Here is a 144,179-nt window from a genome sequence, read left to right on the forward strand (position 1 = left end):
AAATGTAAATGTAAAATAATAACCCTCAGAATTAATTGTCAATATCAATCCACTATTAATCAGAAATCTATTGAAATGTAATCATTGCATGTTTAAGTTTTGCAGGGTTGAGTCTTAAACCTTTACTCACATGCTTACAGCCATGATATCTTTACAGGTGTTATGAAGCTGAAATTGAAGAGATAGATGAAGAGAATGGTACAGCTGCAATCACGTTCGCAGGATATGGTAATGCTGAAGTCACGCCTCTACTCAATTTGAAGCCGGTGGAAGAGGGAAGAAAAGCAAAGGAAGATAGTGGCAACAAGCCTATGTCCAAGTAAGTGATGAAAATTGTTTCTATCTTTAAGGTGTGGTACCAATTTTTAAAAAGTGCTATAATTAAAATGATGGGTATTCTCATTCAGAGATTACATATAGATAAGTGTTGAAGTCACATATTTTTAAAAGAAGAAAAAAATCCAAACCAATGTAGGTGCTTAGGCTATGTAGCAGACTGTGCTGAATTTTGAATAATTAAACAGGATAATTTGGATTGAATTTATGGCTGCATAGGCAAAGTGGAATCCCCATGAATCACCTCCAAATGAACAGGGAAAGTTTGTGAATTGTTTGCAAAACTGCAAAAGAACTACATTGCTTCCATGTCTTTATAATATACAAAGACATGGGAATGAAGTGGAAATGATAGGTGTATCATCTAAATCATAGGACTGAGTTCTTCTGCTGCAGCTCATTTCCACACAAACTCCATTATGGAGGCCTGCAGTGTGTTGTAAGTTACATTATTATGTAACATTGTTGCCATTCTTTTTACCACCTTCTCTCTTCTGCCATAATGCCAGGTAGATATTGACACCTGTTAAAGGGCAAGCAAACTTGTAAAAACTATAAAGTTATTGCCCACTGCAGTGCATTAATCTTCTCCAAAGAGCCATGAGGTTTCCCCTTAGAAAACTCCACTCATAGATCACCAGTTTCAGATGTAGGAATCCATTGACTTTGACAAGGATATGAAGGTAGATTGGGAAGAGAAAATCCTTATTGTCACCACCAACACTTTCACCACCTTCCTTTTGTAAAGATTTCTTTTTTATCAAATACCATAAATAGAAGTTGGGAAAAATTTAACCAAATGGTAAACTGCTATTATTATAATCACTTTTCTAAAATAAAATAAATCAGTATTTAAGGACCTACCTGTAACTTTTCTACATGTTTCTTTAAAACTAGTTAGTTTTCATTATTTCAGGAAACATAAGTAACAGTGAACAAATCTCATGCCATCCTGTAGAGGTATAAAGAAATTCCAGCCATTTATGGTTTTTTTCTGTTAATCAGTGGATGGTTTTATATTAAATTTTGTGAAATCAAACAGGCATCTTCTATTTCAGTAGTGTGAATGTGCAGCACCTAAATACATGGTTATGTTGACTGTTTAAATCAATCTGTAATCTGATTCTGCCTGAGGATAATGAAATTTATTCCAGATTCAGAAAGATTGGTCTATAACATATACTGTTAGCTGTTAGACTTGTTTTTGCTCTATGACTGAATTTTTAAATATTAATTTGATGAATAAAACAAATCCTATAATACTTAATCAGGATTAAGTATTTGCTATACAAAAGTGCTTTAGGCTTGTGAAAAAAATTACCTACCTTGGAACAAATTTTAAGTTTGTTCTGGAGTTATTCCATTTGCAAGAAGCAAAATAATTTCAGCTGACTTCTAAAAGAGCTTTGTTAGTAGTGTATGAAAGTAGGATTGCTGTGCTTTATTGAAACTTGCAATGCACAGATTGCTTTACAGAAAGAATGACAGCACTCTCTGCAGCTGGAGAATGAAATAGGCGTGGACAGCTGAAGCCCTTTGTACTGAGAGTTTGTCTTTACATTCACCTAGTTCAAGGTGAGACTCTCTTAATCAGTGTATCCTTGCTTTTGTCTACATGTTCTGAGAATAAAAGTGAATTTATAACAAATTAGGTTAGGTAACTAGGTTATGAGCTATCTAAGTAACCTTCAATGACATTTTACTTTTTAGAAAAGAAATGATTGCTCAGCAACGAGAATATAAAAAGAAAAAAGCTTTGAAAAAGGCCCAGCGTATCAAAGAACTTGAACAGGAACGAGAAGATCAGAAAGTCAAATGGCAGCAGTTCAACAATAGAGCATATTCAAAAAACAAAAAAGGCCAGGTGCGTATGTGATGCATCTTAGTGTATTGGAGGTATAGAATTATGACAATCAGGTTGCTGTGATGGTTACCAGGCTGGAAACCGGAGAGTGACTCCTAGTTCTATCTTAGGCACAAACCTCCAACTAGGTGACTTTGGGCAAGTCATTATCTCTCATCCTTATAGGAAAGAAGTGGCAAACCATTTCCTGAAAATCTTTCCAAGAGAAATATATATATCAGAAGAAAAATATGGGATTTTGTGATAGTATTTTTTTCACACTTTTAACAGTTTGGGGTAGTTTGCAATTTTACAAGATAAATTAATAGAAAAGTTAATGCAGAATTATAAAACTTTAGGGCAAAGAGGTAGGCAAAATATTTTGAATTCCAGTAGTTCCGAGACTAAAATAAATGTATTATTAGAGCTATTTGGTGTTTAGAATAGCTCTGTAGTTTGAACCCTGCTATTTTGAGTTCAGAATATTTCCAAAATAATCAAAGAACATTCCACAGAACATTTTTAATTTGAAATGTTTTACAAAACAAGGCTTTTATGCTGTGACAATCCATAATAATGTTTTGTGTATCTCAGATTGTTAAATTTTCTGTGGCCCATTGAAATAGAATTTAATCAATCTCTTTCTATAGAAATAAACCAAATAGATAAAATTTATATGATTCAGGAGTATTTAATCTGATAAACTGCATCATTGATATAGTAATTTATTATTTGTTGCATTTTGAAAGTAATTAAAATTGTATTTTTAATTTGTTCCATAGGTAAAGCGGAGCATCTTTGCTTCTCCTGAGAGCGTTACAGGAAAGGTTGGCGTTGGGACCTGTGGAATTGCAGATAAACCTATGACACAGTATCAAGATACATCAAAGTATAATGTCAGACATTTGATGCCCCAGTAATTAAGGGGGGGATTGTCATATTTGCAGGGCTTTACGTTTATCTTTTTATTGTTATATTTTTCTATCAGTAAACAATTGGTGCGTAATGAAAATGGTGTTGCCATCACTTGGCTTTTGCTGGTACAAGCCTTAATAATTACAAATATTCAGATGACCCCGTTATTGTTTTAAAATTTTGTATAGATATGCACAAGTTAAGAGTGTTGAAGAAATGCCCTTTGCAATATTTTGAAGTCTTCGGTCTGATACAGTGTCTTTACACAGGCACATACTGAGAATACTGCCAAGCAAACAAGGATATAATAAAATAATTATTCCATATTTTTGCTCTGTTTGATGTCTAACAGTCCTGTTACCTTCCTACAAGAGCATTATTGTTCTTTATTTGTTCAGAAATAATTCAGTTGAAATATTTATTGGGATTTTACTCTGATTAAATATAGACTGGAATGTGCTGATAGGAAGGGTTTTTCATCTGAAAAAGCAGAACCCTAGACATACAATCTTGGAAAAGATAAAAAGAATTTATGCTTAACAATGACTGTTTCCTCAAGATGAGGGTTTGGTCCCAAATCACACATCCTTTCATTAGTGCTGTGTGATCATCAAAAATGTATCGTAACTTCCTAAGTCAGTCCAAACCTGGTACAAGAACATGGTAATTTCCCCACCCTAACTACACATGAGACCTTCATATTGAGTATGGAGTAGCTTAGAAACCTGCCAAACATTTTGTTATAGTTAAAAAACTCATGAGATTTTTCTTTTCTCTCAGTGGAGTGAAAAAATATTAGAAATTGTATTGTGTTTTTAAATACCAAATTTTCTAAGTCTGAAAAAAGCAGGATATCTCTTCAGAAAAAAAACATGCCTAGCACTGGTAAATTGGAAAAGTGTATTTATAGAAGTTAAAGTTAATAAGGATTTAGTTATTAGCTATGTAAGTTTTTCTCAGTAATTTTCAAGGATGGACTAGCACTTTAAAACTGTGAGATATTAATTAAACATTTGGAAGTTAACTTCCACTGAAAATGTAATGGCTTATTATGATGCAGTTATTTAACATACTGCAAAGAGTCATTTAATGCTTACTCAATTTTACAGTTGATCCAGCTCTACTTAAGTATAGTTGGTGTCATCTCCCAATAATGCCACAATGCAACTCTTTTACTTTAGCTGAATGTTCTTGATTTTATTTGGAAAACCATGTATAAATGTTCTGGCATTCTTGTCTCTTCTGGGTGAAATTGCTTCCCTTTGCTGTGTGTAATGCTTAGGGTAGTAATGACATCTTTTAATCTTACAAATGTGTTTAAGAGAAAAAGTTAATGTATAGCCCTGTATACAGTGTAGATAAATATTTTTGTAAAATATGGTGTTAATGAACAAGAGTAAATTTAGTTATTACTCTTATTAAATAATTCAAAAGTAATTCCTGCTCATTAATCTGACTCCTATTGCTTATGTCTGTTACATTGTAGTTCCCTTTTGTAATTTGTTTTCTGAATTAAAATCAGGTAACATCAATACTTGTTGATACATTCATTAGTGAAAGTCTGCCAGTTTATCTGCATAAATCCATAAATAGTAGATTATAATCCATCTATAGATTCTTCCCCTCAACAAAAAGGCAAAATAATTTTTATTACTATGTTGATCTGAGTTTTGTATGTAACTTTTATTAAAATAAAGTGTTTAAAATCTGTGTGCTATGTCCCTAAAACCTTGTTGAAATGATTTTATATAACTTGATATAGCATTATTAAAGAGGAGGAGAAATGGGTTATCCAAGTAGAAACGTGCTGATTTTACCATTTATAAGGAAAATGCTGTTATAAAGGTGTGGTATGTCCTGGAAATAATATGACTATATTTTGAGCTTTTGGGTACTAGCTGAACAACATAATTGCAAACTTTGTGTTATAATATTTTATGGATAAATAAATATCTTCTGTATTTGGGAAAAATAATTTCTGAAATACATAAAAAGCTAGAATTGTTGGAAAATAACAAACTGAGTTCACTAAAGAAGCTTAGGATCCGAGTCTGTAACTAATTCCTGTATCCAAAATAGGCCTTGAACTATTGCTTGTTTACAGAATTTTGTTACATCTTGAAACAACTTCAAAAGCAACTTGTCACCATGAAATTTGCTCCTCTGAGAATGCTGGGGGAAAAACACAACTTGTAATTAATCTATTTTATAGGTGTTTAGCATGCAACCCAACATGGGCCAGCATAGATCTGCTGCACCCATGTGAAATGCCAGGTTGCAATTCTCAAAGCATCTGACTCTGGAGTTAAGCACTGTTGATTGTTTTGGGAACTTCTATTAATATAGGTGATACCACAAAGTAGGAAAGTAACAAACTTATTTGAAATAAAATGTCATAAAATTTATTTATACAACATGTTAATATAGATGGCCACAAACAAAAGAATTATGTTTACAATGATGAAAATGCAACAATGTTGTCAGCACCGTCCCTGCACTATTACAGATAGAGATGCAATCAGCATTTTGATATTGTTTTATAGACTAGCACTGGTCAATCTGCGTATTAAAGATTTCTTGGGTTTTGTAGCTTTCAAATCCTTAAAAAATACCAGTTGGCTATAGAATCAATAGATAACTGCCATAGTTCAGGCAAGTTCAAAGGAATTGAAACAATGATGGAAGAGACCTTAAAAGTGAGCTTGCACTGAAGTTCATAACGTGGTCAAAATATACAGTATTTGTTCAGGATATATTTATTTAAGATTGGAATTGCATTCTTAGACTAGTGCAATATCATAGTACTATATATAATCACAGCACCGTGTGATTTCCCCCATTAAAGATTGCAAAAAAATCCATAATTTATTAAAAATTGAACAATTTCCTGATTTGTTTTTCTTTTGATAAACATCTGAGTAACATTATAGTGGTGCAACCCTAATTTTTGCATTAGATACTGGCTAACATGATATAAGATAAAATGAGTGCATTCAATTTAAGATACTGCATTGTATTTACTTTCTGTTATAATAGCTGCAAACGTAAATACTAATAAGATTACATTGCAATTTCATTAGCTCATTTAGGTAGCAAAACAGTAAAAGCTTTTTTTGTGTGTGCTAGGAATCAAGAAAATATCTTGGGGTTTTCCAACTAAGATGTCATACTAGAATTATATCTTTTGCTATGAGTAGGTTTGAACATCACAAGCAGGGCTTATATACTTCAATTTAGTAAGAATAATCTTTACAAATCCAAGATCTACATGGTGTGATAGTTGAGAAAGGAATTTCTAGCAATTGTGATTTTAAAAAGCAAGTTAATGCAAGTAATATGATACTCTGTAAGTGCAGAATTGTGCACGAGCTAATTTCAAAAAAAGCACTGTCAGTACTGTCAGAGTAATTTTGTTTGTAAAAATAACTATCTTGTTATTTATTTGAATTACATATTTATTGTAATAGGTAAACAGTTTATACATGATGCTAGCTTGCATCCACTTGAAATGGACTCCAAATGGAGTTTAATAAGCAATTTAAAACAGCCAGCAAGCTACTATGGAGAAAAAAAATGCCTGCATATATTCCCCTCATTATGACCAATTGCAGCTTTGTATGCTCTCCCTTAATAAATTAGGTGAAATTGGTAGTGTTGGATACAGTAAATTGGTTTTCATTTTCCTGATTTGTTTGCTATATGTATTTAAGTACTATTAGGAAGTAGCCTAATGAAGCTCAATCATGGGGTTTTAATAACTTTATTATTCTGTGACTATATTTTAACCATAACTGTATTTGGTTTCTTAAGTTTCTTTCGCTGCTAGAAATAAAATACATATACAGTGGTTAGAACTAAGAATATTCAAGTTTTTTGTATTCATAGGGTCTTACCCTGTGGTCTTTATTTGCTGTATTTCAAAATTTATAGATATCCTAAATAAAAGTACAGATTGAGTTAGCTGATCAGTGCATGCCATAGACTAATAACAATAACCACTAGAAAATCCTGCCAGACTATTGTTAATAAATGCAACCTTTGGCATAGCACAGGATAGTAATTATTTTTGAAAGCTTCCGAGCTCATATCTTGAAAAATTGATCAGTGTATTTTTTAGTTACTTTGTCCAGTGCTAATGTGAACTGGCCCTGAGATACGAACTCCTTATTTTGCAGAAAAGAGTTAATGTTTGCAGTGTTAAATTCTACCAGAACATTTCAAAACAAAACCCTGTATTGTACATGTTATTGCAGGATGGGGAAGAATATTAAAGACGATAACAATATCTGAAGCACAAGGAAGCATTTTACATAATAAAGTGAGGTACTTCCAATTGATATAATCTAGAACTACTTCAGTATACTGTATTTGTGTCTTAGCTATTTTTGAAAAGATAGGCATAACGTTTAATGGATCTTTAGAATCCTTTTAAAAAACGTTTAGCACATATCAAGCATTCTTTTTATGTTTTCTGTTTTGATCAGCTAAATAATACAATTAAGATTCTTAGTAAAACAGTTGCAAAGAAAAAAATAATGCCGGGACTTCCAGTTGATATTGTGGCATTTTCAGACACAGGGAACGGGTCTGCATTGCCTGTGCTGAGTTCTTCATGTTTGTGGGCTCCGGAGAGAGCCAAAGCCGCTCTGTAGGGATGGTGAAGGGCACCGCTCTGTAGGGATGGTGAAGGGTACCCTTTGAGGTCAAGGAAGAGACACAGTTCTGTCTGACCCAGGTTTTTCTTTCCCCTTCAGCCATGGCAAGAATAAGAGGCAGCTAAGGATGGCTGCCACAAAGCGGGGAGAACCAACAAACTTCTAAGATTGGTGCTGAAGTGAAGTAGATGAACTGTGTTGGAACTGGGGGAGAGGATTTTTCTTTTGCCTTAAATCTAACTCCAAGAAACAATCTAGAATTATTTGCTCAGAACTATGTGTCAACGCGCCATATAAGCATTTTGGGGCATTTTGAAGAAATGCCTGACCGGAAATGAAGGACGCAAAAGAGTAAATAGATTTGGAAACAAAGAGGAATAGAAAATTGGACTCCTAAATTAGGAAGGCATGGTACTGGAAAGAAATTTTAACCGTTGGAATTATTTACTTCTGCTTTTATAACAACTTATTCTGCTTTTATAATTGTTTTACAACCAAATGATGATGGACTACTAAACTGAAATTTAAGAGGAGTGGGCCACCTGCTGATGAAAGGGAAAATTACAAGTTGAATATATTCATTGGATTACTTTTAGCTACCCTATGACTATTAGAGAGCCAAATATGAATATGAGGAAGCTATTTAAAGAGATACTTGAATGTTATACTAGAAGATTGAATCTGTAAAGGGGACATAAAGGGGATTTTGACAACTTCTGGGATTACTTAAATGGAACTGACTGTTAACCTATGGGACATAATGAACTGGGATTAAATAATCGTTCTTGGACTTTTGGATAAAAATTGAATTTTTGAACAACAAAGCAAGATACTTAAGGAAGAAATGAGTGGAATTTAGAAGGAAATGGACTTACATTTCCAAAATACAAAAGACATGGAGAAAGGATTTAAGGAGATAATGGGGAAAAAATGTAAAATGCCATATGAGGGATGATGAGCAAAGACCAAGGTACCTGGGAAAGAGGAGTCAACAGGAAATAAGGAAGAAGACAGATGAGACAACAATGAAAATTAGTTTGATTAATGAGTTAAAACATATTAAGAGAGTTGGAAGATATGTTTGAAAGGGAGATGGATTTGGGTAGAAAGTTTAGAAATTAGTGGAAGAGGGTAGAGATGGGAGGAATACTTAGATTGAACATCCAAGAAACAGACACAGATGAAAACAATTAAGAGGAATTTGGGTGGCAAGTTAAAAAAAAACCCCCATAGCAGTTAAAATATTGAAGTGGACAAGACATGATGGATTTTTATTGTTTTGACTTGCTTTTCCTTTTGCCTTTTAAAGCATAGCAATTAAAGCATTGAAGGGAGCAAGAGATGATGGATGATTTCTTTTGTTCTGAGTTTGTTTTTTCCTTTCTCTCAGATAGGTGACATGATTAGAAGTTAAATAGGATGAAATAAAAGGACATGGCTTAAAGCTAGAATAAGTGATAGAAATAAGAGAAGGGAGAATATTAGTGTAGACATTTTTATATCAAAATGAAATAAAAAACACTGGATAATTGAACAATGATAAATTATAACCCAATATAAATGTATAGTATTATTTGAAATACATAAGATGATTGAATGTAATAATTATAATTAACCTGTTAGTTTTACTTGTATCAGAATGTATGACAACCAGCTGCCACACTTCATGCATTGATTTGATATTTTAATAAAGAAAATTAAAGAAACAGGAAAAGGAAATAAAATGCTGGTAATGCTGACAAATCTTTTTTAGTATTCCTTTTTTGTAAGGAAATGTCAGTCAGTGTACACAGGAAATAATTCAAATTATTTTTTTGTAATTTGGATACCGGTGGATATTATATTTACGAACTGATATAGGACAGGTAGCTCTTCAATTTACAACCTCAGTTGGGAACAGAACTTTCATCACTAAGCGATGTAATCATTGCATTGAATTGCATCTAATTTTAAAACCTTTTTGCTATGATAATTAAGCAAATATGTCTTCCCTCTTGACTTTGCTTGCTGGAGCCCCCTGGAAAGATTGCAAAGGGCAATCACATGACCCAAGAATGCTACAGTTGTCCTATATATGTGCTGGTTGCCAAGTGTCCAAATTTTGCTCAAATGACTGTATGAACACTGCAATAGTAAGTGAGGACTAGATACAAGTCACTTTTTTCAATGCCGGCATGAATTTGTTTAGCCTTTAAATAAATAGTCATAAGATTAAAAGCTACCTGTGCAGAGTGAGATAAACAGAATGGATATGTCTCTATGAAAAGTAATTTAACTATTGCTTCCAGTTGTCTGTTTAATAAACTCCTAAAAAGTCTTGACCTGATTAACATATACCAAATGTTTCTGCTTTCTGAAACTTTTACTTATCTTTGCTTCTGTTATTTCACATAAATATAAAGCCCTATTTCCATTTTTTTGGTATATGCCCAACTGAATTGGTATATGGATATAAACGAATTCTCCAACTTTTCTGTACAAAGAGACTAAAGAGCATTTAAAAAAAAGCCAAGACAGGTTTCAGGCTTTTAAAAATAAGAACTTTTAAATAATTAGACTTGTTGGTAAAACAAGTTACAATGTCCTAGAATTTAGCATTCAAAACCTTTTAAAAAGTTAAATTTACCTTCTAGTTTGATCCAAGATACCACGAAGAAAAAAGTATTAAATAGTAAATCCTTCCTTTGACTTATTTTTGAAGTAACAGACAAATTTCTCATTTGGACTCTTATAATTTATCTAATAAACTGAAGTTTTTACTGCAAATTATACCATTCACATAAATTGACACAAATGATGTAAATTTGGATACAGAGGACACCGCCAAATACTGTAATCCATTGAAAACATCCAATATACATATTTAAATAAAATGTATATAAATTCTGTTTCGATCTTGAATTTTTTCACTTAGTAGAGCTAAGAAATACAAAACATCTCCTGATGCAGTGTAAGCCATATGGACAACAATTTTACTTGCCATAAGTGAAATTTAATAACTAGGAATCCTGGTTTAATTTTTGAATGTAACACATATAAATGCCCTCTTGCATCTTTATTTTTCATTAAAATACAGAATCATTCTTCTCATACACACAGTATTGCCAAGTAGAAGATAAGGGCACAGATTTGGAATGATGTATCAGTGAATGTGACTTTTTCAGATATTAGAATGGCTGTCTGAACTTATTATAAAAGCATAGCATGTAAGATAACAGCATTTTTTACTTAGTCTTTTGAGGTGGCTAACATCAAGATGCATAGATGATTTTGAACTGGTAGCATTTTTTTTCTCTCTCCAAAGCTAAATGCCACCTTCAGAAGATATTTTCCAAAGCAGAAAAATAGGGTTTGCTTCAGACTACCCTGCTTGGATGCTGATACAACCACTCCCATTGTATAAAAAATTACCCTGCATTTTAAATGCAAAAGTGTATACAACCTCATGTCTGAATCTAAGGCTTAATTTGATGCAGAGACAAATGGGAGTAAATCCCATGGAATATAGCTGGATTTATCTCTAAGTAAACTTGCATAGGATTGTATTCCAAACCAGAATCCAATTTTTGTGTGGAGGGAAAAAAAATACAAGCTTGTGAATTGAAGATAAGGAACAAGTTTAACAATCCAGAATCTAAAAGCATAATGAAGGATATGTTTTCACATTTATGAAAAATATATAGTATGTTCTCGCAATAGATTATGACAGGCTGGCTGCAGTACACTCAATAAATGATGAGACTCTTTTTTCCCCACTTTGTAAAATGGAAAGAATATTATCTCCAGAGATGACTATCCTGATTATAGTTTCTTATTTATCACATCAAATACACCAGAGAATGAACAAAATAGGACCGAACAACAGGTGGAAGGGACCTTGCAGGTTTTTTACTCCAAGCCCCTACTCAGGCAGGAATTCTATACCATTTGAGACAAAAGGTTGTCCTATGACATAAGGTGAATGATTAAATGGTTTTGCATTAGGACCAGAGGTGGGCTGCTAAGGTGTGCTTGCCCCCGTGGCTCTGAGTGCTAGCGGAGTCCAGTGCAATTATGCTACTGTACTTGGGCAGGTAGCAAAATCGTGCCGGACACGCATGTGCGCTGTGGCCCTTATCCAGCCATGCCTTTCTAGTTCCAATACACTAAGACCCAGTTGGCTGGTGAAGAGATCAGTAAAATTTGAAGTCAGGCCTTTCTGCTTAGAAAAAACACACTTTTTAAAGTACCGCTGAGTTTCTGCAGCTGAATTCACAGAAACAAGTTTATTTTGCTGGGATAAGATATCGTAGATTGGGAGTGACAACTCATTTGAGTTTTCAATTATCGTTCTTGTCATCCCAACAAATTTTACTAAGCCACTAGCCATATTAATAGGCTTCAGAATTATAAAAAGTTCTTACTGAAATATTTTACTCTCATTAACTAAAACTAACAATTCCTATTTCAGCCACTAGAGGGAGAGGTTACCATATAAACTGGTGTTTAGTTTTAGTTCCATAGGAGAGAGATGTGTAACTGCAACCAGATTTTAATGAACATAAGAATTAAAACCCCAGCTATGAACACACTATAAAACCTGGCAGCATGATGTCTCTAATACATGACACAGGTCCTAAAGTGGTACCTTATACAATATAATAATAGCTCTGGGGTAAATGCCTAACACATTGGAGTTAAATCACACAACATAACAGTACTGAGACAAGATCTACAGGAGAAGTCATTTAGGGTATCTAATCACATGGCCAGTGGAGGGGGCTTTTTCAGGCACAAACAACATGAGTATTCTAAAGTCTCATGAGTGACCAACATGGCAGAACAAACATATTTCAGATACAGAAATGTTTAATGGTATTAAAGTGCTACTATTAAGCATAAACATATGCTAACATTTAAACACAATTCCACTGTACTGCTAAATGAGGTTATTTTGTTTTATTTTTTTTGTCACCCAGTCCTATCTAAACAATAGAATTAAAGATCTACAAGACTGAAATTAACAACCAGTAATTATAATCAGCAATAAGTTATGAGTTTATAAAGCATTTTTTTTAACTTTTTAGTTTTTTCCCTTAATAATTGGGGGACAGGCAAATTACTACCCCTCCCAAACAAAATCCTCAAATAAGTGTCATAAATGAAGTCTCAAAATAAAGAATAAAGTTTAAACTTGGTAAAGGAACAGTAATAAGTGTCTCTGTGGTTAAAAAGCTTAAAGAAAAGCAAAGACCTCAAAGTGCAGGTTAGAAAGTTCAAAATAAAAACAATGATAAAAACATTGGATACAATCTTATTCTTTAACTGCAAAACAACAATGGTTTCTGCTCAGGAGAAATTGGAAACAACCTAGCAGATTGTTGAATGCTTCTTAGCTATGGACCAAAGATTATATTAGGAATCCAGGCGCCAAAGTCTGCAAAGGGAATCCAAAAGATAGATCCATAAAACCCAAGAAGGAGTCTCTGTTCCTCTTCTGCATGGCAGCAGGAAAACAAGTCCCTTTCAATTGGTGTTAATTATAAAAGAGATTTGCAGGATCATGCCTAGGAGATCTAAAAATATATAGTCACGTATAGGTTATCTCACCCAAACAACTTTTACAAATGTTTATCAAAATAATTTGCAAAAGGAAAAAAAAATAGTAACTGTGGCTCAGAATGGAGACTTGTCTCTTTTCTGCACATCAACACTTGTTTTACAGGCTGGTCTGTCTCACTCTATCAGGAGAATCATTTTAGCTCAGTTACTGAATCCAGAGCACAGTTGCACCTGTGGTGTTCTGCTACAACTCAATAATCTAGTGGTAAAATCGTGCAGCCCAAGTTTCTTGCCTTGAAACCAAGTCCAGCTGAAACATTGAGCTATAAGCATCTTGCTATTATTACATTTCTCAGATGATGATCAAAGATGGCTGGAGATACTCAGTTAATAAAAGATGCTGACTGGACTAACTTTTGCTGGTGAGGCTACAGGAAAACTATTTAACTGCTTAGTTATATTGAAGGGAAAAAATTAAAAATAAATAAATAAATTGATGGAATTTAAAGAAATTTAAAATGGAGTTTAAAAAAAAAACACTTTGAAGTATTGTGCAAATGCATTGGAAGTGGTTCATCCAATGAACTATATCACCTTGGCTACTTTATCCCATTATTTGGGAAAAACATACAGCTATCCCAGATATGCTAGATTATCATAGATATTGGACATACTTTATATTATTTATTATTAGCACCACAAGGGTCTTATAACAAGTTTAACAAGTTCAAACTTTAACAAGTTTGAACATAAGGAGGAGGGGGGAAAACCCAATGGTGACAAATTAAAAAGCAAGCACCTGAACAGCCAAATTTCCCATCCAATCCATCTTTCAATATAAATATCCATTGCTGATGGTCCAGCTCTATGCAACTGGAATGGTGTCCTGGATTTGAAATTAACTGAAGTTTAGCACTAAGTCAAACATTTTGGGTTATGGTCAGATAAAGACTAATTGGTTCCCCTGCTAGGTCCCTACTCTTCCATGGACTCATGGAGCTATTCTAAAGTTGTCTGTCCAAGCTTAGCTGTTGAAGGGTGGGTTGGGTAAGAAAAATACTGTATCTTAAGAGCTCTGCCATATGAAATTCAGTTGCCCCAAAGAACCCAGTTGCTCTGCTCCAGCACTAGACTCTAGGAAGTGAAGGAGAGCTTGACACTAGCGCTGGAGTAACCCTCGTCGCTCCCAATGCTCTGCAAGCTGCTGTGATCATCAATGTCACTTGTACTGGTTGTGCTGATATCATCCACGTCTCCATGGGAGAACTCTGTGCTTTCCACATCCACTTCAATTTCTTCTGGAGGGGAAAAATAAAGAAAGAAGAGCCTCAAGTTAGTATCAGAGCAAGTTTATTTAAGACCATCTCTGCCTGAAGAACCTAGATCTGGGGTGTCAACCCCGCTCATATTGCAGGCCTTATAGTGACATCGCAATGTTTTTTTGCCTTTGTGGAGCTGGGATGGACGTGGCCTGCATGGGCCATATCTGGCATGCAGGCTGCCAGTTTGACAGCCCTGATCTAGGTTCATTCCAGCCACGTCCCGAGGACTTATTATAAAGTTGTGTCTTAAAATCTTAGAAAAAATGAAGAACAGAAGAGAGAAAGGTGCATTGTGATAGTGATAAGAATTTTTTTTTTAATTACAAGAGATTGGACTGTGCTCAGTTTTACAAATTTTTATTAATAGCCAGCTATTATTTGGTTCCTAATTCAATATTTATATCTAGTCACTGTGCCTTGGATTAAAATGGTAGATACTAATTCAATATTCTATACATGAATAGATCTCTCCCCATCCACCCAAACAGATTTCTCAATCTACATTAAGGAGCATCACTGCACACCAAGATAGATTGGCTGTTCATATAATAAAACTTCTTTGATTATTTGAAGTTTTAAAGTTCCACATTACGGACTTGAAGAAGTAATGTAAAATAACAGAAGATTATAGAAAGAAATCATGGATCATTGGGATTGTTTGTGAAATAGGAAGGTAGTATTGCCTGAATTCTCTCGGTTAACTGAGTTTTCTATTCCAGTAAAGCTTTAACCTCTGTTGCAGAGCTGTCTAGCTCTCTCAAAAGTATTCTGGATATATGTAGTCTCAGAGGTATTTTAGGCCATGAGAGAAGAATGGCTAAAGACCCAAGTATAAATTTATCAGTTGCTCAAAGTAATTAGAAATATTTTCTGAGCAGTTTTTTTAAAAAAATATATTTTTAAGGTGGCCATGGCAGATGGCCTTGAAAGAAATCTACAAAAATGCAGTGGCATCTGGACCCAGGTACGTCCAAATGTATGCTGCGTAAAAAAAACACTTCCCCATATTCTTTTGGTTTATCGAGCATGGTGTCTCAACACACTCAGAAGATAACAAAAACTCTAAGGGGAAACATTTACTAATATGCATTTGATTCCTGAATCAAACTTTCATCTAAAAAGAAGCAGTAATATGTCTTTCTGTACTCATGTAATTGAATCAATGTTAAAATCTAATATTATAAGAGAGGGAGGGACATCATCTCACATATTTGTTGACTTCTCCTTTCCCTATTATATCAGTTTGAGTAAATGGTTTGAAACCAAGATATTTTGTTATCCTAATTTCATAAAGCAAGAATCCCAATATATAATTGTAAAAAAAAAGCTCTCCTCACCCCCAAAATTAATCCTCTCGGTGTATTTAGGGATCATGGGGAATGTCTTTGCCTATAGAATTATGAGTACTTGGTTTTATGTAGGCAAGTGCTCTGTACTAACATATTTTTTGCCAGGGCAGAATTCGGTATCCATACATAAAGACTTTTCCTACTGACATTTGCCTATTTGCATGAACATTTTGAGCCTATGCCATTGATTTGAATAGCTTTTGATGGGTGCAGTGTTTACCATAAGCACTCTTTCATTTGAATGTGGAAGTTGAGCTTAACTGTAATTATTATCAGTCCCATAATTCTAGTGAAAGCTGTTTCTGGATAATGTGCAAATAATCTTGTGATGCTTTAGCATTTATGCCTTTCTTGTCAAAAAAAATCATGATAGTATCACAAGAAAATAAGCTGTATCCAAATAGGTTTCTACTACATATTAATTTGAAAGCTCTGCTAGAATATCATTAGTGTTGTTTTTAACTATCAAGAAAATTGAATTTATATCTTGGCAAATTTGCAGAATTAAACAGTGGATGAGTACAAATGACAATTAATCAAGTAATAATGAAGGGTGAAACTACTTTGTAAGATAGTTTGTCCATTGCAGTCTACCATATATGTTTTTAATTATGTACAGATAGAGAGTCTTCATACTTATGAAATACTGTACATAAGATAAAATTATTTTAAGTACTGTAGGTATATTGTAGGCCTGGAAGTTGTTGATACTTGTACGAATTCAACTCAAATACGGAAAACATATCAAATATATTTTAGACAGAGAGAAAAATTAAACAACTTTAAGGTCTGTTAAATTTAATAGGGATATTAAAGACTCCTAAGCATCTATGAAAAATTTAGATGACATATGTCTCCAAACAAGAATCGCTTAAGTCGTGCCTCCTTCATGGCATGATTTTGCCATCTGAATCAAAGTAAGTTTAAGTTTATTGGATTTATATGCCGCCCCTCTCCGAGGACTCGGGGTGACTTACAACATATAAAAAAGACAATATATATCGAAATCCAAATAATTAAAATTCAGTTACAACTAAAAAAACTAAAGAACCAATTAAAATACATACATAACCAATCAACAAACACACTATACATTCATCAGCTAGAGGGTAGAATCTAATAATAATCTAAATAATCTAATCGCTTATTTTCTTGTGATAGTATCATGCCTTTTGTTTTGACAGGAAAGGCATAAATGCTAAGGCATCACAATATTATTTGCACATTATCCAGAAACTCATAGATTGAAACAAAGAAATTGTACAAAGCAAAGAGAACTGAACATTTTGTGTCTTTAACTAACATATGGAGGGATCAAATACTGACCTCGCTCTGAATCAGAGCGATCTGAGGACATGGTTGATCCAGTGCTGTCCATTCGTATTCGCTCAATCTCCTGAGGGCTTTGCAACTGCTCCAATCGTCGCTTTAGGAACCTTTGTTCTCTTTCCAGATTCTCAAGCTGATGCTGGCTTCTCCTGTCAGCTTCTTCAAGTTTCTGCCATGATTAAAAAAATGTTTTTCATTGTCTGGATTTCCCCAGCACTTTCCCCATTTTATGTAATAATATTTTCTTTGGATCTTATTCTGAAAGCTTTATCAGAAGGTAACTGGTGATAGTTATGACTACAGAGAAAATTGGAAATATGTTTTGGAAAAGTTGGAGGATCAGAGATGAAGAATATGAATGATATATCACAGAATAATGTGTTGCTGCATATGAGATATATGCCATTAAGTGGCATCCTTGCAAGTGTCCTTACTCTCTATAAAAACAACCAGTTTGTTTCTCAGTCTAATCTTAGAGTAATGAAGAGGAGACGATCAAGCAGAGTAGTTCTTTTCCATCACTGCCCACTCTCCATTCAGATAATTTAATAGGAAAGGGCATCACAAGTAAAGAAGTGTATGTACCTTTCACCACTCAATTCATCAGTTATTTCTTTGAAGCAGTTCCACATTTGACCAGTCATTTATGTAATCTACTGCAGACTCCTTTCATTACAGCTGGGAAATCTTACCAGGCCAATGCACAGGGTTTCTTGATGGCCAGCAAGTTGCATAACTCCAAGTCACCTCAGGCTAATACCATCCATTTAAGTAAGCAGGGTTTCCCTCCCTGCTAAGCTTGAGCTGTTCCAAAGTGTTTAAGCACATCCTGATCCCTGTGATCCTGGCAAAAACACTGTAGCCAAGGCACCCGCTGTGCTCTTTTTAAATTATTTTTTTTCTTTTTTGTTATTAGGTATTTATTTTCCAAATGCAGTTCCCATATACTGGAAATGGAATGCAAAGAGAATATGTACACTTGGATAATTAACACATCCTACTAATGACTCTTGCTCATTAATAGTTTCTTCCTAGTGTGTTTGGCCTGCTCATGGAGCTGTGCAGAGAATGATCTGAATAACTCTGGATGAGGCTCCATGTAGTTTAGATGATAGTACTTGACGTTTCACTAGTAGTAAGTATAACCTAAGGACAGTAACATTAGCAGATTGAAGAAAGATAAATTGCCATAGGGCTTCATCTAACAAAGTGTTTTCTTGAAGTTCAATATTGAAATAACTTTTGAATAGATAAAGGTATCTAGGTTTGAATGCCCAAATGTACAGTTGCCCAAATGTACAGTTGCTAGTCAATTAATATTTTCAGCAAATCTATCAATCATTAATACACGACAGAACTCCTGCATAGTATGTTTTATATGATTTCAGACACACACTTAGAATTTTGTTTTTATTATTGTTTCACAATAGTACTTTACAATATATCTGGGATTAACAGTTTCTGAATAATGTTATTGCTATAATATCTTGTATTTCAAAATATACTATATTTTATATTATATATACTATATTCTAATATACTATAGTATGTTAGTAGTATATATTCTATATAATATATTATATATACACTAATATACTAGATAATATATTGACAGTTTCTGAATAATGTTATTGCTATAATATCTTTTGTATTAAAAAATATATAGCAAAAATTAATCTATGATTATAAAGTAATGAATAAAATCAACAAAAAATGTAATACTTCAGATCCTGGTATGTATGTATGTATGTATGTATGTATGTATGTATGTATGTATGTAGATATGTATGTATGTATGTATTTATTTATTTATTTATTTATTTATTTTGTCTATTACAAAATGTAGGTATGTGAAGATATTGCCAGATGCCTGACTACAGTTTAGGAAAGAAACAGAGAAATAAAACTTCATTTAACTTAGTAATTATCTTGATAGCTGTGCCATAAAATTTGGGCATTCAAACCTAGATACTTTTATCTATTCAAAAGTTATTTCAATATTGAACTTCAAGAAAACACTTCGTTAGATGAAGTCCAATGGTAATTTATACTGTCAATGGTACAATATGTTAAGATTTCTTAATTGTACCTTGTGGAACTGTACTATTCTGGAATTTTAAATAATTTGTTGACATTTAAAATATAGTATTTAAGCAATTATAGGCTGAGTATGTTATGTCAATGATTTCTATAACACACTTCAGATTTCTATCATTTCTATATGAGACTTCCTTATAGAGCAAACAATTTCTGCAAATTTGTACCAAGAAAAATAATGCCACAAAAATACTAGGACATGCTTTTAAAGACACTACATCAATGTATAAAGAGGAAGATAATAATCTTATCTGCAATTATGGCTGGTGGGATAACTGAAACATTATTATACATGGAAACTGGTGGTCTTCTTACCTTAATGTGTGCTTTGGCTTTGTTAAGCAGCCCAAGAGTTGTGTGTCTGGTGCAGTCAGGTCCTAATGGTATCAGAACTTTTAAGCGCTCTAGACACAGGCGAAGGTGGGCTCGTCTGGGAAGAAAAGGTGCAGAGATACTGTATATTGAAAAGTGAAACTTGCCTTCTTCAAATAGCTTCCTAAATAATATCACATTGGCATCTGCTGTAAAAGGTGAAAACACTTTGAGGCTGGTGTTCTAAAAAGCACAGCTAATGAGTCAGTTAATACCTCTGACAAGTATTTGAATAAAATCGTAGATATTGAATTATTTCACCATTGATATTCCATGTCATTCATCTTAACTGGCAATTTATGATAGTTCTATGTTACTCCAGTGGACACTACAATGCTCAAAGAAAAATGAATTATGCCTATCATGCATTCCTTTCTTTTTTATTTTGCACTGCAGATTAAAATGGTTAATAATCTTGGTTCCACTTTGTTCTCATCCGCATTACTGTGCTTGAACTCATGATTACTTTAACAACAAAAAAGGAAGGCTGCAACAACTTGCCACTCCACATTTTTAATACAACCCACTTTTCCTAAATTGACACTCCCAGAATAATTTGGACTACATTTCCCACTTCCACCAGCCATCTTGGCCAATGGATCTGGGGGTTAAAAATATTCTTCAATTCTAACCATACAGAGAAAGAACTGTGATGCAAATTAAAACATTTCAACAAGATGAGTGCAAAACAATTGTTAAATTATTTGGCTTCTGTCTTATTTATTTAGGCTATTCCATACATAGAACTATGCAACTACCCAATTTACCACACTCAACGAAAACATTAATATGACTGCTAGCAACCCCCCCCCCCCACGCACACATTTCCAAAATCCCAGCTGCCCAACTGATTCATGCTCAGCTGCATCCTTGTGCCCCCATATTTAGAGCTGATAATTGGAATATGATGTGTCTTTGAATTGACAGCTCCAGTTTTTACATGTTAACTATAGTTAGAGGACAGAATGATCTGTAATTTAATTGGTTCATGTAATTTGGTGTGAGAGGCAAAAGTACAATCTTGTGTTTCAATACATAAACACAGAAGATAGGGAATTCTTTTGCACAGTGCAGAAAACCATCCATAAAATACATTGTTCTACATTGACTAAGAAAATAATATACTTAGAGATCCATACAAATAAAGCAACAGATTTGCTCCATATATTTGGATAATTTTAACCTGCCAACTTCCTACAATCACGGTACATCCTATTTATTGTAAATATGATTATTTGTGCTAGTTAAGCAAGAGATGGCCACTATATAAAACTGTTGGAGAATTTGTATTATTTCAAACTTTAATTTTTGGTTATAGTAGTAAAGAAACCTAAACATGCAAGAATATTTTAAAAGTGCTTATAGGCCAGCCCTATTTTCTCTACATCCTCTCACTAACTTGCAACATCCAGTTATTAATTTAGAGAACTAGTACAAAATGTTTCATATTAGAAATAACAAAGACTCTGGATATTGTATGTTAATATTATCATACAATTAGTAAAAGGCATACATTAACTGCAGACTAGCTTTTAAATGTGCATATAAAATTATGTGTGTCATATGTCCATCTCTCAGAATAAATTTCTACTAGTGGTTTCTTTGCTTTGATCATCAGCTGACACATTGAATCAGATCCTAATGATAATTGAGGAGAAATGAACACTTCCGCATATCCATATCAGAAAACTCAAAACACAATTTCGGACTAGAAGTCTAATGCATTCTTCATATAGAAAATAAAGTGAGTTTGAACTCTTAATATAGGAAAGGAAATATGCTTATAAATCAGTGTACTTTACCCTAACTTACCTCTCAGGGTTACTATCATTAAAAAAAATGAGGATAAAGCAATGGGTTGCTTTAAGCTGCTTTGAGTTCCTAAAGAAAGGCAGCATATACATTTAATAAAAATGTAAATAAACTGACATTTGGCAGAATGAGTGGCAATTTGGCAACTGAAAAATACTACAGTATTTGCTTTAAAGGAGAATAAGCAATAAAAAGGGAAAAGTGTTTAAAATATATACAGCTGTTCAGAAATCTAAGAATGAATTTCATAATATTGTTTGAATCATTTTTATTAAACAATATTGTGATATATTCTATTACTGGTAACCCAAATAATAGAAATTGCAAAAGAGATTTCTTAAATACAAACTGCAGATTTTTTTAAACTGGTATAAAAACATAAAGATGGAATACCTGAATAATTCTAACTATGGGTGTTATGTTTAGTTCAGGATGTTCCAGACATATCCTGCTCACAAATTTCTTATTTAGGGAGAGACATTATTCACATTAATAAAGTGAAGAAAGGTACAAAAGAAGTAGCTATTAGCTATCAGCAAAAAGGATGGATCACAAACCTTGGGGGAAAGTGACTATATAATTCAGGAGTTCTTTATATACAGATGTGTGCGTGTATACACACAGACACACCAGCAAAGTGCAGGCAAATGCACATTTTGAACTTTATAAAAGTGGATTTTAATATGTAAAGTCAGAAGTTTAATGATAAATAATTATCTATAGCACAAGAAACAAATAAGAAAATGAACCAAAGATGGGAAATGAGATGTTTCCAAAAGAAGAGACACTAAAAATTGTTGTTGCAGCCAGAGAATAAACAACTGGCAAAAATCTAGCAACATTGCACAAACCTTTATGATCTCCTTCCAATAAAAATTTTTTTGTTTTACCACTGAACAAGTCACCAGTGAAGAACACATACTGTTAACTTGCAAGTATGATATCAGAAAAACTGGAGCCTGAAATCATCTAAGTTGGGTAAAAGATGTTAAGAATAACCAATGGGGGTTTTTTCAGACAGTCTTTTTTTAAGGAACAGAAAAGGCGTATCACTTGCACAATAAAGACAGAAAAATATGTACTAAGACATAAATAAAGAGCATTCAATACCTATTTTTCATTCCTAGTGAGATTTGTGTTTTATCATAATATAGCAAAATAAAGAGATTGCTTTGAATTTCAGTAAAAACTAAGAATGATATGATCAGGGGAATACTGTTTGAATTCTTGTAGAGTTCAAATCTCTAAAATAATATTGTTCAAGAACAAATGTTACCAAACTAAGATCATCTAGTTTTCTGATTCAGAAATTTTTCTCTATTTTTCTCTACAGAAATGTTATGGTCATAATATATTTTCATTTCAACCAAATGTTTGGCAAAATACTTGAAAACATTCCCAAATGGGCTGAATGGCTCAAACATTGTAACTAAAATGTTCAAATAATCGGTCAAAATGGAGAAAACAAAAATGACACCCCAAGATTCAATCTTGAATCAACATTTATGTGTTATGTTAATAGCTTGGATGGCAAGATAGATGGGATGTATGTACAAATTTAAAGATGACACAAACAATAGAAGGTAGAAAAATTGTTCAAAATGATCTGAATAATTTATAGGCTGAAAATAAAAATTTAGTTGGAACAAATGAAAAGTCCTTAGGAAAAAATAACTAAATGTATGGGTACATCATACAAAAATGAGAGAATCAATCAGGCATTCTAATCTGGGTTTAAGAGCCTACTGGCAACAAATGTATTGACTTTGAAATCTATTTTATTTAACAAAATTGGCTTTGGCTTTGACTGTCTGTAGTCTGGCTGCTACATTCTGCACCAATTTATCTTCAGAGGCAGATTCATATGAAGTGTGTTAGAGATAATAAAGTTCATATCTCTTTCCAGAAACAGATCTTTATAACTATGATACAACCAAGTTAATAACCACTGATATCTCAGCTATGTTCACATACAAGTTAGAAAGAAGAACATGCCAAAATTAGAGGAAAATAAATTCACTCTGCTTCCAATTTATGTTAATTGATGCACTCTTGTCCTGCAGCAAAAGAAATTTTAGTTATTATGCTCCTTTTCATTTCTGTTTTTCATGTAAAAAAAACCCTCCTGCTACAATACAACCAAACATATATTTGGCTGTATTCATTTAATGTTCACATTCCTTTAATGCTCACATTACAAATAGGGAAGCCCAGTTCAGCCACAATAAAAGGTTAAGAAGCCTGCAAAACAATGTGACTTTAGCCTTCTATGCAAATCAAATTACTGCATCAAGACACACAAACAAGAGCGGGTCACACAGTCTCCTCATAAAATGTTCTTTTAAACCAGTTACACAATCGCTCTCCATCTGACATTTGTCACATCTCCCAAAAGCAAATAATGTAAAACCTTAGGTTAAAATAATGCCCTTCCTCAGTACTGCAATACTGAGATTCCATAATGAACTGGAGAACATATAAACTGAAATTCATTTTGAATTCAACAAGGTGATTTACTTTTAACTGGCAATTAATGAAAGTATTTAATACACTTTTAAACCAGCTGCGTGGTACTTCAGAGTAAGAGCAAAAGATTAATCCTTGCTACACAAATTTACTACACAAATTTCTGTTTCAACCCGGAGGAGAAAAAGACAGGGGAAAATAGCTCCTCCCTCCCTTCCCCAGTATGGACTGTTATCCTTGGGATTCATTCTAGTATCCGCTAATCCACATGTTCCAGGCTGATCTACGTAAAGTTTAAAACTATCCCTACCTTCAGTTTTCCTCCTTCCGTCTTCTGAAGAAATCTCCTCAGGACTCATTCACAAACTACAGCTGAAATTGAATCTTCCAAATCAATAACACAAAATGATGTCAGTCTCTGTTTATGTTCCTAAAAGCCTTCATGGGTCTTGTCCACAGACAAAGGAGAGGAATATGAGAGTTCCATTTACCCAAATGAAGGCTGAAAAATTAATCTGGCTCCTTCACTTACATGTGGCATTTAACAACTGCTATTGTTAATAAACTGAAGAGTCGAGGGGGAAGGGCATAAGAATTGTAATTATACCACTGACAAGCAAGGATGATTAAGAGTTTTAGGGTCAGAGGCTTGGCAAGTGGACTGTCAAAAAAACCCAAAACTACCAGCTTATCAGTATTTCCATTCTAAATATTTCTCTATTATAAAAGGGCCCTCAGTCATTTTTTTAAAAAACCAACCAAACTTTATGGCATATTAAAGACTTTCAAATTGATTATTACTTTTTTGTGGATGTTGGGATATTTCATTAGATGCTCAGGAATATCTCTGTATAATTTTAAATGTAACTTTTTTAAAAAGGAAAATTCTATTAAAACTTGATTATTTTTCTGAACCAAAGAGATTCCGGCCATTTAATCCATATTGCTGTGAAGAAAGCCGCTTCTCATGTAACACATTTAAATTGATCTGAAAACTAGTGACCTCAATAAATCAAATAGTTGCAAACTAACATACCGGATAAGGATCCTGACTCAACACAGAAATCTGCATTACGGCATCCTGACAGATGGATGGATATCCAGCTTCTGCTTCAATGTCCAACAAAGGAGAAGTTACTACTTTTCCTGATGACAGGTCCCACCATCCAACTGCTTTCCTTCAGGTAGATTTTCCTAACATATAACTGGAATCTGCTTTCCTAAAGTAATCATTCCATGATTTGCATTCCAGCACAATCAAATCTTCTGTATGAAGCCCCTTTCAGGTTTCCCTCAGTTTCTCCTTTTAATAATTAGGTTTTATATAATCATCCATGGTTATCTTCTTTGAATCTGTTCTACTTCCTCTCTCTCTTTTTTTGGAATCAGTTTGAAGAAATGTATACTGGTCCTCCCAGTGGTATTTGACCAATATAGAAAAAAAGCAACATGATTGGTTTGCATGATTTGGAAATTATACAGTGTTCCCTCGATTTTCGCGGGGGATGCGTTCCGAGACCGCCCGCGAAAGTTGAATTTCCGCGAAGTAGAGATGCGGAAGTAAATACACCATTTTTGGCTATGAACAGTATCACAAGCCTTCCCTTAACACTTTAAACCCCTAAATTGCAATTTCCCATTTCCTTAGCAACCATTTAGATTATTACTAACCATGTTTATTTATTAAAGTTTATTTTTAAAAATATTTATTAAAGGCGGATGAATGTTTGGTGATGACATATGACGTCACCGGGCAGGAAAAACCGTGGTATAGGGGAAAAATCCGCGAAGTATTTTTTAATTAATATTTTTGAAAAACTGTGGTATAGACTTTTCGCGAAGTTCGAACCCGCGAAAATCGAGGGAACACTGTACTTCAATTGATGCTGCTGTAATATTCATATTACATTGCTGGCTCACAGTTATTTTAAGCTTCCAGGTTATTTTCCACTCAGTGAAGAAATGTGCATTGGTCTCTATTGAATGTTTTCCTGTTTTTAGACCATTTTGAAGTTTATTTCTAGCTTTTAGTTTTAACTGACCACTCAAATTTATATTACTTGTAAATACAAATATTCCCTCCATGGGGATATTAATTAATCCCATAATTAATTTTAAAAAGACCACAGAAATATGGACCAAATTTTGTGGCGCCCTACAGAATATATCATTTCAATTTGAAATTACAGAGTCATAATTTACAAATAATTTACAAAAGACTCTGTATAACTAGATATTGATACCTATAGTCACAACAAGAATTCCTTTCTTTTAAACATTATCATGTTTCAGCAGTTTCTTCTAAATTGTTAATAAGAGACAAGTTGGAAGAACTGTTTCTTGCTCACCAATCTTTGTTTTATATTCCAACTCAATATCATGTGCCATTTCAAAAATGTTTGAAAAATATAATATAATATAAAAACAAAAAAAGGGAAAAAGCACAAGTACAGCTCTTACCTACGAACGCCTCTACTTTCAAACTTTTCTAGATAAGAACCGATTGTTCTAGATTTTTTTGCCTCTTCTCAAGAACCATTTTCCACTTACAAACCCGAGCCTACGAAACTGTTACCGGAAAAGGCAGGGAAAAGCCTCCATGGGGCCTCTCTAGGAATCTCCTGGGAGGAAACACGGCCTCCACCCTCCCTGTGGTTTCCTCAATCACTATTTACTTTTACATTGATTCCTATGGGGAAAAATGCTTCTTCTTACAAACATTTCTACTTAAGAACCTGGTCACGGAACAAATTAAGTTCGTAAGTAGAGGTACCATTGTATTATTTTCTAAAACCCATGAATTATATCTCCTAATTAATTAATTAACCTATAATTGTTTAAAATAAACTTTTGCCAAATTGAAGGAGCCCTGGTGGCGCAGTGGTTATAATGCAGTGTCATATACAAACTCTGCTCATAGCCTGGAATTCAATCCTGATGGGTTCAAGGTTGACTCAGCCTTCCATTTTACTGAGGTCGGTAAAATAAAGACCTAGATTATTGGGGGAAATATGCTGACATTGTAAACCACCTGGAGAATGCTGCAATGCGACGTTTCGGTGAAATCACATTCACCATAATCAGGCTGAAGTTTCAAGCTTCGTGCTGTTGTAAAATGGAATGTTTGCAACTGTCATTTCTTCTTAGTATATAGTGTGGGGGTGGAGATTTGGTTTGAATGTAGCAAATAGATTGGGTGATTATGTTTTAGTGATCTGATTGGTTGGTGGAATCATAATTATTAGAAGGATTGACATGGTGATTTTTATGAAGTGTTTTTTCGTTTAAGGCTGGTTTCCAAATCTCTGGTAGGCGGGACGTGTCATCTCTTTTATTTATGCAAAGGGGGCTCCTCTCAATCTCTATGGCTTCCAAAGCAATTCTTCTATATAAATTCTGTTTTGTGAAGTAATTTAGTTTTTTTTTTCAAAGTCAATTGTCAGTTCTATAGGCTCCCCTCTACAAAACCTTGCCAAATTTTTAGCCAAATACCTTCAACCATATACAGAAACTATTACCTCATATGTTCAAAATTCATTCCACTTTATACAAATAATTAAAAAACAAAACCTACAACCCGATGACCTACTTGTGAGTTTTGATGTTGTGTCCCTTTTCACACAAATACCTATTAAAGAAGCCTTGACAGCCATCCAGGACAAACACAAGCCCCCCCAAATATACCCTAGACCTTACCAACCACTGCCTGACTAATACATACTTCATCTATAACGAACAAAGATATAAACAGATAGAGGGAGCCCCCATGGGATCACCCCTCTCACCTGTCATCGCCAACCTCTACATGGAATATTTCGAAAATAATGCATTAGAGCAATCCAAATACAAACCTAAACTTTGGCTGAGATATGTCGATGATACCTTTGTAATTTGGCCACATGGTAAGGAAAAACTAGACAATTTCCTCACACATCTCAATAGCCTACACCCCAAAATACAGTTTACCATGGAAACAGAAATCAATGATCAACTTCCTTTTCTAGATGTACTAGTCTATAAAAAACCCAATGGCAGCCTAGGACACACTATCTACCAAAAGAAAACCCATACCAACCGTTATCTAAATGCACACTCACACCACCACCTCGCACAAATCACCTCAGTGGCCAAAACTCTCATCACCAGAACCAAACGCCTAGCTGACCATGAGCACTTAAAAACTGAATTGAACAAACTCAAAGATGTATTAATTTCTAATGGATTCGAAGGGAAAACAATCACAAACCTAATCAAAAAAGAGACACTCCCCAAAAAACAAGATCAAGAACAGGACAATGGTACCACCATCCCCTCTTACATCAAGGGCACCACAGACAAAATTAGTAAAATTCTGCACAAACATAACATCAAAACTTCATTTTGCACTAACCAAAAAATATGTAATATCCTAAGGAGCCCAAAAGATAAAATCCAATTGGAATACCAAGGAATCTATGAAATCCCTTGCAAAACATGTGCAGCCACATACATTGGACAAACCAATCGAAGAGTAAGTGCACGCATTGCAGAACATAAAAATGCAATTAAAAAAGAAGAAAAAACTTCCTCCCTTGTCCAGCACATTAAAAAAACAGGGCACGAAATTGACTTTGAAAAAACTAAATTACTTCACAAAACAGAGAATTTATATAGAAGAATTGCTTTGGAAGCCATAGAGATTGAGAGGAGCCCCCTTTGCATAAATAAAAGAGATGACACGTCCCGCCTACCAGAGATTTGGAAACCAGCCTTAAACGAAAAAACACTTCATAAAAATCACCATGTCAATCCTTCTAATAATTATGATTCCACCAACCAATCAGATCACTAAAACATAATCACCCAATCTATTTGCTACATTCAAACCAAATCTCCACACACACACACACACACACATATATATATATATTATGTATGTATGTATGTATGTATGTATGTATGTATGTATGTATGTATGTATGTATTTATGTATGTTAATGCTATTGGTATAAAATCAGAGATGCCCTATGGTAAAAGCATTTATATATATCTTTCCATCAAGAGGTAGAAATTAGTATTATTAGTAAAGGTATCAATGTACAGCAGCTAACAATGTTCTCTAAAAATATTTTAAAGGAGGAAACCCCAACATTAATGGTCTTTATATAGAACATTATATATGTATTATATATATGCTACATATATATTTATATATATAATATATATATTTTATATACTATAAAATGTCTAGCGAAGGACAACCTGATTAGTATACTAAATGGAATTCATGAATTCTGCTTTAGAGCTATAAATCATAGACGCCACATGTAAAAAGTCTTCACATCCTCTGACATCCTGTACAGACATAACTAGTGAGCATAGGCAATACAGAGTTAGATGGAAAAATGATCTGACATGATATAACAGAGTTTCTATATTTCCACAGACCATGGCCACTACCAGGTCTTGGGCCGTTGTGAATGAAGCCATGGAAGTGGCAGTTGATTGCGTGCGCATGTGCATATTCCCACTTGCACAAACAATGGGCATGCACATCTGCACGTTGTTTGCACAAATGGAACTGCACATACGCTTGCCTGCCATTTGCACAAATGGAGCTGCATATGTGCTTGCCCACCACTCGCATAGAACCATCCACTCTCCCCTCCCGCCACTGTTCACAAAGCTAGAATTGAAAGAAGTCTGATTTAACGGATTTCATCACCTATTAATTTATATGTTACTCTTAGTACTTCTTATTAATGTTAGAAAATAATAATATTCCAACAAAATACCCCAATTATTTTCTTGTTTTTAACTGTTTTTTTAAAAGATAAAATTTATATTGGCTTGTATGTTTTTATGTTTGTTTGTATACCTTCTAGAGTTGCTCTATAAGGGAGAGGGGCAGTTTATAAATAGGATTTCAGGTTGTTTTTTTTAAAAAAGAATTCCATGACTTCCGGTTCCTCCTTTGGCAAGATCAAAATCTGGGACTGGGATTTCCCTGGCTGACTCCAAACACTTTGGGCCTGAGGGTCTAAATTTGGACCTAAACCTCTGCGTAGAGGGGGCAAATGAAGGGGGACCACCAAGAGTGCATAAGGGAGCCACATCTCCCCTCCCCAAAGCTGGCAAGCCCCTGATGGTGTGAAGCTATGGCAGCAAACATGGCTGCCACAAAGTTGAAGGAGGACCAGAATCAACAAGAATAATAAGGAGGAAGTGTGATTTGTGATCTGGGGTTAAAAAAAAAGACTTTGTTTTTGAAAACAATCCCCCAAAAAATATAAAACAAGGGGGAGAAAAAAGGAAGCTAAGGATTACTGGTGAATCAAGCATGTTAAAACTATGGGGAGAAAAACCATTTGAAAAGTGGGGTTTTTTTAGATTTAAAGATGTGGCTCAGAAACAATACTCTACCTTAAAGAAAGAAAGAAAGAAAGAAAGAAAGAAAGAAAGAAAGAAAGAAAGAAAGAAAGAAAGAAAGAAAGAAAGAAAGATAGATATGTACAGTGATACCTTGTCTTACAAACTTTGTTCCCTGACGAGGTTCGTAAGTTGAAAAGTTCGTAAGACGAAGCAATTTTCCCCATAGGAATCAATGTAAAAGCAAATAATGCATGCAACCCCATCCCAAAAGTCACCCCTTTTGCCTTGCGCCGCTGGGAATCCCCGCCTCCGGACTTCCATTGCCAGCTGAAGCGCTGGGATTCCCCTGAGCCTCCCCTCGCTGGGAAACCCCACCTCCAGATCTCTGTTGCCAGACAAAGCGCTGGGATTATCCTGAGCCTCCCCTCGCTGGGAAACCCCACCTCCGGACTTCCGTTGCCAGCCGAAGCGCCCATTCTTGCATTGCTGGGATTTCCCTGAGTTTCCCCTTGCTGGGATTCCCTTTCATTTTTGCCGGCGCTGCTTTGAATCCCAGCAAGGGGAAGCTCAGGGAAATCCCAGCAATGCAAGAATGGGCGCTTCGGCTGGCAACGGAAGTCCAGAGGTGGGGTTTTCCAGCGAGGAGAGGCTCAGGGAAATCCCAGCAATGCAAGAACAGGTGCTTCGGATGGCAACAGAAGTCTGGAGATGGGGCATCCAAGCGGCGGCAGCTCAGGTTCGTAAGGTAAAAATAGTTTGGAAGAAGAGGCAAAAAAATCTTAAACACCGGGTTCGTATCACGAAAACTTAATATGAAGAGGGGTTCGTAAGACGAGGTATCACTGAATATATATATATACATATATATGTTTTTTCTGTTGGATTTTTTCTGTTTCTCCCTTAATTTTAAATATTTAGCAAAAATATGTGATATATTAAAAACATAAAAATATATATCACATATTTTTTCTAAATATTTAAAATTAAGGGAGAAACATAAAAAATCCAACAGAAACACACACACACACACACACACACATATATCAATCACATGTTTCTGCTGAATTTTTAAAATTAAGGGAGACTAGGATAGTGCTATTTCAGCCTTGTTCTGGCCTCATCAGCTAGCCATACCCTAACACACACACACACACACACACACACACACACACACACAGTGGTACCTCGACATACGAGTCTAATTCGTTCCAGACCCGAGCTCGTATGTCGATCAACTCGCATCTCGAACGAATGCTTTTAGACTTTGTTTTTCCGGGGCGAGATAACTGGAAGCATGGAATTCTTGCACTACCTAGTGGAAGCTCGGCTCATATCCCAAATTTGAGCTCAGGTGTCAAACAGAAATTTTGCTTGCGTCTTGGCTCGTAACTTGGAATACTCGCATGTCAACTAAACAATGTCGTTTGGCGGGACCCAGGGGAAGAGCCTTCTCTGTGGCGGCCCCGACCCTTTGGAATCAACTCTCCCCAGATATCAGAGTTGCCCCCACCCTCCTAGCCTTTCGTAAGCTCCTTAAAACCCACCTCTATCGTCAGGCATGGGGGAATTGACATGTTCCCTTCCCCCTAGGCTTACAAAATTTATGTATGGTATGCTAGTGCGTATGATTGGTTTTAACTCGTGGTGTTTTAAAATTAATTTAAATATTGGATTTGTTTACATTGTATGGCGATTGCTGTGAGCCGCCCCGAGTTTGCGGAGAGGGGCGGCATACAAATCTGATAAATAAATAAATAAAATGTGGAGAAGCTCGTATCTAGAGGTACTACTGTATATTTGAAGTGGAGCTGTTTTTGACTTAATATAAATTGACTAACATACATGTTGGATTTATAAATATAAAACAATGAATATAGAAGGGTAGAAATCCCAATAATGTAGTGCTGATCCTAGAAGAAAAACTGGGAGAGTTATATGACTTTTATAGAGATCCAAGAATAAGAAATCAGGGTCTTGAGACCTAAGGTCTTATCTATATCCTGGCTATAGGATAATCCTGACAATAAGAAATATATATTGGAACTGGGTTCCAATGACAGAGCCCAATTTCTGAACCCTCCTCATGAAGTGTGAAATGCATGAGAAAAGTGAAGTGCCAAAAATCTAACAAAACAAGTAGTCACATATTCAAAAGCATCATACTACTGTAACTGATATCCAGTTCATAGTACATGAAAGAAATCACAATATTAGCTTTCATATGGAAATAAGGAGTCAAACATACTTCATCCCCATTATCAAAATCACTACTCAGTGTAACTGCCTTGTATTTAAAAATAGTGATGGTAATATCTTTCCAAAACTTTCTTTAGAAAATTAAATACTTAATTGATACTATCACAGGTGGGATCTGTTCCACTGCTACTAATACTGTACTATTGACCTTTGCATATTGTGCTATGCACTTAATTTAAGTGAATAGAATTCTTTATTGGCCAAGTGTGATTGGACGCCCAAGGAATTTGTCTTTGGTGCATATGCTTTCAGGGTACATAAAATAAAATATACATTTGTCAAGACTTAATTAAAGTGCATAATCATTTAATTCTGAGATGATATCAACCCCACCATGCATATACTTCGTCTTTTTTTGCTGATTGTATCTACTGTACTTGTATTCCCTTTTCCAAAGTCTGAGCAATATAAAAAGTTGGGTGGATTCCTTTTAAATGGAATGTGCAAATTCGGGACCTATCATTTCTTAGGCTGATGAACAATGGTCTACTCAACCCCAAAAAAATCACGGATATCTTTACAACCTTCTGATCATCTGTGGAAGTATGAGAAAACAAATATAATAATCCTTTCAATGAAAATACCATCAGCTCATCACTTGGCAGAGCTTTTTAACATGGAAACCTGTACAAACAGAGGCAACTGTTTTTCAAGGAAGCAGAATCCCTCTATATGTGAGATGGGTGGTTCAAAATGTGAAATAACGAGAACCATCACTGGTTCCCTCAGATGTCTTCCTATTGTTCAGAAAAACCTCAGCTCCAGTCTCCACTGTGGCTACAAGTAATTCTCCAGTTTAACCAGTTTGCCGCCATGTTCAACTTCCCCATCAAGTATTCCACATGCCAAGAGGATTCTTGTGCAAGGATTGAAAGTTCATTTTGACCCCTGGGTAAGATATTCCACACTTGATAAGCCTGAATTACTCCAATAAATATATATTGGTTTTTTATTTGATTTATATGATAACCTTTTTCAGAAGCTCAAGAAATCTTACAAGGGCCCTCCTTCATTTTATCTGAACAATCAACCTGTTTAAAATGCTTTAGTAGATCATACACTGAATATATTGGATTAGATGACCTTCGAGTTCCCTTCCATCTTTATAATTCTATGATCTCCCTCTAAGCCTCTCTAAGCAGGTTTGTTGAGAGGAAAGGTGAAGTGATAAGGCATTCTTTATGGTGACCTGCTATGGGAAGGAAAAGTAAACTTACTTCCTCTCTTTTTCCTAAATATCTGAATGAGAAGCAACAGGGTTCTCATTTCCTCCAGTTATCTGTTTGTCATTGATCCTCTGATCACAATGATCACAATTTCCTTCAGATCAACAGGCCAGATCGCCCTTCCCTTTTTAAGAGGAAGCACTTCACATTCCTCATTAATGATTAAACTATGTTCTGATAAGAAATGATATATGTTCTGCATCATGGGTCAAATTCAACTCCAAATGTAAAATCACAGAATCTGGAATTCAGTAATGTCTATATTTTCATGTAGGATGCTTCTAGGAACCATGAAAATCTTGCATAAGAAGAAAGATTTAATCAGAAGATCCATTTGAAATGGAGGACATAAGGCAGCATAACAGGATTACTATATACCAAGGAAAACTAGCTATTTGGGTTTTATTAATTGTACAAAACAAATAATTTTGTGAGATTCACCTTGATAAAAGTGTGAAGAAAATCTACTGCTGGTGAAATCATGGATGCTGTTTTAAAAATTTTCCTAGTACAAAGAGGTCCTATGTGTGCTTGTGTTGAAAAGCATTGTTCTCTCTGCCAGTCTGTGTTATCTCCTTTAAAACTCCACACTGCAGTTTATCACAAATTCAGAGAAGCCTCCTCCTCACATTTGGCAAGCAGTTGCCCGTCTGCAGAAACCTGCAATTTCAGAGATACTCTCCACAGTTACAAGTGACATCACTCCCTTTGATTATATAATGCTCTGGGAGAAAGCCTATTTTTATGAACACTTACTGCATTGCTTCAGTCTCCTACTGTAGCTTGTGTACTTACAGCAAGATGCAGTTCCTTCTTTGAGGCATTACTGAAGACAGAAATTCTGCCCAAACCAATGGTTTATTAATATTGTGTAGATCTGATAAAAATCCAGAACAAAATATAAGGGGCCCGTGATTCCTCTGAAAGTATTTAGAACAAAATATTACTGGATACAAATTACAACCAATTTCTACATGTTTATTTATGATAGCAGCTTCATAAGCAGCTGTAATTTACAAGAACTTATAATCATAACATGAATTGTCTCCCTCTTTATGGCCCCCTAAATTCCTATTTCTGACTTCTGCTGATGCAAAGATGTCAGGTAGTTCTCATGCCTTTATAATGATTGTTACATTGCATTATGGTTCCCCAGATAAGTAGTTAAGGAAATATATTTATACCAATGATTTCATGAGACAAATGTCATATTATGAATGACGCATTTATAGTTATTGCTGTGTGAAACCATTTCCATAGTGTTTTATCTGATAGTTGTAGTTTTAAGAATTGTATTTCATAGAATACAGTAGTATCTTTCCCAGTAATGCTGTAATGTGTGTGTGTGTGTGTGTGTGTGTGTATTAATTGGACTGGTCTGAGTTTGGAATAGAAACTAAGCAGACTTGATATTTGAAATTTTCTAGGTACATATACATGAATCCAGATGCATCCATGTGCCAGACCACTTGCTATCTAAGGAATAATAAAGGTAATCTTGCATGGATGCAAATTATATGTGTAAATCCTTTTATCTATTGGAAGCATATCAAATTAGAGATTTAACAAAACTGATCCAAAGTGGTAACTGATGTATTTAACCCATTTTATTTTATCTGAACTTCATGTGCATTCTGCTGAAAATGGCAAAAAAACCCCTTTTTTGGTGCAGAAGTGTAATAATTTCAATTCCTAAGAGAGTATGAGCTATTTAGCATTCTACTTCCTGTTTTGCCATTATTATTATTATGGTTCATCACAGAGTCAGCCAGATGTTTAGAAAGGATTTGGCATTTTAATCCACCTATCAAATCCTTCCCAAGTACCTAAGGTAGACAGAAGTTTGATGGTGCTAAAGGTATTATCGCAGGATGTATATTATGGTTCATCACAAATTTTCATACTAGATTTGGCATTTTTATATACCTTTCAAGTCCTTTCCAAGGACTTCAGATAGGCAGATATGGGTACTTGATTACAAGTACTGTCACAGGATGTTAGGATGTTCCAAATTAAACAATTACAATTGACTGATGATGAATTTGTCAATGCCGATGGTGCTCCAATGGTTTTGGGATGGCACCCAAGGCACCTATTACTATTGGTAGTACCTTTGATTTCTTTTGCCACAATTATTCTATTTCTATTTGCAGGTCTTTGTATTTTGTAATTATTATTATTATTACACTTTTATATCAAATTTATATAAATTTGATTATTATTACTAGTGAATCAAAAGAGATGCAGAGAGCTTTAAATCAACTACCCTCTTGTTTTAAAATTCAGAGAAAATTCCGAGTAAGTTTAAAAGCTTTGTTTTTTCTATTACTACTTTACAAAACTGATTAATTTCAATATTCCTAAATGCAGCCTAATCTAATCACTGTACTGTATATTTAAAAACATGAAGTATGAATTAGGGATCAGTTGCACATATACCAGTCAATATAAAGTTTCGAGACAGTATATTAATCCCAATATTTATTGCAAAATTCTAAATATAAAAAAATATATAAAAATAAAAGCCATGTATTCAACCCGATTCTTATTTTTCCTTAATATTCTCTATAACAGCGTTTCCCAACCGGTGTGCCGAGACACAGGCAGGTGTGCCGCAAAGCTCCCTGCCCGATCTGCCCCCTCTCCTCCGCCGCCGCCCCCTGCCTTGGGGCGCGACTTCTCTCGCGGCGGCTGCGACTGCAGCTTCAGCTCCTCGGGATGAAAGCGCTCCCAGCCCTCTCTCGCAGCCCCCTGGCTGGGAGCGCTTTCGCTGCGAGAGAGGGCTTTCTCCATCTGTTTCGGGAATGCACGCTCCGCCCCTCTCTCGCTCTCGCCGCTCCCCTTTCCTCTCAGCCCTCCCTGGCTTCGCTTCTCAATCCCTCCCTCCTTCCGTCTTTCCTTCCCCTCAGCCGTTCTGTCTGGGGGTCTCCCGCTCTTCCCTTCCCCACCTCCCAGGCTTTGCCTTTGCCACCCCCACCCTTTTTTGGTTGACGAGGCCGCTTTCCCTGGCTGCGCTCGGAACCGACAGGGCGCTGCTCTTTCTCTCTCTCTCTCTCCCATGAGGCGGGGGAAGGGGAAAAAAAGCAAAAAAAAACTTCTTGCAGAGTGCCCGCGCTCGTCCATTCAGCAGCGAGGGAGGGAAGTCAGAGGGCGAGGGAGCGAGCGAGCGCTCTTGTCCTCGGTGCCCTCTGCAGCCTGCCTTCCTTCTTCTTTGCCGCCGCTGAGGGACGGAGAGAAAGATAGAAAGGAAAGAAGGAGGGAGAAATAGAAAGGAAAGAGGGAGGGAGGAAAGAGGGAGGGAGAGATAGAAAGAAAAGAGATAGAAAGGAAAGAGGGAGGGAGGAAAGAGGGAGGGAGAGATAGAAAGGAAAGAGGGAGGGAGACAGAGTGAGAGAGAAAGAGAGACATAGCAAGAGAGAGAGAGAAAAAGAAAGAAAGAGATAGCAAGAGAGAGAGAAAGAGATAGCAAGAGAGAGAGAGAGAGAGAGAGAAAGAGATAGCAAGAGAGAGAGAGAGAAAGAGACATAGCAAGAGAGACAGAAAGAGAGAGAATGAGAGAGAGATAGCAAGAGAGGCAGAGAGAGAGCAAGGGAGAGAGGAAGAGAGCAAAAAAGAGAGGAAGAAAGAAAGAAAGAAAGAAAGAGGGAGAGAGAGAAAGAAGGAAAGGAAGGAAGAGAGAGAAAGAGGGAGGGAGAAATAGAGTGAAATGGAGGAAGATAATTTTTTTGTCCAAACTTTTATTTAGCCCCCCCCCGCGCGCCCCCCCGCGTGCCCCCCCTCGCCCCCATTCAGTGTTCCCCAGGATTTTGAAAATATGAATAATGTGCCGCGGCTCAAAAAAGGTTGGGATACACTGCTCTATAATATCTAGACCAGCCACACAGAACTTGCAATGCCATTGACTTTCTAGCAGAAATACAGTATAATATTTACAATAGTACTATGTGGTTGTGGTTGAATATTGCAGAAAGATCTTACCCTTTAAAAAAAAGTTGGGGGAACATCCTTGAAGGTTGTGGGGGGGACAATCTTTTCTATTCAAATAAATCTTTAAACTAAAAGCAATGCATTTTTATTTACATGCAAAGAGAAAAAGAGAGAGAGAGAGAAATCTTTTAGCCATTGCATAACAAAATCAGCTCCCTTCCTGTCCCCATACAAAAATATTTTCAAGAAATAGTAAGGTTTACAAATGACTAGATAAATTTCACACACACACACAATGGATAGGGTAGGAAAGTACTTTTAAAAGAACTTACAGCTGCTGTGAGAATATTTTGAGACTATAAAAATAACATCATCTGGTTAAAATTTGCACATTTACAGAGATTGCAAAAACATATCTGGGGGCTCCCTTTCACAATATGCTTATCTTGTAAAGCCATTGTACTGTATATGAGTTGAATACAGTTTGCTTCTCTAACTCAGAAGACAACTTCCCCCTCCCCCACAACCATCCTTTTACTGGCTGCTGTTGCTTTAATGCTGTTTCCTATTGGGCAATCGTCTCTCTAGCAGAAAAAGGACAAAAATCCAAGATTTTGCTAAGTAATAGAAACCAGAAATGGAAAGCCAAATAACTGCTGGGGATGGAGAGAGACTGTATTTTCTTGCTGTAGAATGTCATGAGTGCTGCAAACTAAGCTCTGTTGGGGCATTTGCCAATTTTTTTGCATTCTTTCAGAAATGTAGTTCCTTTGAATCAGTCTTAACTCCTGGCAACTGTCTGGACAAGTCCCTGCAGCTTTCTTGGCAAGGTTTTCTAGAAGTAGTTTGCCACTGCCTGCTTCCTAGGACTGAGAAAAAGTGACTGTCCCAAGGTCATCCAGCTGGTTTTGTCCCTAAAGCAGAACTAGAACTAATGGTCTACCGGGTTCTAGCCTGGTTCCTTAACCACCACACCAAACTGGCTTGAATGATACCATGATATGAATACACAGCAAGGTCAATAATAGACCTGAGAGATAACTAGAGCTTACTGTTTAAAGCTATTTTGCAACTTTATGCCAAGGCAAGGAAGGAAAGACCACTGAAGAAATGGGAAGACAAATTAGGAAAATAAAGCCGAGGTGGCGCAGTGGGTAGAGTGCAGTAATGGAGGCCACTAAAGCTGACTGCTAGATCTGCAGTCAGCGGTTCAAATCTCATCATTGGCTCAAAGTTGACTCAGCCTTCCAGCCTTCCAAGGTGGGTAAAATGAGGACCCGGATTGTGGGAGCAATATGCTGGCTCTGTTAAAAAGTGTTATTGCTAACATGTTATAAGCTGCCCTGAGTCTAAGGAGAAGGGTGGCATAAAAAATTGAATAAAGAATAATAAAAGAAAAAAATAAATCTTTGTGCACGGTACAGGGAACAAAACCAGAATAATTAATGGGGTTTTAAAAAGTGTTGGAGAAAAGATATGTGCATGTTTCTCAATCTATTCCCTGCAACATATATTTCTATACATGCTACATTCTCAATGTGAGTCTGCTTAAATAAATTCTCAATGTGAGTCCTAAATAAAATAAAATAAAATAAAATAAAATAAAATAAAATAAAAAAAATAAAATAAAATAAAATAAATAAAATAAATAAAATAAATAAAATAAATATAAAATAATAAAATAAAATAAAATATTTCATATAAATATGTCCCATGTAGGATACACTGCTTTAGACAAAGTAGAAGCAAGAGATGTCTACTTTAGTGCATTGTAGTGATATACACATAGGCCTACTATACTATATACTGTAGCTCGACTAACTGAATCTCAGTTATATTTCTATGAAGCGACTTCTCTCTTTATAGGTTACTGCAATGTACTATAGATTATGCAGGCTGACTTAATGGATGACAATAACTGATGTAGCCTTGTCTTATAAAAAGGACCAGATTATCCTTTTTTTATATAAGAAAAGGCATTCCAGTGTTCCAGTGCAGTGGTGATAAAATCTGTAAATGGCAAAATAACTTATTTTTACAGAGATGTACAGTATATAGGAATATTTTCTTAATTCTTTGCCCATGTAATATATGGAGTTTTAAAGTTTGGAAAGACATTTTTGGATACTGCAGTGGCATTACTAATAACAAAGTGTTACAATATACATATACAATAAACATATACGATATACACTAAAAAGTCTTACTTAAAATTGTCTAGTTAGACCACAGGTGGACTCTTTCTTTTTAAATACAACACAGCCCATAAATGAAGATTTTAAAAATCCACTGAATTTGCCATAAATTTCCATCAACATGTTCTTTTATAGATGCCTATTTTTGGCTCAAACTTTATCTCTCTCCCCTCTGCCACTAACTTTTTTGCTTTTTGCTCAGAAGCATGGGGGTAAGGATCTAATTTATCAAAATTACACATTTTTAGTTTAGTTTCAAGTGATATGGTTATCTATGCAAAGTGATATCATGATTCTTTCAGCTAACAAACGTTAAGAACAGGTCAACGAGGGAACATATCTTCTATACAATCGCTAAAAGGGTCTTGTGACCCAGAATATCCTAAGGGACAAATTGTTCTTTAGATCTGCTTTAAGGGAACAAAGTTGTTTGCCTTGGGAAGGGCTGCATGTTTGCAATAATTTCCCGAGAACAGTGTTTTGGATTTTCTCATCATTTAGGCAGAATGCAGCCAGCAGTTTTCACAAAAACATTTTAAGAGTAGAATTATTCCGTTAAGTTTTGATTCTATGCAATGTGTATGTTTGGTTTTATAAATAGGGGTTTTTAGTTGTTTTATTATTGGATTGTCACATGTTGTTTTTATCATTGTTGTTAGCCGCCCCGGGTCTACGGAGAGGGGTGGCATACAAATCCAATAAATTATTATTATTATTATTATTAATTGTTTCCCAGCAATTTACTTTTATAAATATGGAATAGGCTTGAACCAGAGGTGAAATCCAGCAGGTTCCAGAGAAGCTGAAATTTTGAGCAGTTCAAAGAACGGGCAAATACCATCTCTGACTGGCCCCAGAATGCCATAGGAATGGGGATTTTGCAGTATCCTTCCCCCGCCCCACCCACCAAGCCACACCCACAGAACAAGTAGGAGAAAATTTTGAATTTCACCCTTGGCTTGAACATTATTAAAAATCACAATGTCAATGGCTAATAGAATAACCAGAAGGACTGAGTTTGCACAACATGCTAAACAAACCGAACATAATATGACTTGTTTGAAATCAAATCTTGGTTTACTGCTTTATGCAAACCTGGCATTTTGCAATGCTACTAACTATATATGGTTGCTCTTGAACACAATCCAGAAGTTACAATTTGTTATACCTTTGTTAGCAAACTACATTGGCTCCCAGTTTCTTTTCCAGATTGCATTTTAAGGTACTACTTATCACATTTAATCTATATGGCATAGATTACTTGTGGGACTGAGGACATTTGCCCATTTCACCATATCAAGTAGGCTAAATATGCGCAGTTTCCTTCCAATGCACTTACCCAGTGAGATTTAGGAAGTACACCTTTTCCAATGAAGCCCCTGCCATGTAGAACCCCTTCCCCTTGAGTTACAGGAGCATGCTACCATTTTTAAAGCTTCCAGTTGGTTACAGAGTAGTGTCAGCTGCAGTACAGGAGAAGGGTTGTGATATATTTTTGTTTTTATTGGTTTTATAGTGGTTTTGCTTTTCTAGTGTTATTTTGCTTCTTCAAATGAGTCCATAAGGGATACAATGTTTAATGTATGTATGTATGTATTTCAGACACAGGCTGTTTATGTTCTTCTTCCCCCCCCCTAAACCAATTAAGATATTATCTCTGGTTTCCACTTGTTTAAGCTTTAAAATAAGTTAGAAAAACATACCTGTTTACTAAGTGTGATGTGTGGTTGTGAATGAATTGGCTGACTGATTTTAATATATTGGGATTTTAGTTGTCATTTTTAATTCATTAGATTTGTTGTTGCATTGTTTATATTGTGTCTTGTGAGCCGCCCCGAGTCTCCGGAGAAGGGCGGCATACAAATCTAACAAATAATGATAATAATATGAAGTTGAAAGGTACTGATTGGCCAAAGGTTACATTATAAATTTCATTTGAAATATTTTCTTCCTGGTCTAACTCTCTGATGGAAATCAAAATGATTCTATGAATACACCCGATTCATATTAAGTTCCCCCACTTATAATTTAACTCTGATCAGGAGTATTTTGCTGAGTTGCAATTGAGGAAAAATTCCTAGCTTTGCCAGACTCGACTTTCGGGCTTACATCTTACAATATAAGCTTATTAAATTTAATACTGGACTTCATTTTAAAAAGTCTTTTTTGTGATGAACAAAGTTATACTTCACTTGGATTATCACAATGTTTCAATATAATTCCAGTTCGGTTATAATGCTTCAGCCAAAGTACTGATTGAGGCCAACTATAAAGACTATACAATATGTTTGGCTAACCACATCTAGATATTCTTCCAAAAATCTATACGATACATAAAACTCAGTATGATTTGGGACCAAACTCCTTCTCCCACAAGTTTGTCAAGCACTGAAGAAGTCATCTGCCTAAAAGTCTGTAGAGATTTTTAGTCATCCAGGTCATGGTTATCCCAAAGGTGCTTTTTTAGGAGGCAACTGAAATTTCTTATTTTCTCATTGGAGACATTTTGTTTTTTACCCAAGTGGTTTCTTCAACTCTGACAACGTAGTCCTTCTATTCCCCAGTATCCTGTCAAAGCTGAAGAAACTTCTTGGATGAGAAGCGAAACATCTTCAAAGAAAAAAACAAGAAAGCCCAGTTGCCACCTGACAAAGCAACTTTGGGAAAGTCATTGCCTGCCTAAATACCTTCTAAGGAGAAGGTACTTACTCACAACTGCTATATTTACAAAGCGCTTTTATTAAAAGGTTTTTCAGAAGCTCTAGTCACACTTTGGATCTCTTACATACAAGATACATTTTGTAGCATTACTTTAAAACATTTATATAACCAGCTCTCAATTAAGAATAAAAAGAACATGAAAATCATATAAAACTATTACAACTATGAACATTAAAAACAGAAGATAATGCCTTTTCCAAATGAAATTCAAATCCTAGTGTTTAGAGAACCGAATTTAGTTGTTTGGAAATTAGATTTTCATTGCCTTCTGGATTGTTTTTACACCTTTTATATTTTCTGGTTAAGTCCAATCAAAAACTAATCAGCTCCAACACCATTTAACTTTCTTATATCAGTTATGATTAGCCAGATTCTACCTAATTCAACAGAGAATACAGACACTGCCTAAAAATTTCTTCCTGAAGAAACACTTTTACTTAAAGAGGTAAGAAAAACGCCTCAAAGAAACAAAAATCCAGATTGAATAAGGTATCAGAATACATTCTGAATCAACAAAAAAGAAAGCTCTAATAACATAACAAGCTTTTGTAGATAATCTTTCTCAATGATATTTTGATTTCTTCCATTTCCTTCCTTAGACTGACTCAAAATAGCTTCTATTAAAACCTTTTCCTTTTGTGAACAAAAGTAGCAGGACTGTATCTTCAATAATTTACACTCTTGATTTACTACTACCTCAGCAAAACATCCTTATACGCTATGCTTAAGCTTTGCAGGAGTGGTAGAAATGTCCAAATACTTAAGTATGAAAGGAAAGATCCAAACATGAAAATACAAAAGTGGCATGAAATTTAGCATCCGTACAGTTTCAGTTTACAGCCTCCCCAAATATTTCTGGGCTTTAGCAAATACACATCGACCAATAGCATGACCTTATAAAACAAACAAAAATCCATACAAATATTTTATATTATCTAGTGTTGCATTCAATAAAAGAAATTTAATACACTCACAAATCCTATTTGGACAAAGTTTTGTCACTTTTATAGCCTTCTGCCGCACGAATCCCAGCGACCAGTTAGGTCCCACAGAATTGGCCTTCTCCGGGTCCCATCGACTAAACAATGTCGGCTGGCGGGACCCAGGGGAAGAGCCTTCTCTGTGGTGGCCCCGACCCTCTGGAACCAGCTCCCCCCGGAGATTAGGATTGCTCCCACCCTCCTTGCCTTTCGTAAACTCCTTAAAACCCACGTCTGCCCTCAGGTAGGGGGGAACTGAGACATCTCCCCTAGGCCTATATAAATTATGCATGGTATGCTGTGTGTATGTTTTTTTAATTATGGGTTTTTAGATATTTTTAAGTATTAGATTTGTACTGTACATTGTTCTTTATTATTGTTGTGAGCCGCCCCGAGTCTGCGGAGAGGGGCGGCATACAAATAATAATAATAATTTCGTAAAAGAAATCCGTTACATTGTGTAGGATCCCCAAGTTAGAATCTTAGGAAGAATTGCCCCTGGGTGAAAGGAGAAAGACAACCAGAGACAAGCTTTTCTCAATCTAAATAAATTGAGGCTTGGTAGGAACCATGCAAGGATATTTTTAAAAGATTTTTTATTCCTATATTGGGGTGAGTTCCAACTTACCTCATTGTTAGATCGCTTCCTCCCACACCACGTGACCATGTCTTGCGACTGCACGCATATGCAGTGGCAAAAATCCCCCCACCCAAATAGCTGAAAACAAGATGACGACACAGGCTCAGTGCTGGAAATTCGCCTTCTGCAGATGCGTAGAAGAAAAAGCAATATCCAGGGGGAAAATATATATTTTTTTAAAAAAGATGGCAGCCTCCAAAGACTGGCACCGACTTTACCAGTTCCGTGACATCATCATGACATCACCAGTGGATTGCTACCAGTTCGGGCGAACTGGAAGGAACCCACCTCTGTCCTGTAGCCTGTATTTATCAAAATCTATTGCAGTTAGAGGCTGTCTCTAGGACTTGTTTACTATCTGTAAAATCCAAGACCTCTCACTGATCGCAGTCAAGAAGCTTGGGGTAGGATGTAAATTTGCCCATGAGAAGGACCTAGCAAAGTCACTCAGGAATCTTCGATCTCTCATGGATAGAAAGTTCCAGAAAAATGCCAAGATATTTTTTTCCTTATTTTTTCTTCTTTTCTTTTTTTATAATTCACCTTTGGAAACTGGAATTGACTGGAAATCACTAAATGTTTAGATAAGAAAAAGTCAAAAACAGAAGGGAATTTCCTCCAAGGGATGAGAAGGATGTTGTTTCTCATTCTGCCTTTTCACAGGAAAAGTGCTAATCTTTTAGCCCCATCATTCTGCTGACAGAATATGGTTAATTTACAGATGTCCTAACAATAAGGCTTATATTCAGCATCATTTGACTGTGTCAAATACAAGTGCAGAATGTAGCCTCCCTTAAGTTGCAATAAGTTAACCTGGAAATTTCTGAATGGGAGAATATATTCATATTGCTTGAAGGCACCGAACTTCTGCAGTATGAAAGTAAAACTCCTGTGAATATTAAGGCTTTACTATTAATCTATAATTTCCTGTTACAAATAGCTGCTCACTGCATTCTTTACCTTGCCACGGGCAATGACAAAATTCAACTTGTGAGGAAAAAGAATAAAAAGTGTATTGCCAACATTTTGAGGATGACTTTTGAATGCAAGAACATGCACACCAATACATGCTTTAAGAGAATATACAAGTTTGAAGTAGATGCAAAGCAATTACAAGATTTATTTCAAACATCATTGAACGTGCAGATATTCTCCATGGTGAATACAATGGTTACAGATGCACTTTATTTTAGGGGATTACACCTCAATCTCCACCAATAACAGCACTGTTTTATAATGACATGTTAAATTTTTGACATAGTCCTCTAGATTCTTCATTTTCCAAATGTTCTCTGGAGGTTTGGAACAGATGAGGGTCAGAGAACAAGAACTGAGAAGAAAATCTAATCATGGGACATTATACTTTATCCAAAATAATTATTTTATCAATCTAGATGTATTAACACTATGACTAGATTTTCACAAACTGAGAGTTTAGGCAGAAAAGTAAAGTTGAATGAAACAGATATTTAGAATAGAATAACAGAGTTGGAAGGGACCTTGGAGGTCTTCTAATCCAATCCCCCCTTAGGCAGGAAATCCTACACCATTTCAGACAAATGGTTATTAAACATTATCTTTAAAACTTCGAGTGTTGGAGCATTTACAACTTCTGGAGGCAAGCTGTTCCATGGATTAATTGTTCTAACTGTCAGGAAATTTCTCCTTAGTTCTAAGTTGCTTCTCTCCTTGATTAGTTTCTACCCACTGCTTCTTGTTCTACCCTCAGGTGCTCTGGATAATACTGTAGTTTGACTCCATCTTCTTTGTGGCAATCCCTGAGATATTGGAACACTGCTATCATGTCCTCTAGTCTTTGTTTTCATTAAACTAGACATAACTAGTTCCTGCAACCATTCTTCATATACTTTAGCCTTCAGTTCCCTACTCAATTCAATTGAAGATAACCTAAAACCTGGTCTCTCAAAAACCCCACATAAATTCTTTAAATAGATGATAATATATTCTAAACATAAAGAGGGAAACACAGTGAATTTATTTATATTATTTATTTTATTTTTAATGCTGCCCAACTCCCTAGGGACTCTAGGTGGCTCACAACCCAAAATATAAAACATCCAAATAATATTAAAACATCTAAAAAAAGTTTTAAAACAATTTAAATGCAACAGTTAAACCCATGCATAACATTTATGGCCGGATCTTGATGGTTACCACCATCAGATCAACAGCCCCAGGTCTGCCAGAAAAAACAGGTCTTTACCGCTTTCTGGAAGGCCAGTAGGGTGGGGGTAGTCTGGATCTCAGGAGGTAACCAGTTCCAGAGAGTCAGAGCAGCCACAGAGAAGGCCCTCCCCCATAGACCCGCCAGCTGACACTGTTTAGCTGACAGGACCTGGAGAAGACCAACTCTGTGGGCCCTTACCGGTTGCTGGGAGCTATGTGGTAGAAGGCGGTTTTGAAGATAGTCTGGCCCTAAGCCCTGTACAGCTTTAAAGGTAAATGGCAAATACCTTGAATTGGATCTGGAGACCAATTGGGAGCCAGTGCAGTCCGCGGAGAATTGGTATACACCTTGATATACCTAGGTGTACCCACAAGAGCTTGCGCAGCTGCATTCTGGACCAACCAAACACTCTTCAGAGGTAGCCCCATGTAGGGGTAGCCCCATGTAGAGCGCGTTGCAATAATCCAACTATGAGGTGACAAGGGCATGAATGACTGTGAGAAGACCCTCCTGATCCAACTAGGGTCGCAATTGGTGCATTAGGTAAACCTGTGCAAAGGAATTCTTGAGACCTAACTTTTTAACCAGATTTTTTTTTAAAAAAAAACCCCACAATCTTAAATAAAAGCTGTACTAATTTAAGAAATAAATTAGCCTGTTATTTGTGTGCGTTTGTCTGTATCACATCACCATCAGATGGTTATTCAAATTATCTGATCATGAATGAATGGTAGCTAGTGAATTAACATTAGTACAACAGCAATTAAAAAGGCATTGAGAAAATTTTCTTGAAAGCAATAAACTTATGTGTCAAATACAGTTTATGCTTTTAAGCAGAAGAAGAGTTAGTAGAATGTGAAAGGATTGTGGCACAGAACAGAAGAATAAAAAAGCCATACCATTTGTTATTCAATCTTTGGTAAAATGCTAGTATTAATGAACAATGCTATAGTAAATAATCAATTTCAAAAAAATCTACTTCCATGATTTTGGAAACTTTACTTCCATGATTTTGGTCATTGGCTGAATAATACCTGATGAAAGTAATTCATGTATTATTTAATTAAAGATGTCTCAATTAACTGGATAGCATTTTTAAAAAACTGTTGGCAACTTGTTCTAACACAAATACCATTTTCCCCTCTAACATAAGAAAATTCATGTCAGTCTAAATAGTACCTTAAGCATATACTAGAGAGCCTCAACCATTTGAAAACATGTTTCCAAAACTAGTTTGTTTCTATTAATCATAGATGATTTATCACAGAACAGGATTCAAATACAATGCTAAATTAATAGGGCTCTGCAAAACATTAAAAAGAGATGTTCTGCAGGCATGTAGACAATTGGGAACAGTCTTCTAAGCAGTCACATAAATCTTGAAAAAAAATGCCACTCACTTCAATTATTCAAAGAGAAATGCTTTCAGGGTTATGGCTGTGCTAGAGAAATATAAGTGGTTATTTCTATAGTCTGTTCCAGCCATGTTAAACTATATTTTAGTATTATGTCAAATTACTAGCAATGCTTTATCCAACAATGATCATACCATCATATGTACATGTTATTTGAACACATAAAGAATATTTCTTTTCTTTAGTACTGCTCTTCATAGAGACATACATTTATGAAGATTTGGTTTATGAATATTTAGTTAGTGAAGATCAGTGTAATAATTTGGCTTGATATTCTTTAAATCTTCTCATAGCAACATGGACTTTCCCCCCTACTGAAGGTTGTAAGTAAAGCAAATTTAGCAACTTTTTACCATAAATTGTTTTGGAAATAATGCCCTTTGTAATTAGTGATATTCTTAGAATTGGTTGCAGCAGCATGAAAAATGGTTTCTATGTACAGCGATCCCTCGATTTTCGCGATCTCGATCTTTGCGAAACGCTATATCGCGGTTTTCCCCACCCGATGACATCACTCTCTTCCTTCCTTTCTCATCTTTCTTTCTCTCTCTCTTTCTCTATCTTGCTTCTTCCTCTCTCACACTCTCTTCCTCCCTCTCTCATCTCTTTCTTTCCTTCTCTCTCTTTCTCTATCTCTCCCCCTCTTGCTGGCGGGCGGCGGGCGGCGGGCGGGCGGGCGAGCGGGGGCATCAGCGAGGAGCCGGGGTTTCCCCTTTGCGTGGGCAGTGGGGAAACCCCGATCTTCGTCTGCTCGCTGCTCCTGCAGCAGCAGCGAGCAGACGAAGATCGGGGTTTCCCCGCCACCCACGCAAAGGGGAAAGCCCGATTCGCCTCCTTGCTGCTGCCGCCGAGCAGATCAGCTGCTGGGCGGCCGCAGCAGCAGCGAGCAGATGAAGATCAGGGTTTCCCCGCCGCCCACGCAAAGGGGAAAGCCCGATTCGGCTCCTCGCTGCTGCCGCCGAGCAGATCAGCTGCTGGGCGGCCGCAGCAGCAGCGAGCAGACGAAGATCGGGGTTTCCCCGCCGCCCACGCAAAGGGGAAAGCCCGATTCGGCTCCTCGCTGCTGCCGCCGAGCAGATCAGCTGCTGGGCGGCCGCAGCAGCAGCGAGCAGACGAAGATTGGGGTTTCCCCGCCGCCCACGCAAACTCCACCATCTGCGCATGCACGGCCATGGAAAAAGGGCGCGCATGCGCAGATGGTGTTTTTACTTCCGCAACCCTACATCGCGAAAAATCGATTATCGCGAGGGGTCTTGGAACGGAACCCTTGCGATAATCGAGGGATCACTGTATTTCTATTATACTGATTTTAAATGTTATTAGAGTTTTTAAAGTTTTTTAGCTATATTAATTGGATTTTTTAGATATTTATATTGTATATTGTTTTGTTATGTTGTGACCTGCCCCAAATCGTCAGAAGGGTGGCATACAAATCTAATAAATAAATAAATCCTTCAAGGATATTCCTTTCAGACCCATTGCTGGGAAACTGTAGACTTACATATCTTGCTCATGGGTTTTCAGAATCTAGTCAAAACAGAACATTGGTACTATTGCTTCATGACTGTTCAATAACCCAGCTTTACATCTCCACCCCATGCCCAGTCAACGAAGCGGTGGAAGTGATGTGCCGGTGCCTGGAGGCTGTTGGGGCCTGGATGGGTGTCAACAGACTCAAGCTCAACCCGGATAAGACGGAGTGGCTGTGGGTTCTGCCTCCCAAGGACAACCCCATCTGTCCGTCCATCACCCTGGGGGGGGAATCATTGACCCCCTCAGAGAGGGTCCGCAACTTGGGCGTCCTCCTCGATCCACAGCTCACATTAGAAAACCATCTCTCAGCTGTGGCGAGGGGGGCGTTTGCCCAGGTTCGCCTGGTGCACCAGTTGCGGCCCTATTTGGACCGGGACTCATTGCTCACAGTCACTCATGCCCTCATCACCTCGAGGTTCGACTACTGTAATGCTCTTTACATGGGGCTACCTTTGAAAAGTGTTCGGAAACTTCAGATCGTGCAGAATGCAGCTGCGAGAGCAGTCATGGGCTTACCTAGGTATGCCCATGTTTCAACATCACTCCGCAGTCTGCATTGGCTGCCGATCAATTTCCGGTCACAATTCAAAGTGTTGGTTATGACCTTTAAAGCCCTTCATGGCATCGGACCAGAATACCTCCGAGACCGCCTCCTGCCGCACGAATCCCAGCGACCGATTAGGTCCCACAGAGTGGGCCTTCTCCGGGTCCCGTCAACTAAACAGTGTCGGTTGGCGGGCCCCAGGGGAAGAGCCTTCTCTGTGGCAGCACCGGCTCTCTGGAACCAACTCCCGCCGGAGATTAGAACTGCCCCTACTCTTCCTGCCTTCCGTAAACTCCTTAAAACCCACCTGTGCCGTCAGGCATGGGGGAATTGAGACATCTCCCCCTGGGCATGTTTAATTTGTGCATGGTATGCTTGTGTGTGTGTCTGTTAGTATATGGGGTTTTCTTTTAAATTTTAAATGTTTTAAACTTACTCGGATTATTTATGATTTGTTTTTCTCTGTTGTGAGCCGCCCCGAGTCCTCGGAGAGGGGCAGCATACAAATCTAAATAATAAATAAATACATAAAATAAAATAAATAATCAAAATGTAAAGGTTTTCTGGTCAAGGCCTGAAGGACAGCCTTGATCACATAGGTTTTAAAATATTATTATTAATAGTAGCATCTTGTTTTCAAAGATGAAATTTTGTACAAGAAGAGTAGCTATTATTTTATTTTTAAATTACCTATATACAGTATTATAAGAATGTTATTTTTCATGACAAGCTATGAGCTGATTCTGTGGGTATCAAAATCATCTTGCGAGTCGTGAGGAACTAGAATCAAAAGGCAAGAAATAAATACCCAGTGCATTAAATGCACATAGTAACAGTATGCAGATGTCTTTAAATTCAATCTACAATAACTTTCTCCTTAGGTATCAAGGATAATACAAGTGAAACTGGAAAAATTAGAATATTGTGCAAAAGTTCATTTATTTAAGTAATGTAACTTAAAAGGTGAAACGTAATATATGAGAGAAACTCATTACATGCAGGGCAAGATAGTTCAGGCCATGATTTGTCATAATTGTTATGATTATGGGTACAGCTCATGAAAATCCCAAATCTCACATTAATTAGAATATTACATGTGATTAATAAAACAAAGATTGCACATAGAACAATATTGGAACTCTGAAAAGTATAAGAACGCATTATGTACTCAGTAGTTGTTTTGGGCCCCTTTTGCAGCGATTACTGCCTCAATGCGGCATATAAGCTATCAGCCTACGGCACTGCTGAGATGTTATAGAAGACCAGAATGCTTCAATAGCGGCCTTCAGCTCTTCTGCATTGTTCAGTCTAATGTCTCTCATCTTTCTCTCGGCAAAGCCCCACAGATTCTCTATGTGGTTCAGGCCAGGTGAGTTTGCTGGCCAATCAAGCACAGTAATCCCACGGTCATTGAACCAGGTTTTGGTGCTTTGGGCAGTGTGGACAGGTGCCAAGTCATGCTGGAAAATTGAAGTCAGCATCCCCATAAAGCTCATCTGTGAAAGGAAACATGCTCCAAAATCTCCTGGTAGATGGCTGTGTTGATCCTGGACTTAATGAAGCACAGTGGACCAACATCAGCAGATGATATGGCTCCCCAAATCAACAGACTGTGAAAACTTCACACTGGACTTCAAGCATCTTGCTGTGTGTGCCTCTCCACTCTTCCCCCATACTCTGGATCTTTGGTTTCCAAATGAGTTGCAAAAGTTTCCATAGTCTTGTGTTGATTCGGGGAGCCATGTTATCTTCTGGTGTTGGTCCACTTTGCTTCATTAAGTCCAGGATCCACACCAAAGGAAAACATTCCAGCTGTTCTTGCTCCACCACATATATATGCTAATTGACTCATCAGCCTACACCATAATATTATGTGACTGATTTTGAAGCTAATTAGGAACCCAGCATTATAATTTACACAACATACTATTAAACCTTAGTATGATATGTGAGCCAGTCAGCCTGAGTTTACTAGTGAACTAAACCATATTATGGGTGATTTAGTTTGGACTTTGTAAATCGTATTTATGGAAGAGATACATGATCTAACACTCCAAAGCTATAGACTGTCCTAAAAAATTGCATGGTTTCTCCAAATGTTGATATCAAATTCTAAACTTTGATATGAAAAAGGGAAATAATTATAAAATTGACTTGAATAATAGTATTATCTTCATTTAATTTGATTACACTTTTTGTCCTGGTGTACCAAAAACATTTTGTAGTGAGGACCTTGATGCTATAATAAAAAACACTATCAGAAAACACTACATATATATAAAATAACATTTATTTTAGTTATTTAACATTACGAAAGCAGGCCATTTTGCTTGTTAAATAGTTCAATAGTTACAGCAAGCCATAGCTTAAAGGTATTCAAATCAGTTACTGATTGACATGGAGGAAGTATAACCAAAACCAAAACTAATGCTCCTCAAAAAACAATGTTGGTGTTTTTCCCATCTTTAGTTAAAACACAGAATGATATCATGCTAATCTTTATAACTACAAACCTTGCACTCCACAAAATCTATTTCTGCTGCTTCCCTTTTTTCACTCATGCTATGTTTTATAATATAATACCTTCCCCATGATAGGAATTGTGCTGCACTCTACCTACAATTTAGCTTATGGTAATGTTGGTAGATGAATATGGTAGTCCAACATGTCAAAAAGGCACGAGGTTGAAGCAAAGCCATCTTAAATCATTTGCTATAGATCATTCTGCTAACTTACCTACATGTTTTCCTAATATCTATTATGAATACGTTATACATCTAAAATTTCAAAAAAGTCATTTCAATTTCCTGAGTTTCTTCACATATCAGTGTGCAGATATGGAAGTATTCACTCAAATCTTTCTTGTGATTTTTTTTACTTACTACTGATCATTAGCATCATTTTTGCTCTCTATCCAGGGTTTACTTTTTGTTATCAGTAATTTATGACCCATAATTTCCATTCTCCCTCTTTTCCACCTAGCCCTACAGAACTTTGCCTTTTGCATTTCAAACCTACCTCAAATTTCCCCAAAATTCTCTCTTTTCCTTGAAAATCACACTAGATTTAATTCCCTGTTTTCTCTGAATATTATATACACATTAGATTTAAAACAATAATAATCTTAAGGCTGAGTTAAAAGAACAGCTTTTAACTGTTCTTTTAACAGTTAAAAGGAAAAAAGGAAGTAAACATACACAGGAAATATACAAAGAACACCCTTTGTCAAACAGCAAATCAGTAACAAACAAAACAAAGCTAGAGCCACAAAACACTGCTGGGATTCTGGCCTTTTGACTAAATGCAGATATGTAACTTCTCCTGTTCCAGTCTGGCTTTATCTGCCATGCTAAATCAAGTCTTTTCTTTTAAATAAGTTCCAAATACAGTAATCTGTTCTTCTATGAAACACATTTCCTTTTCCACAGAACCAGTAATGAGTCTGAGACTATTGATTCAACCAACCTGTCTCCCCTCCGGTCTTGAAGATAACTATATAAATAGGATCCTGATACAATGACAGCATCCTGAAAGCAATGCTTTAAACCTGATATGTATGTGAACTAACTCTCTGCTCTCCCAATAGTATTTTCATTCTGTTGCAAAGGTGATGAGTCATAAGGTAGAATTAGTGAAGTAACAAAATGCAGGTGTTTTAATAGTGTGGCTCAAGGATGATTAGACTATGTCCTAAAGCATATTACCAGAAGACTGTTCCTCAAAACGAGGAACAGCAGGAAACTAGAGTCCATTGGTCAATGAAAGTTTTCTGTAATGGAGTAGATATTATGACAGGTCCAAAAGGAAGAAGAGAAGAGAATGCAAGAAAAAAACAAACATACAAGCTCTTTAGCTAATATGTACTAGTACAGTATTTGGAAATCTGATACCTTAGCAACCTTCTGTATGAATACTGACTCAATCAGATTTCAGTTTGCACAAAGAGAAACAGTATTTTCTCTGAATACAGATTAGCTGCAAAAATAGGTCACTTCTTTGCATTTTAAAGAGGATGGACACCAGTTCAATATTTTAAAATCTGTATTTTAAACAATCATGCAATGTGATGTGGCATTTCCAGCTACCAAATTTTATAAAACAATATTTTCTAATAACTGACTTGGAGATATTTGGGACAACAATTTTCATCTTCCCTAGCCAGTTGCCATTTGTGGATGTTGATAATCATAGCCCAACCTATCTAGTAAACACTAGATTGAGTATCTTGAAATTATGATAGGATGATTTAGATGTTTTAACAATTAAAATATTAATGAGGTTTGCAGTTAAATTTGTTCATTAATGACTCACCGATTCTTTTCTAGTTCGTTGTGCGTAGACCTGAAAGATAAATCAAGAAAAAGAAATTATTATGTATCTATAGCCTACCCCATAAGCCCATTTTCATTAACACCTTTCTTTATTCTAATGTTTTGCAGATATATTAGTGGGTAATTCCAATATTTCAAAGCAATTTGGGAAAGGCCAAATTGAATGACGGCTGTCATAAATCTTGAGCAGCTTTTCATTCCCAGTTATAAGATTCATATTCAAAAACATAGCCAACTATATAAGTACATATGTACATATATGTATATAAGTACATATATAAGTAATTTAATATCTACAACTGTAAATCTTACTGCAAAATTCTAAGCTGTACAATTTATCTTCAACTCAATATCAATTTGTTTATTGCTTTAGTTACCATTATTCTCTAGTAGCAAGCAATCCTGCCCAAATCATTCTATAAATAAAATGCTGTTTATAGTTATTAAAATAATTAACAAGAAAGAAGAGAAATAAATGAGAAAGCCCCTCATTATCCAAGCTCTTTTCTTACATTTAACTACTATACCTATTCCAAGTTGAAATCAATCATGAATTTTTTTAAAAAATTATCATTTTAAGTCAATTCACTAAACTTTGCAAGCAATCTGCAAGTTTCCAAATATGTTTGCATACTTTATCTTTTTATAATAACTTAATATACAACAACTGAAGTATGTAGAATTTGCCAAACATCAATTATAAATCACTAGAATTAATTTAAAATATTTATTGCTTTAAAAAATCTATACTGTAGTGTAAATTGTTCCCAGGATATCTATTTTGTTTTTTAAATTCAAAGCCTATCATTTTAAGATTTGACAACATATTTTTGTGAATTATCATCACATTTTCCTGAAGCTCAAATACTGCCTTCTATCATCAACTGAAAGAACCTTTAATTAAAACCATAACATTTAATTAATGAAGAATTCCAGGCTCAATTAGAATTTGTTACGAATCAATAACTTCTAAGAATGGCATTCAGAAAAATAATAAAGGAATGCTAAGACAAATTTTAAAAACCCAAAGAAAAACTTCAAAAAAATAGTTAGAATTATTTTAATCTCGGCATCAGCTAGATTGACAGTGAAATGTATCAGATACTCTAATAATGATGGAGAAATTTGGAAAGTGATTTTTAAGTGGAATAACTAATATTCTGATGTTAATCTTTAAATACACATACAGTGGTACTTCTACCTAAGAATGCCTCTACTTAAGAACTTTTCTAGATAAGAACCGGGTGTTCAAGATTTTTTTGCCTCTTCTTAAGAACCATTTTCTACTTAAGAACCCAAGCCCAGAAAAATTTCCCAGGAAATTTGAGGGTGGCATGAAGTTTCCTGCCATTCCCCCTTTAATCCTAGCCATCTCAGGCTTTTCTGGGCTGCCAGAGGAGCCTTTCAGTGGTGCTTAAGAAGGCTTTGGCAGTGCAGAGTGAATGGAGCATTTTCCTTTCTCTAGACGCTTGGAGAGAGAATAAACCACTTCACTGTGGTGACTCCTGGGTACTGCCTCCCATACACCCGGCGCGAGGTTGCCTCCCGGAGCATCTGAGAGCGGAAAGGCAAAAGGGGCGCTTTGCCCCAGCTGGATCAACTCGGCTTCAGCCAAACTGAGGAATCACCACAGTGAAGGAAAGGCACTGGCTACGAAGCAAGCGAGCGAGAGGAGAGGGGAGCCCTTCAGCATGGGAAGGAAGAGGAAGCAGGTAGTAGCAGCAGCAGCAGCAGCCTTTCAGTCATAGGAGTGGGAGGTTCCACCCTCTCGCCCGCCTGGGTTTCTCTCTCTGGCGCAGAGTATGGGAGGCAGCCTTGTGCCAGGTATGGGAGGCGCGTGCTCCTCCTCGCCGCCTCACAGTCCCTCTTTTTTTTTTTTAAGCCTTAAAGTTTTGGATTTTTTTTTATTCCCCTCACCCCACCTTCTTCTTTCGGCAGTGATTGTTCTCCTCCCCTTCTTCCTTCTCCTCCTCCCACCCAAATTGTGAGCTATTATTTCTTTCCTAATGGGTTTGCATGCATTATTTGCTTTTAAATTGATTCCTATGGGAAAATTGCTTCTACTTACAAACTTTTCTACTTAAGAACCTGGTCATGGAACAAATTAAGTTCTTAAGTAAAGGTACCACTGTACTTATACGCATTACTAAGAGAATGAAATCAGATTTTAAACACAATTATCCGTCCACCACAACAGCAAGCAACAATTTAAAAATATAAGCAGAAGGGTCTAGATTTATGTCAGTCAGGACATAGCAAGGAGAAAAAGAGCATTTCTCTGTGTTGGGTTAGACTGATCAATCTCAAAAATATCCTTCTCAGTTTATTGGCCTCTCATAGTAACATTCCTATTTAGTTCTAGTTCTGACCTAAAATTCTTGAGGCTCATTAATTACAACATTACATATATTTTGTTCAACTGCTACGAAACAATGGTAACATTGTAAACTTCATAAAGCATGACCATTGATTGTATTCCTTCGCATGCATGTGTGTATTTTATGCATTTGGATTTTTAAATGTTTTGAAGCAGTGAATTTTTTGTATCTGATAAGCTTAAATGAAATTATTTTCACTAATCCATCAAATGACAGCATTTAAAGCCAAGAAAAACTTCAGAGTTACCACATATGCAGTGGAATAAAGCAAAACTGTGTATTAATAATTTTATTTACTCTTCATTCCTGCAGGAAACATCTCCCTTTCCTAGAGATTCCATTAAGGGCTACAACTCCTAGGCAAAAGATTGAATTCCTAGATTATAATCAAACCAGTCATCAAGGTTGGAGCTGAAAGAACAAAGTTCAGCCTACCACTGGGAACAAAATTAAAACAGCAGGCTCTCCTTTACTTCTTACATATGGGAAATTCTGTTACTTATCTTCCTTCCATCAAAACATCATAAATGAGGAGGGATGCCATCTTGTCATGAAGTGTGTTAATTTATACTGTGATTTAAAACCATACTAGCATAAAATAAAATAGTATGAACTTTCCCACGTAGGAGGAGTGAAAAAGAAAAACTTCTACAGCTGCTAAATATATTCTGTCAGACTACTACAAGGAACAATCCTTAAAATAGAAAACATTTTGAAATACATGTAGTGTTCTCCTTGGTAACTCAAGAGATAATCAGTGTTCTCTCCTCAGGAAATATGCTGGTTTTGTCTCCTGCATCTTTGTAACACATTTCTAACTAAAACTGCAATTAGAAGTCAACAATCTTGTGAAGTTGTTTGTTTATTAATCATTAAATGGAATAGTCTCTTCTTCTGAAGAAACTACATCCACCATTTCTAATCTGATGATGGTCTAATCTCCTCATAATAGATCATGTCAGTTGAAGTTGATAGAAGTCCAGCACACTCATGGGTGCCAGGTTGTAATAGGCAAGAAGACAATATTTCACTTATAAACTGTATTATATTATAATCAGTGTTTCCATTTCATCAACCATGCTAAATTTCAATGTTGTCCTTGCAATTCCTTCCTGTTTTATTCCAAGTAAGTAGAAATTCAAAAGCAAAGCTTCATTAAGTAAGTTGTTTAATAGCACAAAGAGATCTTTCAAGTAAGCCATTCCCTGAAAATAGGATTCTTAATCTTTGGGCGTAATACTATTATGCTTTATGTTAAAGATGAAATTCTAATGAATATGTGGAAGCATTGAATAGTACCAAAAAAAGCATAGTTGAATTAACAGGAATTATCTGTAAGAAAATATAGTTTAGGTAAACTATTAATTTAAGAATTGCTCCATGAAATAAATAATAACACCCAAAGTTCTGCTATAGCCAAAGAGAAGAAATAAATAAAACTCCATAGGGATTCCTATGACCTCTCTCTCAAATGTAGCCTTAAGCATTCTTTTTAAAAAAGTCCCCAATTTTTCCTTGGTGGATTTATAACCTTCTTTTCTTTTAGGCACTCAAGATCACATATATAGTGCTGTGTCTTGGATTCCAAAACAGGTCTTCTTGGCTAATGGAAAGACAATTGTTGACTTAGCTGAAGAATACAGTAGATCTAGTGAAATAAAAGCTGTTTCTTTACCTGAAATATGTATGTTGTTTATAATTTAAACTGAACCTTTCCATTGAATGGTAAATCTGTTATGCTCAGAGTCAATTTCCAACAAGTCCAATCGGTTATTCATCTGAGTACCAGAATACCCCATTAATCTCTTTTGCTAAATATATATTTTTAATAATTCTAGAAATATCAGAGTTCCCACAAGCATACTAACACTTCATTATTTTAGTGAATCATGGTATTCAAAGTACTGAGTGTTACACTCATTCAACTATGAGCTAAAAATTATCCTTCAAGGGAGGGAAATATGTTCAGTTTTGCATTGAAAATACAGGAAATTTTGCTTAATGGTGGGCAATATTCCTTCTACCAAGTTTTCTCTTTCAAAAGCAGCTTAATATTTTTGCAAATCGGATACTGTGTTTTCCCCAAAATAAGATCCTGTCTTTTCTGCTTTTTTTGAACTCGGAAATAAGTGCTTGGTCTTATTGCCATGCACTCAAAAGCCCGATTGGGCTTATTATCAGGGGATAATAAGGGTAGTTTACAGAAAAATATTTGTCAAAGATATTAAAATTAATTTAACTTTTCCTCTCTTCCCATATTTAAAATTCAGACTGGTGAATGAAGTTTTATTCTTGGCACATGTGTAGTAATAATGTTACAAAAGAATTCTGTCGTACCGTACTACATTTAGTGAAGTAGTGGCATTAAAGAGAAGCAGAAAATTTAGAATTCTAAATCCTGAAGTATTTTGCAGGTGTAATAACAGGCACAAATAAAAACAAAATAATATGCATAATATAACCCTATAGAGCCGTGGTGGGTTTAATTTTTTTTTACTACCGGTTCTGTGGGCGTAGTTTGGCTTAGTGGGCATGGCTTGGTGGGCGTGGTAGGGAAAGGATATTGTAAAATCTCCATTCCTTCCTCACTCCCGGGGAAGGTTACAGTGTTCCCTCAATTTTCGCGGGCTCGAACTTTACGAAAAGTCTATACCACGGTTTTTCAAAAATATTAATTAAAAAAATACTTTGTGGGTTTTCCCCCTATACCACGGTTTTTTCCCACCCGATGATGTCATATGTCATTGCCAAACTTTCGTCTGCTTTTAATAAATATTTTTTTTAATAAACTTTAATAAATAAACATGGTGAGTAATAATCTAAATGGTTGCTAATGGAATGGAAAATTGCAATTTAGGGGTTTAAAGTGTTAAGGGAAGGTTTGTGATACTGTTCATAGCCAAAAAGAGTGTATTTACTTCCACATCTCTACTTCGCGGAAATTCGACTTTTGCGGGTGGTCTCAGAACGCATCCCCCGCGAAAAGCGAGGGAACACTGTACTGCAAAATCTCCATTTCTCCCAATCAGCTAGGACACGTGAGGCAGAGAATAGATGGGGGTGGGTCCAGTCCGAGGTGGCATTTACCCATTCTCTGAACTCCTCAACATTTCTGCTACCGGTTCTCCAGAATTGGTCATAACCTACTGAAACCCACCTCAGTTATAGACTGACTGCAGTACATAACTCAGTTGGTCATACATTTATTAGGATTTCTTGAATAGTTGTGCCAACTTACATCTCTCTTAACAAATTATTGAAATATTAAGCAACATTGTGATTATCAGGACAAGCAAGTCAGTGTAAATAATACATATATTTAACCCAGTTTTCTTATTTAAATAAAATATGTTGTTGGGATGGAAAAACAACCTTTAGAAACACAGGTTCATGAATATCAAAGTTAAACCCTACAGAAGCTCAGAATGCAATGCTTGGTGAATAAATAAAACTGGCAAGTGGTTGTAAGTTATAGCAATCTTCCTCATTATCCTGAAATTCACTTAACTTCCCCACATGATCTGGTAAAACTAATATTAAGATAAAATTGGAGTGGCAAAGAAAGTAGTTGGGGAGATTTGAGTGCCTTTTATTGTTTAAAATGTGCAAGAGGGTTACTGTTTTCAGCCATTCACTTCCAAGCAGCTTCTCTATAAGAACCTCTTCAAATAAGGAAAAAGAACCCACAGGAGAAAGATTTGGGTAGAATAAGAATTCTATAAATTCCTCATCTTTAGTGGTTAAAAATCCTTCCACTGATACGTCAGGAACATATTTATATTCAAACACTCTTCCAATAATTTCTAGTTTATCTCTGTAGCAATAGCTTAGAGTGGGATGAAATCCAACAGCTTCTGACAGGTTTTGGAAAACCAGTAGCAGAAATTTTGAGTAGTTCAGAGAACCGGCAAATACCATCTCTGGCTGGCCCCAAAGTGGGGTGGGAATTAAAATTTTGCACTTTCCTTCCCCTGCCACTCCCTCCAGCAACATTATGCCTATCAAGCCATGCCCATAGAACTGGTAGTAAAAATATTTGGATTTCACCATTGGTTCAGAGGACTTATTTTTTTAAAGTACTTTTTCTGAAAACTTCTTGTCAAGGAAACGGAAGGCAAACCCAAGCTATTTATAAGACACTCCTAAAAAAAGACAAAGAGTACTTTCAAGTATCTCAACATTGAGCAAAGAATCGAATAGTAGATATGTTGCACATCTGATCTACTGCTTGAAAGCAAACATTGAGCTTCTGTATTGTATCTCATTGTCATTATTGATATAGATAGTTACAGTTCTGAATATGATATTAAAATACTGTATTGCTAATAGATACACTTTGCCTATGGTGACATTTTTAAAACTTTCAGAAAAATACACTTAAAAAGAGCATGGGAAAGTGGGACTAAAGGTGTAAGACAGGTAAACATACTTAGACTTTGACTGGTTCTATGCGAGCTATATGTATACAATAGAAAGGTTTGAATATGAGGGATGGCAGGACGTAATTTAGAATTCGGTACATGGCTTTATACCTCACCAGTTGAAGCTTATATAAAAGCCTTCTGGGTTCAAGAGAGCTCTGCTTGCCAAACCTTATTTCTGGATTTTTCTTCAGTATAACAAGGTTCCCTATTTCATTACAAATTAGGTTGCTCAGCTTTAATGATCTGTAATGGTATATCTTTTATATGATCTAGTATAATATACTTTCTACACAGCTATGATGACTTATCTTTTTGTAATCGTGTGCTGCTTTTTGTCATTCATTCATTCATTCATTTATTAGATAGTAGATTTTGCCCCTCTCCGCAGACTCAGGGCGGCTCACAACAATAACAAAAAACAATGTATCACAAATCTAATATTAAAAAGTCTCTAAAAAACCCTTATTTAAAAAAACAAGACACACACACAAACATACCATTCATAAATTATATAGGCCAGGGGGAGAAGTCTCAGTTCCCCCATGCCTGACAGCAGAGGTGGGTTTTAAGAAGGTTGCGAAAGGCAAGGAGGGTGGGGGCAATCCTAATCTCTGGGGGGAGCTGGTTCCAGAGGGTCGGGGCCGCCACAGAAAAGGCTCTTCCCCTGGGTCCCACCAGACGACATTGTTTAGTCGACCGGACCCGGAGAAGGCCAACTCTGTGGGACCTAACTGGTCGCTGGGATTCATGCGGCAGAAAGCGGTCCCGGAGATATTCTGGTCTGATGCCATGAAGGGCTTTATAGGTCATAACCAACACTTTGAATTGTGACCAGAAACTGATTGGCAAGCAATGCAGCCTGCGGAGTGTTGGTGTAACATGGGCATACCTATGTGTGTGCCGCACCCATAATGCAATGCATGCGTGATTCCCCCTATGCACCATGCCACCGCACATGCAATCCCCATACTTCCCCATGCACATGTGACCCCCCCATACTTTCCCTGCCACCCATGCATGCGCAGTCTCACATGTACCACCCCCATGCATGTGTGGCAGAGATCTGAAAATCAGCTGGCCGACGGGAAGTGCATGCATGGTGGAGCTGAGTTGGGGCAACAGTTCATCTGTCATAAGAGAGGGCGCTGTGTGCCAAATCTGGCACACATGCCAGAGGTTCACCATCACAGTTATATAGGAAAAGATGTAGTACTTGGCTATGTCAGCACTACATGTGAAGACCCATCAATACTTTTTCAATTATAGATAGTTTTCATGGAAAAAGTACACAGAAAATGTCAACCAAGCCATATTACTATTTCTGTCCTTGAAACCTAGCAATAGCAGCATGCACATTCAAAGAGTCAGAAGCAGGCTATTTGTGATAACAAAGGGTGGATACTTCAGTTGGTCTCATATGAGTACGCTGATAGGAATTATCAGGTTGCCTACAGATGTTCAAAAAAGCTATGCTATCGCAATTACCCAACCTCCAATGGAGGTCAGACTGCATTGCAACCTGCCATTCTTGTTTATGCCTGGCACTTATTTAAACAAGGTATTCCTTCTTCAATTTTCAACTTTCCAAACAGAGCTGTAAGATTGTTGAGACTGAAAAATAGTCACCTAATTTTTGGATAAACAGTAACATTGTTAAATGGGTTCCTTGTTTTCTATACCAAATGACTGCATCTATCCTAGTCATCCCCAAGGGAGGATTATACATCAAATTATCTTCTGCAAGTTAGCAACACTGTTTTCCAAAGCTCCCTGGATTAAAAGCAGTCACTAAATTCTGAGCATTGGAATAACAGGAAGGTCAAGTAATTTTTGCTGCCCAACCAAAATATTCATTCTGTTTGGTCAGACAACAACAAGAATTTGAGCACTTAAAGCTGGTTTTCACTTGGATTACAAAACAAGCAAAAGGGGCCAAAATATATAGTTAAAATATATACCACTCCTATTTTTTTGGCCAACAGAAAGAAAAATATTCATACAGAAGTTAGTAGCCCAAGCAGCCTAGTTCTGTGAAAAATATTGCCTGTTACATGCTTCTCTGTGCTACGGCTATCTTGAATAAAAATTGAAACAGAAAAGGGCACGGTAGTTTGAATTTGGCACATTTAGGGCTCAGAATAATATTTGTACACACCAGACATTATCTGTATAGCTTGTGAGTTGCAAACTGTGTAAGTGTAAATCCAGATTTAACTCCCTTAATTTAGCATAGATCTAAACCAGCAGAAGTAGTAAGGGTTTGTGTACATTTTTATATTCAGGGACAATCCTGAACAGAATTATTTGTAGCTTACAATACACCTGACATAAGAGGGCTGTATATAACTTAAAACCAATAACTATCTTTATGGTCTAATATAGAATAATACACTTGTAATGAACAAATGACAGGCTGAACGAGAACAGACTGCATCAAACATTGAGCACAGCTGCAAAGATGTCCACAAGTATCTCCAGGTAGTCATCTATATTTTGCTTGTTAGATGCATGAATAAATTACCTATGTTTGAAAAAATGCATAATATATTTGCAATGTTATCAATTGCTAAAAAGATTTCTCTGGCTTATACCTAGAAGTGGTAAGTAGAAAGAACATATTGTCTATTGCAGGGAAATTCAGTCAAACAGCTATTTATATAAACTCTGGAGTTTTTGTTTTTTTTACTAGCATCAGACTAAGCAAAGAATTCTCAAGATGTTTCAAGAACTTGATGAAATCAAAGTGTTACCAAAAATCAAGTGCTAAAATTTTAAAATCTTTAAAGATGTTTATAGAAACAGTTATGCTCTCCCTTTATGAAGAAAGAAATAATTATTGAAACAAAACATACACATCAATAATTATCTTTATTTTCTCTTAGATACAAGACATGGATTATACCATTTAGATGTGTAACTTTGAATTCAATGGCACATTTCATCAATATCCAGAATGAGACTTATTAAAGAAAATCTTAAAGTGCAACTTATATGTTGCTATTGTGACTGCCAAAGCTACCTTTCCTCTTCTTTCACAAATAGGATATTTCTTGGCCCCTAAATGGATCTAAACTGCAGAGCAAAATTTCTCTTAAACCAATTCATAGAACACTTCTAAACTTCATGGAACATTTAACTACACAGAGCAAAGATTAAGAAATACTCATCACCACAAATGTATTTTTGAGTTGGTCTGGATTTTTAAACACTTCATGATTATTAAGAACAACAACATCTGGAACAACCCTTGACAAAATCACAGTGAATTGCAAAAGCTGGTTTAATTTGGAAAAGCTTACATTCTATGATGATACTTAACAATATCTGCATCCCAGGTTCTTGAGAAGGATTCAGTAGGTGGATAAAAATACCAAGTCCAGTCTAAACATCTGGCTGACTGTGCAACAAACTATAATAATATATTAAATTTATATGCAATGTGTCTCTAGACTCTTTCCAAGAAAATGAGACAGAACTTTTGAACCTATTGTGCCACCAAAATTCCCATTAAGAGTTATGCAAGTAACTCTTTTCAGAGGAAGGAAAAGTATTTGAGTAAGTTCTACCATTCCCTGTCAATTTTCGGCCATTGATTCTTTTGCTTCAATGGGGTATTTTTAATTTTAAAAATATACTTCACTGTATAGTTCTTATCAAGTATCAGGCTGATAGCAGGGTTCCAAACTTCCAGTAGGCCCATTGGGCTATTTTTCGCCTTCCCCAGACTTCAGGAAGGCCGCCTGAGGCCTGAAGAGGGCGAAAAATAGCCCAACAGCCTAACTGGAAGTTCATTTCCAGACTTCTGGTAGGCCCGTTGTGTCTGTTTTTCACCATCCACAGGCTCTGGAGACTTTCATGAAGTCTGGAAAGGGTCAAAATGGCCTCCACCCTGCCCTCTGGAATGCCAAAAATGGGCCGGTGTGCACATGCATGTTGGACATAGGGCAATGCCTCGTGTGCCCTCAGAAATAGCTCCACATGCTGCCCGTGGTACCCTTGCCATAGGTTCCCCATCATAGCTATAGTCTGTTGAAACCAAACCTGAATATTTAATTTACCAATTTTGGATATTATTTGGAAAAGTAGAATAAGGACAACAGAATAAACTCAGTGGCAGATATTTGTCAATGTAATAATGTTCCTTCTCCGTGCTGATAGAACTTGTCTATGAAATTATGCAGCCACACATATTCCTCAGCAAGCTTTGTCATGCATATTCATACTAGTTTTTCCATATTCCAATATGCATATACTATAATGTCTCCGAAATCATCTTGGGTGGAGTCATATTCTGAGTATGCCTTCTATAGTAGAGCCATTACTGTCTTAATGTCTCTCTTAACATGTTGTCTGTTGGATCTATCTGTAGATATTGTATCTATTTTTGTAAAGGACATGAGTCCCACTTTTATATAAGCCTACTGATAATTTTCCATCCTGATTTCAGTAGATCTTACATCCAGGTAAGGAATGAAATGAGTCAACAGGACTCAGATGCTATACTTTAAAATGTTACATATGCGTAAGTATATTTAACACAATAAATATCATTTCTACCTCTGTCCTTTTAAAAATATTTGCTAGTCCTGGGCTGGCAAAAGGTGTTACGGTCTTGCTGGGTAATAAAGGAGAAGTTGTCCCCTTCTCAGACTACCCTTAACCCCTTCACTAATGGCAACCAAACACTGCAGTTTTGACCCTTTTTTTCCGGGCAGAAGTGAGTGTCATAAGCATGCATCTCCACCAACACAAAGAAGAGAAAATCACTCCAATTTTTGGTGCCATTAGCAGCAAAAACAGAGTAATTTTGACCCCTTTTGCTGTGAGGAAAGGAGGAAAGAAAGAACTTGCCTTTCTCTCCCTTTTTTTGTTAATGGCTCTTTGCCTTCTTCGTTTCTAACTCCTCCTATGTCACAATTCTTCCTTTTCTGCTTCTGTTTCCTCTTCCACCGACCAACTGCTTCTACCTCTACCAGACCAACAAAAGGAGTAACTAATCCTTTAGCTACTAAAGGATCTACTTATTGGCACACCATTTAGAGGGATATCAGAAAGGAAGCTATGCTTGAAACTATCACTAGTCTAAGAAATTCCCTTCAAGAGAAATGTGGTTAGTTAAAAACTGGACTTATTTTAATATATGCTTGTTTATTGTCTTTGGTGTTTAATGGAATAGATTCTATGGTCTTATTTTTAATTGATTTGTTTTTGAATATTATACGTGCTCCGTATTATGAGATGGCAATAACTGAAGCAACACCATGTATACCTAGGTATCCTTCTCCGCCGGCTGGAGGGGTTGGGAGTGGGAGGCACTGTTCTTCAGTGGTCTTCCTCCTACCTCTCCGGTCGGTCGCAGTCAGTGTTAGTGGGGGGTCAGAGGTCGACCTCTAGGTCTCTCCCTTGTGGGGTACCTCAGGGGTCGGTCCTCTCCCCCCTGCTATTTAATATCTACATGAAACCGCTGGGTGAGATCATCCAAGGGCATGGGGTGAGGTATCATCAATATGCCGATGATACCCAGTTATACATCTCCACCCCATGTCCAGTCAACGAAGCAGTGGAAGTGATGTGCCGGTGCCTGGAGGCTGTCGGGGCCTGGATGGGTGTCAGCAAACTCAAACTCAACCCAGACACGATGGAGTGGCTGTGGATCTTGCCTCCCAAGGACAATTCCATCTGTCCGTCCATTACCCTGGGGGGAGAATCATTGACCCCCTCAGAGAGGGTTCGCAACTTGGGCGTCCTCCTCGATCGATAGCTCACATTAGAGAAACACCTTTCAGCTGTGGCGAGGGGGGCGTTCGCCTAGGTTCGCCTGGTGCACCAGTTGCGACCCTATTTGGACCAGGATTCACTGCTCACAGTCACTCATGCCCTCATTGCCTCGAGGCTCGACTACTGTTACGCTCTCTACATGGGGCTACCTTTGAAAAGTGTTCGGAAACTTCAGTTCGTGCAGAATGCAGCTGCGAGAGCAGTCATGGGCTTTCCCAAATATGCCCATGTTACACCAACACTCCGCAGTCTGCATTGGTTGCCGATCAGTTCCCGGTCACAATTCAAAGTGTTGGTTATGACCTATAAAGCCCTTCATGGCACCGGACCAGATTACCTCAGGGACCACCTTCTGCTGCATGAATCCCAGCGACCAGTTAGGTCCCACAGAGTGGGTCTTCTCCAGATCCCGTCAACCAAACAATGTCGCTTGGCGGGACCCAGGGGAAGAGCCTTCTCTGTGGCGGCCCCGGCCCTCTGAAACCAACTCCCCCCAGAGATTAGAATTGCCCCCACCCTCAACCAATTGTCAGAATGTAGTCATAGCTGGTCAGGAATACAATCCACCAGGTCATCTGTTAAAACAGCACTGGAGAGGTCTGTCAGTCACCAGTCAAAAGCCCGAGAAAGAGCTTATGGCCAAATACCAACTCGGAATAGCGGCTATCTCTTATGTCTCTTATGTCGAAAACTAAATAATCCGAGAGATAGTCTTTTAAATTGAAAAACTCACAATAGAGTGCGGTTTTCCTCAGGCTGCAATGAACTGATTGTTTCACCCTACCTTTGGTTCCTATGGTAGAGTGTGTAACGCCTCACACATCAGGAGGGCGGAGGGGTGTAGTGGTCTTTGAGTTTGGCCAGCATAGCCTCCCATGACACAGTGTGGATGGACTGAGGGGCAAAAAGTGCTTGTGCTGTCTCAAACATCTCTGTACCACAAAACCCTAAGAAGTAGACAGGTTTCCTATCCCCCGATAGCTCTATGCAAGTGTTGGCTATGAGGAAACATTCAAATCTTCCCACGCAGGACTCCCACATCTCACCGGGTGGGTTAAAATGTGTGAATGTGTTTTGAGTCACCATTTTTGTTTTGCAGAGTCGTCGAGGGTGGCCTCAGCAAGTGACATCTTGTCACCAGTAGCAGTTTTGAATAGTGATTGCTCCTTGCCTCAGTTTTGTGATCCCAGCCTTCATTGCCAATGCTCTGTAGTATAAGCTGGCCAGGTGCTATAACTGAGGTGACACCATGTATGCACTTTATTAATAACAATTCAGTAACAACTAAACTAACATTCTGAGGTAATGCCGTTAGACAGCTCCCTTTTATAACTGGCTGTCAAATGGGCTGGACAATTGCAGCCGTTCTTCATTCCCGCTCTTAGAGTGGCCCCGAATGGCATATTACAATATATTTTACAATATAGTTATAATTTCTGAATTATGTTACAATTTTATATTGTAGTTTGCTTTAAGACTATGATTTTGAAAAGCAAATAAGTAATGCATAAATAAACTTTTAAAACTTTTTTGTTTTACAAAAGTTTAAAAACAAACTTTAAGCTGCTTTGAATATTAGAAATAATCACGGTAAGAATTAAGAAATACACACATGCACATATCCCCATACACACACAACCTCCCCTTCTGTTCTTCTTTCCCAGTTGGTCTTTGGTTGGGGTTTGTTTGTTTTTTTGCTATTCTTGAAAAACATCTATGGTCTGTGCACTAGAAATTATTAGTAAAAATTAAAATCAAACACATTTAGAACATGATTGATCAAAATTATTGCCTCAAATATTACAACGCTATTAGATGTTTGTTTGGAATTTTGCAACCATCCCAGATTTGCAGAAAGCAATTCACTCTGAGTGGCAGGCTTCCATTTTTTGTATATAAGCTGGGCATGAGGTTGTACCTCCTGTTTCCACTAATAGCTGTCAGTGTTCTTATCCTCAATTTGTTGTGTCCTTTTCTGAACCCAGTTAGATTGTTGGATTATACAACAGCCCATTTAAATTTCATTAACCCTGATTATACATTGGAAAAAGCATCAGTTTGCATACATGTGAGTTTTGTTTCTATTTCCTGCCATGCAACAATTCTTTGGCTATGGAAGAACTATTGAGATTGCAATTTACCAGCCTTTACTCCCATATAAATCCAATTGAAGCATTTAAAAACTGAGAAAGGAAAGGAGATAACTAGGAGGCTAAAAAGATCTTATATGCCCTTTGTCTATTTTATACTTCAAAAACTAGTTCCCATGTATGCTGTGTTCACTTTCAGTATCAGAGACTAACTAGTAGAAACTACTTGAAATGATGTAGGATTTTTAAAAAAAGTTAAAATAAGAATAGTAAGAAAATATCAAGTATCCTCAGTAATGTGCAAATTATGATGGGGGGGGGGGATTTCTGAAAAAAACATCTCTTCAACTCATGTAGTCATAGTAAGCCAGAGTCAAACAGCAAAAGAGCAACTAAGACAACTATAGCTGTTAATTCCAAAACCACAAATAGTTTATTTCACCATTTGTTGTTGTCTTCCATGTCAAAAAACCCAAGATTCAACAGAAATTATAAAATGTATTCTTGCCTTATCTAAATGAAGTTCTGAATTTTCCTTGGTTCTGTTTTGTGGTACTTTAACAATTTTATCATCATTATTTTAGTTGTTAATGCTTTTGATTGCTCAATTGTTTCTTATATTTACTATAAGAGTGTGTGTAACTAAAAGCTACTGGTGTTAAGGAATAAATACTTTTAATGAAATAAAAAATAAATACGGGTCAGTGCCGTTAGTCCCAGAATTCAGCTGTTGCTGCTGGGATTCATTAGTTTTGTTCTAAATTTAGCCAAATATTAATACAAATGCATATCGAATTTTTGAAGCATATATTTTGCAAATCAAATTGTACAGACCCCATATTTGTCTCACCAATAAACTTAGCACCAGCAGATCAGACAGTGGAAAAATATATTAACAGAACAGACTTCCATATGTCATCATGAATGGCAGGAACATACATCCTATTATAAATGGGCTCTGTAAAGGTTTAATACCTGGTAAGGTACCAACCATGGTAGCAACAATTGTGTCAAGGATAGCAATTCTACCCAGTTACGTGAAATATTTTTCCTGGATCATTGTTATAACACTAGTCATTTTTGGGAACAGAGCCCCAGTTTTTCTTTTGTTTGCCCTATATATTCTTCCTTGTCTCTTGCTTTTAAAACATTTAAATATCTGAACTACTACATATGTAATACCAAACTTCACAAACTCACATGTGAGATTTTTTGGCTAACGAATGAATACTATTTATATACGTAAATGTATACAAAATAAATAATGTAGCAGTTATACTACCCTATTAATAGGAGTATTTATTTAAACCTTCACTCATTCTAGACCAGTGTTTCTTAACCTTGGCCGTTTCAAGATATGTGGAATTCTGGGAGTTAAAGTCCACACATCTTCAAATGGCCAAGGTTGAGAAACACTGGTCTAGACTGATGCACTAGTTTTAACTTTGGTTATAAAAGAGATCAGGAAGCTCTGATGGAAGAAATCTATTCTAGTATGACCACATGCAATGACTATGCCTGTGATGGTGAATCTTTTTTGGCTCCGGTGCCAAACCGGTGCACGCATGCTTGATGGCGTGTATGTGTGTGCCCACACCCATAATGCAATGCCCTCCTCCCATGCATGTGCACAACCCCCAGCTGCCCTCACGCATACGCACAACCTCTTGTGCTGTCCCCCGCACATTGTGCAGGGCTCACTGAAGCCTTAGGACATCCGGTAGGCCCATTGGGCTGTTTATCACTCTCTCCAGGGTTTAGGACAGCGAAAAATGGCCCAACAGTCCAACTGGAAGTTCAGAAATGAAGCGGAAGTGGAGCTACCCTACTACTTACCTTCAGATAGTTGCAATTGGGCCTTGCACACCTCAACCTATTTCTTCTGCAGCCAGCAAGGCTTTCCTGAAGGTGTCTGTAGCTGATATCAGAGCTCTGGATCAATCCGGAACTCTGTTATCAGCTGCAGAGACATTTCCTAAAGGTCTCTCTAGCCGATAACAGAGATCCGGATAGATCTGAGGCTCTGTAACTGGCTGCAGATACCTTCAGAAAACCTTGCAGAAGAAATGGGCTGAGGTTTGGAAGGCTTGTCCAAAGCTGAAAAAGTTCCTGAAAACCTGTGACAGCAAAAAGGAGGCTGGGGGTGATGCACACAAGTGAACTTCCAGTTGGGCCATTTTTCGCTGTCCCTGGGCTTCAGGAGGTTTCCCTGAAGCCTGGGGAGAACAAAAATGGCCAAAAAGAATGACAAAAAACAGCTGGCATAGGGCAAAGCCTGATGTGCCCTCAGATATGGCTCTGCATGGCATCTGTGGCATGTGTGCCATAGATTCGCCATCACTGGACCATCAGTGTACTCTAGATGGGGTGGTTTTTGAAGATAACTCAGAAATTAACAGCAGAATGCAGTACGCAAGCTAGTGTAAATGCACTACTACAACGTAACATCAACTTTTGATGGCTACACTGGTTACCAATAGACTTCCAAATGCTACTTTTTCATCTGTAAAACAGGTAAAATAGAATGGCTCTGAATTATGTCAGGGTCCATCTTTTCCTAAATGATTCAGCCTGTTATGTCAACAACTCCTTAAAATCCTGCAAGGGAGGTACAAAGGTTGTGGAGCAGAAATAGAGAATTTTTTTCTATAATAGCCTTATGATTTTAAAACAATGTAGCTCCAGGGCTAGGCTTGATCCTCCCTTATTACATCTCACAAGGCAGGAATGGTGGGGAGTGGTGACTTGGCTCCCATTATTATTGTTAAATGCCTTTAAACATTTCTGTATATACTTTGGGGTCACATTGCATTGTGTCAAGTTCTTTGATATATGTTTTAATGATATTTTGCTTTTGTATACTACCCTGGTGATTTAGCCAGTATAAAAATATATTAATAAATAAATAAAAATTAAATTCATTGATAGCTTTATGGATGGCACTTCAAATTTTCCTCATTTGTTTATTTACAATACAGTGAACCCTCGATCATCGCGAGGGTTCCGTTCCAGGACCCCACGCGATGATCGATTTTTAGCGAAGTAGCGGTGCGGAAGTAAAAACACCATCTGCGCTTGCGCAGATGGTGTTTTTGCTTCTACTGCCGCCCGCCCTTCGCCCGCCCACCCCGTTGCTCGCGCAACGGCTTCCCTGGGTGCCCGCTCGCTTGGGAACATCCCAGCTTCGCTCCCCAGCTGGGAAGCGGATCTAGGGAGTCCCCACCGCGCGCGCGTTGCTGGGGAAAGCGCGCGCGCTTGGGAACATCCCAGCTTCGCTCCCCAGCTGGGAAGCGGATCTAGGGAGTCCCCACCGCGCGCACGTTGCTGGGGAAAGCGCGCGCGCTTGGGAACATCCCAGCTTCGCTCCCCAGCTGGGAAGCGGATCTAGGGAGTCCCCAGCAACGCGCGCGCGGTGGGGACTCCCTAGATCCGCTTCCCAGCTGGGGAGCGGAGCTAGGCTGCCCCAATCTCGCGCGCGCCGCCCGCCCGCCCACGCTGTTGCCGGCTCCGCTTCCCAGCTGGGAAGCGGAGCTAGGGTGCCCCAAGCTCGCGCTCCAGCCCACCGCCGCTGGGGTCTTACCGGGGCAAGAGGGGGAAGACCCAGGGAAGCCTCTGCCCGGCGGGGAAACTCCACCATCTACGCATGCGTGGAAGGGCACGCATGCGCAGATGGTGGAGTTTACTTCCGGGTTGCAAACTAGCGAAATAGCCCTTTCGCGATCCTTGAGGACGTGAAACTCGAGGGTTCACTGTACTTGTTTATTGTTAAACCAGTCACTGTAAAATATGCACACAAAAAAGGAAAAGAGTAAAAAGTTTTGCGCCTTCTTACATTTTCCCATGCCCATATTATTAAAGGGAAAAATTCCTTGATTAGCAACTACCTAAGAAAAATTCCTATCTGTGGAAGTATAGTAGTCCTCAACTTAAACTATGATGGAGCCTCAAACCTATGTTTTTAAGCAAGACATTTATTAGGTGAGTCTTGCCCCATTTTATGACTTTCATTGTCACTGTTGCTAGGTGAATGCCTGCATGGAACATAGTTGTTAAGTGAACCTGGCTTCCCCATTGATTTTGCTAATGAGAAGGTTGCAAAAGAGTATCATGTGACCCTGGAACACAGCAAGGTTCAGAAGTATTTGATCATGTGACCATGGGAATGCTATAAATGTCATAAGCGTGAAAAACAACCATAAACCACTTTTTTCAGGGCTGTTGTAACTTTGAACAGTCGCTAAATGAACTGATGTAAGCAGAAGACTACCTGTACATGAAGCTGTGTAATGTTTATTTCATTTGACATAGGATGCAGCTGAAATGTCATCACTACAGATATTACAAGTATGGCACTGCTGTATTGGAAATGACTAATTTTGAAGGCATCATTTAGTTTTAATGTTACTGTGTTTCTGCAACAATGATTTTTAGCAAATTCTCCAAATTACATATTTAAATAAGTAAACAAGTCCCTTTTGTTCAGAAGGTAGCGTCGTATTTGATTAAAATGGCTCATTTGTTATCAACAGAGAGCATTAGAAAAGATTATATCTTTGGAAAATATTGTTGCTATAATTAAGTGGATCTCTGGCATAAAGCAGTCTGCAAATCTACAAAATATATTTATCCTCTGCAACACAACTCTATTATATTATAATTGTTTTGCTCACACTTTTCATCAATTGGTTTGTTAGCCTGATATTATTATATACATAGAACACACCACACAAGGGACAGAAAAGCAGATTCTATTATCAGACAAATACAGTATTCAATACGAGGTTTCATAATCCATCAGATTATAAATTTCACTTTACCAAAAATGAAAAAGTCTGCACAAAAATAATACATTATAAAATAACATTTTCAAATGGTGTTCAAGCAACTATGACTTAATTTAAAACTCCAAGTCTCTTTTTGCTCTCCAAGTGAAAATATTTAAACTACAGATTTAACATACATACCTCGGCAGAGGGATGTGGAATCCCCATACCTCCACTGAATACAGTGGGATACATTTCAGAATAGAAATGCAAAAGATTTCCCCTAGATTAATATTAGTCTCTCTGGAGTAAAATCAGCTACTTGGGAAAGCTTTCAATGATGATGCAAGTTACATAAAATGAGCATGGGGAACCTGCAGGAACAAGGCATTACGTACTCGGCTAACAAGCTGGTTCTGCAAGATTTAAAGAGGCAGCTAACACAATACCACATTGGTCAATTCTTCTATTAAAAGCCACAAACTTGCATATCATCAAGGGCTGGGGAAGCAAGATTATGAGGAAAGGGGAACTCCAGCAAAAGTGCCAAATAAAATATAACCTATTCTCCCTGATGGATGCATGAAATATTTGTGCCTTTATATAATAGCACTCTCCCATTTTCAAGTCCCTTTCAGACTGTTACCTGTTTGTGGTGCCTGTGCTGTTGCCTCCGCTGCTATGTTTTCTTGACCGGCTCAGTCTCTGCAGTGGCTTTGGGTCCTGCAGCCCAAGACTTGTCATGGAAGGGAAGGCTGAGGCATACCCATGTTCACACTCTGCATAAATTATGATCAAATGGAAACAGAAGGAACAGTGGGTAAGAAACAGTATTTTCCAAAGACAACACCAACCGAGCTCTGAATGACTTCTCGGGCAGCACTCTCAGCTTTAAACAAACGTGAGAACACTCAAGACATAAAAACCACAGGCAAGGCACCTGTTCAGATAAGGCTGATTAGCTTAGAATCCAAATCCCTTTGAGTCCCCTGGTGACTGCATGCAGGTTTCTCTCTTTTTCAGAAGTGGTTTCCCAATGCCTTCTTCCTAAGGCTGAGAAAGAGTGAATGGCCCAAAGTCAGCAAACTGATTTCATTGTCTAAGACAGCACTAGAAGTTACAGCCTCCCACTTTGTATATTAACCACTACCCCAAACTAACTCTCCAGTCTATGTTCCAAGATAACTTTAATTTCTGTATCAAAACTTCTTGATCAAATCCCAGAGCACATTAAAAGACATTCATTCTGATGCTCTGCTCAAAATTCTCCATCTGTTACACGTGAATCACTTTGGCCCCACTTTGTCTTTCCTCTCCAAGCAACTGCTTCTTTCAAAACAAATTAAGTTGGACTGATTTCCAGGAGGACAGGCCACCTCAGTTCTTGCCCCTTCCTGAAAAGGTGTTACCTCGGTCTCTGCGATCCAGGTATTCGGCTGCCTCCAAAAGGCGCTGGATGTTGATCATCTCTACCCGCTCCATAGCCCTTGAGATGGAGGAGACCTTTCCCCGAACAACTGTGAAGGAGGACTTTGCTGCTTTGCCCCTGGTACTATGGGTGAAATAAACCTTAGTTCTCTGATTTTCCCAAGAGAGAAAAAGAATAAGGTAGGAAACGAGTAACTTGGAGAAAAGGTGCCTCTTGTCCTGCTTCTACGAAGTTAATCAGTGAGGCGTAAAAAAGAACTGAACAACTACTGCAGCAGTTACCCTGACTCATGGCCACATCCTACTTCAGTAAGATCCCTCTTTTATCTGTAGGTAATAACAGAGACCCTTCCCGCAACTCTTAGTCCTGACTGTCTCCCCCTTTGGTCTTGGCTATTCGTCTGCTTCTCCTAGTTCATCTCTAGCACTGCGCCCGACCTAGCTTCATACCCTTTTCTCGGTGCCCCCAAACATTTAATCTGTCCTTTAACCTCTTCTTAATCTACTCCTGCATTCTGCTTCCTATTGCCCCTCTCCTTCGTAGCCCCACACTTTTTGCCTCCTCTATCTCGATGCTGCCCCTGCATCCATCGTGCAAGCCCTCTCCCCCAAAGATCTATCGCTTTCTCCGCCTTCTGCAGCAGATACTGTATGTCCCTGCCTCTTTCAGTTTGTTTACCTCTGCTTAGAAATCATGGAGGGGGAGGGGACGCACATGAGACTTTCAGCCCCAATGTCATTTGGGAAATGTAGTTCTCGACGTCCTCTCCCTGCAAGTGCGGCGCGTGTGCACCACTTGCATTATGGGAGGCTTCGTTTTTTTACGTTACGCATGTTGCCCGGACCGAAAAAAAGCTCATATAGCCCTCCCCTTGGTATGGTTACGGCACGGAGTTAATGTGGGGAAATCCCTTCCTTGTTTACAGAAAAGAGCGGCCATGAAGGTTGGTCTAATAATAAACAGAATTCTAGGATTAATGGAGAGCTTGTCTTATGCGTTCCCTTCTAAATAATCAGTTTGGGGATTTGTTAAACCTCAAACCGTTAATTGCATAAACTACTAGGAAAGGAGTTCCACGGATATCGGTGGATTGCTCCATTTGAGCAGTTTTAAATCAAGTCAGAAAGGTGCCACAAAATTGCATTTTAATTATTATAGCAGCCATAATAAATCCATCTATTAAACAATCTATTCTACATTCCTATTTCGTTTTACCTCTTCAATTATTTCAAGAAACTTTTAAAATATAATTTATAATCAAATCTTCTTTTAGAAATTAAAGTAAGTCTACAACAGAAAACATGTTTGCTTGAAACTTAAATTCCATCAAATGTAATTAAAAGTACATATTGGATATTAATTTTAATGTGAAATAAAAGTTACTTAAAATTAAATGTTTATTACAGTTACGGACAGCAAAAATAATTATTTCTGTTTTGGAGTCCTATGAGATTTATCCTATGGAATGACCCCTATGTCTAAAATATTCCCTTTTCTCAGGAAAATAAAACTAAAAAAAAATCTTTGAGTAATGTACAGAAGCAAACAAGTCCTCTGATGTGATTAGTATAATTATAAACCTAACCAAAAAGTAGCAAACTAAAGTTTTCAGGAAAATCAGTAAGCATAATTTCTGGTCTTAAAAGCAAATAATAAACTAACATCCTACAAAGCACTAATAGAATCATACTTTAAACTACTAGGGTAAAAATAGAATCCACCAAAAAAATAAATACATCCCTCTCCCTGTATAGAGAAACTGAATTTTAATTTAAACAGACTGCTAGGCAAACAGAATTTTAATTAAAACATGGAGGAATGGAAAATGTTGGAAGATGATGATGTGCTAACTGGTCAGAATGAAAAGCTTAATTGAGCAGTTTGTAATACTGTATTTTCATAATTGAATACAGAAAGTATTTTGCAGATAAAAAATAAACAGTGTTCCCTATGTTCAGTTTTATCCTTAGCAAGCAAACTGTGCATATTACATTGTTTCAATAAGAATTGTAGAGCAAAATAAGTTTTATTCCTGAAATAAATAAACACACATCCATATTAAGCACATTAGGTATGAAAATAACTTAAAAGTGCTTCAGATTTGTAGATGTGCAACATAGTTCCTTTCTATGGGAGCAGTCTGACTGTTTTCAGATTTCCATAGGAGCTTTAAAAAGGGGATTACTGATTAATACACCCATTAAAACTAATACAACCTTTAAAACAGTGATCTTTTTTCAGGTTTGTCTCAAAGCTAGAAAAAAACCTGAACAGTAGAGAGGTAATATGTAGCATTTGCTTGAGATCCAATAATTTTCAAAGTTTATATATAAGAGCATTAACTGGCCAGATGCTCCAGCCAGTAATACTCAGCTTCACCCAGTTGTCCCAACTACCCCAAGTTAAGGGATTACAGGACCATAAACAGAAACTTACATGTAAGAGGGTTGGTAGTTAAAATACTAGGACAGAAACTACAAAGTCATGACTTCCAATCCTGCATTAGGCATGAAGTCAATTGGGTAACTTGGTCAAGTCACTCTGTCTCAGCCCTTGGAAAAGGGCAATGGTAACCACTTCCAAAAATGTAGCAGGCACTTATAAGTCACCAGAAGTGAAGACTACTGCAAGGTACATTCAGATCTATTTCCACAATTATTGTTAAGACAGAATCCTAAGTAAACAAAATGTGATCATTTTTATACAATATTGGTACATTTGAACATTATTTTATGAGGTTCAATAATGCTTGTTCTACATGGAGGATTGCATAATAATTCAGCCTTATTCACTGACTTGTAAACAGGATCCAGAGTTACACTCCACTTAATCTATTTTTTCCCATCAACTTCTGCATTGCTTTTCTTTCCAAAGTGTAGTACATGTACAGTAGTCCCTCACCTATCGCTGGTGTTACGTTCCAGACCTGGCCGCGATAGGTGAAATCTGCGATGGGGAATTTATCGACTGATAGTACTTATGTAAGTATTTACAGTATATTGTAATTGTTTGGTAAGTTTTCATTGTTTTAAGTGTTTATAAACCCTTCCCACACAGTATTTATTTTAGATACAGTACCTGTATTTAAATACAGTATTTACAATTTTAGATTTTTATTTTTTTTAAAAAAACCTGCCGATCGAGTTTGGCGGGCTGTTTAAATCTGCCGATCGACTTCCTCAGAAACCCGCGATGAAGTGAAGCCGCAGTAGGTGAAGCGCGGTATAGCGAGGGACTACTGTACTGTATTTAGTTGTTTTTAAAGTTACATTGTAGCTTTTGATTGATAGTGCTAGTAGCTCTGTCTGGAAACACCTTATGTGCATCAAGTCAATAGAAGCCAAATTAAATCATATTACTTAGTGGTTTAAAGATTTTTGCATAGGCAAGTTTCATCATGATATGATAGATCATTTGGTTCTAGGATTTCATAGGAATACACAAAGGAATATTTTCTATAAACCATAAAAAGCTTGTGAATTACTCGAAAATATTTCTTATTGTGGTTTGTTATCATAGACCAAAACTGATTAACCCAGATGACATATATCTTAATTAATTTTCCTAAATAATTCTTATTTAATGTAATCATAGAAGTCTCAAGATACTTTTTTTTTGCCTGCCTGCACTTCTCATAAGAATAAATATTCCTGTAGGAATTTCATTCAAAAGATATAGATTTAAATTACATAGATCGAACCTGATAGGCAGGATATGATACTGAAGATGGTTGGAAAGAATAATAATTGTAGTGTGATAGAGCTAGAAGGCTATTGACCCAGGGAAGGTCATTGTACAGAAAATATCACTCTTGTTAAATGAATGCTTTTTTTATAGTATTGGGGTTTTAATTATTAGTTTTAGTGTTAGGTTGGTTTTCACTGGTCATATTGTATTGTATTTTATTCTTATTGTTGTAAACTGCCCTGAGTCTGTGGAGAAGCATAGAAATCCAACCAAGTTAAGTTAAATTAAATTAAATTAAATTAAATTAAATTATTATTAAATTAAATCTTGTAATCTGTGAATGCTCCAACACTGGAAGTTTTTAAGAAGATGTTGGATAACCATCTGTCTGAAGTAGTGTAGGGTTTCCTGCCTAAGTAGGGGATTGGACTAGAAGACTTCCAAGGTCCCTCCCAACTCTGTGATTGTTGTTGTTGTTATTACTTTATTAGAACTCATGATTAGCAATGACAATGCAATACCCAACCTCAAAAAACTCACCCACTCTTCAAGTCCTAATAGTTCTGGGAAACTATATTCAGTGGTTATATAACAATAATATATAGTAATAAGTAAATAGGTGTATTTATATTGCAACCCTATCCGTGTCAATTTAATGGGAAAGCTAACTAGTGAATAACATTACTGGGATTATCCAATTGGGACTGCAAACACCTAGACAACTCCTGAATGGCAACAAAGAGGAGATAAAGTTCATTAGTGTTAATCAACTGTGCTACTTTGCAATTCACCAGTTAGTGTATATTTATTTCCTTGTTCATACAACTGTAGCTAGTGATGTTCCATAGCTATTCAGAGAAAGCAGATCAAAAATCTGGGAAGAAATTTTTGGAAAGTTCTTTAAGAGATCTTCCAAAGATACGGTTAGTGGCAGCACAAAGAACTGTACTGATCTTCTTACAAGGTAGCATGAGTAAACTATATTTCACTTCCAAATTCAGCAATAATTACTGATCAAACATCATTTTAACTAATATTTTCCCTTTGGTTACTTCATCCACATTTTTGTTTCTCAGTTATATCCAACAACATGACTTGGCAGGCTGTTGGGATTATAGAGGAAGAAAATGAAACATAAAATATAAAGTATAATTTGAAAAGCATTATAATGTACAGTACTTGCTGCCAGTGATTATCACAGATAGGACCATGTATGATCTAATCAACTATTTTTATTCCCTAATGAATACTACTTTATTCTTCAAAATGTTCAAAGAATGAATTACACTCTTGCAAACATTACATTTATTCCATATCTGATGCAATTTAAGAAATACATACGATTTCCAGTAACTAAAATTTTTTGCTCTTGTCAGCTGTCTCCTAAATAACTAAGTAAAAAAATAAACAAATAACCCAGTTACTTTGCTTTTAGGCTGCACTACAATCAGCTTTAACAAAAACTGCAAGATTTTAGACTATGAATTAAGAAAAGATAGTTGTGAAGAAATAATGTAATCTACAATCTTCTATTTTATTTCAACAATATCAAAGCATATATAAGCAATAAAATACATCATGTATGTTAATACTTTTCTTGATACATTGGGGATAATAACAAGTTTTATCCAGGTGCTAAAATTCAAAGGTCTGCAAGCAAGAGTATCTCTTTTATTCTAAATTGTTATTACTGTCTGTGTAAATAGTAAGTTCTCTATATATCAGTGGCATATGAAAAAAGAAAGTAAGGTTACCCTTCATGGGTAGCACTGTAATTGAAACCACAAATTATTTTGCTATACCTTCTGGACAATCTCTTTATTAGTGGAATGCTTCTACTTGAAGATAAACAATGCCATTCTTTGTACAAACCTCTAAGCTGTATTAAAATTGCTAGTGGCCTAGAAAGAATTTGATGGCTACAAAGTGAAAAAAAACGCAAACAAAAAAACCCATTAAAACAGGCCTGTTTTCTGCAAAAAGTCCACTTATTATTATAAAAATAAAAGTCATGAAGCTTGTAATAGATTTTATGTCAAATTCAAAGAAATCAGGAAGGAAGATAAACAGCATCAAAATGGTGGCAGCCTGGACTGACCAACTGAATAATCCCCTTTTTTTCATGTGCTCATTGGATACATGTAAAAAAGGACCTTGGATTCTTTGGCAATGGCTGCCGATAAGGTCCCACAGAGTTGGCCTTCTCCGGGTCCCGTCGACTAAACAATGTCGTCTGGTGGGCCCCAGGGGAAGAGCCTTGTCTGTGGCGGCCCCAGCCCTCTGGAATCAACTCCCCCTGGAGATTAGAACTGCTCCCACCCTCCTTGTCTTCCGTAAACTACTTAAGACCCACCTATACCGCCAGGCATGGGGGATTTGAGACACCTTTCCCCCAGGCTTATTATAATTTATGTTTGGTATGTATGTGCTGTTTGGTTTTTAATTATGATAGGGTTTTTAGTGGGGTTTTTTTAATATTAGATTTGTGCCAGTATAATATTGTTTTTTATCGTTGTTGTGAGCCGCCCCGAGTCTTCGGAGAGGGGCGGCATACAAATCTAATAAATTATTATTATTATTATTATTATTATTATTATTATTATTATTATTATTATTATTATTTCCATGTTGACCCTTGTGGACATCTCTGCCAGTAGCTGAGCACTCTTCATAAACAATCCTTTGCATTTTTTTCCTCAGGGCCATTTTACTGGTCATACTTTCAAAGAGAATAATGTTAAAACTTTATATTCGTGTGGCAGATTTCTACATGGTGAATATGGCTATGCAACATTTCATGTTCTAAGACCAAAAAAAAAAAAAGGTTTCACAGCATGGAGGAATTCTCACACGGAACCCCACAAAGAAATCAGTATGTTTTTTCCCCAGGATTTTGATGCTATCTCCTATCACTGCAGCTTCAGTCAGACAGCTGCAGCATAATCTTGGGGAAGGATTTGAGAGAATTGAAGACAAATTGCTTTATGCATACCTATACATGCTGAACACGCTGACTTAAATTCAAAAGCATTACACAACAATATAGATAATGAAGTTTTTATATAGCAATTTTTCTCATTTTTAAGTATGTTAAAGGGATGATTAATTTCACAGTTGTTTTGGGTTTTGCTCACTTGTAGCATTTCCATAGCAGAAATTTAATGCGGATTTGCATTCCTTCTGTTTTTGTGGGGCATTCATTTTCTACTGTCACCTAATTATTACCCTGTGGTTTTTGTTCTTAGTTCTTTTTATTCAGACTTGTAAAAGAACTTTTAAAGAAAAGTCATTCAATTTCACAGCTACAAATGCCTCCAGTTACAAAGTGAGATTTTGACAATGATCTAAAAAAAAAAAATCACCAGAGTTTAATGTTTATTACAAAACTTCTATGTATTACTTTATCTTGCCAGTTTGAAAAATCAATATTTCAGCAGAAAACAAATACTTTGCATTTATATATTTTAATGGAAGATCCAAGTAGTACTTATAAAACCACATGTTTTAAAGCTTTGATATTTTACAACTCACTGTAATTGCAGGACTGGAGTACAAAATTTAACAGTAATGCATTATGCTGTTTCATTACACACATGCGTACTTTAATATATAAACTACTTTCTAGTAATGAATTCATCATTAGGGGAAAATACAATATTATCAATAGCATGGAAAGCCAATTGCAGTATTAATGTTAATAATAAAGATTAGGCAATTTTAGGCCTGTAGTCTAATATTATAAAGTTTGTAAAATCATTTTCTGCATTATTTGCAATCAGTCTTTTCCATCTGCTGCCCTCCAAAGCAACTGGAAATTCAACTCCTAAAAATAACTTCTCTTAATCAACTGTGGAGGTCCTAAAATTTGAAGTGTAACCCTGGTGCATCACATATACAGTTGCAGTAGCTTGTGTCACATAGTTAAAAATCATTGTTAAAACGATGTTATGATTCTCTTTATAACCTCCCAAATGAACAACTAAAAGCTTTTATAGAAGCTCTGGGCATATTGATTAGCAAAGTCTGGAGAAAATAATTATTTTTGCATAGATTCTACGTAACAAAACATTTTTTGCATGAGTAAATTGTTCCAGAGATGTGATGTGCCGGTGCCTAGAGACTGTGAGGGTCTGGATGGGAGGAAACAGGCTCAGACAACCCTGACAAGACTGAATGGCTGTGGGTTTTGCCTCCAAAAGATTATACCAAGTATCTATCTTTGGTTCTGGTGGGGGGGAGGGTAGAAATTATGTTGTGGGAGCACCTAGGGACACCCACATTACACCAATCCTATGCAAGCTGCACTGGCATCCAGTTAGTCACCGGATGCATTTTAAGGTATTGGTTATTATATTTAAAGCCCTATATGGCTTAGGGCCAGGTTATCTTTGGGACCGCTTCCTACTACATAGCTCCCAATGACCAGTAAGATCTCACAGAGTCGGATTCCTTCAGATTTTGTCGACTAAGCAATGTCAACTAGCAGGCCCACGGGGGAGGGCCTTCTCAGTCGCTGCCCCAACCCTCTGGAATTCATTGCTCCCTGAGATCCGGACTACCCCTACGTTATTGGCCTTCCGCAAAGCAGTGAAGAGCTGGCTGTTTTTGTAGGTCTGGGGCTGTTGATCTCACCATTATATCCTTAGCAGAATAAGTTATTGATATTGCTATTTTTTTTTTTCATTTTGCCCTTTTGCACAGAATTTTGCTCAACTTTCTAATACAAAGGTTTTCCTGTTCAGGAAGATGTAATACCCTTGCATGCCAGGTAATCCAATTTACACTAACTAAAAGCAAAGAATTAGGAACATAAAAGGGTTGCAGGTTTCCCTAAACTCCAGATCAAGCCTGTTTTTTGTTGGGTATTAAAAAAAAAACTATACCAAATGGGCAACTGGTAAACAAGACCCCACTACAGTTATCCTGTCCTTTCCATACCAGCAGTTACAATAATGGCCTGGACTCATAAGCCTTTGACATTGCACTAAATTAAAAGCAAAGCATGCTGTAAGACAGCAAACATCCTGTAAACCTTTAAGAGGGCCATATTTTTCTGATAGTTTAACTTGAAAGATGTAAATCCTGCTTAAGAAAAAATAAATACAGAAACATCCCACGCCTTTCAACCAAATAATTTATATTCCTTAGCAAAGCACAAATGTCTCTCCCTGTATATGCATAAACACATATCGGAGGAAGAACAACTTTTAGGAACAACTTCGCCGAGACAGGCTAAATGAAAGAAGCTTATTCCCTTGTTTTGCAATCTCGTACGAATCTGCCACTGCCCGCATAGCTGCCCAAGCAAGAAAGGATCGGAATTCGTGGCACTCGTTCAAGGCCCTTATTGTTATTGTGAATCTTCAACTTGGCAGCCCTGTGAACGCAAAGCAGAGCAGTGTCGCTTTAAGCCTGAAACTATGACATCATCTGACCACAACTCCCAACAAGGACAACTCCGCTCCATTCCAGACTCCTCCCATTGATCTTTAGGCTCAGCAACGCGTGACATCATAGGGATAAGAGAGCGTTCTCATTGGCGAAATGGCTTGAAATAATCACGCCCCTCGGGTTAAAGTACAGCCAATGGAAAGAGAGGAGTTTGTCTCCATGTGGAAACCATGTGGTTCTAAGAAGGAGGAGGAGCCGAGACTGATTATACTGTAAGCTAGCCAGGCGGATCAGAGTGCAGCCGAGGCAGCGCCGTTTGTTTTTGCCTCGGCGAAACTTTAAGAAGGATGTGGGGGGTTGGGATTTCGAGATGCTGTGAAATGTGCATGCCTTGTTTACTTTTTTTTAAAAAAGACTTGCCCTGGCCGCTCCCACGGAGGAAAAAAGTTTGACGGAAAATTCAAATGCGTGGGTTGCCCTCAAACCCTAAGTCACTGCAAACGCACCGATGTGGAGCAATACCAACCGGCCTGCCGATTTGTGAAAAGTGCAAAATCTCCGCGAGTCACGCGGACATTTAAACACACACGTTGGCAGCGGAGTTTGTGTCTTCCACCGAGATGTTCATTGCTGAAACCGAGACGAGGCCACCTACTCGCTCCCGTTTTATTCAAACAACTTGGAGGGCATCCAAAACCTTACAGATGCGAGATGACATTGGCCTTCATCGGGATCTCGGATTTCTAAAGCATAGAAATATTTCTGGAGGGGACACAGGGTGAATTCAGATCAATGACGTGCCTGCGGAGGAGACCCGCCTCTTGTAATATTCCGACTTTTTTTAAAAAAAAAAAACATTTTAACACCTGAAGTAACAAAAAAAAGCACGTTACTGGAAACATTCACAACCATTTCCTCCGCCCCGCAACCCTTGTCCAAATTATTGGGGGGGGGGGGGGAATTCCTAAGGCAAGGAGCTACACGGCAGTTTTTTGTGGCTTTTGACTTGGCTTGAAGTGTGTAAGGGGGAATCGGGAACGCCGCGCGCACGTTTGTTTTTCCTCTCTCTTTGTTTTCCTCAGCAACAAAAACGGGGCAGTTTGTGGCGAAATCAGAAAAAAAATAAAAGGAAAACGCCTAAAGACCCGCCTGAGCTCTCTTTGGGGGTGGGGGTGAGAGAAGAGAGATGCTTTTGTGCACGTCTGGCTTCGGGGAGCAGGGAAAACAACGCTTGACCTAGTTCTATCCTCCCCATCTCCGGTTCTGAGGAAACGAGATGGCCGGTTATAAACTGATTATAGTCCCACTTTGGCCGAGTTGCAACTAGAGGACTGCTCGACGCCGCCTCCCCGCCTCCTCTCGCTTGGCTACCTGGCTAGTTCGCTCTTTGCCTACGTGACTTCCCAAGTGGGGGGTGGGAGGACGGATACCTCCATTAAACTTGGCAGCCGGCCTCTTCCTTGAGCGATCGCGTTGCGCGGAAGCCAAAGGGCCCTTGCACCCCAATCCTAAAACAAAAACAGGGTGCCGCGCCAAGAACCGGATTGACCAGAAAGCCCAAAGGGCGCTGTTTAAAAACATAATAATAATACTCCCATTGATGACAGGCGAGCGTGTTAGCCATTGCAAAAACTGGAAAGCGGGGGAGGGGGGAGAGAGAAAAGGCTTTGTGAAGTCTTCGCACTGACTATCCCGTCCTCCCGGAAACAATGCCCACATCTCCACTTATTCATAAAAAAAAAGATGGGGACGAGCAAGGGGAGAAAGAAAGAAAGAGGGCGGTCAACAAAAGGCTAAGCTACTTGAACTGCAGTGGAAATTTACACTCCGGAGAGGGGTGACAGGAGGACGGTGGAAGGGGGGGGGACCACATCCATATTTGTACGGCCGATTTGTAAGGCAAAGGATCGTGGGGGGGGGGGGGGGAAGGTTGTAGAAGGTTGACACATACAAATAATAAACTCAAAGCCAAAGGAGAGTTCGATTCTCCCCCTTTCTCCCCCTCCTCCTTCCCACTGCAGGGGTTGACGCGATGCAACGCTTTCTTTTATTTTTCTTCCCCCTGACCTTCGCTGTTGCTAAACTACTAAGATGAAACGCCAGCCCTGCTGGTTAAAAAAAAATGTTCCTGGCTTGTTTATTGTTCTATCCAGGAAGGCTGCTCCAAAGACGCTGCAAAATGAGCGTTTCTGTATGGATTATTCTTTTTCGCTGACGGCAACATTAGCAAGGGAGGGGGAGGGGTGTTGGGGAAATCCTTTTTCCACAAAAGGGGGGAGGGAGAAATATGCGTGTGTGTGTGTGTGTGCATTTTTATTTCCCCTTTTGTTCTTTTCACAGAATACTCGGCGAGGTTTTTCGTTAAGGAGGAGAGAGAATCACGATCTCTGGGGTTTGCAGGGAGAGGGGGGGGAGGAGAAGGAAGCGAGAGTTGAAAATGATAAACAAGCCTTCTCTCTCTTTCGCCCCCCCCCCGCCATTCCTTCTAAAAAACCTGAAAGTGTTTTCTGTTTGTCTACCCTGAGGATCGTAAAGTTTGCTTTGCGTCGTCTCCCCTCCCCCATCTCTCCTAGTTTGGTCAGTTTTCGACACCCCCCCACCCCCGCTTTTGACACATTAAGAGCCTTTTATGGGGCCATGACACTTCACAAACACACGTATCCATAAATCGAAATGTCCTTCTGACATGACAGCTTTGTTCCGGATCACTTTATAACTAAGGTGGTGGTGGCTATATTTTTGTTTTGCTTTTAAGGAAAACCCGAACAAAAACAAACTGAGAATATTTTCTCATGAAATCTGTTGGCATGCACGTAAATTCCACTGGACCTAGGACAGGATTAAAAGACTGAAACGGTTTAATCTGCAGGTTCAACTATAGTCTGTCTTGTTGCATCTTCATAAACATTTTTCTTTATTTTCTGTTGTTGTTGTTGTTGTAGTACATGCCTAGCTTTTAATACATGTTTGCGTGTAAAGAAGCAGCCGAAGGAGCCAATGAAAATCAAAACTCCACTTACTTTTGTTTTCTTTCTCGATTTGCTCCAGGTAGCTGGCTGCTTCCAGCAAAATCTGCACATTCTGTAGGAAAGTGTTGATCTTCTCCATGGAGTCCTCACTGCTGGTGTTGAAAATGTCACTGAACGGGCACCTGGATGTATTATCTATCACTGGCAGTTGCTGCTGCCCTAGAACAGCTTCCCCAGCATCACCTTCACATCTCAGTTCTTTCCTTGGTCTGCCACGTTTCCCCATTGCTTCTGCAAATGGAAACTTTGAAATGTTTAAAGCCCTTTTGGCCGACTTTCCTCCTCTTGTTGCAGTTTGTGTGTATGTGTGTGAATGTCTAAGAGAGATTGAATGAATCAAGAGACCTCTTGATTCAAAGACTCCGCGCAGGTCCTAATGCTAGCATATTTCTGTGTACATTTTTTTCAAGTGGCAATGGAAGAGTGCTTTATTTACAGTACAATAGGGTCGAGTATACTGTACGTCACTTTCAAAACCACAAGAGACAAGGGAAGCAGGGACAAGCCCAATTGGGATGAAACCCATAAAATTACAGTTAATCATTATGCACTTGTAAATATAGAAGCTCAGAAATATAGAATCATGTGAAAAAAGCCAAATGGCTCCCCATGCAAAGGAGATTACAGCTTACTTCAAAATCAGCCAATGGGGTAAACAGAAGAAGAATTATGGATAAGAAGAAAATACTGTAACTGTTCATATATCTTGCTGAGAGGGGCGGCATACAAATGTAATAAATAAATAAAATAAATAAACATCCATGGGAAAAGAAAAAGCTGAAAAATGAACAAGTTACTACATTTTTAGTAACTACATAGTAGACTACATTTTTAAAAATTCCCCACATTTTTGAATGAACAATCACTTAGACTCCATGTGCCTTGTTTTAAAAAGATGAACATATTTAAAATCCTATTTGTATCTGGCTTAGGTATTTTGATTATTGTTGTGAACATCACCTGCTGGTCAGCACCTCATGCTGGACAATAAATCCCCATTCCCATGAGGAGGAAAGTCTCTCCTGACAAACAGAATGGACAGCTCCTCCAATGAAGCATGGCTCAGGATCACATACTATGCAGAGGCATCCTCCTCCACCACCACCTCTCTGCTGGAGAAAGAAAAGGGAAGAGGCTGGGGAATATGAGCAGTCATGATCACAGCCACTGATTGGTTGGGAATCTCCAAAATCCTGGAAAACTCAGGGAAAAGAAATATTATGAAGCATTGTTTTGGAAAATGGCCCTTTAGTCTGAAATCACATTTTTAAAAATCTTATGTTGTGCTAACCCTTAATGTTTCATGGTCTTATTTCTCGGTACAAATTAGATACGTTAGCTGCATGTCTATTTGCCAGTGGTTCGCATCACGATGTTTTGTGCATGTGTCCTTTTGTGCAACTTCACTTCCACGCAGGCTCAGAAGGTGGATTCAGCCTGAAACACAGCTGAGGAGCTGATCAGCTGTGCTTCGGATGAAGAAATAAAGGTCAGTATTAACCTGAAGGTGGGCGCGTGGGCTTTTTCCCAAGCAGAGAATGAGCAGAAGCCATCCAAACACAGGAAAATTCATCGAAAATTCAGAAAAAATGATGGCAGTGTGCAGAACCGGATCCATGATGTCAATCTTACGTCACCAGCGGCTTGCTAACAGTTTAGGCGATATGGTCAGAACTGGGAGTAATCCACCCTTGTCTCTGCCTAGCTATATCCAGAAAAATATGCCTAGAATCTCTTGCTTTAAAGAAAATAAGTAGAATATAACTTCAGTGGAAAAGCTTCAAAAAGGTCTTTCAGTTTTCATTTTTGCTTGAAAATGTTAGCCAAATGTTGTCTTTTTACAGGACATATGCCACTGATTGGATTATTTGAAGCAGAGTTTACTTAACCATGGTTTATTGAGTAAGCTGAATGGGCGGGAGTCACACAATGCACTAAATACTAAACGATGATATCTTATCACAAATAAAGCTAAAAGCACGATTTTGTGCAAAATGTATCTAGACTACTTTTAAATATATGGCATGACACTATGAATACTAGGTCTTATAAATTGAAGCACCATAGGAACACTCAGTTGATAGCATTACCAATCTTTTTTTAAAATTGGTTCTGATGGCTGGGCTGCTAACATGATAGAAACTCTGAGTTCCCATTTCTGCTTTAATATTCATGTGGAAGGAAAGAATCATTTTAGTTGCCTGCTAACCCAGACTTGATTTTGTGAATAAAAGATTTGTTTCATCCCCCATATTTCCTTATTAGGCCAGAAAAAGAAAAGAAAACATTTCACTAAAAATTTAAGTCTATAGAAAGAGAGATTTGCATTTAATATATATGAACTTCATTTTGAGACCATTTGTTTATGGGCAGAAAAAGAAAAAAGGCCTGTGAAAAATACAATATACAGTCATATGAATATAATTGGCATTGTGTTATTGTTAAAGCTAAACCAGAAATACAATAATCCAGGTGCTCCTCAACCTGTAACCACAATAATTGGGATCAGAATTATCTGTCATAAGTCACTGTGTTCGCGAGTCAAAACATCAGAAGGGATCAGATTTGATTACCATTTTTAGGATGAATCAGGGCTGCAAAAATCTGGATAACTACTGGAAGGGAAGAAAGAGTTAAAATGTTCAATATGTTTTATGCCATTGATGGGTCATCTGAATGCAGCCAAACAGTACAAGTTAGAACATTTATTGTAGAAGACATTTTTGCCATTTTGTGAATGGTCAAGACCTCTTTGGCAATCGTTTTGAGTTCTCATAATCTTCCCCTCCCATATCAGGTTTATGCAATTTTCCAAAGGGACTAGGTTGCCTGTTGCTAATATTACCAAATTCTTCTGCTTTAGTATCACCAAGAATATCAGGGCATTTTACCACTCCCTAATGCTCCAAATGCAGTTTGAAGAAGATTCACACTCATCTTGAAACTTAAAACAAGAAATAAAAATCATTGCCCTTCTCCTGCCCAATTTATACTAAAGAAAAGCAAATGTTCTTTTGCACATATTTCAGTCCCTGTCTTTATTTCACATTGTGTATTTGATTATTTGCCAAAATATCCCAAAAGCAGGGGTGAAATTCAGCAGGTTCTCACAGGATCTGGATAACCGGTAGCAGAAATTTTGAGTATTTTGGAGTATAGAATTCTTTATTGATCAAGTTTGATAAGGAGTACAGGTCTTTGATTGAGGGAAAGTTGGCAGTAATTTTTTTTCCTGCAGTTCTGATTATCCTCTGAAGCCTATGTCTGTCTTGTTGGGTTGCAGACCCAAACCAGACAGTTATAGAGGGGCAGCTGACAGACTCAATAATTCATCTGTAGAACTGTATCAGCAGTTCCTTGGGCAGTTTGAGCTTCTTAGGTTGATGCAGAAAGAACATTCTTTGTTGTGCTTTTTTGATGACGTTTTTGATGTTAGGTGATCATTTTAGGTCTTGAGATATGGTCAAACCTAGAAATTTGAGGTCTCTACTGTTGATAGTGTGCTGTCTAGTATTGTAAGAAGTGGAAATAGGGGCAGGCTTCTCCTAAAGCCTACCACCATTTCTACGGTTTTCAGTTCCAGATTGTTTCAGTTGCACCACAAAGCTAGATGTCCAACCTTCCATCTGTATGTGGTTTCATCGTTGTCTCGAGACCAATCACTGTTGTATCATCTACAAAGTTTAGTAGTTTAACAGATGGATTGTTTGAGATGCAATCCTTTGTATATAGAGAGAAATGGTATGAGCACACAGCCTTGGGAGGTCCCTTCTGCTAATTGAACAGGTATCTAATGTGATTTTACTTAGCTTCACCTACTGCTTCTTGTATGTTAGGAAGCTTGTGATCCACTTACAAGTATGTTCAGGTACCACTAGCTGATTTAGTTTAGTTAGAAGAATGTCCAGTATGATGGTATCGAATGCTGGCAAATACCACCTGTGGCTGGCCCCAAGTGGAGTGGAAATGGAGATTTTGCAATATCCTTCCCCTGCCATGCCCACCAAGCCACGCCCACTGAACTAGTAGGGAAAAATTTTGAATTTCACCCCTGCCCAAGAGAGTCTATGTGGGAGATAAAATCAGATCTAAGATCCTTTCCTCTTATAATATTTAAGGCTTAATGGTGAAGCAGGAATTCTTCTAAATGGGGAAAGAACTGGTAACAATCGCCAGGCTTCTACAGCATAAAAACACTTGAATTATTTTGGTTTCATATACAACTTGTCCTCATTTAATGATGGTGGTTGTAACCAGATTTTCAATCACTAAGCAATGTGGCTGCAACATGTGACTGCATCATTTAATAATGGCAATCCTGGCAGTTCCTGTTGCTGTTGTTAAGCAGGGATGTCCTTGAATTTCCTGCCAGCTTCTCACAAGCAAAGTCATTGGGGAAGACAGGAAGAAGTCACATGTCCCATCTGGATCTCAAATAGACTGAGATGTAGGTAAATAGCTGTCAGATAGGTGTTCCAGAGGGAGGAGTTGGCTACCACACCCTTGTGTGAGAGTAGCTGAATATTGGTAAGTGCTTTGGAATGCAGGAGGATGTGCAGGAAACTGGGAACGATTTACAGGTGCAACTTGTGACCTTCCCTGATGGCTTCCTTATTGTCTTTGTTTCTTGGAAGCTGGTAGATAAATTTTCAAATGGCAATCATATGACCCTGGAATGCTGCAACTACCTATTATAAGTGCAAGTCAGTTTCCAAGTTCCAGAATTGCAATCACATGGCTTGGGGTGCTGGGACAATCAGAATTTTCAGGACTCATCATAAATATCATTTATGGAGCACCATCGTGTTCTGTCTGGGTCACTCCGGAAGCCAAGACCAACCCAAAAAGAGAAGCCAGACACACCAGTAAAAGGCAAAGGCAGTTTATAAAAGTCAAGAAAAACACAGGTAACAGAAAATGTCCTTACAAACAGGAAAACGCTGTATCTTCAAATATATCCACGAAGGCAATAGTCCATTAGGCAATACCAGATTCTTGCTGCCAAGACGAAGCTGTAGATAGCAAACATACGCCTCCCACGAGTCTTCCAGACTGCTAGGCCACAAGCCAAGATCAGAGACGCTGAGAATCAAAACAGGTCACCGCAACTCCAATTGATAACACTCCACATGCCCAGTAGAAAAATTAGTAGAGAAATTTGAACCTCACCACTCACCTTCCTAATACAGTACTGAGACAATGTGACTGGCCAAGGTCATCCAGTTGGTTTCATGCCTGGGGCAGGATTAGAACACATGCTCGTAGTCTTAGCCCAACCATTATATCAAACTGGCTCTCATATTATTAGATACCAAAAAGCAAATCTTACATATAAATGCTTTACGCAACCAAGCAAATATGGCCTTAGATATAGGAGGGGAGAATATTTTGAAAATGTTTCTGGCGATACCTAAACTATTACTCCTGACATTCATGTCACAGCATAGAATAGTATCATTCTAGCAGTAGAGTGTGTATGTCCAAATATCACACTTTTAAAGTACCATGTTTTCCCAAAACAACACCCTGTCTTATTTTTTTTTTTGGAACCCTGAAATAAGCACTTGGCCTTATTACCATGCACTCAAAAGCCCAATTGGGCTTATTATCAGGGGAGGTCTTATTTTGGGGAAAATAAGGTACTTGAGAAGTCTTCTATTTGATTTCTGAGGAAATGCTGCTTTTGCACAATAAAGATGAACATAAAGAATAACACTTCATTCCCCCTTCTACTGGCAAGAAATACATAATAAGTTACATAAGTAAAGAGACATTTCACATAGCATAACTTTTTAGGATACGTATTCTTCTTTGTTTCCCTCTGTCTTCTCTAGTTAGAGGTTTAACCAGTTTTTGATGTGCTGTCATCACTCAAATACAGCAATATCTATAAATAAAAATAGTATCAGGATAGATATGGACCGTTGCCAGTTATGCATCTGTGATGTCATTTGCAGTCCTAAATAAATTATTATTTTCCTAGGAATTTGAAATAATTATCTCAGGAATTTCCAACTTTATTTTATTAATGGGTGCACTTGGAATCTTAAAATTAAATTATTGGTACAATTATTTTGATTTACAAGCAGTTGTCTAGTGAACAAAGTTACGGCAGCACTGAAAAGAGTGATTTATGACTGTTTTTCAAACTGTTGCATTATCTCCGTAGTATCCCCATGAGTCCCTCGGGAATGGGCAGCCTACAAGTCAAGTCAAGTCATAAATACATAAATAAATAAATAAATTCATTCATTCATTCATTCATTCAAAGTGAACAAAATTTAGATGCTTGGCAATGGGATCATATTTATGATGGTTGCAGTGTCCCAGTGTCAAATGATCAACTTGTGTCACCCTCTGACAAATAAAATCCATTGGTAAGCCAGATTCACTTAACAGCTATGTTACTAACAACTGCCATGATTCACTTAACATCTGTGGTAAGAAAGGCCATAAAATGGGGCAAAACTCACTTAATAACATTTTCCTTTGCAATTAGAAATTTGGGGCTCAATTGTGGCCTTGTGTTGAGGATAGGGTCCTGCTAAAATGTTGTATTTATAGTACTACATATTGAAAGTTCAGAGTTTTTATGCTCTTTTCCTTAACCAATATGCCCTTATATAATGGTTATATTAATGTGCCAATCATGGAGACTTATTTTAATTACATAATGAATATCTGCCAATCAACAGCAGAATGTCAGTGTTTTGGGACCAAGTTGATATAAATATAGAAGAATTGCTATGATTTTCCTGGTTCTTATATCAAAGATTACATGCGTCTTAAAATATATACTCATGTACATGCACATACAGTATGTACTGGTCTAATGAATCTTTAATGCTCTAATGTTAGCCAATACATATTACAATGTACAATAATTCAGTTGTGTATACAACTTTGAAAATAGACCGTAATTATAAATGTGGCCTGGAAGGTTAGATCACTAAGCCAAAGAAATTAAAGCCTCAAGATTTAAAAGGGGGGGGGATTAGTAAACATGCTTCCAACTCTCTACTCACCACTTTACACAAATGTGAATGCTCCAACACTGGAAGTTTTTAAGAAGATATTGTATAACCATTTGTCTGGTGTATGGTTTCCTGCCTAAGCAGGAGGTTGGACTACTAGAAGATCTCCAAGGTCCCGTCCAACTCTTATTATTCTATTCTATTCTATTCTATTCTAGTCTAGTCTAGTCTAGTCTAGTCTAGTCTAGTCTGGATGGAGATAGCAATAGCACTTAGACTTATATACCACTTGACAGCATTTTACAGCCATCTCTAAGCAATTTACAATGTCAGTATATTGCCACCATCACCTCATTTTACTGACCTCAAAAGGATGGAAGACTGAGTCAGCCTTGAGCCTGGTGAGATTCAAATTGCCAAATTGGTGGCAATCAGCAGTTAGCAGAATTAGCCGGCAGTGTTGCATTCTAACTACTGTGCCACCATGGCCTGCATCTATCTATCTATCTATCTATCTATCTATCTATCTATCTATCTATCTATCTATCTATCTATCTATCTATCTATTCGATTTTTATGCCGCCTGTCTCTTAGACTCAGGGTGGCTTACAACATGTTAGCAATAGCACTTTTGATCAGAGCCAGCATATTGCCCCCACAATCCGGGTCCTCATTTTACCCTCCTCGGAAGGATGGAAGGCTGAGTCAACCTTGAGCCGGTGATGAGATTTGAACCGCTGACCTACAGATCTAAAGTCAGCTTCAGTGGCCTGCAGTACAGCACTCTACCTGCTGCGCCACCCCGGAGATGGAGTGAAAGGGGAGGGGGAAGTGAAAGGGAGACATAGGAAGAAACTTGACCCTGGGTAAACACTAGGGTTGCATTGTATATATGTGTTGTAAATACCTTCACTGTATATAATAAAAAAGCATAAAAGCCCACACTGTCTTGTTTTTCTGTGTCATGCTTGTCATAATTGCAAAGCAAAATATATCCCATTGTGCAGTGACAAACATTATAAAGGTAGTCCTTAACTTATGGCTATAACTGACCCCAAATTTCTGTTGCTAAGTGAAACATTTATTAAGTGAATTAGCCCCATTTTACAACTTGCTATAATTATTAAGTGAATCACTTCAGTTGGTAAGTTAATAACAGAGTTGTTAAGTGAATCTGGTATTCCTATTGACTTTGCTGATAAGAAGATCTCAAAAGGTGATCACAAGACCCCGGGGCACTGCAACTTTCATAAATATGAGTCTGTTATCAAGCAATCAAGTAACCATGGGGATGCTGCAATGGTCATAAGTTACTTTTTTGAACGCAGTCATAAAAGCAGTCATAAGTTACTTTTTTTCACTGCTGTTGTAACTTTGAATGGTCATTAAGTGAACTATTATAAGTTGAGGTCTACCTTGCTTTCATTCTGATCCTACTGTTTCTACATTCTTTTTTCTTTACTGATTAATTCCATTGGAAAATTAAACTGATTCATATTTTTTAATAAAAGAATCACACTTTCTTTTCTTGCAATTATTCTGCTTTTGTTTCATTCATTTGTTACTTTTTATGTCCATATTCAGTTTTCCCCAGGAGCCATTCTTATTCTTCCCACATATGTAAGCCCCTGTTTAGCTTTTGCATACTTTACTATTTTTTTCCATGTATGATTCTAAACAAATCAATTATATGTTTCAATATATATTAATTCCTTTACCATTTTTATGTATGATTAAATCATGGATTCAAAACAAACAGAACTTTTTTGCTAAATGTCTACTCACCACTCACCACTGTTATTTATTCTTAGACCTCTTAATGGATCCAATAATTTCTTCTGTCTTCTTTTCATTCCCACCATTCACTATTGTCACCTAGAGAGTGATTTCGATCAAATCTCATTCTTTCAGAAGGTTGCACAATTTTCCTTTAAACCATTTACCATTCACTAGAGCATAACACATAATTATCACTGATCTCTGGATTCTTATTTTCATATGCACTCATGAAAATATAACTGACAACAAGTCATGCATTATAAAATATGTCTTAATGTTTTCATTGATAATTAAACCTATATCTTCTTACACATATTCACCAATTCCATTTTATAAGCTCAGCTGATGTTCGCTCCAATCATTGTTCTTTCTCTTAGAGTGTTGAGAATGTTTCATACAGATATTTTTTGCTTGGCTTTGCTTGACAATTCATAGTTCTTACTTTTGTCATTTCTACACTCCATAATTTTCCATAAAGCAAACTGGAAGGGTCCATATATACTAATCCATAATGGGTTAGTTAATACAGTCTTTCACATCACACAAGGTCATCAACCTCAGTCATATCCATGCGATATGGAGAATTTCCTGCTAATGGGAAGGATGTTAACAGTCAGTTTTAGAATGTCTTGACCAGTGCAGTATGAGTATAATAAAGCAGTGATTTTCAACCTTTTTTGAGCCGCGGCACATTTTTTACATTTACAAAATCCTGGGGCACACCACCAACCAAAATGACACAAAATGACACCCTAACACACTCTCCTCTCTTTTTCCATCCCTGTCTCCTCCCCACCCTTGTGTGTGTGTGTGTATACACACTCTTGAACCATTTCCAAAAACAGGTGAGGGCTGGGTTTTTTCTCTCTCTTATTCTTTGGGTGCTTTTTATCATATGCTTTATATCAAGAGTCACTTCTCTCTCTTTTATTTCTCTCTCTTTCCTCTCATTCTCTGTCTCAATCATTTTCTCATTTCTCTTTTTTCCTCCCCTGTTTGCTAATTTCTCTCTCTCTCTTTCCCTTCCTCTCCTTTTCTCTCTCTCTCTCTCTCTTGCTTTCTTTCTTTCTCACTCTTGCTTTCTCTCTCTTTCTCTCTTTTCTTTCTCTCTCTTGCTTTCTCTCTCTCTCACACATTCTTTCTCTCTCTCTTGCTTTCTTTCTCTCTCTCTCTCTCTCTCACTCTCTCTCTTAGCAAAAAGTTGTGAGACTGGAACCTGAGCTTCCTTCTTCGTGGCACACCTCACCATGTCTCACGGCACACTAGTGTGCCACGGCACACTGGTTGAAAAACACTGTAATAAAGCACAAACTTACTCCAAGATATACTAGGAACTCTACTTTAAGGATTACCTTGCAGCCCTCATTTGTCTACATCTCATCAATTAGCAGGTATATCCATTGACAAAATGCAGAGATAGATTTAAGGTAAAGTTATAGTTGAACTAATTTAAATACTATTTTGCCCATGTAAATATTATCTAGTTGCATCTAATTTTTACTCAACTAGATATTTATCATAACTTGTAGATTTGACATAACTCTCACTGGTGATGTATTTCTAGGGAAATATTTTATTAAATAAAATTACATCTTTATTCTAAATTTAGATAATCTTGATGAATACGTAGTACAGAACAATATATTCTAGAAAATAGAAAGTAATCAATATTGGGTAATTCACACTTCCAAATATTGCCATGTGTTTTTATTGCTTCCCTCAGTTATAACAGCAAATTGTAAGTGTCTTTGTATAGATAGATCCATACATATGTACAATGAGGAAAAATTACACCTAAGATATAAAATCTGTTACTGTTTAGAAACATGGAACAGTCACACAATATAAGCCTTTTTAAATCCTTAAGAGGCCCAGGAGACAAAATATTCCTTTCAGCACCTCCTGTGTACCATAGCAGAATATATATTTTTTCTTGTTCATGTCTTAATCTATTGAAGACAAAAATCCATTAACTGGAAGTATGCAGGGAACAAAATTGTAGCTGTATTTGAATTTTTCTGCTTTGAATGAAAAATATTGAACTGTCTAATTATTTTAAATAACAAGTTAAGGTTCAGATAGTTACACCTCCAAATTTGTCCACTCATCCTCAATTCCCCAATTAAAACACACTGAATAGCATAGTTCCCTCTAAGCTGAGCAGGTGAGCAATCGCTCACTTAAAAATCGTCATCAACTCAGAGTTTTCCAAACCTGCCCAGAAGCCGAGAGGGAAATTTTATTATTATTTCTGTGTCGCCCAGTCCCAAAGGGACTGCCGCTCAGACACTATACTTTTCCGCCCACCCCAAAAAAAATTTAGAGAGAACACTGCTGAATAGTATTGAAAAAGGAACATGTATAAAACCTATGTTTGTTTTTCAAGGTACCGTATATTAAAATTTGTCTGTATAATAAAACATATTAACCTGCATAATAAATGAAACATAATGTATTTTTTAAGCAAATTACGCTTACACACTGTTCTGTCTGGGTCCCCCCAGACGCCAACACCAACCAAAAAGATATATGTTTATGTTATACATATGTTTATGTTACATATATAAATAGGGAGTGAAACCTTGAGCAAAGGCTTTTCCGGTCTAGCAACAAACAGGGAATTAATATATCTGCCGCTCATTGGTCCATTCAAGTGGCGGGAGCTGTCAAACAGCCACTAGTGTGTTATATATTGATCTTTCTAATAAAGAGCTGAAGTCACTATATGAAGTCCTGCCTCTTCAATTGACCCCACTTAATGCTGGCGATGAAGGTGGGATCCAAAGACAACAAAGGAGATGAACTGAATGTGAAATTATTTTTTCTATTTAGATATATAAATTTAGGAATTGCTGATCTGTTTTAATAAAGTGAGAAGTATTGATTATAATAAGATGTAGTAGGTGATACTGATTTGGATTAAGGCATAAAAGGAATTGAATTTAGAATTGTTGGGGAGATTAAGGATATTAATGATTTTTAATTGATTGAAAATAGAGAATATTTAGAATTTTCCCCCTTTTTTTCTTTTCTCAAATTGACTGAAATTTAAGATTAATAATTAAGTAACAAATGTAGATAAGTATTAATTGAAATAATTTATAAATTTTGGATTAGGTAAATGTACTATTTAGAGGGGGGAGGTCTGAAATTTGTATATGTTCATGTTTTGTTTTTAATTTTCTTTTGTTAACATCTGATTTCTACAAGGTTTTCTTGGTTTATAGAGTTGCGGTCTTCCCCCCCCCCCAGGCGGGCTGGCAGGGAGATGGGGAGTGCGCGCACATGCGCGTGCGATATTCAAAATAAGAAAAACCTTTGACGGCCTACACACTTTCCTTGTCATCTCCGCACCCAACCCCCACACCCAGCTCCTCTACGCAGCCTTGGAAAAGACCACACGGGGGTTGTTTTTGCATGCGTGGCCGTGTGGCCACACACCTTACAAGGAACACTGCTTATGATGTCAGTTACAGGCCTCCCTCATCTTTTTAAATGGGAGAATTTGCACAACTGGTGTCTGACTAAATACCTCCCCCCCCAGTGCAGCTATAAATCTATGCTGCATAATTTTTGACCTTATTTTGGATAGAAGCCATGCAGGTTGCTTCTGTTCTTTGTACTTGGAGGATTATCAATAGGCATGAATTATGGTCTTTAGAATCCTCTCCAAAGTTTTGCAGTCTATACTGCACAGTTCTGACAAAATATTAAGGAGTGCAATGACTTCCTTTAAAGCAAAGATAATCGCCATGATAGAGGCCCATGGAGAAGAGGAGAAAAGTAGCACATTTATAAGCTGAAGATGTAGCATGCAAAGTATTTGTAAATTTATTTATTGCAAATTCAACCATTCTTTCAATTTATATTGCTGGCTAACTCACAGTATGAATCTTAATTGGAAGACACCTGGATCTCACAATTCTAGAATCTGGAAAATCCTAGAATTGGTTCACAATGCTTAGTGGTATCTCACAATGCAACCTTCTTTGACCTGAGGCAATGATGGGGAGTACATTATTATTATTATTATTATTATTATTATTATTATTATTATGATTTGTATGCCGCCCTTCTCTGAAGACATTTTCTCAGTTTCCCATTTTTTTCCTTTTCCTTTTTCTAATTTTAGTTTATATCATTTCTACTCTTTGCCTTCTTCACAGGAGAGCATTTTCTCACATTAGAATGGAGTCATTTGGTCCTAGTGAACCATTCTCATTATTTCATTTTATTTTACATAACAGTCTATAATATGACATCACCTAACAACCAAAATATGTAATTCAGAAAGCTATGATCAGCTGTGTAATTGCTTCTCTTTTTTCCACTGTAGTTTCTTTGTGGATTGCCCCACCTCCCCCAGGCAATTTGCAAGGGCATTTCTCTCTCTGCATAGCATTGGAGACTGCCTTAGTGTCACTTACTGTTTGCTCCTTAAAGTGCCTTTACTGAATCAGCCTGCCAGAAGGCAGCTGTGGAAACCAAAGTTTACTTTTTGGTCCAACTACAATCTATTGGCTTCTCCTTTCACCAAAGGCTGAACTGAATCCTTTGTGGGAAGGAAGTGTTTTTCAGAGACTGATGGATACTTTGGAAAGTTCATGCCCTCGAGCAGTGTTCCCTCTAATTTTTTTTTTGGGGGGGGCGGAAAAGTATACTGTCTGAGCGGCAGTCCCTTTGGGATTGGGCGGCACAGAAATAATAAATAAAGAAACAATCAAACAAACAAATAAAAAACCCACCCTGTTTTGCCTCAGAGAATTTCAAAATAAAATACAGTGGTACCTCAAGATACGAACTTAATTGGTGCCGGGAGGAGGTTCGTAAGGTGAAAAGTTCGTAAGATGAAACATTGTTTCCCATAGGAATCAATGGAAAAGCAATTAATGTGTGCAAGCCCAAAACTCAGAAACCGGGAAGCCGGCCGCCACCACCATAGTTCCCTCTAACCTGAGCAGTGAGCAATCGCTCACTTAAAAATCATCATCAACTCAGAGTTTTCCAAACCTGCCCAGAAGCCGAGAGGGAAAGAGTGAGAGGGAAGGAGAGAGAGAGGAAGAGAGGAAGAGAGAGAAACAGATAGAAAAAAGAGAGGAAGGAAAAGAGAAAGAAAAAGAATGGGAGTAAGGAAGAGAGAAAGAAAATCAAAATCTAGTTTGAAACTAGCTCAACTATTTAAGTGGCATTTTGATATTGATAGAGTTGCCCTATTATGAGCTCACTGTTATAGACACACAGTACAGTATTTTATTTTGAAATTCTCTGAGGCAAAACAGGGTGGGTTTTTTATTTGTTTGTTTGTTTGTTTATTTATTATTTCTGTGCCGCCCAGTCCCGAAGGGACTGCCGCTCAGACACTATACTTTTCCGCCCACCCCCCCAAAAAATTAGAGGGAACACTGGCCACCACCAAAGGAGGCTTGAGCCTCCCTTTGCCCCATGCTGCTTCGCCCTGCCTGCTGTCCTGGGTGAAGTGCTGGTGGGAGGGAGTCAGGAAGGTCCTCCTGCTCCCCTCCCCAGCCAAAAACACAAAGACAGGCAGGGCGGAGCAGCGTGGAGCAAAGGGAGGCTGAAACCGCCGGCGGCTTCAGCTTCCCATTGCTCCGCGGGAGCGGCAGACCGCCTTTGTATTTTTGGCTGGGGGGGGGAAAGCAGGAGGCGCAGGATCGGGCCGGCAGCGGGCGCACTGCGAGGTAGCAGGTCAGCATCCTGGGCGGCTGGGCGGCGGGCGAGGAGGCGCGGCCGAGCGGACCTGGCTCCGGCTCCGACTAGACCTCCAGCGAGAATGGGGCGGGCAGTGGGCACGGCGGCAGTGGTAGTGGCGAGGGTGCGTCCGATTCGGGGCTGGCGGCCCCCAACGCAGTGGGGAACATCGGCGCGGGAGGCAGGAGAGGACCGGGCGACTGGAGCAGCAGCGCGGCTTCTTTTTGCCTGGGAGGGAAGGTGAAATGCCGGCGGCTCTAGCAGCTGCTACGAGCGGCATTTCACCTTCCCTCCCAGGCAAAAAGATGTCGGCATTCTGGGATGATGGGGCCGGACTTCCCAGGCGGAAGGCGTGCCCCTCTCCCCGGCATCTTTTTGCCTGGGAGGGAAGGTGAAATGCCGCTCGTAGCAGCTGCTATGAGCGGCATTTCACAGCCGGGCTGGGGGGCTTCCCAGCAACCTCCCGAACCCCGAACGTCCGGGTTTGGGGTTGGGGGGTGCTGGCAAGCCCCCTAGGCCGGCCGCGCCGCTTCGCAGCTGTCTCCTGAAGCTGAACGCTAAAGCCGAACTTCCGCGTTCGGCTTCGGGAGACAGCTGCGAAGCGGCGCGGGTCTTTTAAAAGGTCGCAGCCGGCCTGGGGGGCTTGCCACCACCACCCGAACCTGGGTTCGGGGTTCGGGGTGTTGGTGGCAAGCCCCCCAGGCTGGCTGCGACCTTTTAAAACACCCGCACCGCTTCGCAGCTGTCTCCTGAAGCCGAACGCTAAAGCCGAACTTCCGTGTTCGGCTTCGGGAGACAGCTGCGAAGCGGCGCGGGTCTTTTAAAAGGTCGCAGCCGGCCTGGGGGGCTTGCCACCACCACCCCGAACCTGGGTTCGGGGTTCGGGGTGTTGGTGGCAAGCCCCCCAGGCCGGCTGCGACCTTTTAAAACACCCGCGCAGCTTCGCAGCTGTCTCCTGAAGCCGAACGCTAAAGCCGAACTTCCGCGTTAGGCTTCGGGAGACAGCTGCGAAGCGGCGCGGGTGTTTTAAAAGGTCGCAGCCGGCCTGGGGGGCTTCCCAGCAACCTCCCGAACCGAACCCGGGGTTCAGCAAAATTTTGCCTCTTCTTACGAACTTTGTTCGAGTTACGAACCGGCGTTTGGGAGGCTTCTGGGAAGCCCCGCCGCCCGGCTGTTACCTTTTAAAACAGCCGTGCGGCTTCCCAGCAGTCTCCGAACGCCGGTTCGTAACTCGAATAAAGTTCGTAAGAAGAGGCAAAATTTTTCTGAACCCCGGGTTCGTATCACGAGTTGTTCGTAAGACGAGAGGTTCGTATCTTGAGGTACCACTATACTGTACTGTGTGTCTATAACAGTGAGCTCATAATAGGGCAACTCTATCAATATCAAAATGCCACTTAAATAGTTGAGCTAGTTTCAAACTAGAGTTTGATTTTCTTTCTCTCTTCCATTCTTTTTCTTTTCCTTCCTCTCTTTTTCTATCTGTTTCTCTCTCTTCCTCTCTTCCTCTCTCTCTCCTTCCCTCTCACTCTTTCCCTCTCGGCTTCTGGGCAGGTTTGGAAAACTCTGAGTTGATGATGATTTTTAAGTGAGCGATTGCTCACTGCTCAGCTTAGAGGGAACTATGCCTTCGAGTGATATATGTTCTTAAAGACCATGAAGAAATGTACTGTATATGCCACCATGGCAACCCTCCACTGTGTGTGGTCAAGATAAAGACACCCTCTCAATAAGATCACTTATGGTGACTACCTGGATATGCCATGTTATATTGTGGCTATGAAGTATGCCTGTATACTTCATGGCCACAATATAAATGTGCCCCTTTCTAAATAAAGTCAATTGCTACAAAAAACAATGAACAATTTCTTATGCCCATGTTACTCCAACACTCCGCAGTCTGCATTGGTTGCCGATCAATTTCCGGTCACAATTCAAAGTGTTGGTTATGACCTTTAAAGCCCTTCATGGCATTGGACCAGAATATCTCCAAGACCACCTCCTGCCGCACGAATCCCAGTGACCGATTAGGTCCCACAGAGTGGGCCTTCTCCGGGTCCCATCAACTAAACAATGTCGGTTGGCGGGCCCCAGGGGAAGAGCCTTCTCTGTGGTGGCCCCGACTCTCTGGAACAAGCTCCCCCCCAGAGATTAGAACTGCCCCTGCCCACCTTGCCTTTCGTAAACTCCTTAAAACCCACCTTTGTCGTCAGGCATGGGGGAACTGAAATATCTCCCCTGGGCCTATACAATTTATGTATGGTATGCTTGTATGTATGTCTGCTTAATAATGGGTTTTTTAAAATATCTTAAATTGTAAATTATTAGATTTGTTATAAACTGTTTTTATTGTGTTGTGAGCCGCCCTGAGTCTACGGAGAGGGACAGCATACAAATCTAATAAACACATAAACACAAACACATAAATATATGCTTTCCTATCATGGATCCCAAAGAAAAGATGGTTATGTAATACTCTTAGAGTCTAGGGAGTAACTAGGACAAGATTATACATATTTATTCAACCAGAGGCTCCAATAAATCTAGTCAGATGTACACATAAGTAAATGACTTGACTTACAACCAGTCATTTAGCAACTGTCGAAGTTACGACAGACTTATCTGGGGATTATTGGTGACCTGGATTCAAAGTTCCAACAGTCAGTAACTCATAATCACATGACTAAACGTTGAGTGCTTGACAACCAGACTTCATTTATGGCTGTTTTATAGTATCTGGTGATGAGTGTAATTCTGGCCCTGGGCTCAAGTTGTTGCTACTCAATGCCAGGTCGGTGGTAAATAAAGCTCTCCTCATCCGGGATCTGATCCTGGATGAGGAGGCCGACCTGGCTTGTGTGACCGAAACCTGGCTGGGCCCGGAGGGAGGAGTTCCTCTCTCTGAAATTTGCCCAGCTGGGTTTCGGGTATGGCACCAACCTCGACCCCAGGGAAGGGGGGGGGAGGAGTGGCTATTATAGCCAGGGAGAGTCTTGGCCTGCGTAGGCTCATTGCTCCAGAGGTTGCGGGTTGTGAGTCCCTCCTGGTGAAGTTGGACTTAGGGGTTCAGGTGGGCTTGTTACTCACGTACCTGCCTCCCAGCTGCGTGTCAACAGCCCTGCCTGTGCTACTCGAGGAGGTGGCCGGGCTGGCGGTGGAGTTCCCCGGACTTATCGTCCTGGGGGACTTCAATCTGCCATCACTCGGCGGTTCCTCTGGACTGGCACAGGAGTTCATGGCCACCAAGACAGCCATGGACCTGACTCAAGTAGTTCAGGGTCCGACTCACGAGGGTGGGCACGCACCCGATATGATATTCCTCTCTGGGCAACTGAGTAATTATCTGAGATTAAGGGGCTTAGAAGTGTTGCCTTTGTCGTGGTCAGATCATTTCCTACTGCGGCTTAACTTCCTGGCTCCAATCCTTCCCCGCAGGGAGGCGGAACCAATTAGGAGGTTCCGCCCCAGACGCCTGATGGATCCAGAAGGCTTCCAGATGGCGCTTGGGGTTATTCCAGATACACTTGTCCACAGTTCGGCAGAGTCTCTTGCTGAGGCCTGGAACAAGGCTGCAGGGGAGGCTCTTGACCGGATTGCGCCGTTGCGACCTCTCCGCGGCACTAGACCCCGTAGAGCTCCATGGTTCAACGAGGAACTCCGGGTGTTGAAGCGCCAGAAGAGACAATTGGAGTCGAGGTCCGCTCGGATCCGGGCGATTTTATCAGCGAAAAACGTGTTAAAATCCTCGGCACTACTCTGCAAGGGCTCCCCAACTCCCCTCTGATTAAGAAGGGAGTTGGGGAGAAGAGACGTCTGGAGAAGCGATGGAGGAAGAGTAAGTCCGAATCCGATCGAACACTTGTAAGAGCTCATATTAAGACTTACAAAGTGGCGCTCAAGGCGGCAAGATGCGCGTATCATGCCGCCTTGATTGCATCAGCGGAATCCCGCCCGGCTGCTCTGTTTAGGGTAACCCGCTCCCTTCTTAATCAGAGGGGAGTTGGGGAGCCCTTGCAGAGTAGTGCCGAGGATTTTAACACGTTTTTCGCTGATAAAATCGCCCGGATCCGAGCGGACCTCGACTCCAATTGTGAAACAGAGTCGACTGACAATGAGTCAGTCGAGGTGACTGGGGCTAAACGTCTTTGTCCATCTGTCTGGGAGGAGTTTGACTTGGTGACACCTGATGAAGTGGGCAAGGCCATTGGAGCTGTGAGTTCCGCCACCTGTTTACTGGATCCGTGTCCCTCTTGGCTGGTTTCGGCCAGTCGAGGGGTGACACGGAGCTGGGTCCAGGAGATTGTCAACACCTCCTTGGGGAGGGGGTCCTTTCCGCCCCTTTATAAGGAGGCGGTTGTGCGCCCCCTCCTCAAGAAGCCTTCCCTGGACCCAGCCGTGCTTAATAACTACCGTCCAGTCTCCAACCTTCCCTTCATGGGGAAGGTTGTCGAGAAGGTGGTGGCACTTCAACTCCAGCAGTCCTTGGATGAAGCCGATTATCTAGGTCCTCAGTAGTCTGGATTCAGGCCCGGCTACAGCACGGAAACTGCTTTGGTCGCATTGATGGATGATCTCTGGCGGGCCCGGGACAGGGGCTTGTCCTCTGTCCTGGTGCTCCTTGACCTCTCAGCGGCTTTCGATACCATCGACCATGGTATCCTTCTGCGCCGGCTGGAGGGGTTGGGAGTGGGAGGCACTGTTCTTCAGTGGTTCTCCTCCTACCTCTCCGGTCAGTCGCAGTCGGTGTTAGTGGGGGGTCAGAGGTTGACCCAGAGGTTTCTCCCTTGTGGGGTGCCTCAGGGGTCGGTCCTCTCCCCCCTGCTATTTAATATCTACATGAAACCGCTGGGTGAGATCATCCAAGGGCATGGGGTGAGGTATCATAAATATGCCGATGATACCCAGTTGTACATCTCCACCCCATGTCCAGTCAACGAAGCAGTGGAAGTGATGTGCCGGTGCCTGGAGGCTGTTGGGGCCTGGATGGGTGTCAACAAACTCAAACTCAACCCAGACAAGACGGAGTGGCTGTGGGTTTTGCCTCCCAAGGACAATTCCATCTGTCCGTCCATTACCCTGGCGGGGGGGAATTATTGACCCCCTCAGAGAGGGTCCGCAACTTGGGCGTCCTCCTCGATCCACAGCTCACATTAGAAAAACATCTTTCAGCTGTGGCGGGGGGGGGGGCGTTTGCCCAGGTTCGCCTGGTGCGCCAGTTGCGGCCCTATTTGGACCGGGAGTCATTGCTCACAGTCACTCATGCCCTCATCACCTCGAGGCTCGACTACTGTAACGCTCTCTACATGGGGCTACCTTTGAAAAGTGTTCGGAAACTTCAGATCGTGCAGAATGCAGCTGCGAGAGCAATTATGGGCTTCTCCAAGTATGCCCATATCACTCCAACACTCCGCAGTCTGCATTGGCTGCCGATCAGTTTCCGGTCACAATTCAAAGTGTTGGTTATGACCTATAAAGCCCTTCATGGCACCGGACCAGAATATCTTCGGGACTGCCTCCTGCCGCACGAATCCCAGCGACCGGTTAGGTCCCACAGAGTTGGCCTTCTCCGGGTCCCGTCGACTAAACAATGTCGTCTGGTGGGACCCAGGGGAAGAGCCTTCTCTGTGGGGGCCCCGACCCTCTGGAACCAGCTCCCCCCTGAGATTAGGATTGCCCCCACCCTCCCTGCCTTTCGTAAACTCCTTAAGACCCACCTTTGCCGTCAGGCATGGGGGAACTAAAACACCTCCCCCTTGCCCATGTTGTTCTGTTGATTGATTGACTGTGTGCCTGTTTTTTATATATACTGTTTTTATGAGATTATTAATTTAAATTGTAACTGGATGGGTGGGCATTGGATTTGGTATTGTGTACTGTACTGTTTTTTTTATTATTGTTGTGAGCCGCCCCGAATTTGCGGAGAGGGGCGGCATATAAATCCAATAAACCTAACCTAACCTAACCATCTCACAGTCAAATTTCCATTGCTAAGCAAAATAGTGGTTAAGTGGGTTTTGCCCCATTTTTTTACAACTTTTCTTGCCACAGTACTTAAGTGAATCACTACAGTTGTTAACTTAGTAATGGCTAAGTGAATCTGAACTGTGAATTCCCCATTGACTTGGTTTGTCAGAAGGTCTCAAAAAGTGATCACATGACTACAGCCATCATAAATAAATGTCATTTGCCAAATGTCCAAATTTTGATCATGTGACCATGGGGATGCTGCAGAGATTGTAAGTGTGAAAAATAATCATGTCAATTTTTTTCAATGCTGTTATAACTCTGAACAGTCACTAAACAAATTATTATAAGTTGAGGACTACCTATATTGCACATTGGAATACTCTGTTTTAAAATCTTATTTTTATATTCCAAATTCTAAAAATTCCAAAACACTACATACTTGAAACACTACATACTCCCTCTATTTGTTTTCGTTTACTCATCTGTAAAATATATCTCTTTACATAACTTCCATAGACAAAGACACTTGGTAATCATAGTGGGGTCAAAAACTTACTAGGAAAGTCCCAAATAGAACTTAAATGGAGGGATGAGATTAGACTGGAAAGCCAAGACAACATTTGCAGAAATAGTCCATGTAATCCAACTTTTATATTTTAACCAAGAAAAGTTATACTGGATCGGAAAAACTGCTTCTAGTAGAAGGAATATATTCTGGTTTTGCAGTTTTTAGATCAGTGCCATCTTGTCTCAGATTTCTTCAAAGATGGGTGGGCTAAAATGAGCCTACTCTTAGGAATAGAAGAACAAGTTTCAGAGAACCTTTTCCTCCATTAATTTCAAAGTCTGCACAACCCTCTTAAACAGGATTACAATGATACCTCGTCTTACGAACTTAATTGGTTCTGGGATGAGGTTTGTAAGGTGAAAGGTTTGTAAGATGAAACAATGTTTCCGATAGGAATCAATGGAAAAGTGATTAATGCATGCAAGCCCAAAATCCACCCCTTTTGCCAGCTGAAGCGCCTGTTTTTGCGCTGCTGGGATTCCCCTGAGGCTCCCCTCCATGGGAAATCCCACCTCCGGACATCCATGCTTTTGTGATGCTGCAGGGGAATCCCAGCAGGGGAATCCCAGCAGTACAAAAGCGGGTGCTTCGCTGGCAACAGAAGTCTGGAGGTGGGGTTTCCTAGCGAGGGGAGCCTCAGCGAAATTGCAGCATCGCAAAAACACGGAACTCCTTGAAACCCCATCTCCAGACTTCCGTGTTTTTGTGATGTATGTGTCAAAATAATATTAACCCATTTCGCTGAGGCTTCCCTCGTTGGGAAACCCCACCTCTCGACTTCCGTTGCCAGCGAAGCGCCCGTTTTTGCGCTGCTGGGATTCCCCTGCAGCATCGCCAAAACACTGAAGTCCAAAAATGGTGTTTTCCATGGAGGGGAGCCCCAGGGGAATCCCAGCAACGCAAAAACGGGCGCTTTGCTGGCAACAGAAGTCCAGAGGCGGGGCATCCCAGTGGCGGTGGCTTGGATTTTTAAGATGAAAATAGTTTGGAAGAAGAGGCAAAAAAAATCTTAAACACCGGGTTTGTATCTCGAAAAGTTTGTATGATGAGGGGTTTGTCAAATGAGGTATCATTGTATGTTCTTTGATCATTGAACTTGGATTTAAATTCTGCTCAGTTGAAATCAAATAGGCAAATTTGTATTGATTTCACAGGAGGAGCAGTCATTATGTTCTGTGCTGTATACAAGAGAATGTGTTTAAAGTCACACAAGAACAATTCTGTTGTCTCAGTCCCAAGTCCTATCTAATCTGCCATTCCAATTTCCATTATGTTCAACCAATTACTTTTGGAAAGCCTACAACAGGACAAGAAACCATTGTCTCCTTCTGTTGTTGTCTGGTGACTGGCCTTGTGAAGTTTGCAGCTGACTAGCATATTCTCAATGGAAGGTTTCTTTTTCATAAATTTGCCTAGTCCTTTTTTATGGCTTTTAAACTGGTGACTGTCACCCTAAGTTTTTTTATATTTATTTATTTATTTATTTATTTATTTATTTATTTATTTATTTATTTATTTATTTATTTATTTATTTATTATTTATTTATTTATTTATTTATTTATTATTTATTTATTTATTTATTTATTTATTAATTATTTAATTATTTATTTATTTATTTATTTATTTATTTATTTATTTATTTAGCTAGCTAGCTAGCTAGCTAGCTAGTTAGTTAGTTATTGGATTTGTATGCCGCCTCTCTCTCTCTCTCATGCTTTAATATTTACTGTGTGAAACAAGATTTTTATTTGTAATAATGCAGTTGTATGTGTCAAAATAATATTAACCCATATAATTTGGGGGGTTTCTGGAAACTAGAAACTGACATTTTTGGGAGATGTGGATATATGCATTTCAAAATTGTATTGGAATAAATAATATTTAACAGTGGTAGTTTTTTTATTTTGTTTGAACAAATGCTGACATAAAGACCTACTTATTTGTTGCCAACAGAGCTGTAGCAATTTTCTGAGTGACCCAATCTTGCAATAATAGATGGGGGCAGCAGTCCTCACTGGGATTTTAATGTTATATCACCCTTTACTGTGTTTATACAGTAGCTGTGACTTACACACCATACCTTTGCTGATAGATTGGTGTTACCACAGCAGTCAACCATTTCGAACACATAAAAAAGTACCAGTAGGTTGATAATAATATCAACAAAGTACCGAATGTAACAATATTGAATTCAGCAACAGTGCAAATGTAGAAATATTTTCATCGCAAATGATAATAACATTCAAATCCAGTTGAGCACACAATATTGGGTGTTTATTTTGAGACTTCTATTGAATTCAATATGAGCTTTCTGCTTAATGAATGGGTTTAGAGGTTGCAGCTGAAGAGCACTGATGTTTGTTTGGGACAGGAAAGATATTAAGGAAAGTGGTAGGGAGATTTCCCTGGGCAAGAGATTTCTATCTTATATTCTGAAATGAACATCTTTATTACATCTAAAGAAAACAGAGGTATGTAAGATTGAGGCAGCCTTCCAGCAATTACATTAAGTTGGGTAGTGTGATTAACTCTTTTGGGTTGGGAGTTAACTAGATAATTAGTATGGAGATCAGAGATACACGTTGGGTGCATACATTGTTTTTATGTATAGTGATTTTAACTGAATACACATTTACACAAGGGTTTTGCAGCTGTTCAGGAACAGCTGCAGACTGGTCTAATCTACGGATGTTGGTTGTTTTGAGGATCTGATTTTTTTTTTTTTTTACTATGAATTGGTTTACTTGAAATGGGAATGAACCTGGATTTTCATTTTGCAACAATGTTGACCTAAGTACTTGGGGAAGGGTATTTTTCCAAGGTAGTTTGGTTTCCTATTTCCTCCAGTCTCCTAGACTCAAGAAGCCTATTTCAATCCTCAACAGCATCCTACTCCTAATGTCAGTCTGCAGTGATAGTTCAAAATATATCCTCTCACCATCCCGCATCTCCAACTGCTGCTGAAACATGCAGCTATAGTTATACAGTAGCTATTGGGAAAAGCATCTGGTTGCAAAAACACTATCATGCTATGAGCTCATGTTCATGATTTTCAAGACTTTTACATGTGACAGACTAAGCTAGGAAGCCAGCAACATTTATATTCATTGCAGTTACTCAGATCTTGTTTTCTGTTCTTTGTGGCAAACTAATATATTGAAAAGGATGTAGGCTGTTAGCAATTTATTTGATTTACTTTTAATAGGATTGGGAGTCGATGATCAGGCAGAGCCCAATGGTAGGACCATCAGTTTTTAAAGTCATATTTTATAAGATTGAAGTCCAGCCTCCCATGAATTCCGTTAGTAGATCAGATTCCTATGTATAGGTAGCGTATAATAAACTTTTAGTGCTTTGAACTCTACTCTTGTTCCTGATTTCTTGCTGCAGATAGTTGAGAGGGCTTTGATTTTTCCAGGTTGGGTGGTAGTTTGGGGGGTCTAAGAAGCTGCTTGGGTATTATTTGTGTTCTCCTATAGTCACTAAGAAGCTGCTTGGATATTGTTTAGTGTCTTGGATAATTTGCATTGATTGACTAATGATATTTCCTGTTTTTGAATTTTGAGGTCTGCAGATATAAAGTCAAGTACGAATATTTCACATTTGTGAAGAATTTGAGCTTGGAAATATTGGAGTACATACTTGCCTAAGTATTTACTAAATAAGACAATTAGTTGGATTCTTATATTGCACCAAACCATAAACACATGATTTACAAATCACTATGGCTGTTTCCACACAATATGATAACCTAGGATCAAACATAAAGTATCTTATAGTTTAGACACACAACCATGTCTAAAGGGATATTTCTCTATTGTTATTACTCTTTGGGGCTTTAGAGTGTGGCTTCCCAGCACAGGGTATTGAATGACAGATAAAACTTGTGTAATGGGACAATTATCAAATGGAATGAATCTATAATTATTTTATAGATTTGGAAAGGCATCTCATGAGTTACAGATTTTTTTAAAAGATAAAAGAGAAGTAAATTGTTGGATATTCTTTCATAATGTGGATGGTATCAACTGCTTCTTTTCGACTGATGTAATGGTGTTTTGAATGTCCATGACGTGTGTCCCTAGTGAATGAAACCAGCCTCAGTTTATGTGCTAAAAGGTGAATTGTACACCCCTCTTAGGAATACAAAGATTGATCTGCTCTTTGAGGAAAAATGCTTATTGTGGAGGATAGAAAGAAGGTCATTTAACATCACTCAATGCATGGAGAGGATATAATTTCTTTTTCTTCATGAAAAGCTTATTCTTATCCCAAGGATATGTCACCAGCATATTTGAAGAACACAACCCCATTTTTCAGATATTCAGAAACTTCTTCATTTTTCTCAACTTCTTGTTACTTGGTTTTTTGAATTGGATTACTTGGATAAATGCAGTTTTACAATATTTTGTATTCCATAAAATACACAATTATTCTTTGCCTTGAATTTAGAAATTCTGCTAATGTATTTATATGATTGTGTCCTTTGTTTAATATAGTGCCATAGCTTTTAACCATCTATTCTATGCAAAACATTTTTGTGCATTTGACTGTCAAGTGATATTAATATTTAGTTGGTATTAATATTTTGCATTCATTCAATTCAATGTGGGGTTAGTATAAATGGCAGCTTTAATTTTAAGATGATAGATTATGACTTGTAAATGCATTATGAATTACTCTGAGATATTTCTCCACTGGAATGGCCATTGAATGGAGGTGAAAGGCTCAGTAAAGACATATATTATTTCTCTTGAACTGAAATACTTTTTCTGCATAGAAATAATAATAATAATAATAATAATAATAATAATAATAATAATTTATTAGATTTGTATGCCGCCCCTCTCCGAAGACTCAGGGTGGCTCAACAACAATAATAAAACAATATTACAATGAAACAAATCTAATATTAAAAACATGTAAAACTCCATCATTTAAAACCATGCAGCACACACATACCAAACATAAAATATAAAAGCCCAGGGGAGGTGTCTCAGTTCCCCCATGCCTGGCGATACAGGTGGGTCTTAAGTAGTTTGCGGAAGACAAGGAGGGTAGGGGCAGTTCTAATCTCTGGGGGGAGTTGATTCCAGAGGGTCAGGGCCGCCACAGAGAAGGCTCTTCCCCTTGGGCCCGCCAAATGACATTGTTTAGTTGACGGGACTCGGAGAAGGCCAACTCTGTGGGACGTTAGCGGCCGCTGGGATTCGTGTGGTAGAAGGCGGTTCCGGAGGTATTCTGGTCCGATGCCACATAGGGCTTTAAAGGTCATTACCAACACTTTGAATTGTGACCAGAAACTGATCGGCAGCCAGTGCAAGCCACAGAGTGTTGGTGAAACATGGGCGTATCTGGGAAGCCCCACGATAGCTCTCGCGGCCGCATTTTGCACAATCTGAAGTTTCTGAACACTTTTCAAAGGTAGACCCATGTAGAGAGCATTACAGTAGTCAAACCTCGAGGTGATGAGGGCGTGAGCGACTGTGAGCAATGACTCCCTGTCCAAATAGGGCCGCAACTGGGCAAACGCCCTCCTCGCCACAGCTGAAATATGGTGTTCCAATGTTAGCTGTGGATCGAGGAGGATGTCCAAGTTGCGAACTCTCTCTGAGGGGGTCAATAATTCCCCCCCCAGGGTAATGGACGGACAGATGGAATTGTCCTTGGGAGGCAAAACCCACAGCCACTCCATCTTGTCAGGGTTGAGCTTGAGCTTGTTGACACCCATCCAGACCCCAACAGCCTCCAGGCACCAGCATATCACTTCCACTGCTTCACTGACTGGACATGGGGTGGAGATGTATAGCTGAGTGTCATCAGCATACTGATGATACCTCACCCCATGCCCTTGGATGATCTCACCCAGCGGTTTCATGTAGATATTAAATAGCAGGGAGGAGAGGACTGATCTCTGAGGCACCCCACAAGGGAGAGACCTAGAGGTCAACCTCTGACCCTCCACTAACACCAACTGCGACCGACTGGAGAGGTAGGAGGAGAACCACTGGAGGACAGTGCCTCCCACTCCCAGCCCCTCCAGCTGGCACAGAAGGATACCATGGTCAATGGTATCGAAAGCCGCTGAGAGGTCAAGAAGCACCAGGACAGAGGACAAGCCCCTGTCCCGGGTCCACCAGAGATCATCCATCAGCGCGACCAAAGCAGTTTCCATGCTGTAGCCAGGCCTGAATCCTGACTGTTGAGGGCCTAGATAATCGGATTCTTCCAAGGACCGCTGGAGTTGGAGTGCCACCACTTTCTCAACAACCTTCCCCATAAAGGGAAGGTTGGAGACTGGACGGTAGTTATTAAGCACAGCTGGGTCCAGGGAAGGCTTCTTGAGTAGGGGGTGCACAAGTGCCTCCTTTTAAGGAGTCAGGAAGGATACCCTCCCCAAGGAAGCATTGACAATTTCCTGGACCCAGCTCTGTGTCACCTCTCGGCTGGCTAAAACCAACCAAGAAGGACACGGATCCAGTAAACAGGTGGCGGAACTCACAGCTCCAATGGTCTTGTCCACTTCATCAGGTGGCACCAAGTCAAACTCCTCCCAGACAGATGGACAAAGACGAGCCCCAGTCACCTCCACTGACTCGTCAACCAATAAAATACAGATGTAATCATGTCAGTTAGAAATACAGGTTTCATGGGTCAATTGTGCCTTGGGACTGTGAGGTGTAAAGCCAGATTTTGGAATAAGGCATTTGATATTTGAGTTATGTGTTGGATACATTAAAAACTGTAAAAACTTTATAGTGCTCTTTTCTTTTTTCAATCCTGAGGGCAATTTCCTCCAAAATAATTTCTAGATTCTTTCTGTTCCTGTTGTTAAGTCAAAATGTACACATAAACAATTTTTCAGACTTATGACCATTTCAGCATCCCCATTGTCATGTGGCCAAAATACAACCACTTGGGAATAGAGACAGGATTCTTAGAATTAGAGTGCTGGTATTATGTGCATGTGATTATTGCCTTTGTGATTAATTAAACAATAGAAAACGTTTGGGCATAAGGGTAAAATAGAAATAATTCCTTCTCAGTGACCAGTAGGTTACATTGAGTAAAACTGGTTTATGATGACTAGTTAGACACACAAAAAAAGGTTTGTCTTTCATTTGAAATAGCAATATGATTTGCCATATTACCCATAATTGCAGTTATTAAACTGTGGTTTGTGGCACAGTGACCTTACACTATAAACAATAGTGATAAAATATGCCAAAGTATTCAGATTTTACTTGCATCACTGATATTTGGTGGTATATATTGGACTACATAAAGTTTTAAACACGATGGAAAAAGTACATTCAATATCATGTGCCACAAACTGTATTTGTGTTTGGGGGGAAAAATATCAACACACATATGACACAAAAGTTACAAATCCTACCCAGCTTCTTTTTCTGATCTTAAGCAAGCCAGATGTCTGTCAGAAACGTACATAAAGGAGAGTTTCTTTATACAAACAAAATTCAGTAGGTGTAAAGAGGATAGTGTATAAAACTGTCATTTCTGTTAGTGACCACTTCACCTTCAACCCCAACAACACAAGAGCACATAATAGATTTAAGCAATCTAGGTCTTCTACTTAGATATTGAACTACAATTCTCAGCAGTGTCAGCCAAGACCGCCAATGAGGAGAGGGATTGGGAGTTGCAATTCTGCAATATCTAGAGGGCCATTAGTTTATATAGTTTCCTATGTTACTTTACTTTTTCAACTGATTACCTTAAACAGACATGGATGCTGCATGAGTTGTAGCTGGTGAACACAGTATCAGTTGAAAGGAGGAGGAAACGCTATCAAATAAACTGTGACAAAGGAGAGGTAGTACTTTTGCTGTCAGCATTTTAATCCAGTATTTCCTGTATTACAGAGGCTTACCAAGAAAGAGGGATATAAAACACAAGCTCTCCTCAACTTTACTTTCAATTTTAGAGGATTTTCCCCAAGCAGCTGGTCAGTTTATGCAAGTGACTTGCAGCTCCAGAAGAGAAAGAGAAATTAGGTGGGGCTTAGGTGTTGTGGAAATACTTTATCATCTACTTCTCACTGTCAGTCCAAGGGGCAAAGGGTAAAAAATGCTGTTAGTGTACACGCCTTAGCTGGGCAGATCCTTGTCAGAAAGCCACAAGTTTCAGTCTCCAGGGAGGAAATGAAACCTTTGCTCAATTATAGATTCTGGAATGTGGCACCAGTACGTTCAGCCAAAGGCTACTTTTAGCTGGAAAGCAATTTTTAACCTGGTCAAAACAATGCTAAATATGACTTGTGAGACATTAGATGAGGAAGCCTAAAAGTAAAGGAAGTTGTGGAGTTCTGTTTTCTTTTATTTTTGATGCATGTTTGGAATAGACATGACAATTTTAGCCTTTAACTGATTATTCAGGGTTGGGCATGCTTAGAATAGCATACTGGGGAAACAGTCGTACTACAGTAGTGTAAATAAATAGTTGGCCAGAACAAAGCAACTATGAGTTAAGTTACGTTTAATTAAAACTCAGTTGACTAAATGTAGTTAATTTGATTACTCCACCTGTACTATATTTAATATTTTCCCTTTTGACAAAGTATAAATTGCCATTCACTATGGGTAGGGGGTTCTATTACCCCATTTACTTGGAACTAAAGCCCCTTATATTTAGTGGGCTAGGTTATTGTGGTTGAGTGGTAAAACCACATAATCAAAAGTGGTGGAATTAATTTGTTAGGGAATACTGACTTTCCACAATCCATGTGGTAGCAGACCACACTTTATTGCCTTTCATGAAGAATGGGCTACAAAATGATGGGACTAACTCTAGGGATATTTGGAATAGAATCTTGATTTTAAAAAAAACTTGTGATATGCCTTTCAGAGATCATATTATTGTAATTAATTACTTAATATCTCACTTTATTATTTTTATAAATAATTCAACATGACAGACATAAATGGCAGTCCTTCCTACTCCTATTGACTTAATGAACTCAATCTGTATAGTCTGGAGGACAGAAGGAAAAGGGGGGACATGATCGAAACATTTAAATATATTAAAGGGTTAAATAAGGTCCAGGAGGGAAGTGTTTTTAATAGGAAAGTGAACACAAGAACAAGGGAACACAATCTGAAGTTAGTTGGGGGAAAGATCAAAAGCAACATGAGAAAATATTATTTTACTGAAAGAGTAGTAGATCCTTGGAACAAACTTCCAGCAGACGTGGTAGATAAATCCACAGTAACTGAATTTAAACATGCCTGGGATAAACATATATCCATCCTAAGATAAAATACAGAAAATAGTATAAGGGCAGACTAGATGGACCATGAGGTCTTTTTCTGCCGTCAGACTTCTATGTTTCTATGTTTCTATGTTTCTATTTTTTCCCAAAACAACAGCACTGTAAGGTGGGTTTGGCTGAGGGACTATGATCACCCAGTCAACTTTTAGGCCTAAGACACGGCTAGAACTCACAATCTCCTAGTACATTTTCCATCGCAGAACAGCGGTTAAATGTGGTATCAGTTTTAGCACCCATAGTGTGCAGAGATAATCTTAGGGCCATAAAAGGGGTCTTTGGCAATGCCAAGTCCAATTGCTCACTACTGACCTATCTAGTTTGGCCTTGTTCTTGAGCAGTGTTTCCCAACCTTGACAACTTGAAGATATTTGGACTTCAACTCCCAGAATTCCCCAGCCAGCAAGATTGGGAAACACTGTTCTAAAGGACTATTTCTTAAACTTGGTAACTTTAAGACCTGTGGACTTTGACTCTCGGAATTCCCCAAACAACAGTAGTGGGGAACTTCCCCATGCTGACTGGGGAATTCTGGGAGTTAAAGTCCACATGTCTTAAAATTCCCAAGGTTGAGAAACACTGTTCTAGAGAGTGATAGATGACGGCTGTTGCAGAAAGTATTTTGGAATATGCAGAAGCACATATATTCCACCTCTCTACAATTCTCAAAGCAGCCACATTATGTGGGTACTTTAAAGAATTGCAGGCAGATGCTATGTTTACACTCTGTAGGCCCCAATGCACATTTATGACACTGAATGTGAAACACGAAGGACTAGAGGTAGTCCTTGACTTAGGATCACAGTAGAGCTCAACTGTTATGTTGCTAAGTGAGACAGTTGTTAACTGAGTTTTGTCCCATTTTACATTTTTTGCCATGTTTATTAAGTGAATCTTGTTAAATTAGTAGCATATGGTAGTTATTAAGTGTATCTGGCTTTCCCATTGACTCTTCTTGTCAGAAGGCCTCAAAAATGATCACATGACCCTGGAACACTGCAACTGCCATAAATATGAGTCAGTTATTAAGCATCCATACTTTGATCCTAGGCCACGTTGGAACTTATGTATACATTTTTATTGATATGTTTATTCATGTTAATCTTTTACTCTCCTACTAACCTGCACACCAATAAATAAAGAAAATTCATGGTTTATTTCACTACATAGAAATATTTAAGATTTCTATCTAAAAGACAACCATGTATAAAGTGACCATATGTCCCTCCTTCAGCGGGACAGCCCCACTTTTGAATGATTTTTCCTGCATCCCGCGGTGGTTCAAAAATGTCCCAATTTTGGATTTGGTCCCCCCCCCCCGGTCCCGAAACCTGGCAAAGTTTGCAAAAAGTTTGGAGCAAACGCGCGCACAGCCCTTCCAGGGAGGCACTGAGCTTCTACCCTTCAGCTATGATGGTGGCCTCTTCCACAGCTTCAGCCCCCCACCTGGTTGGAGCTTCCCTGGTGGTGGCGGCAGGTGAGCTTTGCAGCTCTCGGGCAGCAGGAATGGCTCAGGCCCAAGGTGGGCCTGCAGGGGCAGTGGGGCGGGGCAGCTCTGACAGATGCAGGGCAGGCAGCAAAGGCGGCGGCGCCAAGCAGGGGTCGAAGTAGGAGTGGCAGGGCGGTCGGCTGCAAGCGGGAGCTCCAGGGCAGAGGCATCGACAGCGGTGGCTGGATGTGTTGCTGGATGCCATAAATGCTGGCACTGCGCTGGGTATGGGCGTGGGGTTGGCAGCTCCATCCCGTCCCAGCCAGTGGGCCAGTGCCCGCCCCACGCCCAGGCCCAGTGCAGCACCAGCATGTACGGCCTCCAGTAACATGTCCAGCCACCACCATCGGTGCCTCCACCCTGGAGTTACCGCTCGCAACTGACCACCCTGCCACCACCCCACAGCTACTGCCCGGTGCCACTGGTGCCGGCGCCCTCCCACTCCTACTTCGACCCCTGTATGTGGTCTACTAGGGAGCAAGAGAGTGAGAGAGAGAGAAAGAGAGTGGGGAGAGAGAAGGAGAGGAAGGGAGGAAGAAAGAGGGAGAAAAGGAGAGGAAGGAACACAGAGAGAAAGAGATAGCAAGAGAGAGAGAGAAAGAGAGAAAGGGAGAAAGGGAGGAAGAAAGAGAGAGAGAGAAAAAGGAGAGGAAGGAAGAGAGAGAAAAAGAAAGAGAGAGCAAGAGAGAGAGAGGGAAAAAGAGAGGGAGGAAAGAGAGAGAAAGGGAGGAAGGAAGAGAGAGAGAGAAAAGGAAAGGAAGAAAGAGAGAGATAAAGAGACCAAGAGGAAGTGAAGGAGAGAAAGAGAAAGAAAGAGAAAAGAAGGGAGAGAAAGGAAAGAAAAAAGAGAGAGGAAGGGATGAAGAGAGTAAGAAAGAGAAAAGGAGAGAGAGAGAAAAAAAGATTTTGTGTGTGTGTGAAATTTTTTTTTACAATTTTTTTTAACCCCCCCCCCATGGTATTCCTCTTTCTCAATCTTAAAATCTGGTCACTTTAACCATATAGCAATGGGATAAAAGGAGGAGGCTTTTATAGTATAGTATAAAAGTATTGTCTATAAAGTACAGTAATACCTCATCTTACGAACTTAATTGGTTCCAGCACGAGGTTCGTAAGGTGAAAAGTTCGTAAGATGAAACAATGTTTCCCATAGGAATCAATGGAAAAGCCAATAATGCGTGCCAGCCGATTAGGAAAATCCAAAACATTAAGGCTTAAAAAAAAAAAAGCTGCCGGCAGACGAAGCTGAGGCGAACGGAGTGGGGGGAGGGAAACCCATGGAGATCCAGAGGGGAGAATGGGGCAGGACAGGGTGGGGAAAAATGGAAGAAACCCATGGAGATCCAGAGGGGAGAATGGGGCAGGACAGGGTGGGGAAAAACGGAGGAAACCCATGGAGATCCAGAGGGGAGAATGGGGCAGGACAGGGTGGAGAAAACCGGAGGGAACCCATGGAGATCCAGAGGGGAGAATGGGGCAGGACAGGGTGGAGAAAAACGGAGGAAACCCATGGAGATCCAGAGGGGAGAATGGGGCAGGACAGGGTGGAGAAAAACGGAGGAAACCCATGGAGATCCAGAGGGGAGAATGGGGCAGGACAGGGTGGAGAAAAACGGAGGAAACCCATGGAGATCCAGAGGGGAGAATGGGGCAGGACAGGGTGGAGAAAACCGGAGGGAACCCATGGAGATCCAGAGGGGAGAATGGGGCAGGACAGGGTGGAGAAAAACGGAGGAAACCCATGGAGATCCAGAGGGGAGAATGGGGCAGGACAGGGTGGAGAAAAACGGAGGAAACCCATGGAGATCCAGAGGGGAGAATGGGGCAGGACAGGGTGGAGAAAAACGGAGGAAACCCATGGAGATCCAGAGGGGAGAATGGTGCAAGACAGGGTGGGGAAAAATGGGGGAAACCCATGGAGATCCAGAGAGGAGAATGGGGCAGGACAGGGTGGGAAAAAACGGGAGGAACTCAAGTCTGGAGGTGGGGCATCCCAGCGGCCGGCGGCAGGTTCGTAAGGTGAAAAAAGTTCGTAAGAAGAGGCAAAAAAATTCCGAACCCTGGGTTCGTATCTTGAAAAGTTCGTATGACGAGGGGTTCATATCATGAGGTACCACTGTATAGACAAGAGACTTTTAAGAGTGTCTCTTCAAAATTATATACACATGCATATGAAAAACAGCCTAGTGAATGGTTCCACTGTCTGATTGGAACTGGACAACCCTAGGCTCAACTCCAGAATGAACTGGGGGATTCTAGACCAATCACTCGGTACACCTTGACTCAATATTGTTATGGATGGAAACTCTGAGTTGTAATCATACTTTATGCACAAAAGCAGGTTGAGTGGCTTTGGGCCAGTCATTCATTGTCAGCCCAAATCATTTCACAGGGTTGCTGTTATGGGAAAAATAGGAGGAAGAAGGAGTATTAGATATGTTTGATGCCTTGAGCTATTTATAAAAATAATTAAAGAGAGATAAAGATAATATAAATGCGATCTTTAGCTTCCAGAGAAATGACAACACATAGACAAAGTGATACATTAAAAATGGATGTATTGTAAAAATTCTATTAGATTGTTGCGGGACACACTTTTTTAAAAAGTAAAGTGTAGTAAAGGAAGAGACCCCTAAGTCCTGGCTCACTTCTTTGCCACAGCCACAGCCATATTACAGATTATTAGTAGCCATGGTGGTGTAGTGGTTAGAATTCAGCACTACAGGGCTAACTCACTTCTCACTCCAGGAATTTTATTCTGAATGGTCAAAGATTGGCTCAACTTTCCGAGGTGGTAAAATGGAGACCCAGCAGTGATGGCTTCCTCCTGCTGCGGTAGGTGACTCTGCACAAGTAGCGACCGCCAAATTGTGCAATTTGCACAGGGCCGCTTTGGTGCTGGTCTATTGGGTGGCACTATCTTTTTTCTTCAATTTTTTGCTTTTTTGCTTTCTTGCATGCGCAGAAGCAAAATCTTGCAAGGGGATGCTCATGTGCATGAACGTGGAAGCAAAGAATTCTTGAAATCACATGCGTGAGCATCCCCTCGCAAGATTTCAGCATGTTTTTGCTTGCTACACATGCATGGAAGCAAAATTGTGCAAGGGAGGTGCATGTGGACATGTGCGCAGGTGTGCCTGAATGAAGAGGATGTGCGTGCAGCGCACCTGTTTGCAGGTAAGTGCAACCTGCCGCTGGGACCCAGTAAAATGTTGACTTTGCAAACCACTTAAGGAGGGCTCTGTTTCTACTCCGACATTCTCTTGGATAGAAAACCTAACATCTACCACACCATTCCATTTCCTAGCAATATACTGTACTGTATAACAACTGCAAGGTTTAGAAATTGAATCTACAAAAATTTTGATCTTTGTAGATACTTATAAATTCATTCTAGTATGTACACACTTCATATGAATGGTAAGATGCTATGCCATCAAAATCTCCAAGCATTTCAGTAATCCTGATCCATTATGAACATAACCTATATAACAACCTGCTATATCATGAATCTGGTTTTTTTAACAGGAGACTTCTGGTGGATATTTTTAAGATTATGGCACTTTTTCACTTTCCTTTTAAAACTAATATTGAAGCCAAAATCCAAGGGGAAGTGGGTGTCAACTGAATATAATGAAAGGGTTGGATATATGATTATATATTTACCAATGAAAGGTAAGTGACATGCAGCTAAATAATTGTGAGAGAAGGCAACATTGAAACTGACAATTATTTTGTTGTGATGCAATGGAGCCCAAGAGGAGAGATCATAAGAGGTCTGGTCACATGGCAGCATCAGAAGTCTTTGAAGACCTGAGGTGAATTCCCACATGCAGGGATGTTACAGAGATCTCACAATTTATAATTCAGAAAATTTCAGCTACTTCCATAAAAAATGTATTATTTTTAAGACACTTTTAGTTGGCTGTATTTTCACACTTTACATGTAATCTTCTAAAGCTTTTGTCATCAGGGGATGACAATTATTCTACATAGAGTTGGAATTAGGAAAGAAGCAAGTAATCACTGATATTTTGAGTGTGAGAGAGAGAAGCATATATTTCCAAACATTTAGAAAAAAACACTAGTTAGAAGCCTAAAAATACATAGAATTAAAATGAACAGCAATGTATTTTCTCATGTGAAAATATGTTACAGTTTCAAATTACTCCTCTAAGGAATTATTTGCAGTTTATTTTCAGGATAATTTAGTATATGCTGAGGAGGAGGAGGAAGGAGGAGGAAGAAGAGGAGGTGGTAGTGGACTCCCCGTGCTCTGTTTTTGGCTTAATAAGCCTCACTGCAGCCAAAATACGCTGTGGGGTGGCTCACACTGCATCCCCCCTATGTTCCCCCCACTCCCTGAACATGCATGGCAGAGACCCAAATATCAGCTGGCCAGTGGGAGGCGCACATGCATGCGTGGTGGAGCTGGGCTCTGTGTGCCACCTGCATGTCAGGATACACACACACAAACACCCCAAGGGATGTTAGGGGTGTCTTACCCCCACAGTATTTTTTTCCCATAGAGTAAGTCATCTTGCCAATTGTCTGCACAAATAGAAAAGTGAAACTCTGCAAACTGGACCTTCCACCAAAAGAACTTTTATCTTACATATCAGCAGATACCCTAGAGTCAAAGTGATGGGAAAATGAGCTCCTGCACCTGGCGGAAAGCTGAATTCATGGAAAGTACCATGAAGGCAGGGTCTAACCTCAGAGCTGTTGTGTTTGGGCCTGGGCCAGCCATTGCTACCACAGATGGGAGAGACGCAGCACACACTGAATGCGAAAGCCTGGCTGACAGCCAGGAAGATGTGGCAGACAGCCAGGGGGACAAGGCCACTGGTACGCAGGAGTCAGCAGACAGCCCAGGGGATTTGACATACAGTCCCTCAGACAGTCTTTCGTCTCTGGATTCTTCTGCATATCAATATATTGATCTGCATAGCCGAAGAGCTATGCAAAGAAGGGATTGCTTTAAGGAGTATTACAAGTCATTATAGGAGCACCTGGGCTGGGTGTGGTTCTTATACTGAGGGCTGGGTGAGGTTCCCTTAATTAGGGCTAAAGGTATAAAAGGGAACAATGGCCCAAGGCAAACTATGGCTGTTTATCTGTGTTATTTTGTGGTTCCTGCTCTGAAGTTTCTGTTCCATGATGTTGGAGTTTTCAACCCAGCTTTTTCAGACAAGTGGGAGGTGAAAACTCTGGGACTTGCTGTTTACTCAAAGATTCAAAAGGACTCCTAAAACATCTTTGCTCATTCCAGGTTGTCTTTGTTTGTTTTTTCCTGTGTTTTTGTATGCGGCTGAAGTAAGCCTTGCACTATCATTGTTTTTGGACACTAAGAACTGTTTTGAGTAACCTTTTTTGTTTATTTAATATAAGTGTTGGTTATGACCTTTAAAGCCCTTCATGGCACTGGACCAGAATATCTCCGAGACCGCCTGCTGCCGCACGAATCCCAGCGACCGATTAGGTCCCACAGAGTGGGCCTTCTCAGGGTCCCGTCAACTAAACAATGTCGGTTGGCGGGCCCCAGGGGAAGAGCCTTCTCTGTGGCAGCCCCAACCCTCTGGAACCAACTCCCCCTGGAGATTAGAACTGCCCCTACTCTCCTTGCCTTTCGTAAGCTCCTTAAGACCCACCTGTGTCGTCAGGCATGGGGGAACTGAGACATCTCCCCCGGGCATATACAATTTATGAATGGTATGTGTGTATGTACGTGTGTTTAGAAAATGGGATTTTTAAATGTTTTTAGTAGAAATTTAGATTTGTTGTAAATTGTTTTTTTTCCACTTTGTTGTGAGCCGCCCCGAGTCTGCGGAGAGGAGCGGCATACAAATCTAAATAAATAAATAAATAAATAAATAAATAAATAAATAAATAAATAAATAAATAAATAAATAAATAAATAAATAAATAAATAAATAAATAAATAAATAAATAAATAAATAAATAAATAAATAAATAAATAAATAAATAAATAAATAAATAAATAAATAAATAAGTTTGCTGATTAGCAGAGCATGTGTGCGTTTAATTTCTTTTCCTTGGACTATTACGCATTGCCTGAGCCAGTCAGGCAGAACAAGAGCCACCTTATCCTTATTGGAAACACATAACCTGGGGTTGACCAATAATGTTCCCAACTACCATACACTTCTAGCCAAAGTGATTCCAATCAAGAACAGGACTATGAAGGAGAGTTCTCTCACAGACACAATGGCCAAAGGCTCAAATGGTACTTTCATGAGTGCCTTGAGGATCATGTCTAAATCCCAGCTACAGAAACTCTGGATAACTGGGAGATTTAGAAACTCCCCCTATCTCTGCCACCACCACCACCTATTTTCTCAAACTGGGTCTGGGACTGAAACTAGGCTATGTTGTGCCGCTTCCACCCCTACTGAAATAGGCTGGGTATCCCCTGTGGCCTCCATATCTGTTTTGCCTCAGTTGGGGTGGTCCCGTTCTTTGCACAATGATTTGGGAAAAGGACGATAATGGGAATACAAGCAGAAGCTGTGAAGTGGGGATGGACAATCCAGTTAGGTCATGGTGTGCTCAATCAAAGACCTCTGTATTGGCCTAATCTGGCTCCCTTTGTTTCATAGGCCTACTGCTGTACGCCATGGTTGGGTTCCAATTTACCTCACTGCCAGTTTGCTTCCTTGTGTGTCACATGGCCACACCTCGTGGGTGCACGCATCCGCAGTGCAATCCCCAATTTTTTTAAAAGGTGCCAAAAACAAAAACAAAAACAGTGCCAGAAACTTAGCTTCCACACAAGTGCAGATGATCAAACAAACAAACAAACAAACAAACAAACAAACAAACAAACAAACAAACAAACAAACAAACAAACAAACAAACAGAGAGATGGCATCCCACTGACTGGTACCGACTGATCCAGTTTGGTGACATTACCAGTGGGCTGCTACTGATTCAGGCAAACATAGAGGAACTCAACTCTACTTTACGGGCCTAATTTGGCTCCCTTCATAGGCCTACTGTGTGAGGGAGGCCTAAGCCTTAAAGGCTCACTGTGTGGGAGCATGTTCAACCAAAGGGTTCTGTACTAGCCTAATCAGGCTCCCTTTGCTTCGTAGGCCTAATGTGTGAGGGAGATCTAGGCCTGAGAAGGGGTGAAGGATGATCCTGGGAACACAGGCCAAAGCTGTTTCCTGCGAGTTCTGGCTGCCCAGTGAGATGGTGGGAGGCTATCTGCTTAGGCCATAGCATGCTTAATTGAAGGCTTCTGTACTGGCCTAATGCATGACAACAAGGTCAAGTGCTTATTTCAGGGTTCAAAAAAATTTAAGACAGGATCTTATTCTTCGGAAAATATGGTACGTACATACATACATACATACATCATGTATATATGTATGTATATATGTATATATATGTATATATATATATACACACACACACATACATACAGTGATACCTTGTCTTACAAACGCCTCTTCATACGAACTTTTAGTGATACGAACCCCGGGTTTAAGATTTGTTTGCCTTGTCTTAAGAACCATTTTCACTTTACGAACCCAAGCCCCAGTGTGTGGGCTCTCTTACTGCACGTGTGCTCTCTTACTGTGCGTGCGCTCTCTTACTGCCGCAGGGATTCCCCTACCTTGTGATTGTCACTGCCGGGATTTCCCATTTGCTTGCCGCTCCCGCCGTGATTCCCCACCTTCTTTTGCTTGCACTGGCAGTCCTGAGGCGGAAAATCCTGGCCATGGCAAGGACCCATGCTTCGGCCTCAGACAAGGCTCCCTGGCCCTCCCTGGGTCGGCCTGTCACCTTATAGCAGTGAAGCCCCCCACTGCTGCTTTTGCCACGTCCTCCGCGGGGGTGGGGGGTGGGGAAGACCAACGCCTGAACCTGGAGCCCACTTAGGAGTTGCTGCCTGCTCGCTTCCTCTCGCTTGTTCCACCACGGCTCTCCTGCTGACTGCAAAGACAGGGAAGTGCAACATCAGGACTTTCTCCCCGCTGAGCTCCTGGGATCATCAGTGGCACCAAACCAACCCAGGAGTGTCCCTCTGGGTTGTATAAGAAGAGAAATAGAGGGGGCTGCTCCCTGCTTCACTCCTCTGCCTTTGGGAGAAAAACCAAAACAAAACCTTCCCTCCAGGGTGGCAACTTTCACCCGGTTCAGTTTCGCACCATCCCCGAAGGCCTTTAAAAGAGTGAAGGAAATCCGGACCTAATCAGTTCAAGCAGTTCCAATGAGAACAGCAGGGGTGGCACAGAATGCAACTGGGCCAGCCAATGAGCCAGAAAGTAAGTTATAAATGGATAGCATAGGACACAGGCAGGTGGGCGGGCCCATTCAGTGATCAGAGCTAAGTGTTTGTCTGAACCCTTGTGACCATGCAACAGCCCACCACTGGATGTAGCATATTCAGATCTTCAGAGCTTTCTAAACTAATGCAGAAAAAGAGTCAAGGCCAAACTAGTCTCAGAAAGGGGCAGGTAGGCATTGTGTTCCAGACACCTAGGTCTTGCTAAATGACATTTTCCAATTCAGGGCATTCCATCTCCTTCTGCCAGAGATGGAGAAAGCATGGCCATTTGCCATTTCAGTCCCATACCCAAGTCTGAAATCCAACTGAAAAGAGTCCATCTAATTTTTTTCTCCAGAATTCTCTTTCAACCAGAAGTGCTCCAAGCAGTTGTTCTTATAAAGAGACCTCAAGATGGTGGTTTCCAGTCTCTCTTTAAAGCTCTGGAAGATGGAATAGCCAACTCAATCAAACCACCATCAGCATCTTTAAAAAGACACTATGTTTGAATACTTCTTTTTCTAATCACTTTAGGAAATTTAAAAGGATATACAAACCACAAACCAAAAAAGTGACCTGGAAAATCCTCTTATATTAGATTGAAAAAAGAGATTCATTAAAGTTTCAAATAATTTTGTGAGAAAGAAAAGGAAAAAAATGTAAGAAATCAAGATTTTAAGACTTTATTTGAAAGGGCTAAAGATCAAAATTATTAAAAGTAAAATGAAGGAATATAAAGCTGGTTTATTTGATCAAGGTTAAATTGATATATTGTTGTATCTGTTAATCAGGATTGAAGTAACAAGGGGATTTTAAAAATACAAGCGTAGATAAGACATGAGACATGGAAAGAAGAGATCATTTATTGCATATTAAAGGAAGAGGATAAGTTTCTAAAATTGCTTATACTTGTGAAGAAGAGGGAAGCAATTCATTTATATTTTATTTTTGTTTATTATTTTATTTTTTCTTTGCTTATTTTTCTATTTTATTTTTCTTTTCTGTATCTTCTATTTTTTCTTTTCATTCTTTAATTTTTAAAGTGTGTATTGTAAAGATTTTGCATTTTTTTATTATTGTAATTGTAATTTTTAAATAAAATCACTATAAATAAATACATTTATTTTGACAAAAGATGATTTTACAGTCAGATTAAGTTGTGCAATTGTGGCTAGATTCTTCACGTGCAAAATTTAAACACTGAAATTTTATTCTTGTACAGTATGTTTTAGAACTGGGTGTTACTACAAGAAGCAATTCTACTGAATAAAGAAATGTTTTAAAAATACAGCTGGAGTTGAGCAAAGCTCTTTGCTCATTAGAGTCCAAATGTATTTATGTGCCAAAACATACACTGCCACAGGAATCCAAGATGTAGGTCAGAGATTCAGGCTTCAAAACACGTTTCCAAAATAAAAACATATACAGTGGTACCTCAAGATACGAACCCCTCATCTTACGAACAACTCGTGATACGAACCCGGGGTTCAGAAAAATTTTGCCTCTTCTTACGAACTTTTTTTGAGTTATGAACTGGCGTTCGGAGACTGCTGGGAAGCCACGTGGCTGTTTTAAAAAGTGACAGCCGGGCGGCGGGGCTTCCCAGCAGCCTCCCGAACGACGGTTCGTAACTCGAAAAAAGTTCGTAAGAAGAGGCAAAATTTTTCTGAACCCCGGGTTTGGTTCAGGAGGTTGCTGGGAAGCCCCCCAGCCGGCTGTCACCTTTTAAAACAGCCGCGCGGCTTCCCAGCAGTCGCCGAACACCCTTTTTTTGTGGGGGTTTTTTTGGTTGCATGGATTAATTGACTTTACATTGTTTCCTATGGGAAACAATGTTTCGTCTTACGAACCTTTCGTCTTACGAACCTCCCCCTGGAACCAATTAGGTTCGTAAGACGAGGTATGACTGTATGTGGAAAATTTGGTAAAACAGGGACAATATTGTAGAAGCCTTATTCCCCATTTTTCTTACAGTAACTATTTAATGAAATGGAGGACCAGAATCATCTGATATCACCCGTTTCTACTTGAAACTACTTAAGCCATGGAAGATACTAACAACATCCCCACCCATTTAAAAAAGTATAGGGAGAAAGGATAAAGATAAGGCACTACCAAGAAATAGACATTTGCTACTCACAGGAACTGTTAACCAAGAAACAATTTGAACACAAAGCTCTTGTGCTCAACTTCTAACTGCCTTGATAAAATTTCCATTGTTGAGAGTTATATCCTCACATTTTAAAGGGAAAGATTTCTCTTTCTCTCTCCCCACTCGTCTTTCACTCATCGAAAAATGTGGGAACACCACAATAAAAAATAATACCACAGAAGATCTATTTTGGGACAGAAGACATTTTGTATAAAAAACTTTGCATAGGCATGCATATATCTGGTACATATTTTCAGGTGTTTTTTTCCCTAACTTATCTTGCTGACAGTTTGCTTCCTTCTGCGACACATGGCTGTGCGTGAGCAAAGCATGAGCAAAGCATTCACAGTTCAATAAAATCCACACACACCCCAAAAGCCAAAGCCAAGATGGCAATGGATGCACAGTGCCAGAAACTCTGCTTCTGTGTATTTGCAGGGGGGAAAAAATCTGAATGTTTTAAAAAAAAGAGATGACAGTGCCCACAGACTGGCACTGACCAATCCAATTCCGTGACATCATTGTGACATCACCAGTGGTTTGCTATCAGTTCGGGTGAACCCATCCAAACCGGGAGGAACCCATCTCTGAATATTTCCATTACTTTATCTGTACTTATCCAGGAAGCAAACAGAGATGTAAATAAAGTTGTCTGGATGGGATGCTGCAGATCACTTAGGAGAGTTGTATTGCTTTCAAATATTGTCTCTCAGTTAGTGTTGGGTGAACCAAACCTGCACAATTCGAGTCCGTACCAAATTTTGTGGTGTTTGGCATGCTGGACCTGAACCCATTTTTTTTTTTTTTAAATCATGCTTCGGTTCGGCGTTCGTGCCGAACACCGTGAGAGCCACCGCCCGGCTGTCCTCTGGAGGAGGAGGAGCCGGGCACCGGTGGTGGCAGAGGAATGTGAACACCGGGGAGCTGTTGGCCGGTCAGGAGGCTGGGAGGGAGGCACAAAAGGAGCTGAGGAATCCCTCCCACGAAGAGATTCCAGGGACGGAGCTTTGACGTCACGTAATCCAGGAAGTGATTACCTTGGCGTCCTTAACGACCTGCCGGTATACGTGATATCAATAAAATAATTAAAAATCCATTAAAATAAAAAACTATGGGATTCCGGGGCCGGAGCTTTGGTGCCACGAACCGTTCAGGTTCGGGTTCAGGTTTGGCCGAACTTTGCATGAAGTTCGTCCGAACTTCCCGAACCCAAACAACGTTGGGTTCGCCCATCGCTACTCTCAGAATTCACACTGAGTGGTCTTTGAAAGCAGTCTAGAATCACCCCAGGTTTTGTTGTAATTTTGTAAATATAGGTTACTTTGGAACAAAGTTTTATATCAGTGGGATAGTAAAGGGACAGATAATCTGAATTTATATGACAGCTGTAAAAAAATGCCCCATTAAGACTTGATTCCTTGGGTCCCAAGCCCACAATAAATGACACAACTGCATTTTCCATCAGGTATTGTCCAGATATAATAAGCATGCTATGCTCAAAATATTGTTTGGAATGATTTGTTATATAATGACAAAAAATAAAAAGCTATTTTTGTCAATTGTGTGCCATTTTTTTGGTCTCCAAGACTTAGATCTATTGATTTATTATTAACAAATGTCAAATTATGAAATTGTACAGTTGGAAGGAACCACAAGAATCACCTCCTCCAACTTTCTACAAGTGTAGGTGTTGTATCCTGTAATGGCTACCTTGTAACTCTGTAAATAGTTTGTTCCTCTTTCAGCGCTGTCTGAGCCCAAGCAGGAAGTCGCTCCTGATTGGCTCAGACGCGGCCGGCTCTGGCTTTGGCGGGAACCGCAAATATATAAAAGGAGCGGTTTCTCCAGCCAGAGTCAGTCGGTACTCGCTGAATTGTCACTTTACCTTGCTGAGCTGTCACTTATTCTCTGAGCTGAATAAAAGTACCGATTGCTCCAAACCCTGTCTCTGGGTCTACTTCACTGGCGACGAACGGACGGAAGAAACTTCGCGTGCAACATGGACAAAATCCAGATCGGCCAGGCTCCGGAACTCTTCGATCCCGAGAAATCGACATGGGACGAGTACATGGCCACCTTCGAGATCTTCCTCGAGGCGGCGGGAATGCAGGACGCCGAAGCCGATCGCAGACGGGCTATTTTCCTCAACTACTGCGGCGCAGAAATCCGCAGACTAGCCCAAACTCTCACGGAACCAGAACAAGCAAGAGCCACAGCGTGGGACGTCCTACAACAAAAACTGGCGAGCCACTTCAAGCCGACCAAACCAGCCATGGTTTTTCGGCATCAATTCCACATGATGGTTCAGAGGGAAACCGAGTCGATCAGCCAGTTTACAACGCGGCTGCGAACGGTACTTGCTCAATGCAAGTTTAAAGACCCGGAAGCTCGCCTCACCGATGCCCTGGTTTTCGGCATGAAAAGCAACACGGTGAGAAATAAACTCCTCATCGAAGAAGAGCCGACTCTACAAACCGTAATTAAACTGGCGCAAACCGGAGAAGCAGCCGACGCGGCGGCGAGAGAATTGAAAGAGCACGGAAGGCGAGAACTCATTGCAAAAATCGACTCCGCGTCTCCCAGCGCCGTGGAAACAGACAACCCCAGCCAACAAAGTTCCAGCGGAGACAACTGCCTCCTGGTGCAAGACCAGCCGAGACACCTGAGAGCTACTCACCCAGCCCCCTGCGCGGGCTGCCGGGGAAATCACCAGCGCCATCGATGCCCATTCCGAGACGCTACATGCCGCCGTTGCAACCGGAGAGGCCACATCGCCATCGCATGCAGAGCAACAGCGCCAGAGGACACATTTGCCACACCGCAATACCAGCGACCTCAAAACCAGACCCCCCAAGCGCGAGAAAGGAAACCATTCCGCAACGCGGGTCAAAGGAACTACTCAACCGCTAACCGCGACTACTATAGAGGTAACTCTCAATTTTCCGTGAATAACACGGCAACCAAAAAGGGGGCTAAAATTGTTATATCACTGTTACTCAATAACCAACCTTGCTCAATGGAGCTGGATACGGGCTCTAGATATACCATCATGCCCTGGGAAAAATTTAAACTGTATATGCCTAATGTATCTAAGGCTGACCTAAATCAAACCGCTTTGGTGATTAGAGACTTTCAGGGGGGAGTAATCTCGGTCTTGGGAACAGCAAATGTACCTATCGCATTCAAGAATGTTAAATGTACCCTTCCCATGCTTATTGTAACAGGGGCCAAGCACTCTCTTCTGGGTTTAGCATGGATGGAACCACTGGGAATCGAGATTTCGGGTGTGTGTAATGTAAACTGTTATGATATGCCTAACTTTGTGAAAGAGTTCCCTGAAGTGTTCAGCCCCACACTGGGATTGTATAAGGGGCCCCCTATATCTTTCTCTATTGACCCCAAGGTCCCACCGATCAGACTAAAACCTCGCAGGGTCCCCCTGCCGCTCCTCCCCAAACTAGACATACAGCTGGACAAACTCATTAGCCAAGGTATTTTGGTCCCTGTGGAGCAGGGGCCATGGGAAACTCCCATAGTTACCCCTCTGAAGCCAGATGGCTCGTTAAGAGTTTGCGCTGATTACAAATCGACCCTAAACAAGGCACTCCAACACCACCCCTACCCCATCCCGGTTGTGCAACAACTGCTACACTCCCTGGGGGAGGGGAAAAGGTTCGCAAAGATCGACCTGGCGCAGGCTTACCAGCAACTTCCGGTCGATGAACAGACAGCAAACGCTCAAACAATTGTAACGCACAGGGGGGCTTTCAAATGCACGAGGTTACAGTTTGGGGTAAGCATAGCCCCAGGAATATTCCAGAGCATTATGGAACGCCTATTGTCAGGGGTAAATGGGGCCATTCCATACTTTGATGACATCTTAATTGCAGGGGAAAACCAGGAACAAGTAAACAAAAGAATAAGGGAAGTACTTAAGAGGTTACAGGACAAAGGTTTAAGAATCAAGCCTGATAAATGTGTCTGGGGAACCAACAGTATAGAATTCCTAGGATATAAAATAGATAAGGAAGGTATCCACCCCACAACAGAGAAGCTGAGAGCAATTAGAGAAGCCCCAGAGCCACGAGATAAGAATGAGTTGCAGGCATTTTTGGGCCTCCTTAATTTTTATTCCGTTTTTTTAAAGCAGAAGGCAACAGTAGCAGAGCCTCTCCATCGTTTACTCCAGAAGGAAGCCCGCTGGACATGGGGGAAAACTGAACGTGAAGCTTTTTCTCAAATAAAAAATTTATTAACCTCTAAAAGTGTAGTAGTCCAATATAGTGCTTCACTACCCATTAGGCTCACGTGCGACGCTTCGCCGTACGGCATAGGAGGAGTCCTAGCTCACGTTCTACCTAATAAGACAGAGGCCCCAATAGCATTTTTTTCTAGAACCATGACCAGCACAGAAAGGAATTATAGCCAGTTAGACAAGGAGGCTCTAGCATTAGTGGCAGGGGTAAAGAAGTTTCACAATTACATTTTTGGAAGAAGCTTTGAGCTAGTCACTGACCACAAACCCTTACTAGGCCTGCTAGCCCCCAACAAGCCCACTCCACCTTTCATGTCTCCAAGACTAATCAGATGGGCTCTTTTCCTCTCAGGGTATCAGTATGAGCTCACCCACAAGGGGGGGAAGGAAATCAATCATGCAGACGGCCTAAGCAGATGCCCCATAGCAGACTTAGTGGAAGACCCTGTTCCTTCCACAGATGTGTTAATGATAGAACTCGAGGAAAACCCACTAACCACAGCAAAAGAGGTAGCTGCACACACGCAGCAAGATCAAATCCTTAAACAAGTGGTGAACTGTGTTCTAAAGGGATGGCAAAATGATGTTGTGAAACCTGAATTGTGTGATTTTAAAAACAAAAGACTTGAATTATCGTATGTAAAAGGTTGTTTACTGTGGGGGGATAGAGTGATCATTCCCAAAAGCCTAAGGGGAAAGGTACTCAAAATGTTACATGTGGGTCATCCTGGGATTGTCAGGATGAAGAGCCTGGCAAGGGGGCATTTATGGTGGCCAGGGCTGGATGCTGATATTGAAAATTGGGTTTCAAAGTGTGATCCGTGCCAAGAGTCACGACCCAGTCCCCCCAAAACAACTCCGGCTGAGTGGGAACAGCCTGCTGGTCCTTGGTCTAGAATCCACATTGATTTTGCTGGCCCAGTGGGGTCTCAGTATTTTTTAATAGTGGTTGATGCTTTCTCCAAATGGTTGGAAATAATAGCAATGAACAACATAACCACAAGTGCCACTATCAAGGTATTGAGCAGACTGTTTGCATCCCATGGTTGCCCAGATCTCTTAGTGTCTGACAATGGGCCACAGCTAACAGCCAGGCAATTCGAATTGTTCCTAGATGGCCTAGGGGTCAGGCATGCCCTCATCTCGCCTTATTCGCCCTGGGCTAACGGATTGGCAGAACGTTACGTACGGGTGGCAAAGGAGGCATTGCGCAGATCAGGCCCTGGGGATGTGCAACAGAACTTGGACCAATTCTTACTCACCCAACACATTACCCCTAACTCGCACACACATGTAAGCCCTGCAGAGTTATTAATGGGAAGGAAGTTGAGGTCACCACTAGACAGGTTAAACCCAAGGTTCTGTGTTAATAATAATCAAATGTGTACAAAACCTGAAAGAGAAATGTATTTGGGACAAAATGTATATGTAAAAAGTTTTGATGGAAATGTAAACTGGATGAAGGGAATTATTGTTAAGCAAAATGCACCTAAGACCTATGTTGTTAAACTAGAGGATGGTCGTTTGTGGAAACGACACATAGACCACATTCGGAAGCGAACAGAAAATCAATTGCCACAAACCGCTGATATGGACTCTCCCCCTTCAACAGACTTTAGTACATTGCCCGAAATAAGAGACACGCAAAGAGACTTATCGGGCCAGGGGGAACCATCCAGCGACGCCGAACCATCCTCGTCCTCCGAAGCCTTCGTTGGGCCCGCCAGGCCAAGTCCGCAACACCGGGAGAACAGCGGCGAGCCATCCTCCACAGTCGGTGGCGAAGGAGAAATTGAACTGCGCAGGTCAGCGCGAGCTCCTCAGAGGCCCCACCGATTGGACGACTTTGTCACATGGCTTTCTTGATGGATGTGTCCAACTATGAGGGGAGGGGTGTTGTATCCTGTAATGGCTACCTTGTAACTCTGTAAATAGTTTGTTCCTCTTTCAGCGCTGTCTGAGCCCAAGCAGGAAGTCGCTCCTGATTGGCTCAGACGCGGCCGGCTCTGGCTTTGGCGGGAACCGCAAATATATAAAAGGAGCGGTTTCTCCAGCCAGAGTCAGTCGGTACTCGCTGAATTGTCACTTTACCTTGCTGAGCTGTCACTTATTCTCTGAGCTGAATAAAAGTACCGATTGCTCCAAACCCTGTCTCTGGGTCTACTTCAGTAGGAAAACTAAACCATTCCTGAAAGATAGCTATCCTTTCTCATCTTAAATTCTTCGGAGAAAAGGAACTCATAACCTCCATATGGTCTTGATAGTTCTAACATTTGTAAATGCTTTTTATATTTAAATTAATCTAAATAGCTGTTCATTATGCCTCTTAATTGAGGTCCCTTTTGTAATAATTGAAAACAAATCTCAAATTCTTTCCTATGGTATCTTTTTATGTACTGAACATTGATACTATGCTGAAAGTCTTAAGTTTCTTCCAGCTGTTTGCAAATTCTTGCAGCTTCTTTGTCACCATTCTCTGTTCTTACCTATAAATATTTGTTTGGAAATATATATTCAGAATTGTATATAATATTGCATTGTGATCTCATCGGTGCATATGATATGTATGTCCTAAATGTAATACTTTACATTGATTTCGGTTGAAGGACATGAATTTTCAATTTTCAGTCTAGTCTTTTGTCTAGTCTAAATTAGATTGCAGTTACGTTTTGCATGATTCCAAGTCATCAGCCAAACTTTCAATTTTTTGTCATTTGCAGGTTTGACAAGCAGCCCATCAACCCCATTATCTCAGTTATTAATAGAAATAATGTGAAATAATATTGGCCCCAACAGTCCCCAATGGCATCTCAGTGGTTAGTGCTGTCCTAGAAGCTAAGATCTATTAATGCTGATTAACTTAATGCCATTAGCAAGCTGATTGCAGGTCTACTTTATGGCAGTATCCAAGCCAACAATTTGTCAATGAGGATTAATGTAAAACCTTGTCATTTATCATTAATTTTGACTAATGGTGAGACCTATAAATGAATTTCTTTTTTTAAATGACAAAGTGACCACTTTGTTAGATGATAGAAATGCTGTGGAAATAGTGGAACATGGTCTTAGTGAATACGTGACAAAATCTCTCAAAATGTTCTGTGGACAAGAGAGATAAATATGGTGTGGATAAAACTATGTAGTGGCAGATTTTCAGACTGTTGAACAGCTACAATAATTGTCAACAGGTTGTTTCAAGAGAAGTCTCCACGATTTTATCCTTAGTTCAACTCCATTTAATATATTTACAAATTATAGCAGATTGATCAGATTTACAGTTGACACCAAACTAGGATGATCATCTGATACCTTAGATAGCAAAATTAGGAAATTGTTATCAACAAACTTGAATGATGGGCCAAATTCAATAAAATAATATTCATTTGTTATAAATGTAAAATCCTCCCTCTGGATAGAAAAACAAAAGAACAGACAAATAAGATGTATGAGACTAGCAAGAATGCACACAAGAAAAACCTAGTTGAACATGAAAGTGCATTGTTTAATTTATACTGGGAAAATGTGCTGTATTCCACATATACAGTATTTATGCTGGGTAAATTGGGCTGCCAAAAGAGAAGAGTAAATATAGTAACAGTTTTCAAATACCCAAAGGACCATAAGCATTTTTAAGTAGTCCAACATTCTGCGAAGGACAGTGGTGGACTTCCATTACCTGGATATTTTCAAATGGGATCTGAACAGAGATAATTAGTATATTGACCAAAGAGTTGGATTTCATGACTGTTAAGCTCATTTCCACCTCCTTTATTCTGTGAGTCTGTGACACATTCTTCTGGCAAAGATAATGCTGAGTAGAGTTGAGAGAAGGAATTATTAAACTATAATCCCATGTGAAGTGAACTATAGCTAGGGTTTTATAATTTGCAGACTAAAATTTGGAGTTTTATAACAGTCAGCAGAGAATGTACAAGAAAGATCAACTTGGTTGAACTGAAATTCCTAAATAAAGCTTCAAGATAAATAATTTTTCAAAAAATGTTGTTACTGTTTCCCGTTCACCCATAGCCATTTGACTTCCCTTTAAAATGTGCATTTGACATACTTAACATTCTCCATGTGTTTGGTATATAAGTGGTGATAGAGGCAGGGTTTTTTTTCTGCATTGGTCCTCTTTATCTCCTAAAGCATAAGTTCTTAGGAATATCTTAGATTCAATTACTTTCTGTAATCTTCTGTTAAGCCCTAGTTTTATAAAACAGTCATATTTAATTGATATATGAGAAACTGCCAGTTTGTTATTGAATGCTTTTGGCATGTCCAAAAAATCAGTGCTACTTGTTTCTCAGGGTGTGCTTCATAGGACACATTCGGTCTCATTCCCACGTTACTTTTCAATTGCCTTTTTGGTAAAAACCCATTTTGCTCATAGTGAATAATTTTGTTTAATATTTTTTTAAACCTTTCAGTAATTATACTAGCAAATAGTCAGCATTTAGTTGTGAAATAGGTCTGCAATTTTTAATCTGCTGGGTATCTCTTAATATTAGTATTAGTATTAATATTAGTATGATATATCCCTCTGTACAAGAGTTTGGTAATCTGTCTTATTCTAGGGTTTCATTGTATAAATCCAACATTGATATCACCAGTGATTTTTGTATTTTTTTATATAATTTCATGGGGAGCCTGTCTAGTTCTGGTGTTTTATTATTTGTTTGCTTTTTAATTGCCTCCTTAATTTCCATCATTGTTATTTTATCAGTAAGCAGTTCCCTCATTATATACAGAATTGTAGACAAATCCTTTTCTTTCAGGTATTGTTTAATGTTTTCTTTCAGTATATCTTCTTGGGTATACAAAGCCTTAAAGAATTTTTGAGAAATACTATTTTTTCTTCCATATGATAATGTAGATTCCCATTCTCATTTTGCTGTTGTTGTATTAGTTTTTTTATCTTTTTCTTTTTTAAATTTGTGTGACAGCCATCTCCCTGGTTTATTTGTGAGTTGAAAAAAATGTTTCACTATTTTGAGGTTTCGTACCCTTTCTTCTTGTGCCATTACATTTATTTTGTTTTACTAAATCTCTTTCTCCTTTAATTTTATCATTTTGGGGTTCTTTTTGTAGCATCAGTTCCAATTCTTTACATTTTTCTGGAGTATCATTTGTTGTTTTCTCTTTTTGCTTTGGTTGTATCCCATAAATTTTACAATTCATTTCCCATCATTTGCACATATTCTTTTTCTTTCAAGATCTTTTGGTTTAAAGTCCATCTCCTTCTCTTTTTTTGTCCCTTCCATCTTACTTTTAAGGGGTTATGGTCTACCTAAATATTCATTATTATAGTTATTTTTTTCTATGTCTCTTCTCAGTTCCAGGTTCATCCACACTATGTCAATTCTTGTAGGGATTTGGAAAAAAAGGTGTATTGGTTCTTCTTTGGGATTAATTCTCTCCATGTGTCTTGTAAATTTAACTCATGTGTCATCTTGACAAATATATTTGGCAGTCTTCTTCTCTTCTTGTTGTTTTTATAGTCTTGTATAGTCCTTCTAGGTGTCCTCCATTGTGTCAAAATCTCCCATTAGGCATATACAGTATTTTCACATTCTTTCTCTATTATTTTCTATATATTTTCTATTGCATGAGAAATATATTATTTCTACCTTTTGGAGGGGGTGTGTCCTATAAGTCAATTCACAGTAGCTGCTGTGGCCTAGAGGTGGAGCTCTTGCCTTACAATCAGGAGGCTGTGAGTTCAATCCTAGATAGAGGCAGATGTAGAGTATCCCGCTTGGGGAGGGGATTGGACTAGATGACCTGTAATACCCCTTTCAATTCTGTTTTCTGCTATAGTTAAGAGCTAATTAGCTTATTAGTTAATCAACTTAAGTCAATCTTTAGTATTTAACAAAACATTGTGGAATTTTAAATAACAGATATCAGCAGATGAAGCAAGTGCTGGATTTAAGATGGAGGGGAATTAGTATATTCCTGGCACTCAATAGAGAATATAAAATTTTTAAAAATGCCTAAGGATCCTTTGGGCTAAGAAAACAAATATATTGCATAGAGATTTGGTAGCTACAACAAAGATTAACCCTTTTGATCTTTGCCTTCACACCACCAAGCCACAAATTTAGGAAAATTTGGAAAAATAACCATTGCTTTAAAGGATGGGCTAGACAGAATCAGCCTGGCAATAGGAATTGGTCTGTGGATTCATGGTAATGGTGGACAAGAGACATGCATATTTGAAATGGCAACTAAAATGGAATATATTTTTCTGTGGCATTATCTTACCAGGGCAGACACATTGCAATTATGGTAAGTCAGATAGTTGAGTATGAAGGTAAACAAGCACCTTATCTGTTTGGTGTCTGTCTCTGCTGATTTCAGCAATCATTCACTAACCCTGAATAAGATGCACGTATGCCAATTGTTATTGTGACCTCTTTTACCTAACCATATTACACTTGGAGAGTTCTGAGTTAAATGAAACTGGGGCTTCTGCCAACATCATGCACTAGAAGAGAAGAGTGTAAAGCCAAAGTTTATGTTGGCTTCAAGAGGATTTAATTTAAAGTGTTTGCATATAACATAGAGGCAATCAACTTTTTCATAGGTAAGCATAAAATTCTAGGGAGAGAAAAACATAGTCATACAGAAAGATGCATCTACATTGCATTCTTTTCTTACCCAGAACTTAGTACCCTCATAGTAAAACTAAGTGGAAACAAGAGAAGTTGTTGTTTTCCATTTAGGGATATCTTAATGCCTCCCTGTATCTAGAAATAGATCTGAATATATATGGGAAGTAAAGGACTGGAGAAGCCATCTTGCAAGTAGAAGGCTAAATTGTGTGGATTATGTTCTGATTTAGCAAAGTAATAACATTTCTATGTTAGTAGACTTAATATTTTTGGGAAAGAGATTCTGGATCTTTCAACGTTAACAGTCAGCACAAATCTGGATTACACAAATCCAGATGATTAACACTTCATCTCAAAGAAATATTGAAAATACTTTTATCATCTAGTTCTCCAGACTTCAGACTCCAGACAATCCATTTAGATCCTCTAGTTGCGGTACACTTTGTTATGTATCCATGTAAATAAGACTATGTAAATAAGTTATGTAAATATCTGTTTAAAGCCGCTTATCTGGATAGCCGCCCGCGGATTGGCCAAGCCACGGGCGGGAAAATCCAAACGGCTGTCAAAGCCATGCCTACAGAAAAGAAAGCCTTTAAATTCGGATACCCGCGCTGCACACCTTGCTTTTTATCGCAAACTTCCATATAGATACTTTTGCTTGTTACTTTTTTACATGGGATGATTCCTAATAAAGACGAGTTTGGCCACCCGACTCAGGGACAGAGTGATCTGGACAGAGTGATCATCAGAATGCGAAATGAAGCACTCTGAAGTAAACTGATCACCGAAGAGGACATAATGCTGCAAGATGTCCTCAAACAAGCACAGGTGGTGGAAATTTTTCAATAAGCAACTGTAGAGCTCAAAGGAAGCACCACATCCCTGAACTGCATAAAAGCCGACTGTAAAAGTATGTCGGAGCCAGCAGATCCAGAGGGAGAACTCACCAACCACATGGAACAGATGTGCCTGCAAGTAACATCTGACAACCCAAGAGACCATGCGAGCACAACCCAGTGCCAAGGGTGGTCCCCATCCAAGAGCAGAGGTCCTCATCCAAGAGCAAGATGCCCTTTCAGAGATACCATCTGCCGACGTTGCAACAAGAGAGGCCATCACCTGCCGAGCCGTCCTCCAAGATGACTTCACACCACAGCCCAGGTATCAACGAACCTCCAGCAGCAGCAACTGCAGACCCAATCGCCCCATGACCTTCCCAGCAAGAAACTACCCATGAAGAAGTGAGGGAAACGGAAGAGAGCATAACCGAGGTAACTGTTACCCTGCAGTAAACTTTATGGGGCCAAATGCAAACAGTAACATCTGTGGGATGGACAGCGACACCACCACATGGATTCAAAACTGGCTAACCAACCACATTTAACGTGTAGTGCTCAATGGAACTGCATCTACATGGAAGGATGTATGCAGTGGAGTATCCCAAGGCTCTGTTTTAGGCCCAGTACTCTTCAACATCTCCATCAATTATCTGGATGAGGGGATAGATGGGGAATTAATCAAATTTGCAGATGACACCAAACTGGCAGCAATAGCTAACATTTCAGAAGATAGGTGCAAAATACAGAAGGATCTTGACAAACTTGAAAAATGGGCATTATCTAATAGAGTGAAATTCAATTGTGAAAGAAATAAGGTTCTACATTTAGGCAAGAAAAACAAAATGCACAGGTAGTAACTGGGAGAAGGAACTTGGAGTCCTAGTTTATTTAAATATGAGCCAGCAGTGTGCAGCAGCTGCCAAAAAAGCCAACACAGTTCTAGGCTGCATTAATAGAGGGATAGAATCAAGATCACGTGAAGTCTTTATACTACTTTATAAGGCCTTGGTAAAGCCACACTTCGAATACTGCATTCAGTTTTGGTCGCCATGATGCAAAAAGGATGTTGAGACTCTGCAGAGAAGAACAACAAAGACGATTAGGGGACTGGAAGCTAGAACATATGAGGAACGGTTGCAAGAACTGGGCATGGCTAGTTTGATGAAAAGGACGAGGGGAGACATGATAGCAGTGTTCCAATATCTCAGGGGATGCCACAAAGGAGGAGTCAACCTATTCTCCGAAGCACGTATTCTCCGAAGCAATGGGTGGAAACTAAACAAGGAGAGAAGTAACTTAGAACTAAGGAGAAATTTCCTGACAGAACAATTAATCAATTGAACAACTTTTATAGTTGTTTTATAGTTTTATATTGTATATTTGAATTACTTTTATTTTATTTTTTGTATTATATTGTTGTAAGCTTCTCTGAGTCCTTCAGGATTGGGCAGCATAGAAGTCAAATCAAATAAATAAATAAATAATGGAATCAAAGGGCTATTCTATTGATTAATTGTTGTCTCAGAAAATTTCTTATTTCTAGGTTGGATTTCTCTTTAACATGCTTCCACCCATAACGTCTTGTCCTCCTTTCTGGTACCTCATAGAATAAGCCAATCATCTCTTCTTTGTGACAGCCCCTTAATACTGGAAGTCAATTATCATGTGTCTCCCCCACAAAATTTTCTTCAATAGCCTAGATAAGGGGTGTCAAGCTGACGGCCCACAGCCCGAATGTATCACACGTTGGCCACTGCAAACCCAGCTCCACGAAGGGAAAAAAACCCATCATGATATATCACATGATGGCAGTGTGGTATGGCAAGTTTGACATCTGCAGCCTAGGCCTACCTAGCTCCCTGAAGTGGTCATCATGGAATTTAATCTCCTGGCACTATCGTTTTTGTTGCTCTTATCTGTATATGTTCCAGGGTCTCAGCATTCTTCTTCTTCTTTGGTATTATGACCAAAACCAGGCAGCGTATTCCAAGTGTGGTTTCATCATTGTGGTGAGCAGTCCTTTCACTTCTTGTTGTCGTGATGCTATATCTCTGTTGATGCAGCCTTGGACTGTACTGGATTTTTTGGGTAGCTACAGCACATTGCTGGCTGATATTTCAGTGATGGTCCACTAGGATATTCAGTTCCCTTTCACAGTATTGTTGAGCCAGGTATCTCTTATTCCATATCTATGCATTTGGTTTTTCCTATCTAAGGCAATATCTTACTTTTCTTACTACTGAACTTTATCTTGATGGTTAGGGTCCAATTCTCAAATTTGTCAAGATCCTTATGAATCTTGAAACTAACTGTGTTCTTTTTGCCGACGATGTGAAACTTTTCAACACCACTGACAACACACTCACTCTCCAAAAAGACCTGGACTTTGTCTCAGACTGGTCTAACACCTGGCAACTTCAAATATCAACCAACAAATGCTCTACCCTCCACATTGGCAAAAAGAATCCTAACCGCACATACAAACTGAATAAACAATCTCTCACTGCCAACCCACATTCTGTAAAGGACCTTGGAATACTAATATCGAATGACCTAAGTGCTAAAGCCCACTGCAACAATATCGCCAAAAAAGCCTCTAGAGTTGTCAACCTGATCCTACGCAGCTTCTGCTCAGGCAACCTCACCCTACTCACAAGAGCCTACAAAACTTTTGCCAGACCCATCCTAGACTACTGCTCATCTGTCTGGAACCCATACCACATCTCAGACATCAACACCCTTGAAAATGTCCAAAGATATTTCACCAGAAGAGCCCTTCACTCATCCACTCGAAACAGAATATCCTACGAAAATAGACTAACAATCCTAGGCCTAGAAAGCCTAGAACTACGACGCCTAAAACACGATCTGAGTATTGCCCACAAGATCATATGCTGCAATGTCTTACCAGTCAATGACTAGTTCAGCTTCAAC

The 144,179-nt window shown here is 39.0% G+C and overlaps 2 protein-coding genes across 5 annotated transcripts in view; one reads left to right on the plus strand and one right to left on the minus strand.

Annotated features, from left to right (window-relative positions):
* Positions 1-4,822, plus strand: part of SMNDC1 (survival motor neuron domain containing 1) — a 13,917-nt gene extending 9,095 nt beyond the window's left edge. Inside the window, exons 4-6 of the mRNA XM_070752726.1 lie at positions 158-319; positions 2,047-2,200; positions 2,962-4,822. Coding sequence (XP_070608827.1) covers positions 158-319; positions 2,047-2,200; positions 2,962-3,099 — 454 coding nt within the window. The 3' untranslated portion in view covers positions 3,100-4,822. The remainder of the gene's footprint in view (positions 1-157; positions 320-2,046; positions 2,201-2,961) is intronic.
* A 5,897-nt stretch (positions 4,823-10,719) lies between these two features.
* Positions 10,720-87,624, minus strand: MXI1 (MAX interactor 1, dimerization protein). 4 transcript variants are annotated; one of them, XM_070752721.1, is made up of 6 exons: positions 87,305-87,624; positions 74,424-74,556; positions 54,325-54,354; positions 19,703-19,817; positions 17,288-17,459; positions 10,720-14,588 (listed from the first exon to the last, which is right to left on the minus strand). In XM_070752721.1, exons 1-6 carry the CDS (start codon positions 87,537-87,539, stop codon positions 14,425-14,427), a joined length of 849 nt encoding a protein of 282 aa, XP_070608822.1. In that variant the 5' UTR covers positions 87,540-87,624; the 3' UTR covers positions 10,720-14,424. The 4 variants fall into 4 exon arrangements, with proteins under 4 accessions (XP_070608822.1, XP_070608824.1, XP_070608825.1 ...); XM_070752723.1 differs by lacking the exon at positions 87,305-87,624 and adding an exon at positions 75,187-75,888; XM_070752724.1 differs by lacking the exon at positions 87,305-87,624 and adding an exon at positions 75,187-75,835 and having other exon boundaries at positions 10,790-14,585.
* Between the last annotated feature and the right edge of the window lie 56,555 nt (positions 87,625-144,179).

This window comes from Erythrolamprus reginae, chromosome 5, assembly GCF_031021105.1.
Source record: "Erythrolamprus reginae isolate rEryReg1 chromosome 5, rEryReg1.hap1, whole genome shotgun sequence".
Classification (NCBI taxonomy): Eukaryota; Metazoa; Chordata; class Lepidosauria; order Squamata; family Dipsadidae; genus Erythrolamprus; species Erythrolamprus reginae.

Bases quoted from the DNA above. Each gene is read 5' to 3' on its own strand.
- MXI1 (XM_070752721.1), bottom strand. From the start codon at position 87,539: ATGGGGAAACGTGGCAGACCAAGGAAAGAACTGAGATGTGAAGGTGAT. The intron at 74,557-87,304 runs GTAAGTGGAGTT...TAATTTATGCAG, and splicing joins AATCGAGAAAGAAAACAAAA to AGTGTGAACATGGGTATGCC. The intron at 17,460-19,702 runs GTAAGAAGACCA...TAATCATGGCAG, and splicing joins AAGCCAAAGCACACATTAAG to AAACTTGAAGAAGCTGACAG.